Genomic DNA, 121,896 nt, shown 5'->3' on the forward strand with positions numbered 1-121,896 from the left:
GTTTTTATTTTTATTTATACAGGCAAGTATAAATAAAACAAATAGATGACAGCATCGTACCCTATGACATCTTATGAAGTACAGCCAACAAAGGAAGCATATGCAAAATGCTTTTCTTGTATCTTTTCAAATTTGTTGTTTAAAAGTGCAATTGCATCAGCCTCATGTATAAATGAGTTGGTGGCGATTTTAAATCAACTTTAAAATCCCAAGCCGGTGCTCTTCGAAAAGCAGGGTTGGTCAAAAAGAAGCAGGAGGTTTTCTCATGCGATCGACTGAGGCAGGAACCGTCCCCCGTCCCCCCCTCTCTCTCCCTCTCTCTCTCTCTCTCTCTCTCTCTCTCTCTCTCTCTCTCTCTCTCTCTCTCTCTCTCTCTCTCTCTCTCTCTCTCTCTCTCTCTCTCTTATATGTTCCGTTGATGTGGGTCCTACAACGATCCTATCATTTCAAGAATGTCAGTGTATCAGAGCATCTGAAACTCCCCCCCTCCCCTCCCCTGCTCTCATCTCTTCTCATCTCTCTATCGCGGGACCCTAGATTATCTCCCTAGCTTTTCATGGTTCTTCCGACCGCCAACCCAAACAATAAAAAAAAGTTATATTCAGTTTTTATCACACCTAAAATGTTACCTTAAAGTGCCTTCAAGAGGGCTCATTCTACAAAACTTAACCTCTACCTCTTGTGTTGGGCAAAGTGATCCAAGAATGTAAGCAGATACTGGTGAGATGAAACCAACATGGGGAACTGTGACTTATTTTCAAGGTCTACTCTGGATGCCTTATTCAGATAACATTATTGTGCGCTATAAATACGTATCTATATTATAGAAATATATATATTTGTTATAGTGTCAAAGTAAGTAAGTAGAGTAAGTACAAGTCTAACTGAACTGCAGCTGATGCTTTACTACATTATATTTCACAGACCATGTTTCCAGTAATCATGGTGGGGAAGGGGAAGCTGCTGTCTAAGCTTCAGTCTTGCAAGGAGTGCGAACACAAGTGTGAACACACACACACTTGCACTCCTTATGGGGGCTGTTGGGGACTGGCCCCTGCACCAATAGCCTTTTGATCCCTGCCTGTGCCATTGATGAATTACGTTGGAGAATTTCTCACTGGGGACAGTGTTTCCAACACACACGGCGGGGCGGGTCAGCGAGGTGCAAACACACAACCTCCTGCATCCGCAGCAAAGAGCTACACTAATTAACTACAGCCAGAAAATAATGTGATCCATATGGACAATTCTAGAACTTTGGGACCCTCACCTTATGTGTGTACCCTCAAATATTATTTTATTGGACTAATTAGTTTGGGGTACACAACATTTATTGACCATAGACTCTATTGAGGTTGGTCTTTCATTAATCACATGGTATGTTGTGTAATGTGTTTCTGAGAATTACCTGGGTTCCCGCTGTCATTGGTCCATCCTGTGTGCCCAAGCCTCGTTCATACAGCCTGAAAGGAGTCTTCATGTCTCTCCTACTTCCTGTGCCATGGGGGGAATGTATTTTAAAAACACTCATAAAAACACTTGCAGTTGACCATCGGGCAACCCCTCTGTCTGGCACCAGGACCGTAAGGTACTAGGCCAGAGCCTGGAACTAGGCCAGGGCCTGCACCAGGGTCCAGCGATCCCCTGGTCTCTGGAAGCCAGAAGAACCCTCCAAAGCACAAGAAAACTGAAGACTGAGACGGAAGACAGACTAAGAGAGCTATGGAGATAGATGGGACAGACAGACAGACAGACAGACAGACAGACAGGCAGGCAGGCAGGCAGGCAGGCAGGCAGGCAGGCAGGCAGGCAGGCAGGCAGGCAGGCAGGCAGACAGACAGACAGACAGACAGACAGACAGACAGACAGACAGACAGACAGACAGACAGACAGATAGATGTACAAACAGATAGGATGGAATAGATAGATGGATGTTAATCGGAGCTCGGCCATGGCTTGTCATGGGTATTGTGTTCCTGTTTCGGTTTATCCTCATAATCACACTGAACTTTGTGCTTGGCCCACTGGGTCTGGCAGGCTGGAGTCCTCCCGTTGGTGTGGGTTGATTGCTATATCATTAAAGTGCATGACCTCTACATCTCAAGCTCAATGTGCCCAGCTGATGGATCTGTACAGGCTTCATGCTACATTACCAGTGGATTGGTCACGGCTGCAAAAGCAGCTCTTATCCTGAGACTCCCTGGGTTCATACTCTCTACACCCTAGCCAATGGAGCTTAGGCCCAACCATGGCTGAGGCCCCAAGTCACCATCACCCCCACCCATCTGGGGCACTATGCCAGCTGGGGACACCACTGCTCTGGGTGGGTGTGCCCAAGTCCTGTGTGATGTGACATGTGTGTGCCGAATGGTGGCCTGCTGTGGTGCTTCTCTTGGACACTGCTCCCCACCCCGCACACCCCTATACAGATTGTTTACATGTCCCACCCACCCGCCCAAACCCTGCCCATCCCTAAATACATGTAAGCATCCAACTTGTGTGTTCCAGGCTGTAACCTGACCGATAATTTAAACAAAGCCAAAGCAGCTTCACTATTTGTATCGGCGTGATGGTAGTCTCGCTGATCACCATTATAACAGCTCTTACAGCGTCAGGCAACTGAGAAAAAATCAAAGAGGCGCTCATTAGCGTCACCCTAAGGAAACAAGGCTGAGAAAAAAGTTCTCTAGAAACAGAGGAGAGAAGGCTGGGATTTATTAAGCATAATTGTCGTATGTAACCGATATGTTTGATTGAGACGATAACTTCACAGTTACCGTATGGCTACACATGGCAGTGGCAGCTGAGAGGTTATTATTCCCTATAGCATAAGGAGAGGAGTGGTCACGCAGCTAACCTTCACAGAGAGCGGAAAGAGGCAGCGCTTAGAGGCAGCGCTTAGAGGCAGAGCTTAGAGGCGGCACTCAGAGGCGGGCGCTTGGACCACCACCACCACTATGTTGCTGTTTCCACCACCTGACCCACAGGCCTGCATTCTGAGCTCCACCAGTGTGTTGTTTAAAAGGCCTATGGAATGTGGAACAAATCCCCTGAGCTTTATTGGCCTGAGCCGGCTCCCTATTGGCCGGGCTTAAGAAACGGGGGTCCTGCGCGGGAGCTTACAGAATTTCACATTGAGGCCAGAAACAGAGTAACATCCTGTTCTTGAGACGTATGTCCCGCCAAGGCTTCCATATGCCATGGATGGTGCTGGCGCCCATGGGTGTCTGTGTGTGTGAGTGTGTGTGTATTTGTGTGTGTGTGTGTGTGTGTGTGTGTGTGTGTGTGTGTGTGTGTGTTTATGTGGGTGTCTATTAGCGTGATTTGGTTGTGCATGTTGGTGTGTGTGTGTGTGTGTAAATTTTTGTGTATTTGGTTGTGCATGTGGGTGTGTGTGAATGTGTGTGCTTCTGAGTATACTGAGTTGACTTCAAGTCAGCCAAGACTGTGTGGTTTTGCATTTGTCTGTGCTATATCATATCCCCTCACATTTGTAAAAGTTCATTTTTTGTGTAAACCGTCAAACAACTCTGAGCACCACAACATCATTTATTTATTCATTTATATTTATTTATATCTGTATTTTTGCACATCCATCTGCACTGTTTTTATGTGTGTTTTCGGCTGCTACTGGATACTTGAATTTCCCCCGGGATTAATAAAGTATATATCTATCTATCTATCTATCACACAGTTCCACCCAGTCTGTCCAAAGAGCATTACATGAAAGCATTGCATTACGTGCTTGTTTACACACAAGCACTAGTACTCATACGCACACACACACACACAGTCCTCAAAGGGGGTAAGCTGGTGCATACCTGTAATGTACATCAGATTGTGTACTTGATAATTGAAAGCATATCCTTGAATGGCTAGATGTTTTTTTTATTTTTTTATTTTTTTGTGGTCTGTTTTGACCACGTCATTTAAAATTGCAGTTTATTTTTTTTATTATATTTTTTTGCAGAGATTGCATTCATAACATGGTTATGAATAACAGGTTATTTCTTGTTATTGATTACAGAGAATAAAAACAGTACAAGTGTCTGTTCGTAACCAGCAAAACCGTGATAATAAAAATCGTAACTACACCATTCTTTACAAGTCAAGAGGGCTACGTGTTTGTTATTTGTTGTTGCCATTGGTTTTAGGCCACCTGAAATGCTATGGATAAATTATAAAAAAGTATCAATAAAATATATTTGATAGAGAGAGAGAGAGAGAGAGAGAGAGAGAGAGAGAGAGAGAGAGAGAGAGAGAGAGAGAGAGAGAGAGAGAGAGAGAGAGAGAGAGAGAGAGAGAGAGAGAGAGAGAGAGAGAGAGAGAGAGAGAGAGAGAGAGAGAGAGAGAGAGAGAGAGTTAATGGACAAGGCTGGAGTCTGTTCAGCGATGTTAAGTATGGAAAGATTATGTTCTGATGGAGCTGGACACAGTGCTATCTCAGCTGATGCTTCATGCTCAGCCCCATCTTTTATGATTGGGAGAGTTCAAGTGAATGGAAATGGCTTTGCATCATTCTTACACCTTTACGCTTATCCTGAATGCCACGATCTATGAATATATAAAAAGGAAACCCCTCTGTCCCTCTACAGAACGCCACACTCCAACTTTTACTTTTGAGGTAGACTGCCGACTAGTTTGTGACATCCCACTGTGCTATGCACATGTATCACCTGCTCTGTACTTAGGGCATTACAGAGAAGCTCTTTCCTCTGCTAGTCGGTTTTGGAAACTCCAGTCTGGTAAACCATTCTGGACAGTCCAAATCTTCCCTGAGTAGGTAAGCATAAAGTAGTATTTCAGCCCATATAATGACAACAGCATAACAAATTGGATACTTGTCTCAGTAATTCTAATGTCTCTTAGCAACGAGTATTGTACTTGGCTGTGATTATGTTTCTGAAGTCCTTGTGAATCCACTGTATTGTTTGTTTTATTGCCTCTCCTTGGTAATTATCTCATTCCCTGGCTGTGGAGAATGTGGCTTTCTGGTTCTGGGCGCCGTATTTGCCCTCCCCGAAAAGGACAGAGAGTTGTAGTCTGGTCAGCCCGTTTGAGATAGGCTGGCTGATCTACAGTTGTTTCTCTCCCTCTTGCATGAGAAGAAACAGGGGTTGTGAAATTAGTCCTTGTTTTCTGCTTCCCATTTCATTTGAGCCAATAGCCCCTGTTTTTCCACCCCTCCTTTCTCTCTCTCTCTCTCTCTCCCCTCTCCCTCTGTCTCCAAAAGCTCACAGTTCACATCTGTTTTTGAGTCAAGGCCAGGTTGTTTTTTTCTGGAATGGAGGGATTTTTATTTCTCAATGACTCCAGCGGCTCTCCGGTTTCATGGCGTTGGTAATGAGAACGAATTATGTTTGTTTTCAAAGTGCTGTTCACTTTTATCCACTACGCTATCCAACAAGCCTCACTTTCATCATGTCAAAGACAATAATCCCTCATCAGTGTCCAGATGTAGCTTTGGTAGGTTGTTGACCTGTCATCGAGCGCTTCCTTTGGTCACCTTCATTAGTGTCAGGTGAAATCATTGTTTCCAGAAACTTTCCTGCCAGAGAGGTCACCATCACCCACTATTATTCATGAGACAGTTTTCTTAGAACCTGATCTGAAAATGAATAATATTTGTGGTGAATCTTGTGGCGTATCTTGGAATGAGGATAAATAAACATGAGATTGTTTTGAAAAAGTGGAAAGGGATATTATGTAGTCGTGCTAATGCTATATTCAAGTTTAGTTTTTTAAGTTGAGCTAATTATTAGATTAGATTAGATTTCTTTATTGTCCTTGTTCAACAGAGTTAATCAACGAAATGAAGTTTAGAGCATCACCACTGGCATAGTATATAAATATAAATATATTAATAAATAAATAATAAATAAATAAATAAATAAGAATAATAACATGAATGAGAATGCAGCAAGTCCAGTCCATAGTTGTGATGTGTGAGAGTGAGAGGAGGGGGGGGGGGGGGGGGAGGAAATAGTGTACAGTGCAGCAATGCAGTCCAGTTCACAGTTATTGAGTGGGAGTTATATGACCGAGGGCTTGGGGGTGGGGTGGGGGCTTGGGGGTGGGGTGAAGGGGTGCGGGGGGCAGGTTGTTCGTTCAGCAGTCTGACAGCCTGTGGATAGAGGCTATTGGTCAGTCTGCTGGACCTGGAGCGGATGGAACGGTATCTCCGTCCAGAGGGCAGTCGCTGGAAGAGATGGTGCGCTGGGTGGACCTGGTCCTTTAGGATGTTGTTCACCCGGCGTAGGCAGCGGGAGGTGTAGACTTTGGAGATCTCTGGGAGGCTCTTCCCAATGATCCTCCCCGCAGCCTTGACCACTCTGTGGAGGGCCTCCTTTTCGGCCCTGGTGCAGCTGGAGAACCACACCATTAGTCCGTAGGTGAGTACGCTCTCTACTGCGCAGTGATAGAAGTTGACCATCAGTCCCTCCGCGTATTCCCCCCTTCTGCAGCCACGCACAGCGTCTCCTCCTCCACTTCTCAGCCTCAGGAGTGCTGGATGGTGATCTGGTGATCTCGGCTGGGATAGTGAAGTCCGCTGGGAGTTGGCGAAATGGAGCGTTGTTGAGCTTTAAAAGTTAATTTCGGCTGTACTTCATTGTCGGGGTTTGAAAGCAGTGTGAAAAGCTGTGTGGAATAATATTAAGTGCTACCAAAAATTACAAAAAAATGCGCCCGATTTTGGGAGCTCTGGGCCGTTGCAACTATGTGCGCCGCCGCCATGGCAACAAAGCCATGTCAGCTGTTCTGTCTGCTCGATAGGCAGTGCGGCCATCTAGCTCAATAGCCGAGTCCGGGGTCTTGTTCTCCAGCCAGGTTTCCGTAAAGATTAAGCTGCAGCAGTTCTCGATGTGTTTGTGTGAAGCTAGTTCCAGTCGGATCTGCAGCCGCGCACAGCGTCTCCTCCTCCGCTGCTTAGCCTCAGGAGTGCTGGATGGTGAAGTCCGCTGGGAGTTGGCGAAATGGAGCGTTGTTGAGCTTTAAAAGTTAATTTCGGCTGAACTTCATTGTTGGGTTTGAAAGCAGTGTGAAAAGCTGTGTGAAATAATATTAAGTGCTACCAAAAATTACAAAAAACATGCCCTTTTTGGGAGCTCCGGGCCGCTGCAACTATGTGCGCCGCCGCCATGGCAACCAAGTATAAGTAGTATAAGTATACTAATTAATATAGCTTATTGTAAAACTAAACCATCCACTGGTTCCGAAACCAACATCACTTTAAAATGATACCAGTCGGCATCAAAGATGTATTCAGGTTTCTTATTCTGTCCCGCAGTGTGCCTGGACTGGCAGACTAACCCCCTCAGATGATCGGGAGGCCAAGTCATTTAAAACCTGGTCTATAAACTGTAGAAAATGAGATTCTCAAGCTATTAAAGTAAACTCTATGTTTTAAAAAAGCAACGTCAAAATATTGTGAATACTTAAGGGATTGACTTAAAAGGGGGGGGAGGAAGCTAGTGGGGAGGTAGGGGGGTGGGAACAAATATGTGTAATGTTTCATAGTAGGAGGATGGGAAGTAGGCAGCCAGGCAAAGAGACTGCTGATGGATGTCTGATGTCACCTGCTTGAGGAGCTCTGGTGAAGCTCTGGTTACTCTATCCCACATTAAGTCCTGCCAGGAGGCCGTGGCTGCAGGGAGGCACAGACATATTAGGCAGGAACAAACACCCAGCTCCACTCTGTCTATCTATTATGTAAAGGTGTCTCGCAGAGAGATAAAGATTGAGCTGCGCGCTGTGTGGCCGCGCTGTGTGGCTGTCATCACAGATATCCGTTTTTTTCTGTTTTAGAAGACAGTGGGAATATAGTCCGTCTTTGTCTCCCGTCATTTATTTCTTCAGGTGTTGCTTTGCTGGTGAAATGTTTTGTTTTGTTTTCTCAACACCAACCTCTGTGATGAGGTTTTCTATATAATGGGCTGTAGTTGGGGTTGATGGGGTATGAGCTGAGAGAAATGTTTTAATATTGTCCTGTAATGGATATTACACAGGTGGATAAGTGCAATTGTAAGAGAAAGAGCTCATACTCTTGGTAAACCCTTCACAACTCTACACTATACCACAAAGGTAGTGGGGAGACGCTGATGGTAAATGAGAGAGCATGGCCCTGATCCAGTGGAGGTTGATTACACATGAGGAGTCAAGGCCAACACTGTGGGTGACTGGGCTGAGGGTGTTGATTCTGTGTTGAGTCGCAAACTACAGACTGTGGTCCAGTCCCAGCCAGCTCTCTCATTAGCTCCCCTATTGGATGTAATGAGCACAACCAGAAAGCTGCCTTTTCTGAAAGTTTAGATGAATCCCCTGTTTCAGCTCCCATTCCAATACCATGAGATTAAAAAAAAACTTTTGGCTGAGAGTTCTAGAAAGTATTGGTGTGTGTTATACCCATTGTAACGACCCATGGGGAGAGACCATCACCTGCGCTCGAAGCAGAGAGAACTGTTTGACAGAGACTGGCATCAGATTTGACGCCTGTTTTCTCTAAATGGTCATAGTTTATAGTCTTCATAGTCTAAACACATTTTACCAATAAATAAAAAAATAAAACGTTTTGGGGTTCACAGGCTCTTTCAAAAAGGGTTCAGAGAACAATCCCAAAGAAACACAGAGCATGTGCTTTTTTAAACCAGATGTGTAAAAGTCAGCCCTCGGTCGGGCTCACCTCATTAGAGCCTTTGATTGACTGCTGCCAGCCTGTGGTTTGATTTGCAAATGTCTGTTCTCATTGTGAGGCCTGTCTTTCATTTCCAGAGGTGCTTACCTAGCGCTGCATCCCCACGGGAGGAGGAATAGAAGAATCAATGGTCTCTGTGATGTTTCTCGGAGCCATACAACATTTTGTGTGTGTGTGTGTGTGTGTGTGTGTGTGTGTGTGTGTGTGTGTGTGTGTGTGTGTGTGTGTGTGTGTGTGTGTGTGTGTGTGTGTGTGTGTGTGTGTGTGTGTGTGTGTGAGAGAACTCCCTCTCCCTTACACACCGTCCTTCATTAGGGGATTGTGCTACAAAACCTGAGATAAAAGCACACCCAGCGCTGGAAGGAAACAACAACTATGGCAACAGAAACCTTAAAGAGATGGAAACTGTGTGTGTGTGTGTGTGTGTGTGTGTGTGTGTGTGTGTGTGTGTGTGTGTGTGTGTGTGTGTGTGTGTGTGTGTGTGTGTGTGTGTGTTCTGAGACCTGATTAAAGACAGCTGCCGGGTTGGGGCCCAGGAAGAGGTGCCTCCACCTCTCCGAGAAGCCTTTCATAGCCTTGTATAAAAACCTCCATCTCCACCTCTCCCACCGAGCACCCAGGAACTTGTAACGAAGCCCTTACCCCATCAGGAGGATCTCCTCCTCCTCAACTCCACCCTCTCTCCCCCATCTCCTGTCCTCCTTATCTTTCTCTTGACTCACTAACTAGCACTTCTGCCTTCTTCCCCCCCCCATCACCTCGTCCCTTCTCTCTCTCTCTCCTGCTCTCCCTTCATAGTCTCTTACTCCCTCTATAGTGTCTCTCTCTCTCTCTCCCCTGCTCTCCCTCCATAGTGTCTCTCTCCCTTCAATGTGCCTCTCTCCCTTCATAGTGTCTCTCTCTCTCTCCTGCTCTCCCTCTATAGTGTCTCTCCTGCTCCCCTCCGTAGTGTCTCTCTTTCTCCTGCTCTCCCTTCATAGTCTCTCTATCCCTTCATAGTCTCTCTCTCCCTCCATAGTGCTTCTCTCCCTTCATAGTGTCTCTCTTTCTCTCCCTCCATAGTGTCTCTCTTCCCTTTGTAGTGTTTCTCACCCTTCATAGTGTGTCTCTCTCTCCTGCTCTCCCTTCATAGTGTCTCTCTCGCTCCATAGTGTCTCTGTCTCTCCTGCTCTCCCTTCATAGTGTCTCTGTCCCTTCGTAGAGTCTCTCTCTCTTCATAGTGTCTCTCTCTCCTGCTCTCCCTTCATAGTGTCTCTCTCCCTTCGTAGTGTCTCTCTCCCTTCATAGTGTGTCTCTCTCTTTAAAGTGTCTCTCTCCCACCTGCTCTCCCTTCATATCGTCTCTCTTCCACCATAGTGTCTCTCTTCCTTCATAGTGCCTCTCCCTTCGCAGTGTCTCTCTCTCTTCATAGTGTCTCTCTCCTGGTCTCCCTCCATAGTTTCTCTCTCCCTTCATAGTGTCTCTCTCCCTTCATAGTGTCTCTCCCTCTCCCTTCATGGTGTATCTCTCCCCCCCGCTCTCCCTTCATATTGTCTCCCTCCATAGTGTCTCTCTCCCTTCAGTGTCTCTCTCTCCCTTCATAGTATCTCTCTCCCTTCAGTGTCTCTCTCTCCCTTCATAGTGTGTCTCTCCCAGTGTCTCTATCGCTTCATAGTGTCTCTCTCCCTTCATAGTGTCTCTCCCTTCAAAGTGTCTTTCTCTCTCCTTTCATAGTGTCTCTCTCTCAGTGTATCTCTACTTTCGGGTTCTCTCCCCAGCTAGTGTCTCTCTCCCTTTATAGTGTCTCTCTCCCTTACTAGTGTCTCTCTCCCTTAATAGTGTCTCTCCCTTCATTGTCTCTCTCTCCCTTCATAGTGTCTCTCTCCCTTCAGTGTCTCTCCCTTCCCAGTGTCTCTCCCTTCCTAGTGTCTCTCCCTACATAGTGTGTCTCTCCCTTGATAGTGTCTCTCTCCATGGCTCTATGGCAGGTCCGAGCCTTGACCCCGACAGACATACCCCCACAGCCCAGCTCTCCCCGGTTGGCCGGGTGAATGTCAGGTTTAGATTACAGGCCCATGCGTCACCCTGTGAAGCAAGCGATGATTATGAGCTCAGAGATTGTTAAATAGCACCATAAGCCCCGGCCGCTATCATTACCTCCTGGATGAGATGAGAAAAAGAGAGAGAGAGAGAGAGAGAGAGGGAGAGGGAGAGGGGGGGGGGGGGGGGAGAGACACAGAGAAATACAGAGAGAGAGGCAGACAGAGAGAGAGAGAGACAGAGGGAGAGAGAGACAGACACAGAGACACAGACAAAGATAGAGAGAGGTTTGTTGGGGGAGGTGGTATTTCACCTAAATGCACACAGATGTGCAGACCTTGCTTTTAGCCTCAGCCTCTGTTGAAGGTATTGAAGGTACATTATTTTGTTTTTCTGGTGCAGGTCAGATTTTTATTTGTCTCATTTCCATACACATGCTCTATTCAATCTGGTGGGATTTCATTTCAAAAAGCTTAGTCAAGTTTACTGTAGTTGAGATTACTTGAATGAGATGAATCTTTTTTATGTGTGTGTGTGTGCGTTCCTTTGGTCCTCCGAACAGGCACTTTTGAATGAAGATCTCCTAAATGAGTAGTGGTTCAGCTTTATGCAGTCTAAAGAATATCTATGTGTGCCAGCAAGACTATCCAAAGGGATATCCAGGATTTGGATATCCACTATCCAAACCCTGTGTAGTTCTCTCCCCCTCGCCTTTAGCTTTATAGCTCCATGGAATTGTGTATTTAATCAGTTCCATACAGTACCCCCACAGCAATCCCCCCTCTTCTAGAAGTTTCCATCTGGCCATTTTCGTACAACTTTTTTCTCTCTATTATGGATCAACTATTTAACTGTTCCAATGCAATGTTTCCAGTATACAATTCAACCTATCAAACTATTTACTCAACTCATCGTGGTGGTTTTCTACGAAATAACTCAGTTTACTCTGCGTTCCCTGGAATATGAAACAATATTTAATTGAAAAGGGCATTCTTCCGAAGAGGGTTCAAAGAGAGACCTATAAACTGTTAACTTCTTAGTCATTTAGCAGAAACTTTAATCAGAAGTGACCGACAATGAATTGAGCTACATCAGGAGCAGGTAGGCCTGAAGGCCTCTTCATATCTCAAGGCTGACCACAGCTAGGCTACGGACCATGGGGCAATCAGAAGAACCACCTTGAGAATATCCTATCAATGCATTGTCCTTCCCTGGGTTGACCCACCATGGTGGTCATCTCTGTGATGGACGTGATCCTGCTGTGTGTTGGATCGGTGGCTTGCTGCAGACAGCCTAGCACAACAATATGCGCTGGTCACCTCAGAGACTCACTGGAGCCTCCTGCCTGTCGCCCGTCTTTCTTCTCATCTGCGCAGGAAAGGCATTGAAGCTGAGATTGTTTGTTTTTCTACCGTGTCTGTGGTCAGCTCACCACATACCTACACCCCCCACTAACATCCAGCCCCCATCTCTTCTTTCTGTGTCTCAGGGGCTTGCACACGGTGACCTGAGGGAGGGCCCATTTGTAGAACATCCCTGTCCCCTAGAGGGTGAGTTGGAGAATAGGATTATTTCTAGTGCTCCTTGATGATTAGTTAGCCGTGGACAGCAGCTATTCAGTGTCATTCTGTCTCTGGTATTAATGTAGAGATAAGATCAACTAAATAGCATTAATAAATCACTTATGCTTGAATGCATTGTGATTTATCATTCAAAGTCAACATTGACTGTAAGATGATTGAAGATTTATACTAAAGATGTGTTGTGTTTTGTTGTTTGACAGTGGTGCTGCCTCCAGAGAAGGGGGAGGGCTGTGAGAGTTACCTGCAGTACCTCCGCTCAGCAGAGGGGGAGCGGGAGGTCCTTCTGCAGGACACCAGCAAAGCTCCAGGGAAGAAACGCATCAGTCTTAATGTGAGTAACCACCATAAACTTAATGGTGACAACACACTGCATCCCTTAAACATACACATACTAATACTTTAATACTTTCTAATAATGCTTTTCTTATTTTTTTCAAATCCATCTGGAACAACTCATAAATTAACTTTACACTTCTATTTTTATTTAATTTAAGTTGCTCATTTATATATTTCTGGACATTCTTGCCTGTAGAGTTGGAAACGCTGTTGTTGTTGCACTGTTTCTTTAGCCTGAAGACAAACTGTTCCGTGAGAACTCCTACAGACACTTAGAAGACTTTGTTGCTCAGAACTTGTTTTATAAATGGATAGGTGTTTTTAATTGAAAAGTATCAGCTAACCTCAAACAAAAACCAAAGGACAGGAGAAAGATAAGGTGAAATCAAATGATAATCCAAATCTTGAATACGCTAACAGGATTTGGAATGTAAAGTGTCCCTTGAAGACAGCAACCGACAAGAGTGGTTCCTCACCCTCTATGACTTTGACAACAGTGGCAAAGTTCATAAAGAGGTATTCACAAGAATCTCTAAATGTCCTTTTAGATATTTTTTTAAGTTGTTTTACAAAGCATCGCCTACAGTTTTCTCATTTTCTACAGCGTGGATGCACATAATTATTTCAAGCTATCAAACTCTATGGAATGGCTACTTTCCCTAATTTTTGTACTTCATGATCTACTTCACCTTGCAGGACATGTCCAGCTTGATGCACACCATCTACGATGTGGTGGACGCCTCGGTTAATCACTCGTGCCAGAACAAGAGCAAAACGCTGCGTGTCAAACTGACCGTTTCTCCGGAAAATAGATCCCATAGAAGGGACAATGGGACAGGTGAGAAACCAGTGAAAGGACTCGAGGCATCCTGATGCTGCACGGCCTATGAGGATTGAATGTGGATGGGGTGGATGACTACAATACTACAGGTCTGTTCATTCTAGTGTCTGCCCTCCTCAGAGCGTGAGCAAGGTCGCTGTCACCAGGAAGAGAGTCGCTACGCAGACAAACGACTCTCGGATAACATCAGGTCAGTACAGCACTAGTCCACACACACACACACACACACACACACACACACACACACACACACACACACACACACACACACACACACACACACACACACACACACACACACACACACACACACATTCTAAAAGGTTCCAACACAGTTGAGCAGGATCATTGGTGTGGTGGCAGTGGTGGTAATGTAGTGGTTCTGGGTTTAATCCAGGCATCTTGCGTAAGGGTTATGGTGGTCTGGTTGGTCTGCTAGATTACAAAAATACCTGAATAGGAATAGTTACAATTGTGTTTGTTCTGTCCAATAAGAACGCAGCAGAGTTTGGAGCCCCTGCCTCCTGATGGCCAGCACTACTGTGTTGATGAGAACACAGAGAGAAGGAACCACTACCTGGACCTGGCCGGGATAGAGAACTACACATCCCGCTTTGAAGGTCAGCCGAATCCCTTGGTTATGCAATAAAAATCTCTTTTTGGCATGACTACATAACATATCTGCAGTAGAAGCAGTTTTTTTTTTGCATCTGCCAGACTCTGAAAACAAAGACTGAAAAACAATTCCTCCCCTGTAATTTGACAATTACTGTTGGTTGAGCAAAAGGATATATGGCAAGAGTTGGGACTTCTGGACATGGGACATTCCCCCATTAAAACCACACAGGTTCCAATCAAAACAATATATTTGGATGGAGTGGTGGAACTTGCAGTTTCAGAAAGTAAAAGTTCATGCCGGTATTTTGAGTACAGGGTCTTGTTTAGCAAATTGACACAAGCCAAAGCTGCCTCTGAAAGACGTTCACACATATTACTTCCTAAAAGCCTGTCCCCATGTGCTTATAGATTCATATTGGTCAGCGAGAGTTGAGCACCAGGGGAAACCAGAAACAAAGACTTTTACTTTCTAAAAACCTGTCCCATGTGGTTGGATGTTCATATCCAGGATTAAACTATTGACCAAAGCCACGAAGGCCTATGCACTCTATGAAACCGAAAACTGGCATTCAAGGCATTGCTTTTCATATTTTTTATAAATTCAAGGTACCTGACCTTTGATATTCAAGTTTGTTGAGTGTAAGCACCCTAATGATCCAAAAATATATATAACAAATAATCCATAGAAATCTATGAATGTAATTATTAAGAGGCTGGAATGGAAAGGGATGCTGTGTCTTGAGCAAATCAACCTCACCATTGTAGATTAACATTTAGGAGATGTTATAACTCTAACTCGGTAAGCCCTGTACTTTTTCAGGAGTTTATTCATGTTTCGGAGCCCCAGTGATTCCTGTTGATTATAAGTTCAATTGCTGTTAATTCAATTGCTGGGGTTAACTTGAGGTGTTTGATTTGATTTGCAACGTTTTTCCACGCAAACTCCAAGCCTTGTGACCTAAAACCATTTCCTCTTCATCCTTGTGTCCAGGCACCACCACCCCTCCCCCTCCCCCCCAGAAGGCCCCGGTCCGCAGCCCCCAGTCCCAGAGCTGCTCGCGCTCCCAAGAGCCTGTGGCGCACGCCGCCCACCACCGCCGCTCGCAGGTTATCGGCGACAGCTACAACCCAGTGGAGCCTCGGGGCAAGGGCGCACACCTCCTCAGGTCCCCCAAGGGGGCTTACAAGGGTGGGACGGGGGCGAACGGGAGCAGCAGACCAAGCAAGTGTCACGGCACGCACCCATCCACGCTCCACGGGGGGCAGGATGTGTATCACCTCCCTCACCACAACAACATGGGCCACCCCCACCAGCCACAGCACCCCCTGCAGTACAGCCACAGCAAACGCCTGAGGGCCAGGACAAGAGAAGCACTCCCCAACAGCAGGACCCCTCTGTCCCCTCCATCCCAACCCCACCCCGAACAGACCCGGCACCAGCCCCAGCATCACCCCCCCATGCCCTCAGTGCTGCCTGCCCTTGCCAGCCCCCCTGTAAGCCCCAGAGTGGTGGTGCCCCTGGTCCAGAGGCACGAGCACCACCACCACCACGAACACCACCACCACCACCACTATCACCATTACCATCAGACATGAACTAAGCTAACACCAGCCCCAGGGATCAACCACCACACCCGACGTAAAGGAGTCCATCGCGCCACCAGAAATGTCTGCATTAATGGAAAACTGTCGTGTCGCGGCTGTAAACCTTGTTTGCAAGCTATCCAGTGAAATATGGAAATGAAACCTAGACCTATGAAGAGAATGGGGTGTAGCGTGGAGAATATTGGACTGTATGATATGTTTCTGTATGAAATTGTCTATTATGAAAGTTGTACGGTTCTGTATGAAATTGTAACATTTGCTTTTCCGACTGCTCTGTTTGTGTACGATCTCATAAAGGGACAGATATGCAGATAGCAGTATTGAGGTATTTGGAAATATTAAGTGTATCCTTCTTGATGCTGTTAATATAAAGTGCTTGTCCGAAGAAGTTGTGCGTCACGTAAGAGATGTGTTACGAGACCTTCAGAAACCGTGGATCTCAGGTGTTCAGGTGCTGCTGCTCTTAAGCTCTTCAAAGTTGCTTTTCTCATCTTCTGGGTCTTCCTACTGTGGACTTAAGGGACTCCCTCCGAAGAGAAGAATTAAATCACCACTGCCAATTTAAACACATTTTACTGTATAATTATTCAACTGTATATGCATACGGCATCGGTATAAATATGCATATAAGTATTTTGTCTTTTATATATTTTAATAAATATATATCATTAATCTTTGCCGTGGACATGGTGATTCCAGAATCGCTGAGTTGAGAAGCCCCTGGAGCAAGGTACGTTTTAGAGCAAGGTACGTTTTATTACTCTGTTTTCTGGGAATAATTGACACAAGCAGAAACCAAAAACCAGCCGTTTTTTCGTTTTGTCCAAAAAAACGAAAATCAAAATGTAAGTTTGTTTATTCGTTTTTTGGTTCTTCTTACCAAAACGAGTTTACCACTCAATATCTGGTTTCCGCCGGTGGGCGGGTCCTCTTGTTGGCTAGCGTTCTTCATTGCCCTGTGCTCTTCATAATAAAAGTTCTTCCGTTTGATAATGTCGACAAAAATATTACTGCATTATAGACACTAGCAGACACAGAGGACCACACCACCCACAGTCAAGACTGACACGGCTTCAAATAACAATAATAGTATTCATAATCATTTAAAAATGAGAACTTCTGAAGTTATGATGACCTCAATGCAGTTGATGTTTTACATGCAGAGTAGACCTGAGGGCTTTACTACGAGATCATTGTCCGGCTTTGAGCTTTGCGCTCTGTGCGCGTTCACATCAAAGGAGCTGCGATCGCGGGCTGCTGATTTCCTCACAGCCTGAGTGCTATGAGGAATACAAGTAATCACAAAACATTTCTGACAGCTCAAAATTGCGCATCTGTTGACCTTTATCCATTTACAGTAAACAAATTATTTTTTCTTGTTGAAAGATATTATATAGGCTATTGTTTTCATATTATTATTTACTGATGGTGATTACAGAATGCGAGTGTGTGCTATATCAAAAGCGATTCTGGGTGTGCGTATGAATATCGGCTACAGTAAGTGTTTTAAGGTGCTGTACAAGCAAATCATATCGTCTACTCTGTACAGTGACAAAGAGTGTACAGTAACCTACTTCATTCAATATCGAATAGGCTACTGTAGCCTACACTATGTACAAATGGTTTTGCTCTTTGCTCATGGCAGTTGTGACAGTCATTTTAACATGTCAACAGGCAAGCTTCACTCATTCCAGGATGTATTATGCGTTGTCCTATAGCCTACTTGGAACATGTTTTGAAATGGATCTATAGTAGCCTATAGAAATTTGCTCATAACAGGCCAGCTGGAATACAAAGCAAACTCTTTGTATTCCAGATGTTTTTTTTGTGATGTTTTATGATGTTTTAATGTAAAATATCAAAAGCAAAATATCTTTGCTTTTGTTTTTTTCTTTTCTTTAATGTGTTTGGAAATGACTTTTAATGATGTTAACTAGATCTCATAAAAGGCCTAAACACATCAAATTTGTATATACCCTAGGCTATACCGTTTGACTATAAGACCTCTATAAGAATCTCCTCTGTGCAACTCTTCATGTAGTCAGTCAATGATCAAACTAGTAGCATGAATATGAATTACAGTCCAAGCGGGTTAGGCAAGGCAAGGCAATTTTATTTTTATAGCCCGTACAAACAGTTTGTCTCAAAGGGCTTTAATTAGCATGAGCATCATAACAACATCCTCTTCCCTTAAACCCTCACATCCACTGAATAAAAACTCCCAGGAAAACCTTTTTAACAGGGGAAAAATTGCAGTTGGTTCAGAGGGATGGAGCTGTGGAGAATATGTGGTAACACAGAGAGCCTGCGAGACGCCAAGGCCAAACTACAAGGTGCGAAAGGTGAGGGGGGGGTCTACTTCCCAGTCTGTTTTTTTTTGATACTGGGAGTCACTAACAGACCTGCATTCTGGGAGCCAATACAAATATTTGATAAGTCATAATAATAATAATGACTCATTATTGTGCATTTAAAGATGTATATTATTACATTGCAGCATTATTTGGGGATGACAATACAATACTTCCATGATTGTGCATTTGAGGGAGAGTTTGCTTTGTATTCCAGCTGGCAAATTTCTATAGGCTACTCCATTTCAAAACACGTTCCAAGTAGGCTATAGGACAAAGCATAATACATCCTGGAATGAGTGAAGTTTGCCTGCTGACATGTTAAAATGACTGTCACAACTGCCATGAGCAAAGAGCAAAACCATTTGTACATAGTGTATGCTACAGTAGCGTTCAGTAACCAGTGTTCACGGCTATATTCAATCTGTCCCTGGCACAGTCCATCATCCCCATATGCTTTAAAAGGTCCACCATCATCCCCATGCCCAAAAAACCTAGACCAGCCTGTCATAATGACTATCGCCCAGTTGCTCTTACCTCTGTGGTGATGAAGTGTTTCGAGAAGCTGGTCAAGGCCCACATCTGCTCTTCACTGCCCAACACCCTGGACCCTCTCCAATTCGCGTACCGGCCCAACAGATCCACTGAGGATGCCATTACTCACATATTACACAGTGTCCTATCACACCTGGACAAGAGTAAGGGGAAAGTGCTGAACTATGTGAGACTATTATTTGTTGATTATAGTTCAGCCTTTAATACCATCCTCCCCTCCACCCTCATCAAAAAGCTCAGGAGGCTGGGGCTGAACGACGCCCTCTGCAGGTGGATCCTGGACTTTTTAACAGAGAGACCTCAGGTGGTGAAAGCTGGCCGGCACACCTCATCCCCCCTCACCCTCAACACAGGGGCCCCCCAGGGCTGTGTTCTGTCCCCTCTACTGTACTCCCTGTACACCCACGACTGTGCAGCCATCGCAGACTCAAACACCATCATAAAGTTTGCTGACGACACCGTAGTGGTAGGCCTAATCCAAAACAACGATGAGACGGCCTACCTGGAGGAGGTGAGGTGCCTGACAATGGTGTCTGAAAAACAATCTGCACCTCAACGCCAGCAAAACTAAGGAGATGCTGGTGGACTTCGGGAGGACACAGGAACGGGACTACACGCCTGTATCCATCAATGGGAACCCTGTGGAGAGGGTGGATACATTTAAGTACCGTGGGAAAGAAAGCCAGACAGAGACTGTACCATCTCAGGAGGCTGAAGAAATTCAGAGCCTCCAAACCAGTCCTGCAGAGCTTCTATGCATGCACCATAGAGAGCATGCTGACTGGGAACATCACCGCTTGGTATGGGAACACCACCATTCAGGACCGTAAGGCTCTGCAGAGAGTGGTGCGTTCAACTGAGTGTACCATAGGGGGGAAACTCCCTAATCTAGCAGACATTTACACCAAGCGGTGCAAGGGCAAGACCAGCAGCATCCTGAAAGACCCCAGCCATCCTGGCTACGGACTATTCTCCCTGCTCCGCTCTGGAAACAGATACCGCTCACTGGCGGCAAAAACTGAGAGACTAAGGAAGAGTTTCTACCCCCAAGCTGTGAGGTATCTAAATGGCACTGATTAAAGCACTTTGAGCAACTGCACTTATTGATATACAGTATATATTTATTTAAGTAACCCCCCCCCCCCCCCCCACCCCGCTCCTTAGACTTTGTGCAATAACCTCTGACATATTGAATGTATTTACCATTTGTTATGTTTGTTATGCATATATTTAGCATGAAGCCGACTGTGAACATTTCACTGCAATGTATTGTGTATGTGACAAATAAAATCTGAATCTGAGTAGCCTATTCGATATTGAATGAAGTAGGTTACTGTACACTCTGTCACTGTACAGAGTAGACAATATGATTTGCTTGTACAGCACCTTAAAAAGCTCACTGTAGCCTATATTCATAGGCATACCCAGCCTCGCTTTCAATAGGCCTATAACACACGCTCGCATTCTGTAATCACTGTCAGTAAATAATAATATGAAAACAATTTAAAATATCTTCAAGCAAGAAAAAATAATTTGTTTACTGTAAATGGATAAAGGTCAACAGATGCGCAATGCAAGGCTCTCCAGTTTCAGTAGAGTTCAGTGACATTTTGTCGGCGGGGGGATATATTAAAGCTATACTGTACGATGTGAGAGAGCTAGCATGATTTGAAATTAGCTTCTCTTCGGAGTTCCGTTTAACTCGTCCCCCACCCTTCAGAACTCCCTGCCCCCACCCCTCGTGCACGAGCGCTGCTGCTGCTTACGGCTTACTTCAACGGCAACCATTGCGTCACTTTTCAGGCCATTCAACTCCCTCAGCTGTCGCCATCGCTGAAAAGCTAATCCAATATTTATTCTCGTTTTTCCTCGAGCAGTCTCCAACTTCTTTTTTGTTGCTGCCTTTTCAGTTTCTGTCTTTCTTTTTCTTGCCTTTTTAAAAGGATGAACCGGGGCAAGTAACGGTGGCAGTGGTAACTTCAGTTGTTTCTCTTCCATTGTGTAAACGTTGTAGGCTCACTAGGTCTAGTCCACTGTCATGAACTACTATGACAACAACGCTTTCTTTGCCCTCCGTGAACGCGCTCAGGCCGGCTCAGGCTCGTACACAGAGGGGAGAGAACGTGCAGGCTTGTGATTGGTTCTTTAGATCCGGGCACAGTGTCTCCGATTGGTAAGAATTTTTAACAGGTTTATAGCAGATACAGAATTCGTTTTTTTTATTGCTGCCAGGATGTAAAAACCAATTTCAACAACATATTAAAAAGTGCATATTACTGGATCCCGTACAATATGCCTTTAATATGTGACTGCACACAAATTTGTCCACAGACATGGTGACCAATGTATGATAGTAGGCATTATTGGCCCTTAACAATAATATTCAGAAACAACACTGCCTCAAAAAGATATTGGCCTAAGCAACACCAGTAGAGGCATATAGTACTTTTCCCTATACGAAGTGCGGCGTGTGAGTGTGTGCATGGGTTGAATTGCGTGTGTCTCACGGAGAGCCCTGCGCAATGTTCAGCTGTCAGAAATGTGTTGTGATCACTTGTATTCCTCATAGCTCTCAGGCTGCGAGGAAATCAGCAGCTCGCTATCGTATGGAGTTAGAATCATGCCAAAACCCCGCACACACGCAAAACGTGTTTTGCTCACGCATAACGTGTTTTGCTCACGCATAACGTGTTTTGCTCACGCATAACGATTCACACGCACACAAAACGTGTTTTACTCTCGCACAATGATTCACACACACACGCTCAGTGTGGTTTGCAAATACAAAACCTCATTCACAAACTAATGCATTTTGCTTCAGAAACAAATACAGTATGTTTTACACAAAGTACAAAAAAAAATCCTTCAAGTACACAAAACAATTCTACAAGTACGGAACACTGAAATCTAGGCGTGGATCGGAAGGCATTTGCGCACGGATCAGCAAGGCGGAAAATTAGTGCCAAAAGTCACGAGACAAACAAATGTCCTGTGATTCACACTACACAACAGCTGTTGTGTAGTGTGATCACTGGGGGTGATCGCGGGCGAGTCCAGATTGAATGGGAGTCTATGGGGCTAGACGGCTAAATATGTCGCTTTTACCTGCTTGTCGTTGAAATATAGCAAATTTTATTGTAGATTCCGCAAGTTCAATATAGATTATAGTTCAAAAGTCGAATGAATGAGTACTTATGTCCTTTCGATTTCTTACAATTTGGGCCGTTGTTGGCCGTACACGCTAGCATTCTGCTAATGAATGCTGATTGGTCAGGAACGGACTTGCGACTGATTACGACCAGAGACCCCTCTTGACGGCATCTGAAGCTGAAGCACGATCAGAAACATTCTGTCGAAGTTAATTTTTTGCGTACTGTATTTATATTTTCCTGCAGGCCCTTTTATTTTTTATATAGTTATGTATGGTGAAAGTACATGGGCACATTGGAATTTCTTCCATTTCTTGTGTTCAATGTTCAATGTGTTATATACATGGTAGGTACGGGACCACCTTAAATAATACAGTCAATGTCCCGCTCAATATCATTTCATCTGTCATTGCCATCTGTTTAAAAAAGAAATGCCTCGTAAAAGTGCAATGATAAACTGATCTAACAGTGGAAACGGATTGTCCGTCTTTTCGTTTCCCAAGGACAGAAAAGGGTAACGTTCTTGCTTGCTCCTGCATGAGCAATGAGGCTACCTGAGGCTGCACCTGGTAGGGAAAGTTGCGCAGGAGCCCGGGTAAAATCGCAAGTGTTGAGACTCAAGCACTTAACTTACCTTAACCGATTGTTCCATACAAATTGTTTGTTAACGATTTAACAACTTCAACATCTGCTATTACTGTAGTTCTTTTTTAGTAGGACTTACTTGGGCTAATGACCTTGCACAGAGCAAAAACCATCTACACCACTTGTCATTGATTGCTAGGCATTCACTGATCTTTACAGATGGGTTTGTTTTAAGCCATTGAATATAATTGCTCTGCCCTGCAACACATTATAAGCTACGCATGTTTGTTAAATGAGAAATATGGTCTGGGTCACATTGAAACAGTAACAGTTGTATAACAGTAATTATACAAACATTATACCAACAATGCAATAGGCAAGTTTATTCAAACATCACAATAACAAGAACACAATAAGAAGAGTAACTAATAGTAAATAATAAAAAAAAAGAGAAATGAATTAACAACACTGAACATACAGAACAGAGGCAGGGAAAAAGGACAGAGGAAGAAGACTTGTCCGTTGTCACAGCATCAATGCCCAACTGTAGAGATCAAGAAAGGAAGAGGCATGAGGAGGAGTACAACAGAACACTGCTCTCTAGGAAATTGTTTACTGATGTAAACTAAGTTGATGCAGTCTTAAAATTATGATTCTAATCCAGGTTTCTATTTCAGGAGAAAGAAATGGCTCATAATCGTTACAAAAAAAGAAGCTTTATCATCGGCACTAGTGAGGATTAAAAAAAAACTCTCTGTAAGTTACATACATATGTAAAACATTCGCGCATTTAGCTCACTAAAACTCTGTAACTAGTAAGCAAGAAAAATACCTTACCTCCAACAGCTGGTGTTATCGTTGCGGGAAAAGGGAAATGCGGAAGTGAAGTGCCGAAGTGCTTCAGAAACTGCCGTAAAGCAGTACCTCTGACAGTATGACAATGTGTGACGTCATCGCATTTTTTTAACGCCTTTTTAGAACAGATAAGTGATCTTAAAAAATGCAATATTCAGCTGAGTTTATTATCTTAGCCCCTCCTTTTGAACGCAACTTTCAAATTACTTGACAAAAAATTATATCGTGAGAAAAGTGGATCCTGACGATAAAACCCCATAGGCTCCCATTCATTCTGGACTCGCCTGCGAGCGCCCCGCGTGGACAGAGATCATTACTGCAACCAGTCCAGAAAACCGGAACTAACCAACGAGTGCCCATTCTCCTCATATTAGACATTCTCTGTTTTTAACTCATCCCCTAACTTCCGCACCGCAAAGCATGATGGGAACACATCAACCAATAGCAGTCGTATAACAAAACAACAAACATAACGAAAGTTATGAATGTAACTACGGTTCTATGAATCCTGGATGACCGCCAGAGGCGGTGCTTAAAGCACTGGATCTCCACCTCGCGCATGCGCATTTCGAGTACCTTATACCAACATAGTCACCTGTGACCCCCACGTGACACCGGGAAGGCTATATCTTCCGGTTTCATCAGAGGATCTGTTCCTAGAATCTTCTCGCGAGAACACGAGGATTCTGAGTGACTGAACGCTCTGGCGGTCATCCAGGATTCATAGAACCGTAGTTACATTCGTAACTTTCGTTCTATTTCATCCTTACTGACCGCCAGAGGCGGTGCTTAAAGCACTGGATGACCCATACCAAAAAGGTCACGAAGAATCCAACGTCCACCTCACTCATTGGAGGCAGCAGAGCTTGGCAGTAGGACCACACCCATCGGATGGGGACTGGCGACGCTGACACGGTAAAACCTTGTGAAGGTGCCCGGCGACGTCCATGATGCCGCGGCACAGATCGACTCCAGGGGTACACCTCTTAGTGCAGCCCACGATGTCGACACGCCTCTGGTGGAGTGGCACCTCAACCCGGATGGCGGGGGGTGGCCACTGGCCACATAGGCATGTTTGATGGTGTCGACAACCCAGTGGGACAGCCTCTGTTTGGACAAGGCTCTGTTAGGGCCACTGTGACACATGAACAGTTGCTCGGACTGCCGTATACCGGCCGTAGCAGCAATGTAAGCCCTAAGCGCCCGTAACGGGCACAGCATCTCAGACTCCTTCCCCTCAGATGGGGAGATAAAACGTGCCAGCCGGATAGGCTGGTTAAAATAGGTGTGTGAAAGCACCTTGGGCAGGAACGCCACATTGGGCCATAAAACCACACCTGAGCCATCAGGGTTCCACCGCAGGCATGTATCTGCCACGGATAGGGCGTGCAACTCCCCGACCCGCTTCGCAGTGGTAATGGCGAGCAGAAAAGCCACCTTCATGGACAGCCACTTCAACCCTATCTGGGTCAGAGGCTCAAAAGGAGGTGATGACATGGCCTCCAGCACCAGGGGCAGGTCCCAAGCTGGAGTCCTCAGAGTCCTAGGGGGACGCAGCCTCAGGGCCCCCCTAAGGAAGAGGGACACCAACCTGTGGCACCCCACTGTGCCTCCGTCGACCATCTCATGCCAGGAAGAAATAGCAGCCACATAGAGCCTCAAGGTGGAATGAGAGCGACCACCATCCAGGAGGGACTGCAGAAACTCCAGAACGGTGGCTACGGAGCAACGTGCTGGGTTTACTGCCTTACCCCTACACCAGTCAGAGAATAACTTCCATCTGCTGGCATACTGTGCCCTGGTAGATGGTGCCCTGGCATTCAGAATAGTATTCCTGACGGTCGCAATGCAAAAATTCAGCAGTGAGTCAGGCCCTGCAGCGGCCAAGCCCAGAGCTGGAGGCGACGGGGATCTGGGTGCCAAATCTGACCCCCCAGCTGCGAAAGGAGGTCCTTCCTGCAGGGGAGGCGCCATGGAGAGCTGCAGCAGAACCTGCACAGCAGTGGAAACCAGAGTCTCCCTGGCCAGTAGGGGGCCACCAGAAGTAGCCTGTGGCCCCGCAAAAACACTCTCTGGAGTGTGGGAAGAATCAGGGGCAGTGGTGGGAAGGCATACAGAGGACTCTGTGGCCAGTCGTGAGCTAAGGCATCCTGTCCGAGGGGGCCGGTCACCTCCGTCCAGGAGAACCAGAGGGGGCAATGTGCAGATTCCTCTGAAGCAAAGAGGTCCACCTCCGCCCTGCCAAAGAGACCCCACATCGTCTCCACCACCTCCGGATGAAGCCGCCACTCCCCCGGTGGGGGCTTCTGCCGCGATAGAAAATCTGCGACCTGGTTCCGTTCCCCCGGTATGAAGACCGCCCGCCAGGCGACTCTTCACAAAGTTTATCGTGAGTCCAAGCCGGGCCACGTGCAAGAGTAGCCGAGCCGTGTCCCGGGCCGCCTGAGACTGGGACGGTGCACAGATCAGCCAGTCGTCCAAATACGGCAGGACCTTCGTGCCCTGCTTCTGCAGGGGTGCGAGAGCTGCCGCCATCACCCTGGTGAATACCCTCGGGGAGAGGGAGAGACCAAAGGGAAGTACCCTGAATTGAAAATGCCGGCCGCGAAAGGCGAACCGGAGGAAGTGCTGATGGCGCGGTGCAATTGGGACGTGGAAGTATGCGTCCCTTAGGTCCACCGTGGTGAACCATTCTCCCCTTGCGACCTCCCGCAGCGTGTCGGATGCGGTGAGCATGTGGAATGGTAGGACCTTCAGGAACCTGTTGAGTCCCCTCAGGTCGAGAATTGGGCGAAATCTGCCATCTTTCTTTTTTACGAGAAAGTACCTTGAGTAGAATCCTCTGGGGTGCAGCAGAGGATCCACTGGCTCGATTGCCCCCTTGGCCAGGAGGGTGGACAACTCCTGGTCCAGAGCTAAGGCCTTTGCCGGGTCGTTGACGACAGTCATTTTGACCCGGCTGAAGGCTAGGGGCCGGCGTCGGAACTGCAATTCGTACCCTTGGGTCAAGGTGGAAACCACCCAAGGGTCTGAAGTACAGGCAGCGCAGTAACTGAGCTGCTGATGGGAAAAACACCCGACGACCGGCCCCGAGGGCCTAGCGCCTGCCCCCCCGGCCTCCTGAGGCTCTGGGGGGGCGTCGGTTGGGTTGTGGGGCACGAGGCTGCCAGGAAGGTAGGCGTTCGGGGGCCCGAAAGCCATCCGTAGGCTGTTGCGCAGGCCGCTGAGACCTCCGTAGGCCACCGGAGTAATCAGGTGGCTGAAAGCGCCGCTGGGGGACTGCCGAGGGGCCCCCAGGCCTGCTAGGAGCGGACACACTCCTATTCAGACCGGACAGCTGCTGCCTGGTCTGCCTAGCTCGGGCAGCCCCCTCCAGTGCTTCCAGGGCAGCTGACCCAAAGAGCTCCCCTGGTTCCACCGGCACCGCACGGAGGACCCTCCTACACGTCTCTGTCAGGGGCGACTGCGCAAGCCACACCTGGCGGCGAGTCTGTACGAGGGTGGACATAGTGTGCCCTAACTCCCTCGACATTAGGACAAAAGCCTGCAATGAAGCGTCACTCAGACTCTGCAGCGACGGCTCGACCTGGGCCTGCTGCAGAGAGGTGGAAAGACCCAGCAACAGGTGGGAAAGGGAGTTCCCAATACGACGCATGCGCGCCGCTGCGTGCCGGGACAGGGTTGCTGCAGAGAGGTGGAAAGTCCCAGCAACAGGTGGGAAAGGGAGTTCCCAATACGACGCATGCGCGCCGCTGCGTGCCGGGACAGGGTTGCGCCTGAAGAAGGCGCTGGCCTGGGCTGACTCCGTCTGCGCCGCATCGAGCTGTAGGCGAGCCAGAGCGGTCCGCAGGACGGCCGCCATGGAGGTGTCTGTTGCCCCTTGCAGGGAGCCTTGTGCAGAAGAGCAGGAGGCCTCGTCCAGTGTGTGGGAGGCATCGCCCTCAGTCATAACCTCACTAAAGAGGTTTGCCGAAGCCGCCAGAGAGAGGGCATCGTCGAATTGGGACGAGGGAGGGCCAGGCTGTAGCCCCGCCAGCCCCTGACCAGTCCCAGGCTGAAGGACCAGGAGGAGGGACCGCATTTGCTCCATGTCGGCCGCCAATCCGTCCACCTTGGCAGCCAGCCCGCCCCTTGCCTTCTTTTTGGGGGGGGCACCCGTAGCCGCAGCTCCATCATGCCGCTGCCGCCCCGAACGACCGGGCTGATTGGGAGGGAGGCTCATTAAGGCAGAGCGGTCGTTGGCTGTTGCCCGATTCTCCAGCTCTGCCAGCCTAGCCACTCTGAGCACCCAAGGCAGGAGGCTGCAGTTCATGCAGGCGCTGTCCGTGAGGCTCTCCCTCAAATGCTCGAGACCGAGGCAAGGAGGGCAACTGTCGTGGCCGTCCTCAAGCTCAAGAGGAGCCGCACAGGCGACACATAGGTGGGCCATTATGGAGGCAGCCACCGGCAGCGTAACTGGGAGCGGGAGCGAGAGCACTTCCCTCGCCAGTCAATTGAAAAACAGAAACTAATTAGCCAGAGAGTGATCGTTGCTACTAATTGTCAACCAAACAAGGGCCAAATGCGGCGTTATCGGGAGTTGGAGCGAGAACACTGCCTTCTCCAGAAAATTAAATCAACCGATATTAATTAGCTTGAGCGTAAGAGCTGCTGCCAACAAAGGGGGAAGCCAAACTAAAACGTTACTGGGAGCAGGAGCGAGAGCACCGCCTTCACCGGTAAGTTGTAAGGAAAATAAATTGATGGTTAGAACAGAGAAAAGCTGACGTCTAACACAACATACAATAACAGAGCAAAGAGGCGAACGAGTGCTGGGAGCGGGAGCGAGCACACTGCCCTCACCAACACGCCGGCTACTCTTCTTATCTCCTTTTCTAGTTATTTCTTAAATATCTGTATAAGCTAGCCACAGCCTCTGGAGGACGGGTTACCCGCAGCTCCGACCTTGGTCAGGAGGCTGCACGTAGCCAGCTGTAACGAATTTCCTTCCTTTCTCAAACAAAGGTTCAATACGGTACCTGCGCAGCGAGAAGATGTAAAGGAACAGATCCTCTGATGACACCGGAAGATATAGCCTTCCCGGTGTCACGTGGGGGTCACAGGTGACTATGTTGGTATTAGGCACTCGAAATGCGCATGCGCGAGGTGGAGATCCAGTGCTTTAAGCACCGGTCAGAAAGGATGAAATAGAACCCCGGCAATACAATATTTATTTTTTAATATATATATTTATAATTCGAAATTCGTCCCAGGCTTTATACCACAGATACTCTAGGATCTATAGCATATAACCGCCTTGTCTGATTACAGTTTAATTAATTTTTCACAATTTACCAGCTCTCGTTTTGAAGAATAATCACAGCGCCATTCGTTTCAATGGGAATCGCGACGATCTATACTTTCACATAAAGTGTACATATTTATAATTAAAAATTCCTCCCAGCCTTTATACTGTAGATCCTATAGGAACTATAGCATATAAACGCGTTTCCTGATTACAGTTTAATGTAACAGTTAGCTGACAAATTGCTATTTAACACCGCAACTGCAAATTAACCACACGGAGATAACCATGTTAACCGGTCAAACAAATTTTCTCTTTACCATCTTTCTGCGCGCGCATCCGCCGTGTTGATAAACAAAAAATCCCCCTATACTGAGCAACCCGCTGAGTGGGGTTATACTGCCATCGTGTGGCCTTAGGTGGAAAAGACCAACCTCAACAACAAGTCGAGACGGTTTTAATTGAAAAAAAGAACTAATGTAACATGACTGAAAAATGCGGGAAATCTGTTTATTTTGATACTGGGAAGCTAGCTATATTCATGGCAATGAATTCAACGAACTAGCCTACTTGTCGACTAAACGAAACCTTTTGGTTATTATTAGGTATTAATAATGCATTAGTAGGTTGACAATAATATTGGCCTGCAGTGCGGGTGTTGTGCTCAATGTGAGCGGTGTGGCACATTGGGGACATTCCCTGGTCCGCAGTAAAGGATTTACGCAAGGGCTAAATCAGAGCTCCAACTGAGAGAGCAACAATGGCAGCTCTGAAAGGCGAGGGGAGGGGAGGCTTAATGCAAATACCCCTCTGGTAGCCTGCTCTGGTAGCCTGCTCCAACCTCCTCCAACCTGCTCCAGCGTCCTCAAACACTGATCATCTGCAAGTTACAACCTGCGTTTGTGTCTTGGAATTTTGCTGTATTAAATAGCATCACACGTTTTACCTTTATGCGTCTTGTTTCAGATAGTAAATTCTATGGATGGATGTCCTAAAGTTGGACCACTTTTTTCGGATCGTTCCTGTTGTGACAGTAAGTGTCCCCGGAGTCAGGAGCCTCATCCTCCCGAGCAGCGGCACCTGCTGCAGGACAAAGAGGTGAGGAGACCCGGGGTGCACGGGGAAAGTTGGTTGCACTTTATTTGCAAGCTGTGCAGTTTATCTGAACCACTCGCAGTCGCCTTTTTACAGTTCTTAATCATCATAACTTTCGACAAGTCGACTGGGTGTGTTTGTTTTGTGATTAAATACTTAATCTTCGATTCTCCAACCACCTTTTTGACATCCTGCCCTGATATAGATTTTGAGTCCCCTTTTCGTGCAGCTTTATTTAGTTTGGATGCTGGCCTCTGCTGTCCTCAAGGAAAATGATTATCCTCCGAGCCATTGACACGCTGGCTTGGCTGCAAAACATGCATGAGAATGTCTGCAACACAATGGGTCAGTGGGGCTTGTGTGGAGCATGGGAGAAACCCTCTTGAATGCTGATAATGTAATAGGGAGTTTTGGAGTGTTCATAAGATTGAATGGCAGGCAATTAGAAAATATATTGACCATATTTGGATTGCACTCAATTGGGCCCACGGACATTTCATATGCTAGCTTGAAAAGAAGAAGTAAAACCACACAGATAGACTGGTCAAATTTACTGCAGACTAATGCATCCAATTTAGTTATTATTCATTGGCATATTTTCTTACAAGCATGATCTCTAGGTTTTCAATGATAGCCTCCTTTCAAATATGTGGCATATAACTAACTCAGAGATACATCAAAGCACCCTGTAAGGCCTCTAGTTTGCCTCTAACAATTGGCCCAAAGCTTCCACCCTGACCACTGCCATCCCCTCACCCCTTTTTCTAATTTCCACCTGATTAAAGCTTTGGACCGGAATCTTTAGAGAAAATGGTTCACTAATTCTAAAGCACACAATAAACTATTCTGGCATAGTATAGTATAGTTACCCAACAAAGTCAAGGTTTTTTCTTCATGAAAATCAATTTTTTTTTAGAATAGAGAATGTCTTGAACCAAACAAAACTACATAATTTCTATTTTCTTATAATTTCCTTCCAAATTTAGTGTGTGAAATATTAAAGACCTATAGGGTAATATTAAGAAGCTGAGTCCATCTGAACAGCGTTAACAGCCTTTGGAAACATAGGTCAACAAGGAAGTACTGATACCTGGTAGGGGCCTATCTATCCCTATTGGTCAAGAACCTGACACAGTTGTTGTGGCCTTCATGTGAATATCCCAAATACGATACGATACTACTTTATTTGTCAGTAGGACGCTGAAATTCCTTTCAATGTGGTTTATGAGGTTAGCAACGCAGCACTAAGCCTACAGACTGCCATTTTGAAACATACAAAGCTTGTTTTCTGTAACAATCCCTGTAACGAAATATTTACCAATGGTTTACATTATGTTTACCCTTATACTTGAATGAGGGTCCTTCGGTCCTTCGGAGGAGACGTAAAACCAAGGTCCTGATTCACTGAGTTCATAAAAGATCCCAGGGCACTTATCGCAAAGAATAGGGGTTTCTCCGGTGTCCTGGCCCAACCAGGCTCATTCAATCTGGCCCCCTAATCATCCTCCTGTATAATTGGCTGACTCATTAATTCCCTCACTCTCCACCACAAGCTGGTGTGTGGTGAGCAAACTGGCGCAGATTGGCTGCCGTGCATCACCCAAGTGGTTGCTACACACTGGTGGTGGTTAGTGAGGCCCCCCCTTCACTGTAAAGCGTCTGACTTTTTAGAAAAGCGCTATATAAATTCAATCCATTATTATTGTAAGTAAGTGACACAAGTGTGGTTAAAAGAAGGATGCAGACCCAAGGAACAAAGCCACTGTAGGCCACTGTACACATTCTGGGGCTCATCATGTGGTTGCTAGGCGATGGGGTTGATGAGGACTATAGCTGGCTGATGCCTTCCCCCTCCAACCCCCCACCTCACATTGCTTCTTACTTTTCTGCATAATAAAAATACCTAAAGGCTGATTGTAAACAATTTGAACCAAGTGTTCAAACTGATTATTGATGTTTTATGGTTCAGGCTCTAGTGGCAAAAGGATGCAGGCTGTTTTGGACCGGGTACATGTGTTGTTATTTATCTTTTGAAGCTTTTTTTGGTGTGGTTGGGTTAGGGTTAGGTGTTGTTTTTCCAAGTTCACAATTGGTTCACAGTTCGTCAAACCGATCGCCTCCAGATCTCTAGTTCACCACCAGAGGGCGTACTCCTGACTACCCGTTCTGATGCTAGAAATAGGCCTATAAAAAGCGAGATTTGCTCATAGTCTTTCAAAGGCTTTTAGAAACGATATCTTAGCTCGAACAACAGGAAGTGAACATAACTTTGTCTCTAAAACCATTTTGTTAAAGTAACTTTATAGAGCTTCATAGATGTTTTGTTGCAAGCAGTGCTGACATTGAAATGAGTTGTGTCATGGATTAAGTGAACCTTAATATAAGATAATATCTATGTATCTATTCCTCTCAGGTGATCCGATAGGTATCTGGATGAATGGTCTATGATACGATACAAAACTATACAGATACATTGGTAATCCGATACACTGGTTGAAAGCTGACTCAATATGATTCGATCCTGGTAGGATTAGATTTCGATCATTCAGCTCTGAATATGATATGATATATAAATGCTCCAGCCTATGAATATTTGTAACTAATAGTTTGTACTGTAACGGGTCGACTTTGAATATTTATTGTTACTATTATACATTAAGAGCCCACTCTCTAAGTAGCTTTTATACAAGGCCATCTTTATAAATGGGAGGTGGTGGGCCACAGTTAATATTACATCTTTGAGCTATGGTGCAAATTTTGCCCACGGCTGTTTTGTTCTCATTTGCAGCTTTTTTGTTATCCAAAGTTGGTGGCTTGTGCATGGCACATTGTGTCAGATATTTAGTACAGGTGTGTTACCCTGGGAACTGGCTGGGCCTAAGGGCAGACAGGGGGGTCGGGTCATTGATGATATGATGATTTGGCAAGAGAGGGTTGTGTCACATTCACTCACACACACAAACTCACCCTTGAGCTACAGGAACAGAGACTACTTGAACAAAAACATTGATAATTGACAGTCTTGTTGATCTCACAAAATTTGGTTTGTAAGGTATGTTTTTCTAATCATTCAGCCATATCTCTGACTCTTGTATATATATATATATATATATATATATATATATATATATATATATATATATATATAAGTTCCATACGTATCATGTAGGGTTGTAACGGTACACAAAAGTCACAGTTCGGTACGTACCTCGGTTTTGAAGTCACGGTACGGTACAGGACGGTACGGTTCATAGTTAAGGAGAAATTTTAAAAAACTGCTTGATTGTCAACAACGGAGAATGGCCGCAGATCAGCATTAATGAAAACCCCAATAAACTTGGTTTTGGCATTTGCATTACTGAATTCCCAGACAAGGGTTGTTGAAATAGTGTCCTGAGCTGGGTTTGCACAGTTCGTTTTTATTTCACAGCAACGGTAATAGTAATACCTGGATGGTGCCTTTTCAAATGCGTATTGTGGCAAACCCGATCGTCGGCGGCTGGGATTTCCAAAGGAGACGCTCAAAACAGGGTTACGGATCAACGGTTTTATTTCGTTCACCTCACGTGTAAAAAGGTAAAACAAAAGACAACATAAGTTCTTCCTCTTATGGGGTAAAAAGGGCCGTCTCCGAGTCTGGTCCGGCTGCGAGGTCGGCGTCTCTATCGCTCCCGTCTTCTCCCACTCAGTCCTGGGGGGAAGCGTATTAGCGCTAGTATGGGTTTGTGCGATCTCCCCCTACCGCGTCTCCCCAATTTGGCTGTCCTCACTCGGCTCCCTCCCGGCACGAGCCACATGGCTGAGAGAGCCCCGAATGAGTGGAGAAGCATGCTATTTAAGCTGCTTCTCCACCGGTTCCTCAGGTGCTCTTCATCTCCTTAATTGGCAACGGCCGGGTTGCCACAGTATGCATGTTAAAGTGCTGTACGTAGACACGGAGAGCCCTCTCCGTAGCCGGAGAGCCTGTCGGAGACCCTCTCTGTAGCTTACGTGTGCATCCAATATTTTTTAAACATCCGTCGACGGCGGATGCGCGCGCAGAAAGATGCAAAAAGAAAATTTGTTTGACCGGTTGCCATGGTTATTTCCGTGTGGTTAATTTGCAGTAGCGTTGTTAATTACAATGTTGTCAGCTCACTGATACATTCCACTGTTATCAGAAAACGAAGTCATATGCTATAGACCAGGGGTTCTAAAAGTTTTGACAGCTGAGGGCCAATTTAGGAACCCAAAATTTGACTGAGAGCCACCAAAGGAAAAAGAAATTTGCGGGAAACGCCGTCAGCATCCCAGTGGGGAAAAAAACATTGGCACCGTGGACCTCTGGGAGTGAGGTCAAGTGAGGTCTAAATCACGAAACTGAGGTTCAAATGAATGTTTAAATGAATATTGATATAATAATTTAAAAAAGACAAAAACCTTTTATCATAACTTCCATCTGTATGTCATTGCGGGCCGCCAGGAATGTTTCTGCGGGCCGCCATTGGCCCGCGGGCCGCACTTTGAGAGCCAATGCTATAAACCCAGATAGTATCTGTGGTATAAAGGATGGGACGAATTTCAAATTATAAATATGTACACTAAGTTGTATAGACCGTCGCAATTTCCATTGAAACGAATGGCGCAATGATTATTCTTCCAAACGAGAGCTGGTAAATTGTGAAAAATGAATTAAACTGTAATGAGACAATGCATTGAAATGCTATAGACCCTAGAGTATCTGTGGTATAAAGGCTGTGACGAATTTCGAACATAAATATGTACATTCCATAATGTTAGCTGCTGGCTCAGCGGACTAGAATACCTCCCGTTGCCAAGTCGTAGCTAAGGTCCGTCCTATTTACTGGAGGAGTGAACAACGTTTCCGTTGCATAAGAACGTTTCCGTTCTACAAATCACCTCAACGCACCTCAACGCACCTTAACAGACAGACACTCCAGAAGGAGTGTCTGTCTGTTAAAGAGAGAGAGAGAGAGAGATTGTTTAGAGAGCCTTGTTGTAGCTATTCACTTCTTGTGTCGAAATGACTGGAGTCATTTTAACTGTCCAATCCTAATGTTTCCCTACTGGCAAATAAAGGCCCTCCCCTTCTCATGTCTTGATTAGGTAGGTACTTCCCCAGAGGCAGATATACCTAGTTGTTAATATGACTTTCTGTGAACGCGTGTGTGGAGTGTAACTTTTAATAGCCTCACACATGAGGCTATTATAAGTTAGTAGGCCTAACTGGAATCGAATATATGAATATGGTTTTGTGGTTAAGAAGGTGATCTTTGAAGGCCTCCAGAACACTTTGGCGATACGCTCGATCCTCAGGGAGAGGGGTTTAATCAGAGCCATGAAAACAGGAAGTACCTCGCCTTTCCTATCTGCCTTCCTAAATACTGACCTCCCCCCACTTTACCTCCAGCTCTCTCTCTGCCTCAACCTCGACCGTACGCTTTAGCCCTTTATCTCTCTCTCCCTCCCCCTCCCTTTGATCTATCTCCAGATGTGCAATCATTTGTAGTGTGCAATGCAACAGGGTCAAGTGCATGGGAGCATGTCCTTAATGGGCCCCAGGCTGCTCTGGGGGCCTCTCCTGGGTCATGTGGTTTACTGGAAATTAGAAAGGTCCCTAATTATGCCCTAATTAATCTATCTGCAATTGCCTGTTTATATGGTCACTAGCTGAGTGTGAATGGAATTATTGTGACTGAACAATTTCCATCTAGATGCCTACATATTTTGTTACCTGCAATAGCTTTGTATAACAGCCGTTGGTTGTAAGTTAGCCTTCACCTGCCTCTGAGTCACCGACCAGGAGGAACCTACAGGAAGGAGCTGGTATTTCTGCTCCTTCCTCCTGGGCAGATTAAAGAGCCAGGTGTGACCAGTTGTACAGCTCAGACCAAAGGTCTGGCTGTCAGCCTTAACCCCTTCATCTCAGATCCTGTAAATGACTTCCTTACCCATGGCTCTACATGTGAAGCCCGTTCAGAGTGGGTACCTTCTCTCTACAGAGGGTGCGGGACATCATACAGGTCAAAAAGCACTGGCGCCCTTCTGAGCCTCCTCTCTTTGTTAAGGAATGCAAGATTGGAAGGCAGGAGACCAAGACTAAAGTCAGCGTTTTATTGATTCAGAGGATGGGCTCACCTTGCCCCTTCCCCTTGTGGAATGTGCACCTGGAGGTGTTTGCCAAGTGGCTCAAGTAATCCACATAACAATGAGGCCAACATTTGAGCCTATCACCAGGACCCGGGGCGCTTTGCATTTTGATAGGCTCAGCATTGTCCCCCCTTCAGGTCTCACAGAGCTGTGCTTTATTTCCTCTGATGTTACTGAAGTCTTTATGCCGATGTTCGACTAACACTCCTGTTGGTATTTTAGCCCTGGCACTTCTGTGGTTACAATCCAACAGCAATACATTTGGAAATCTGAAAGAAATTTCCCTTACATTTTGAATGTCCGGAGTAGGGCCCGACCGATTCATCGGCCTGCCGATTTAATCGGCCGATTATAGCCTTTTTGAAAATAGTCAACATCTGCCAAAAAGACACAGATTACAACCTATTTATTTTATTTTTTATTTATTTTTTAATGTTATTGCGCTTAGTATCCTGCAGATTGCGCTCCTACTCGCCTTGCTAACTAACAACTTAAGCTGGAGGAAAAAAGAGGAGATTGAATTTTACCGTACAACATGAAAGCACGCTCGCTCAGGCAGCTGCGCGCTCACCTCACCAATGTACACAAGACACGTTGTTTGAGCATGTTGTGCCTGTTTTTCTTTAGGTCCCAGGCCATGTTAATTTGTTATACTGTAGACTCTAACGGTGAGACCATACTGCTCAGCACGCACGTGTTAGTCACTGCTCACGAGCGCAGCACATTGGGAGTTAGTTATTTATTTTACATTTTACATTACACTCATTTTTGACTGTAAATGTATTCTAAAACACTCAAAGGTTCTGCATTCAATTCACATATTCGTAAAAAGTGTTTAAAGTATATTTAAGGTATCAAAAACTACGTTTTATATGCTTTTTTTTTGTTTTGTTTTTAATCGGCCGATTAAATCGTAATCGTAATTTTTCTCTGAAAATAATCGGCATCGGCACTCAAAAATCAATGTCGGTCGGGCCCTAGTCCGGAGCAGGGAAAAGGTTATGTGTGCGTGTGCGTATATGTGTGGGTGTGTATGCGCATGTTTGTGTGTGTGCTTGTGTGTGCATGTGTGTGTACGTGTGTGTGTGTGTGTGTGTGCACGCACCCATGCTTGCCCAGCAGGGCCACAGCACAGCCTGACAGTGTACACAGCACAGAAGATGGGTGCTAGATAAGAGAGCTAGGCTACGCCCCGCCGAGGAATTGGGATGCCTGCAGGGGCCAGCAACCCTGTAGCCTGGCTGCTGCGGAACAACGTTGGTTTCTCCTCAGTCAACAGAGCCGTGAGTCTGATGAAACATGTCAGGCCTCTCTCTGGTCCTCTCTGGTTAGACAGATGCTGTCAGGGGGGCCGGAGAGCAAGCGGCTCCCCGCAGTGCGTTGTTTTAAGGCGGGAACACCAAGGCTTCTGAGCACAAGAGGGTAAGCGGTGATTGGTTTTGCTTTGTTTGAACAGTTTGAGCCTTATTTCGTTAACTTGGAGTATTGGAGTCGTTCTGATTGGCCGCTGCATATAATTCTTCATATCATATTTCTGAGGCATGTTGATTCAGTAGGAGAGAGGGGTTAGTAATGTTTAATTGAGTAAAGTTAGTAATGTTTAATGACAGAGTAAAACTGTGTGCATCGTCCAATTCCAGGATCTATATCATGTCGTGGAGAAATGTTTTTACCGCTTGTTGAGACGTATTCCGTCAGGCTGTAAAACCAGACAAGTCTGTACAGACCTGTCCAATGACACAGAGGTGGGTTTAATATAAAGCAGCATGCTGCCCTGCATCACAGCGGAGGTGTTATTGGACCAGATGCGTTGAGGTCAGGGTTAAATGTGGCTGCAGGAGTCATAATAGCGGGGCAGCAGTGTGTGCCAGCACCCCTCATTAAAACAACCACACCGCTGACACCACAGAGCTGGAACAGCGGTCCTGCATGCACCCTGCTGGTGTTGGATCATTTGTGTACATTATCATACATACCTATCAAGCCTTAGTGGGCGGGTGAGGGTCCTTTGCATGGCTATCCCGTGTTGTGTGTTTGTGTTAGGGGCTGCGTGTGTGTGGGGGTGTTGGACCAAGCTGTGGGAGCCGGGTGTGTAACCTGACCTTGCCTCCTCCAGCCACCTGTGCTTGCACGTTGTTTGGGAAGACAGTGGCTTTGTGTGGGACCAAGATGTCCACACAGCAGGGGGACCTAGGTACATGGCGGGGGGGTCTGACAGGTGGCACACTCTTCCCCCTTTTGCTGAGTGCGTGGCTGTGACATGGCTGTCCTTGCAGCAGCTGTCTCCTGCCCTCGGAGGGAAGCCATGTTGCCTGGTGTGGAGTGGAGCCTTCTGTTGCCTTTCATGACCACGGAGAAGGTGGAAGGAGATATGTGTTTTATAATTGTTGGCTCAAAATTGGCTTAATAAATTGTCAAACTTCCGAAACATTTCAAAAAATGTGTAGGGGTATGTTTGTATTTCTGTGTGTGTGTGTGTGTTTGTGCATGTGTGTCTGTGTGCGCACACGCATGTGTGTTGTGTGTGTGTGTGTGCTCATGTTGTGCGTTTGTGTACTTGCGTGGTGAGTTGGTGTGTGTGAGTGTATGTGTTGTGTTTATAGCTGGGTCCTCGTCATCAGTGTTCTCTAAGCGTACTCCAGGGCCCAGAGGGACGGGGCCGGCACTGTGATCAACTGGGTGGCTCTGGGGGGTGGCGGAGTGACCAGTGGAGTCCAAACAGCAGTGTGATCCACTGGGTGGAGTGGGGGGACGGCGGGGTGACCAGAGGAGCCCAGACGGCAGTGTGATCCACTGGGTGGAGTGGGGGTGGGGTTGGCGGGATGACCAGAGGAGCTCAGTCACTACAGGATTACTACAGGGCTGTTGTGCGTCAGTGCTGGGTGTGTGCGAGGTGTGTTCTCCTGACCAGTGGGAGCGCCGTGATTACTCACTCTCTCATTGTGTTGTTGTGTTGCAGTTTGGCTTCTCTATCATGTGGATTTAACACACAGCACCGGCCTCGTGAGTACAACTCATGTTATTAATTTTACCATAATTTCTATTATTTTTATTTATACCCAAACCTCTTGGTTGTTATGTTTTACTGTTCTACACAAGAAACATTCATTGTATACCTTCTGGTGTGCGTGAAACAGCCTCAAGCCTGAGAAGTTAGTCAGTTATTTTTGAGCCGATCTATTCAATGCACTGACCGACGGGGTTAATTTAACTACTACCAAAAAGTGAAATGGCAATGATATGGCACTATCAGAATATGAGGTCTCCCTAACAATTAACATATCGTTATCGTATTGATATAACCAGATAAGAGACATCTTAGCCCAGTTATTTTCTACATATTACTCAATATACTTATACTATATGTTATATTAATGGTACTGTCAACATTTCTGTAGTTTGAGAAGTTGTTCAAACTTGTAGCTTTGAGAAATCTTTCAGATTTGTACCACACAGTATGAATTTTAGGGTCATGTCTGAAGATGGTTGCTTGGTAGAATCAGCCGGCCGGTGGTCTGTAGCAGGTCTGAGGAGCAGGTCAGCTGGCCACAGGGCACTTGGAGGGTGGCACTGGCTGAGGTGAGACCAAGGTGTCACATTCCACAGTTTGGTGAGCAGCCTGTTGTCTGTGTATCTGTTGGTTCAGGACTGACCACCCTGCACTGTGGACTGTACTGCGGCCTATTTGGACAGGCTCATAATGCTGATAAGGCAACTTCTGCTCCATTGAAATGCACACTTTTTACACTTATCAGCACCACACTGTTTAATTTGGTTGTCCAAGATATAATAATAAGTGTGTGTGTGTGTGTGTGAATGGGTTCTGTATATGCAAGTCCATGATGGAGTGCCTGCAGATCTAGATCTGTGGGATGTTTCCATGTGGTCAGTAAGTGTAATTGATGGTTGTTATGATAAAATGATGAACTGCGGAGCTCATGCCATCGGGGTTGTTTATGCCCTGGGTAATGTTATCAGAGGGCAGGCTGCCCCTGGGACTGCCTATCTGCAGGGGCGTAGCCACATGGGGGCCTGGTCAGAGGTTGAAAACCCTGCTGGCCCCCCCCGGGTCTGAAAAAAATAAATGAAAAAATCCTGAGAAAAAAGAAAGTCTAAAGAAAGCTAAAATATATGCATTATTAGTTTGATCTAACTTTGACTTATTATTTTTATTCAAAGTGTTATATCGCCTCGCAACGACAGTGCAACTCGTATATTTTGACATCATGAATAACTATTGCACTTAAAATAGCCCCCCCCCCCCCCCCCCCCCCGTTGACAATCAAGTGCCACCCCAAGTATAAGACTGGCCCGAGCTGGCCACCACAGTAATATGTCCTGGCTACGCCCCTGCCTATCTGCCCTCTCACATCACATAAATATTGTTTACCAGAAGCCTACGTAAATAGGGGGCTATTTAAAACCATGGCCCACTCATGGAAAATCAACAGGAAACGTTTAATATGTGTACAAAATTACAGTGTGTAGACAGTTGCATTGCCATTTATTCATTCAAAACATGAACTGACACTTATGAACTGTTTAAATTGTGAAATTTTGTCATACAAATTTACATCCTTTGAGATTCTCTGCCATTGTTGAAGATACAAGGCTTTATTCCTGTGTTTTGGATCAGTGCTCAGAACTATGGCAGTCTGAGCTGATCTCTGGTCATAGAGGTAGAAAGACTCAAGCCATCAGCCTTAAGTCATTCCTCCTAAATGTATCGTTAAAGGCATGAGAATGCTGAGAGGAAATAATGCAGTTATTTTTACTTTGTTTGTACTTTATCCTTCACAAATAATGGCAAGGCTCTTGCCACAGGCTCAAAACAGGATGACAGGAGGAAGGTCGTCACAACTACATCCCACCCTACTCAATCGCCCAAAGGAATTGAAAGAGAGAAAAATAAACTAGAAAATGCATTTCCTGCAGAAAATGCGGTGAGTGCTGTAGTAGGCCTACAAAGTGAGGTTAAAAATATTTTTTAATAAAGCCACAAAGATTAAGACATGAAGAAACGTTAAATGGCTTAAATTAAGTGAAGGGATTAGAAAAAAAGTTCAAAAGTCTAAATGGAGTAAACAATGTAAACATGCACACCATTTAAAAAAATTGCAAATGCTTGGAGACAAATAAAGTGACAGCTGAATGAAAAGCGCAAAGCATTGCTAAAATGCAGAAATGTAAATTGAATTGAACTGAAGAATCTGAAAGGTCAAATGTATTGCAGTGTAATACATTTGTATTGTGGTGCGGTGTATTGTGTGTGTGTGTGTGTGTGTGTGTGTGTGTGTGTGTGTGTGTGTGTGTGTGTGTGTGTGTGTGTGTGTGTGTGTGTGTGTGTGTGTGTGTCTTTAAGAGAATAGCAAGCCGGTGTGTGATTAAAGGCGCGTTCACTCTCCTGGTGATAACAAAACTGGCTCGCCACCAGTGATGACACTCACCCTTACGCGTGTTCCCAACAGCGTCCGTTCATGTGCACTTGGGAAACAGCCGGTTGGGAATTTAAAAGTTCTTCACAGCAGGGTTTTTTTTATCCGATAAAAAGAACTAAACAGAACTAAGTAGGATCAGTTTCAAGTTTGCATGCCTTTATTTCCTTGATGCCTATCACCTACTATCCTTTTGCTTTTATTTATGAGAAGCACATACAGTATAGCCACTGTATGGAAGGCAACACTTCCCCTTATCTAGAGCTGGTTCACCAGTACACAACGTTTAAAACTGAGCAAAGTCATGCCAACAGACGTTACAACGTCAATCAATAGTAAAGTATGTAATATGATCTCTCTAGGTCGTCCTTAGACGAGCCCTCCATCGTTGCTTCCAGTCATTCCTATTCTCCATAGATCTGGCCAGTTCATTGGTACTAGGGCCCGACCGATTCATCGGCCTGCCGATTTAATCGGCCGATTATAGCCTTTTTGAAAATAATCAACATCTGCCAAAAAGACGCCGATTACAACAGATTTTTTTTTTTTTTTTTTAATGTTATTGCGCTTAGTATCCTGCAGATTGCGCTCCTACTCTCCTACTCGCCTTGCTAACTAACAACTTTAGCTGGAGTAAAAAAGAGGAGATTGAATTTTACCGTACGACATGAGAGTACGCTTGCTCAGGCAGCTGCGCGCTCACCTCACCAATGTACACAAGACGCGTTGTTTGAGCATGTTGTGCATGTTTTTCTTTAGGTCCCAGGCCATGTTAATTTGTTATACTGTAGACTCTAACGGTGAGACCATACTGCTCAGCACGCACGTGTTAGTCACTGCTCACGAGCGCAGCACATTGGGAGTTAGTTATTTATTTTACGTTTTACATTACACTCATTTTTTACTGTAAATGTATTCTAAAACACTCAAAGGTTCTGCATTCAACCCACATATTCGTCAAAAGTGTTAAAAGTATATTTAAGGTATCAAAAACGACGTTTTATATGTTTTTTTTGTTTTGTTTTTAATCGGCCGATTAAATCGTAATCGTAATTTTTCTCTGAAAATAATCTGCATCGGCACTCAAAAATCAATATCGGTCGGGCCCTAATTGGTACTTTGCGCTCCTGCATCCTTCTTGAGTACATCCACGTTGGTTCCCATAGTACCAATTTGCTGGCTGGCAGCTCTTGGTGTCACTGGCAGTGTCCCACCAGTCTCATTCTCCTGGCAGCTACTTTCTCACTCACCCTTGGTATTCCTTCATACAGGATCCTGTTGGTGAAATCTGTACTCTTACTGATGTTAAGTAATGCACGCAGCATTCTGGTGTAGCACCCGTCCAAAGACTTCTGCACTGTAAAAACTAAAACTTAAAATTGTTGGTCTCATTATGATTTCTGAGTAAAATGAATAGAAAACATTAAGTATTCATGTCAACTGTCTAATGCAATTTAGTCCAACCAACAATTTTGAGTTTTGGGTCAAGAGTTGGGCTCAGTGTAGTCTTTGTTAGCAAGACACACGGGTTTAAGTCAGACTCTGTCTGAGGCTGGGCCAACTACGGTGCACATGCACATTTCGACACTTTGGAAAATACTGGGTTTCCTAACGGAATTTTCAGATGGTAAATATTGTGGCGACTCCTACCCCCCGGGGAGTCTGGGTATTCGTGATGCCGTTTGGGAAAAAGGGGTTTATTGCCTTTTGTCAATTTGTTTCTGTTAGGTTGAGTGGGGTTAACGGGTTTGGGGTCTTTATTGTTTGTGTGTTGTTTATTGTGTGTAGTGTTGCCGCCACCGTTACCGAGACTTGCATGTCCGTTGGTTGGGTATGCGGTGCGCTGTGTGTTGTGGGTGTGTGTTAAATAAAGGCAGCTCTCGGGATCGTGCGGTGTATGAGGCACGAGAGTTGCGTCACCGTTTAACCTGGGCTCCCGTATCGTGCAGAACAAGTTTGACCATAATGTCGAACTTGTTCTGCACTTTGGTTTGCTGCATTTAGACAGCGATTCTCTGCTGCTGAACTAGCTATATGTTGCTTGTTCTATTGCTGTCTGGCATTCAGAAATGTAAAATGGAAGTTTCCAATTATTAATTTTAATAAAGTGAACTTAAAACTAGTTTTGGATTCTTTGAAATGTTTTTTTTTTTTAAATAATATTAACCTTAATTTGAAATATTAAGTTAACAACCCTGACTTACTTTTTTGAGTTTTTTAAAATATAAAATCTTAGTTGGTGTAACTCTAACTTTCAAGTTTGTCTAAAGAAGAAAAATGACATTTTGTTGGGCTCAAAACTCAAAAATGTATTGCAGTAAGTTGCCTTGCAATTTTGAGTTTTCTCAACTTTTTATTTTTTACAGTGTACAAGGTTGGCTTCAGGGACCAGCATTCGCTGCCGTAGAGGAGAACAGACTCTACCGTTGCATAGAAGAAGCTGAGTTTGATTTGACGGGGGAGGTTGGAATTCCATACACAGGTCATGCCGTTCAGGGCCCTCCATGCGAGTGTCTTCCTCACCTTTAGGTCCTGCTTGGTTGAGTTGACCCATGAGCCCAGATACTTGAAGTCCTCGACTTCCTTCAGCACAGTGCCACCAGTTGTTGTCAGTGGTTGATGCTCCGGTGAGATGTTGTAGGTGATGACCTCTGTTTTCTTGGCGTTTAGCCTAAGGCCAACCTTGGCGCACTCCAGCTCCACTCTGTTCAGGAGTTCCTGTGCTTGCTCCACATTGTTGGAGAGCAGGCTGATGTCATCCGCGTAGTCCAGGTCTGTCAGGACAACTGCAGGGTGTCGCTTTGACCTCCTTGGGGTTAGGGTGAAGCCGAGGCCCTGCTCCCGCCCACTAATGGCTTTTCTGAGCGCGTAATCCAGGACAATGATGAAGAGGAAGGGGGCTAGTGTGTCCCCTTGCATTACTCCAGCCAGGATATCAAACTTCTCAGTGTTGCCATCTGGGTTAACCACCTTGGACCTTGTTCCTGCGTACATGGTCTCAATAGCCCGGAGTATGTGTTCCAGCGATGTGTACGCACAATTAAAGTAGCCCAATAGAGTGGGAAAAACAGCCCAATCTGGCAACACTGCCTGAACCTCCTCCAAAAGTATCGAATTCTGGCAGGGAAAACTGCCCAATCTGGCAACATGGCTGAACGTCCTCAGCTCCAGCGTCAACGCAAATCAATGAGACCAACTGAAAACGAAGCCGGCATGAAACAAAAACTGTGATTCTGAATAAACTTTAAATGATATCGAAATTCTGTTTGGATATTATTGAAGATACAAATGTGTAGATTTGTTAAATGGTTTGAACGAAGGTTAACGGTTGAAAAAATATAGTATTTTGAAAGTCTTTTTAAAAAAAGACTTTTAAAAATATCTGAAAAGAAGCGCGCGATTCCAAGCTACTCTGAACATTTTCAAATTTGAATGGTGTCTCTAGGTGAAAAACTGAGGAAGGAGATAGGTCCCAAAGTTTGTAGATAATAATAAAGAGGAAAGAAAGAAAGAAGAAAACTTATGAAGAACAATTGTTGAGCGCTACATGCAGCACTCACCTCAGCCCAATTCAGACCAAAGATTCGCCTCGCAACGACTTGCAACTCGCAACTTGCGACTCCTTGCGACGAGACGGGCTTCGACGTTCTAAAAACTGGGCAGTTCACACTGCTGCACCGGGCGGCGAAGTCAGGTGGTTTCCCTAGCAACTGGGAACACTCTGGCACAGCTGAGAGCCGCAACAGCATCAGCATCCCGCTAAAAAGTAGCCTAACTTGGGTTTGCAATTAGGTTGCTTGAGCTAGCTAGGGCTTGAGTAGAGGTGTTGCTGCGCTGTCTCCACAGAGACAACGCAGCGATATCATCATGAGCAGTTCTAACTGGAGAGAAAGTGAAACCGCGAGCTGCTAATCATGTGAGAGAAGATGATGCAGTCGCATTAAACAAAGATGTTGAAAGATGGTGCGATCTATGAGAGAGACGCAGAGGAACTGTCCGGAGGCTTTTGTCGGGATAAAAAAGCAAGTGGTCAGCAAAATAAAGTATGTTTGCGTTTTTGCAAAAAGTTAATCGCGTATGTAGCCTACACCCAGACGTGAACTCATTCTTGCATAAGGCTTTCTTCATTCATAAAAATATTAAAACATTCGGGAGCATTCAAATTATTCTAAAGAGGTCTAGACTCTGTGCGCAACCCGCCTTCTCCAGTGAACCAAGATAGCCTGCGCGGTGACAAACGGGGGATTTTAGCCCCTCGGTTTTACACAGGAAACTTGAGGTAAGACGGTGAAATCGCCGGGCGTGCCAAGCCGCGACTGAAACGGCTTGGCAATGCTAAAAGGCCTAATGAAAAGAAGAAGACGGCGAGTTAGAAAGCCGAGAATATGGAGCCACAGTTGGGTATGCCTACTTCAGCGGCAGAAACAGGGTGCCTACGCCAATCTTTGTAGAGAGATTTCTATGGGCAAAAACTGTTTATTTTTATTGATCCCCTTCGAGAATTTGTGTAAAGGGGTGGGTGTGTAGTCTATATTCTCGCCTTTCTCCTTTGTAAAGCGCATTATATGCCTATTGCTTTTGGGCCGATATAGCCTACTGCACCCATTCCTTGATTCGTTCTGCCGCAACACTCCAAACAATAAATTTCGTTCCAATGTTCGTCCAATCCACTCCAATTGTGGTCCTGCTCTGAGTTTAAATCCAACTCTAATGAGTAAATGGTCAAGTTTTAAGTTTCATAGAATATTTATACATTCCCAGGGCATGTTAAATGAGTGCATGCCCCGCCACTCGTAACACACTCGTAAAATGCATTCGTCAATTGATGGAATGGGTTATTTCATACATCATCACATCCAAAGTTTGGAAATTAATCAAGCAAATTATAGATAATAATACTGAAATGGCTACTTTTTGGTTGAACACATTTGAAGGAAATATTTATGATCCCCAATGTTGACCTGAAGTTGGCGTCACTGATTGGTGGAATGGCGGTAGGCCTACTAAAAAATGGGGGCATGTTGGAATTGCCGCATGTAACCATAACAACGATTATAGCTAACGTGTAGGGTACTATGGACAGTACGGGACCGGGACGGAGTAAGGCTGTGACGTACAAGTTGTTCTGTGCTGTTTCCTGATTGGCTGAAGAGAAATAGCTACGTTGTTGTTTTCTAAAACTGGACCTAGCGATTTGAAATGTTCAATCTCTGGCGACTCCTTGCGACTCCTTGCAACGGCATCAGCCGAACTGCACTGACCAGTTCACAATGCTGCAACTTTTCCCCTGCGAAGTTCCAAAACAGTCTCGTTGCAAGTCGTTACGAGGCAAATCTTTGGTCTGACTGGGCAAGCTTTCATCAGTTAAACAAGGATTCTATGGACATGCTACAGTTCGATTCCGGGCAAGGATTAGAGCTCTTTAAGACCTAGCATGAGGGTATCACCCCGGAGGAGCCCTCCTACGTGTAGTGGCCACTAGTGTAACGTCGGTGGGCTCTCTGAGACCCCTGGCCTATGAGAAGAATCCAGTGCCTCTCTCTAAATATACCACACCTAATTACCTAGTCGCACTGCTTTCTTCGTCTACACCCCAAGCCTAAAATATGCCAGCTCTCACTTTTTTATTTGTGTGTGTGTGTGTGTGTGTGTGTGTGTGTGTGTGTGTGTGTGTGTGTGTGTGTGTGTGTGTGTGTGTTTGCGTGTGCGTGCGTGCGTATGTGTGTGGATGTGTGGATGATGCTGATAAAGAATGCACAATAAACCTCTGAAATCCATTGACGTGGTTGTCAAGGAATGTAGGCAATCCTGCTGAATTATGTTTAGATATTATTTACTGTGTATATTATATATATTGACAAACCCATAGGACCTGGTTGAACCACTGGATGAAGTCAACGATGTCTTACTTAAAAATACAGACAAGCAATCAATATATGGAACTTTTATCCCCACTTGTATCACCGTCTTCTGGAACAACAAGATGTCCTGCATATGTTAATGCCGTGTGAGGGTCTGCCCAGGGATTGGCTGTTCCCCTGACACTCTCACAGAACACACATTGTAGTTAAGTAACCTGAAGCACCAACCCTATGCTGATGTCTTCTTTTGCCTTTTCCAAAGCATCAGAATAAGCTAAAACCCTAGTCCATTTGTGTTGTGAGGACAAAGAGAGACCGCTGAGGGATGAGGAGCGGGCCAGCGGGGGTGGAGGCTGCAGTGGGGGAGGGGGATGCTGGGGTCACAGGGGTAGGGGTGGGTTGTTTGGGGTGTGGTGTTTGGTCAGCGCCCTTTAACCCTTGCTGGGTCCATTGGCGGGGGGGGGGGTGGTGGTTATTGTGGGTTGGCAGGTCAGGTAGTGTGTTTTTTCTGAATGGTGAGGGAAGTTGCATCAGTATGCGTTCTCCAGCTGGGAGAGGCGTCAGGAGCATCCGAGCGGGGGAAGGTTGCGTTGTTTGGTGGAAGAGTGTGAGAGTGTGTGTGTGTGTTTGAGTGTGTGTTTGAGTGTGTGTGGAGGGGAGGGGAGTGACCAGGAACCGAGTGCACTGCCTCTCACGCTTCCAGCAGACGTTTAGTCGGTTCAGGCAGGACAGAGAGTAGGAAAAAGAGAGAAAGAGAGGAATAGCTTGGGCCGGCAGCACAGTAATGACTCGCAGCACATACAGTGTGGACCTCATGTCTCGGGGGGATGCCGCCGTCCTCGTACTTATTCAAGTTTAGTAACTTTCTTTTGGAACTTGATGCTCTAGCTGGACAGAATGCACTCCAGAGCCAAGTCCAGGAGTGTCGACAACTACCTGAGCATTAAGGTAAGTTCATCAGTACAAAGCAACTCGGGAATGGATTTGTAAACCACCAAATGGTTCAGGCCGATTCAAAAAATAGCCTACTTATTCTGTGGAGTTTGTTTGTGTGTGTGTGTTTCTTGAGGCATCTAAGGAGCTGTCTTCTTTTTTGTTGTTGTTCCTACAGTGTGATGTCACAGTATTCGCAGTCTACAACTTTCCAGATACTCTCCCTGATATTATGTTGGCTCTGAAGCCTAAAGCAGATCTTCTGAAGCTAACATAAGAGTTTCATTGTAGCTAGGAGCATAAAGTGTATTCGCAATGCTGTGAATAATCAGATCAATGATTGATTGTCTTATTTGTTTGTTATTATAACTTGTGTGTAGATATTCTTTCTGGTTTAGTTCCCACCTGGTTTTGTCAGATCCTTGATATTTGCCGTGTTCTGTGTATTTCTGTGTTAGTTTTGAAGGCAATGGAGAATGGGTTACTTCATTGCAAATGAATACCTGCTCTTGCAATTGATCAAAGAGACAAAGATTTACAATAAGCTCGCGCCCAAAAAGCACACATATTCCTGTCTCATCTCCTCTGGTGTAATGATGCAGGCCGACCGTATATTTACCCTGCAGACTTTTCCATTGACACCCTCCTTCTTTACTGCTGCCATTGTTTTGTCCCTCCCACTGATCAGGTGAACTATACTCTGTACAATCTTTACACATTTGTACATACAATAGGATTGGGTCATTGTGTGTTCATGTAACACACACACTACATCACAGGGTTTGAAGTTCTCTCACTGGTCACTCAAAAACATTATCTTATCAGACAGTGTTTACATCCTGTATAATAAACTACATTTTCTAGAGATGGAAGGAGTTCAATGATTCTTATAGCTCACATGGGAAATTTACCTCTATGTAGTTCATATTTCTTGACACCATGGTCAATAAATATCTTATATTTTTGCTATTTAGTTCAATCGTTGGTGGTCTAATTATCTTGATAATTCCTGTCTGATGATAACCATTTGACAACATAAGACATTTATATTGAACGAAGTGTTAAGTGTCCCTCTACGTTTGGGATGGGTTTTCTTCACGTTCATCATGTTTATTATTGCTGACAATCTCGCTTCATTGAAATGTCTTAAATCTGTGTGCCTGTTGAGGTAACAGTGATTAAAGTGTATTTGAAAGACCCGCGTCATGCTGCTAGCCGTTCAGAGGTGAGATAGGGATTTGTTTTATTGGTATTGTAAATTACTAACTGCAACTGATTTATTTTGTACTCACTGACTGCAGCAAAGTTTTGCTTTTCAGTTTTTCAACTTTACCATTTAGGTGCCATCATTATAAAGACCAAACACATTTCTTTACCACAGCTGCCTCTCTCAGGCTGTTTCACTCCACTCACAGCTCTTTTCTTTCAACTCCTGTCCTGCTCCGCTGAGATCCAGTTGTACTGCTTTATATTCAGCCACCACCATCCCAGAACAGCGAGGCCTTCACAGCAGCCTCTGATTGGAGGTCTCGCTGGGCTCCACCTGGGGCGCCTGGCCACAGGACAACCTGCCCTTTCCTTTGTCAACCTGTGGCCATGTTGTGTTGGAGGGCGCTGGGCAGCGGGCTGGTTAGTGAGCTGCCTGTAAGGGGGCTCCAGCTCTCCTGTTACACTCCCCTGGTGGCTTCATGCTCCACTGGAAGCCAGGCAGCCAGCTCCTTTTGTGTCCCTGACCCACTAAATGTCTCTCTGACCATCTCTCTCTCTCTCTCTCTCTCTCTCTCTCTCTCTCTCTCTCTCTCTCTCTCTCTCTCTCTCTTTCTCCTTCTATCTATCTGTCTCTCTTTACCTCTTTGTCCCTCCATCTCTTACTTTGCTCCTCAGTGCCCCCCCCCCACCCGCTTTCTTTCTCCCACTTCTTTCTTCCCCACAATGCCCTCTGACACATATCTTAATGAGGCACAATTATTGGCAGAATTTCAAGCATAATTGTGCAACATTTTGCATAAATCTATTTGGATGTATCAATATTACCAACATAGCTGAATCACTGAAACAATTGGAAGGGAGCGATTCTAATGCATTTGTGTGCAGGATCAAGTGCAGGATAAAAATTCAGTATTTTCATTTTTTTTCAATTCAGGCTTTCCTCTTCTCTCAGCGTCCAAACAACAATGTCTCTTTGTAGCTGTGGGGAATGGCATGTCAGACATTAAGCCATACGTACTAAATAAGCCATCAAACAATCAGACCATGAGCAAAGCAATTCTTCACATAATTTTAAATAATTGTAATTTAAATCAAATGAAGTATGACACAAACGCACACAATTCTCCTGGCTTCTTGAAGCACGTTCCTAGACCCCAAAGCTCATAAGATGGTGCAACAGCTGTTTCCTCTGGGAGCAGAACAGACTTCCCCCCTGATCTCAAAGCCATTATTTAGAGCCTAGTCCTCAAACCTCACCTCACACAGCCTGCGGGTTTTACACAGTCCCACCTGCCATCAGGTGGGACGTTCTGTGTGCTGTTGTCCTGGAGCGCACATGTAGTCTTAAATGTCTGAGTCTGACCTGTGGCACATGAACATACAGCAGGGACTGTATATTATAATCTCTGCCTCCCTGGAATTAATCCTATAAAATAGAACCAATGGTTGTATAAAATGTATCAAATCATCGCAACCTGGATGCCCCCCTTTTCCCTAGCCTTCATAATAAACCACTGCAGACATTGCAAAATGTAAATCTAATTTAGGCTCCGCCCCCCTAAAGGTACGACTCTAAAGCTGCTGCTGACCTACAGGATCCAGCCAGTCCACCAGCATGTGTTAAATGAGGGCTAGTTTTCAAGTCTTCTTGTACTTATTGAGAGTTTCTCTTTCAAAGCGAGCTGTTGTGACGACCACTCTGACTCTGGAAACCTGAGAAATGACTCTCCGGGCCTTCCTAAAACCACAAACTGATGGCTTTCCTCCTATTGTTAGCTTTCCTCCAATAAAATCCCCTGTTATTCTTTGCCTCCCCGGTGCAACAGTGACTAACGCCCGGGGACATTCTTGCCTCGCTAAGAGGCTGACAGCTAATGGTGGGCGCTTTGTTTCAAGGCTCCAAAAGTGTACAGTACATAGCATTTAGAGAGGTGGGGGCACAAAGGCTGCCTTATAGTAGAGGCTGTAGTAGTCCAGGACACTCCAGTCCGTCTCTCTAATTGACGGTGCTGAATGTTGTTGAAAAAAAAAATGTCAGTGTCCCAAACATTCTTCACAATCGATTACAGAAGCAGCCCCCAGCTGGAGGAAATCCTTGTTGTCAGTCATTCCTTCTTTAGGTTCACATTGTACGGAGCACTCTGTACGGTTTTGTCTTGGGCCTTGTTTTAGATAAAACAGTCAAATATCAGTAGTTTGACTATTAACCTTCTCTGGTTAAACCCAGAATCAAACCAAAACGTAGTTCTCATCGGCTTCCCGATAACAGATTTACCAAGAAGGATCAACAGCTAGTTCTTTGTCCTGTTTTCCTTTCTCTTCTTTTGATAGGGAAAAGTATTTTAGAATTGCTAAATATTTGAAATGAAGGCAAAATATTGGAAGTCCGCAAAAGTGAAAGACAAAGGGTTGTCTGTCAGCAGCCTCCCTCCACAAGTTGGCACGATGTTGTCTCAGTGTGGGAATGTCCCTGGTAGGCCTATCCGTTAGTATGCTTATCACTGGGGCAGATGCCTCTATTCCAGTGTTGTTATGTTCCACAGACGCTTAGCAGTGTAAATACTAGGGAAGGGAATCTCTTCGCACCTCATGATTAGATTCCATCCCGATTCAGAGGTCAATGATTCGATTCTAAAATGATTATTGATGCATCTCGATTAATGTACAGTTCCATTCGGGATTTTCAAAATCAGAATTTGCTACTCAGAGTTTGCTAATTACTTCCTACTTTTGTGACGATCATTAAAGACATCAACAGATGAATTACCTTATCTAATATTTTATAAGAGAAAAAGCTTTATGACTTTCTATGAACAATGCAATAATTCTCTCTAATTTTTATTTTCCATGTCATTAAAGAAAAAGCTGGTCTTAGTCAATTCTAAGAAAAATAACTTGTTTGTGTTTGGCTGTGCATGCATGCTATGTGCAGGCTGAATCGCAATCACGTCAAGCCAAATCAGATCGGCCAATACATTGCATATAAATGAAATAAAAAATTAAAATAACTCAAATTATCCCTCTCTGGCGAACAGAATATTCTAGCAGGCGAACAAATTTTATTTAAAAAATCATTTCCTTTCATATCATTCACTTATCTGAATCGAGACGGAATCATTTTAGATAGAATCGCGATGCATCGAAGACTCGATTATTTTCCCCACCCATAGTAAATAGCTTAGCATATAGGAAAATTACAGCCTGCATTGTATATAGATGTCCAGCCGGTTGTTCCTAACACAGGGTCACTTTCCCCCCGTAGCATCCTGTTTGAGTCCCTCACACACACAGGGCAGCTCATCTTTCTGTCTGGGACAGTGCTGTGGTCTCCCGCGGTCATGATAGGGTCGGTGGTGAATACAGTGTGTTTTATAGAGGGTTGGGCGCCAACCTCCCATCAGTGGGCCCATTCTGGACTCTCCCCTTGGTGTGTCTGACCGACCAGGTGTTTCCCTCCGTTCCAATGGAAAGGCTTTCATGGCCAACATTTCCTGTCGCATTCAACACCGTCAGTTGGGGAGAACTTTGTTATTGTGCAGGCTAGTCTGCCTTCACTTGTCATTCTCATGCTGTATTCGTCATCCTTGTTGTCGGCGATGGTCCCACACCTTAGTGTGACACCACATCCCAACACCATGTGGTGGTGACGATGTTGACAGAATGGTTACCATTGTGCATCTGTAAACCTTAATGTATTGTATTTGCACCTTGAACCTGACAGTAGTATAATAAGTAGAGCTTATTTTAACCTTTACTAGTGTCTAGTGCGAATCATGCCCCCCATGTCCCCCCATCCTTATGTTGTGTTCTGTTTCTCCCTGTAGGACTCTGATTCGCTCGACAGCTGCATCCAGAGCACCCTGTCTGCGCTCTACCCCCCCTTCAGCGCCAGCGCGCCCACTGTGCTGTGGCAGCTCTTCAGCGTGGTGGAGCGGCAGTACCGCGGAGACGGCCTGCGCTGCCTCCTCGACTTCCTGCTCCCTGCCAAGAGGATCCTGCAAACCATCCAGCAGGACACATGTGTAAGTGTCTGAACGGCGGGCAGTGCAACGGGGGGCTATATCACAGCCTGTCTCAGGGCAACACCCTCGACGGGGGGCGATATTACAGCCTGTCTGGAAAAACTCCCTTGTGGCTTTTCAGAATGGTGTCTGACTGCTTCTGGCCTCACTGATTACCTTGGTTACTGCTGTCCTACTCAGTGTACAGTGGGTATTATGACATCCATATAACCCTCATGGCAGGGGCAGACTGGGACAAAAAATCGGCCCGAGGATTTTGGACCAGACCGGCCCAACACATTCGATAACGCACACCTTTTTGATCTTTTCGTCTCTTGAATGTGAACCACATACTTTAAGCCATGCAATATGTTAACGGGAATCAGTAAGAGTGGACACATTAAATACTAAAAACAGTATTCAATGTGTCAGTATTTAAACATCAGTGGCGAAGGGCCCTGGGGGAGAAATGGGTCAAGGCCCCCCCCCCGCCCATCATACACACACACACGCACACGCACACGCGCATACACACACACAAACTGCGCGTTTGCGGCCTATGCCAGTGAGAAGAGTGGAGTGCAACACTGTAGGCCTACATTAAATTCATTACTAGAGTTTACTTCCTGATGCCAATCCTCCAGGCTTCGGACCGGCACCTAGTTGAGCTGGCTTGCCCCTTTAAGTGGCTGGGTTAGGCTAAACCATAAACATATGTTACAAATATTCCAACTAAATAAAGCCAAATACACACTACGGAACCACATCTGAAATATAGGCCTAGAGTAGGCTAGTCTAACAAAAATATTTAACAAATTAGTTTTAAGAGATCTGAAGTTCTAAGAACGTATGGATATGGATGTGTTATAAACAAACATATTAGAGTGCCTGGCTGGGGCATAATATAATAACCCTTAAACTGTTTTATTTTATTTAAATTTTTTTCCTTTTATTATCTATTCTCTAGCCTATATATTTTGTGTTCAAAATGTTGGTAGTATGAGTTTGAGGAAGGGTCAAAATGTCATTTTGCAACCTAACATGTATACAGGCCTATCATTAACTATTCATCGTGATTTTATTGAAAAGGCATTCGATGCGCCTTGCGTTCAGCTGAGTCATTGACAATGTGTGGTGTGCTCGGTCACTCTCAATTGACAACATGGCAAACAATTGGCCATATCATCAATTGAGAGTGAACGAGCAGTCTGTTGGCTACGATTGACGTCAGATGACGTTCAAGGAGCAGATATGGTACCCATCATGCATTTGGGTACCATATCATTAATTTATTTGATTAAATACAAAAAGCAAGAACATAGATTAACAAAAAATGTCACAAATGTATTACTTTTCAAGATTTTTCTTGAAAAGTACAGATTTTCTTTTTCTAAATTTTGACTCCAACTATTATCAAATAGTATACATAAAAGACTAGACTAGAGTGTGTCAGGGCCGATGCCCAATGAGTAGGAAACCCTTGCGCTGATTGTGATTGGGCCAGCCCAGTGTCAATCGGGCCGCTGATCAACTGATTTTATGGGCCGGTCAGACAAATATATACAAAAAATGTCGGGACTGTCGGCCCAAATGGCACATCGGTATGCCTGGCTCAGTGGGTTATGTGGCACAGGTTAATCTCTTTACCAAGAATACTGTGGGGTGGGGGGGGACTGCTTGAATTCTCAGAACGGGAATGAATTGCCAAACAAATAAATAGGCAAATAAAAGAGGAAAAATAACAAAGTATTTATCTTGCAAATGGACGCTCTCATGGTCCGACGGAAAAGTAGGCAGCGCTTGTTGGGGCCATGACCTCACGGGTTCAGCCCTGGCTCCGATGGGAGCACACGGGATTGGATGCTATTAAATGCTGACAATATGGTCGCCATTGGAAATAAAATGAGTAAGAGGTGAAGTTGGATCTTTACCTACATAGATCCTTTTATGGAATAACATCATGATAGCTCATGACTGCTTGAATAAATACAGAAAACTATACCAAAGAACCTTAAGAATGAGGTCTAATATTGTTTCCTGTTTTGGAACAAGAACGACTTCTCTATTGTCCTGTTCATTGGAAAGCCCCCATAGCCTCTCAGAGAGGTTTAAATGAGCTTGCTCAGCCAACCTGAAACCCAGTACTCCCTCCAAAAAAACTCCAGAATAGAGGTAAGGATTCCCTGTTGGAAACAGTTAATCTGCTTTCATCTGTATTGTCTATACAATGAGGATGGCAGTACGGCAGCAGTTTCATCTAAGCCAAGCCCCTGTCCGTTGGAGTCTTTGTTTCACCAGAACTATGAGGCACCTCCTAGGAAAAAACGACCTGGCCTCACTTTCATTAGATATACTGTAGATCAGACAGATCTCCTGCAAAATAATACTTATATTATATTAGTACGGCAGTGAGTGATAAACCTGATGGGGTTGCGTGGAATAGTGTCTTTTCTTCTTCAAAGTTAAACATGTGTTTGAACGTGTAGTCGCGTAGTGAGATTACATAAGGCGCTCAACAAGCTTAAAGCTAACACCGGCTAGTGTCTTGACGTTGTTGTGTTTTCTGACTGCAGTCTCTGTTTGTGTTTTGCTTTGAAGCTCCGGTTTCGAGGCCTGCTGCTCTACCACGAGGGCTGGCCACTTTGTATCCATGAGAAGGTGGTCCTACAGCTTGCCCCGCTGCACAAGGTGCGCTTAAAGCAAGGAGACTTCTACCTACAGGTCGTCCCCTTAGGCCACAAGACCGCCAAGCTGGTGATAAAATGCCTGTCTGGCAGCGGACAGGCCATTGCAGAGATCCCCATCGCAGAGAGCATGTATGGCAATGTCTTTTCTGCTGAGTTCCTGCAGAATGTAACACAGGGCCGGAGCCTTCAGCCCCTACAGAACTGTCTGCTCACCACCGGCACCAGCGTCTACCGGACGGCCTGGAACAACGTAGTCAGCCCTCTGTTCGTCAGCAGCACGGCCGACGCCGTCTCACAGGCCCGCTGCGGCAGAGGGGGCCTCCGGGGTCAGCTCAGCACGTGCAGCACCAGCGGCTCCACGGGCACCCTGGACAGCCACCGCAGCTCCAGGGAGTCCCTGCACTCTCAGGGAGCCGACTCCATCTTCACATCCGAGCCCACCACCCCCAACAGGACACGTATGGAGCCCGGCAGAGACCACCCACCTCAGGTGGAGAGCCTTCGCCTCGGTGCGGCACAAACCTCCACGCACAGCAGCGAGACAGAGGGTCTGGTTCTGGAGAACGGCAGGGGACACCACAAGGAGGGCAGCAGAGAGAGAGGACCCGGGTCCAGGACTCTCTCCTTCAGCACGGACCTGAGCAACCCTGGCCCTCGCAGCCGTCTGCCAAGGGACTCGGTCACGTTTGAGAGCCGACGGCTGTTCAGGAAGTCTTACATGGAGGCCCTGCAGAACCCCATGAGTATCGGCTCAAGCTCGGAGTCCATCCTCGAGGAGGGCCTGGAGCATGGCGTGGGCCCCGGCAGCAGGGCCGGGACCCCGGGCAGCAGCCCCGACGCCCGCGCCACACTACGGGAGCACCTGACCCGGCGGCTGGGCTCCAGGAGCTGGCTGAGCGGGGAGGACTCCAGGCCCAGCACCCCCCTCCTCTACCTGCAGAGGGGGCTGCGGAGTGCAGAGAGACGCGCCGACCGGCGGTCCAAGTCGCTGGAGAGGACTAACAAAGCTGCCCAGGTTAAAGGTCACCGGGAGCGCTCTTCCTCTGGTGGCTCAGCCAGCATTTCCTCCAAAAAGCTGATGAATGGTTACGCCCTGCGCTTTGGGAAGCTGGACCTGGAGGCGGCTTTCCCTGGCTCCGAGAGAAGGAGCAGCAGAGACGAGACTGGTATGTATTTGTGCTTGCAATATGAAATATAGCCACAGAATGAATTCATTTCCTTACTCAGACGGTCACTGAGTGTTTTATTCTCCAATTCTGTCTGATTTATAACAGCCAGAGTCTTTTTATCTAAATCTAAACCTCCGGGCCCAGACTCCAGGTCTTGTCTGAACATTTCATTTGTATCATCCTTCAGTTGTAAGATATAGCCAGCAGCCAGGAAAGTATGGACTGAAGTATACTCAAAATGTAAGTTATTCTCTACCACTGATCACTCCAATCTGTCACTATTGACAGATTGCTTTTTGAAAGGTAGTGTGTTCTTGTTCTTGGCATGTTCTGGTTACAGGTATTGCCCAACCCTGAAAACCGTACCTAGAATCAAGGCCAGGCGTGGTTTACAGCTTTCTTTTCTGCAGCAGCAGCAGCAGCAGCAAAGTCTTAGCCAGGAAATCATAATTTTGTGAGGCACAACCTTTTCCTGCTATGGAAATGTGATGTTGAAAAGACTTGAGTTAACATCCCTCCCACATTTCCTCAGAGACTAGGCCAGCCAGCAGTATACAGAGAGTAACATACTAATCATACAATTACAAACAGTTATCAACATGTCAGAATGAGAATTCCCCTTAAGAATACAATAAAGAGAGTGCTTCTAGACGACCAGTTGAAAGCAGTACAGTATTGGGTCACACCGTGTTGATTTGCTCTGTGCAATTACCTCAGCAGGGATGGGGTTACAGTAGTGGCCCGGCAGGATTCCCACCCTGAAAAGAGAGTCATTTAGAGATAGTTCCCAAAAGAGCCTGTGACCGACTGAGGGGAGCGTCCCACGGAGAGATGGCCATTCACTGATTGGCTCGGGGGGTGATGGGGGGTCTGCAGGTCTCAAACGGACAGCCTACATTTACAAATGGTTCCTTTGTGAGCCTTGTCAGCCATTAGGGAGTCAGGGACAGAGTTATCTCTTTCAATGCAGGGTCCACCTCAGAGACAGGCCTAACCTGCACTGACTCACAGCCTGGGAAAAACAGCAGTCAGCTTTTAAGAAGGACTACATAACTGACGATAGAAGCCCATCCACAGCCTTCTATCAAAACACCTCCCCTGGGGAATAAGGATTACCTTGTTTACTTTTCATCAATAAATCCCACTCACATCAATCACAAACCTATTGGGCCAGCGGCCTGTCATTCAGAAAGGTGTCAAACCCGGGACACTAAAGAGGGCTTTTTTCTCAAAACACGATGCAGAAAAGGCTTTGCTCTCCATTCGTCACTTCCTCTGAAAACAAAGAATACAGAAGCATGTGGAGAACGCGAGCACGACCACGCAGTCACACAGGAAACGACTGTTGAAAAACAAAAGGGCTGAGCGGGGATATCATCGTCTGAGGAAAGTCCACAGCCAGCTACAGGGGGGCACTTCAAAACAACACTTCACTAAAGCCTGCCTTAGTCTGTCCTAAATGAACCTAAACACTCATAACACACACAACAAACACTTGTTTAATCCTCACCAACTGTATTTTTTAGGTGAGCACATTTTATCCGCCTGTTTATTGGCGGGCTCATATTATCTATGGATGAATGTGGCCTCTGCATTCAACACAGCCATAGACCTTCACTGTACGTCACTGTTTACTTTGTTTGCTGTACATGGCACCCTATCACGGCAAACAGTGGGAAGGTTTCGTTCAGTTTGTTGAGGTAATACCAACCCCATTTGCCACCATCAGGGACTTTTATTTAAATTGCCTTGGGTTGCAGTTATTTAAGGAGAGGGGAGCTGAGGGATATGACAGTGGTGGGGTTGCAGACACCTCCTTGAGTCGTGTCAGACGGACAACACCTGGTCTCTGTGGTGACTCACAGCAGCTCACTGCTGTAACACGCCTAGCTTACTGCTAATGAGCGCTGTTTGGGTCAGGCGTGTTTCTATGAGGTAAGAGACGGGCACACTAAGGTGAATGCTCATGTCCACGGTCTGCCGGGCGTAATGTATTTGAAGGCTGCTGCCGTGCGGGGCTCGACAGACACCTGCCCCGGTGGGTTTGAGACAACTTCACTCTCTGTAATTGCTACTTCCACAGGAACGCGTGATGATGGGGCCGGCAGCGACTGCATTGCGCTGCACAGCCAAGTGGAAGACAGAGCTGCGAGTCCTGGGTCATCTGCGGGGCGGGGCCCGGGGGGCACCCTGTCTGACGGCTCCACCCCCCTACCAAGCCTCCTGTCAGAGGTCAACCAGGAGCTCCTGGAGTCTGGGGCCCTCATTTTACCTGGTAAGTGTAGGGTGCTTCACACACACACCCTAACATACCTGTCATTAGCTGTTGTCCTGTACGGGCAGGTTTGAACACCCTGGCCTGATGGTTATGTACCCTTTGATCGGCCGTATTCCACTTGATAGACAACCCTTTGTTTTAATTTGAAACTTTTCAAATATTTTCTATTTGTAATTTCAATTCTAAATGAACATGGCTGACCAACCAAATCAAAACACATTTAGAAACAATTCCTATGAAACACGTCATTTAGTTGTTTTGCTTTATTGCTGTACACGTTTGTGGTTGAAGGTAGTTCTGAGTCACCAGAAGTGTGTTGACCTCCCTCTCTTGTTCATCTCTTGAACGAACAGGAAGTAGAGACCGCAGTGGGCGGATCGTGTTGCAGGTGTGCACCAGAGGCCGTGTGTGGGCAGGTGACAGCGCCACAGCTAAAGACCTCACCTGTCTGCTATGCTACTACTATTCCACACTGCGGTGAGTAACACCTTGTCAGCAGTGACACTCAAACTAGTGGAAACTTAGAGTATGTCATCTAGGTAAATAGGGGAGACCTGTTGAACTATACTTTATACTTTTAAAGGAGCATTTCACCGGTGGAGGCATGAATATGTATTAAAATTGGGTCCTATATGTAGTCGAATAATAAAATAAAATTCTAATTTGGTGCCGTCTTGACCGAGAAAAGGCAGAAAGTGACTTTTGAGCGCTTGTGGATTGAAGACTCCCACCATGCACCACCATGCACAGCTTTGCTGGCCACTCCCGCTGATCTAGATCTCCGCCTATCGGACACCTCGCTGTTCAATCTACCAAGCTGATACCGCAAGACTGCTTGAAAATCATTTCACACAACATTTCTAGTGAAAAGTATTAGTTGGTGAACTCAGTGAATTAGGCCTTGTTTGTATTTCTTTCGAAATGGTGAACTTTTGCATGGTGCCATCTTCTATGTCAGATCCAGTACCTTCCGCCATTGTACTTCAGTTTTATCAACAGCCTCTGTTAGCTTAGCTTCAGACGCTGTGGATGTTAGTTTCTGCTGGTGAAGTCCCACCCACTGGCACTGCTCTAACCGGTCTGTAGCGTCAGTGGGTCCCATCCCCTATAGAGGGGTGGGACTAGTGCTTGTAGTCTTACGAGAATCCTCCCCTCTTACACTTCCTATTTACTTCTACGCAAAAATCGTCATATTGCGTCATCTTAAACAGGAAGCGTTGGAGATCGATGCGGATCTCTCCAGTCTCTCCAGAAAATAAGGGAATGATGCACGACCATTCAAAAATATGAGTGGGTTTCTAACGATACAAAGCTTAATGGAAATGGGTGAAGTTTCCCTTTAAAGACATAACCTACCATCCACCTATTGCTATTAAAATGTTCTTACATCAGTTTAAGTCTTTGTCCATTCCCTATGTTGTGGTGGCTATGTGGTGGTTGGTATATTTAAAATCTCTTGTTATTGTTCTGCTAGAGCGCTGTCTGTCATGGTCACACATGGTTAACTGTGAGCCTTTCTGGTTTTAGGAGGGAGCGACGTGAGCAGGGCCTGACGGTGCTGGTAGACAGCAGGAGGCAGCCGCCCTCCCCTGCTCTGCTGTCCTCGCTGTCTGAGCTCCAGGTAAGGACCCAGGGGTTGGGGACAGAATACCGGCCTCAGGGACCGGTATGAGGGACCAGTGCTCACGGGTCTGTAACCACACCATCTGATTGGCTGCAGCTATCTTACGAGAGACGAGTGTCATCATGCTAGGATGATGAGATACTAGATACGAGTGATCTAAGAATTAGACTGGTGTGAAGCACAACCACATTTTACCCAACTGAAATCCCACATTATAAACAGTTGACCTTGTTCATGCTTGCAGTCCCTTTGGGTAAGACTCTTTTCTCTTTGACAGGCGTTGTTACCAAATGCACTTGACTCTGTTCTGTTCCTGGTGGACAAGGAGGCAGCGGCTCGGTCTGAGAGGGACCTTCACATACAGGTAACGATCCCAGCCCAATGTCTGCAGCCTGCCTTTAGACATCCTTGAGCGAGTGTGTATCCATAGCTGTGTCTTTGTTTTCTTCAACGTAACTTAGCGCCTAAGGATTGCCAACAGTTTTTTCTCCAACAGTGCACACAAACTAACAAAAAGGTCTCAATTCGGTGTACACGCCACTGCATGCTCCCGGACTAAGAGACTGTCAGTTAGAATTCTGAGCAAAGAAAGGGGCTGTAGGCTGCCGACGGATCGCCGTATGAGAAATTCAGCAACTCCCTCAGTTCTGAATGTCTGACCCGGTCCCAACACTGACCAGTTTTGGTGGACCCATTCCATCAGACTTGTACAAATTATGAACCTCAGTACTCTGCCGAGGAAATTGAAATCAGACGATTAGAGAGGGAAGGATTGAGAATGCAACGTGAGAGAAACAACCAACATTTCTTCAAAGAGTCAGCCAAGAAATTCAATGGATATATGTCATGTTGAAATGTTGCTCTGCACATTCTGAATTGTAACATTGCATAAAACGGAAACTTGACAAATCCTTAAAAAGCATCTGCTACCTTTACTATTTGAAAAACTTTAAATGCTTTCTTTTGAGGGCTCAGGTATCCAACATGCCATAAATCTGCCAATGCTTTTATAGCCAGCGTGCTGTGGTAGAACCTTGCATTCAATCATCTGCTTTCAGAACAACGTTTTTCAGGCCAGGTACAATCTGAGTAAATTAAATGATGAAAATGTAAGGCAGAATATTTTAACAAACCATTGATATATCCTACTAGTTGTAAGAGAATAATTACTTTCAACTCTTAATAAGACAAAAGTAATCTGATTTATTTTCACCTTGTACAAGCCAATATTTGAATACGCTCCCGTACTGTCAAATTTGATGTTAAGAGGCGCCAAGCTCTCAAGAGACAGCTTGTGTGCTCGTATCTGCGTGACAAAAACATTGTGACTTCACACCACACACCTTAGCAGGAAGTGACCCGTACATCATGTCATTGTATGGTTTTAAGGTGTGCTTGTGTTTGTTTGGCCACAGAACGAGCTGGTGACGTCTCTCAAGTCCCTGCTGAAGCACATAGACAACACCCAGCTCACAGCAGACCTGGAAGGCAGCTTCCACTACGACCACAAGCACTGGCTCACCTTCAGACAGGTGGGCGACCTCAGGGTCTGAGTGCTGATGAAAGAACATCAGTAAAGAACGTGATATATACTTTTACATCATATACATGTAGAGGTTACAGTCAGGCATCTTGGTCTACCTTAAGTGTCTCTTCTCTCTATCTCACTTTGTCTTTATTCTGTCTCCCTCTCTCTTTTCCTGTCTCACTCCTTATTCCCCCTCTCTCTCTTTCTCTCTCTCTCTTTACTCTCTCTCTTCCTGTCACACTCTCTTTATTTCCTCTCTCCCTTTTTATCTCATAATATCAATTCAGTGGGCGTCTAGACACCATGCACTGTATATGGAACATAAACACTTCATGCTGGGAAAACAAATGTTGAACATTACGGTACATTAATGATTTATCAATATTCAAAATATGAATTCTCTCAGAAAATCGAGCCCTTCGCCCGGAGCTGCAGCGCGGCCATCCGGTCTCTGCAGGAGTCCATCGACAGGCTGAAGACCTGGATCAGCCCCGAGACCTCCCAGGTCAGCCCCCCCGCCTGACCCCCTGATCGGTGCATGCTCCCTGGCTGGTTCCTCCGCCTGACCCTCTAGTCGGTGCATGCTCCCTGGCTGGTTCCTCCGCCTGACCCTCTGGTCGGTGCATGCTCCCTGGCTGGTTCCTCCGCCTGACCCTCTAGTCGGTGCATGCTCCCTGGCTGGTTTCCCCGCCTGACCCTCCAATCGGTGCATGCTCCCTGGCTGGTCAGTGCAAGGGCCAAGGCTGGGTCCTCTGGCTGCAGGGACCAGGGGTCTGGCGGAGATGTGTTCCTAAACTTCCTAAACACACACTTACAACTTACAAAATAGCTGATATGAGTGATGCGTAGTTTTATTGATTTCTCTTTCTCTCTGTTTACTTTGAAGAGGCACAATAGTCTAGTGGTTAGAGTTTATGACTCCAAGCCAAACGGTTCAAACCCCACTTTGCACTCTTATCTGTGGACACCAACTCCTACTGATGACTAGTTCCTAAATGAACTGTTACATTAGATGAAGGAATACGTGTTAATGTGTGTGTGCTGCCCCAGGGTGTGTCTGAACGGATGGAGCAGCAGAGACACCTGATGAAGAGCGTCCTGGCCGACGCGCGGCTCAACAGCCTGCGCCTTGAAGGGGGTACGGTCCTGGCCCGCATCAGGAAGGAGGAGGCCTGCCAGAACAACAACTACAGGTTCTGTCACTATTATGAGTTCCAATTGATACCAATAATGATGAACAGAACCAACGTGATGGTGGTAAACCAGGTTCAGATTCCAAAGGACAAAACAATGACTAAAAATATGGATTTATTTTATCTTAATGCTGGCTCCAAATTTTTGCTCATATTTTCTGCATCTTCTTCCATCGGTTTCTATTTTCCAATCTTCCTTCCTCTGTGTTTCCAGGGATGCTATAGACATGGTGAATGCGCTGTACAACCAGGTAGACGAGGAGGTGCATGAGCTGGTGATCCTCTCCAACGACTCCCAGAAACATTTGGAAAACCTTCTGGAGGTCTGCAAGTTTGAGGAGCAGACACAACAGGTGGGCTTCACATGTTTAGAATACCCGTGTGACACATAGCTGTAGTGTTAGATAGCTCCCATCACTCGGGCCTTCCACATGAGTTGTACATGATTCAAATTGATTCCCATATTGGAACTAGAATCCCATTCTCCGCTTTCTGCTCGGCAGGTCAAACTGTGGTTCAGCGTGGAAGGAGAGAAGCAGCTCGCACCGCTGGACTCACAGATGCTCTCTCTCACCTCCGTCAAGGAGATGAGGCAGAGTTTGGACAACTTTCTCGCAGAGTCTCTGGTAAAAGTGGATTATATGCTAGGGTTATATATATTTAAATATAAATATTTATATATATACATATATATTATAAGCAGTGATACTTTATAGTAGCAAGACTGTATTATACTACTACACACAGCCAGCCAGCCGTAGTGAATAAGGAAGACAATGGGGGAGAGAATTGGGGGGAGAGTGATCAGTTCCAAAGCGTAACTCAAGTCTGGGAACAATAGGATTCCTTGTGGACGAATGCAAAGCCAATAAAGCTGCTTCAACGTATTCATTATGCCAGCGGGAGATCGTCATGTCACGACGTTTAAGGCGACGACACCCAGATGTAGCATTTCTCACTCTTTAGCTCAAACTAAGCAACAATTAACAACCTACTCTTCTTACAGCCTTCAGCCAAAACCTTTCAACCAAAGGCGCCCAATACAGGAGATGACTAAAGGCTTGGCGTGTTTTTAAAGGTCACAGCCAGACCCTGCAGTTGAAGATTCAGGATTACAATCCATAGTTCAACTAAAGTAAAGGAATAGGAATAAAGTTTCACAGGAATAAAGTTTCAAAGTAAAGAGATACAAATGTAGCCTATGAATATAGTACCAAGGACACTGTTATAAACTAGTATGAGCTCGACACAGATTGAAGGTAAAACAAAACCGATTTATCGTTTTCTCCAAATTGAAGCTGTAGCGTCTGAATGGGACAACTCACACATATGTTAGGGCAGACATTCATGTTGGAGTACGGACAAGGCACATGTGTGGCCTTGTTGAGCCCAGCCTTGGTTTATAAAGCTAGGCTGGGCTCATGTCCCCAGTCTGTCTCATGTCTCTGTGTCTCCTGTGTTGCTCTGTGTCTCCTGTGTGGCTCTGACACCAGTCTGTCCTCATGTCTCTGTGTCTCCTGTGTGGCTCTGACACCAGTGGGTCCTCATGTCCCTGTGGTGCTCTGTGTCTCCTGTGTTGCTCAGCACCAGCAGAGGCTGGGGCTGGCGGTGGTGAGGGCGTCTCCCGGGCGTCTCCCCGGGGCGGCTCTCCTCCTCTTTAAGGAGCACCTGGGCTCGGTCCTGACCCGGGTGGAGGGGAGGAAGACCCAGCTGGACACGCTCACCACCCTGTACGAGTTCTACGACTCGGTAAGCCTACCATACCAGCACGCAGGAGACATATCCCCGTGGTCAGGGGTGTTCCCAGTCGAGCGGATCTGAATGTCCCCAGTCCAGTGTAAATCGTTTGCACAAAATGCTAAATGAAAATAAAGACATCTTTTGACCATAAGGACCAGTAGAAGTCCAACAAACGGCAGGATACAATACAGAACGCTCTGACATCTATCTTTATTCAACACGCAGTTCCAATGCTGTCCAGTAGAGCAGTACAGTTCAACTCTCTGTCTGCCTCTCCCTACAGGCTAACAGGTGGATGGAGCACTGCCAGGATTACTCACACCAGCTCAGCATGGAGAGCCATGGGGTGAGCCTGCCGCCCGCCGTGCTCCAGATCCTCCGCGACTACCACGCAGAGGCCAGCAAGTTCTCTCCACAAAACTTTGGCCCCCTCAACCAGATGGTGCTCTCCCTGGACAGCCCGGGGCAGCTGCAGCGCTGGAACGCATTGTGGCACCAGTGCCAGCAGACCAAGCAGCAGCTGGAGGAGACGCTGGCCAACGCCGTGAGCGCCGACGCCGCCGCCACGGCCTCCACCACGACCTCCACCCCCTCTCCACCTCTCCAGTCCCCCCCGGCAGCCGTCCATGTCTCGGGTTTGGAAGCCACAGGAAACACACAGCAGGAACCTACCGCAGGTCTGCACGGGCGGAAGGGAAGCCTGCCTCTCCCCAAAGGACCCCCCTTCTCCAACTCTAGCTCTGACCCCGGGGCCAGGCCGGCTCTGGGGGGCGACCGGGACGCCAAGCAGCCCCATTCGCCGGAACCCCAATCGGCGGGGCCCCTCCCCAAGAGCCCAAGCAGCTCTCTGTCCTCCTCCTCCCACTTCCCCTTCTTCCCCGGCGAGGGGGAGGGCCCGCTGCGCCACAGCCCGTCGCCGTTCGACGACACGGACAGTGACTGCACCATGGACTCCTCGTCCGTCTCTTGCTGCTCGGAGCCGGCTTACCCGGCGGCGGCAGCGGCGGCCAAACACCGCAAGCAGCAGCCGCTGAAGAAGATCATGAAGAAGACCCTGAGCTATGAGCTGACCCCCTCCAGGGAGGGCGGCCACTGCCACGGCGACACCAGCCACCTGCACGGCTACACAGGCGTGTACATCCGCGGCCTGGAGGTCACCAACAGCGTGTCTGCCGAGAAGAAGCTGCAGCGGCCGGACTTGACCAGCCCGGTGCCGGGCCGAGGCCTCTCATCCGCCTCGTCTGCCTCACGGCCAAACAGCAGACACGAGACACTAGGGGACGGGAAGAAGCAGAGCAGGTGAGGAAAAATCCCCTCCGCTCTTCATAAGAGCATTGACATTCAATGTTTCTCTGTGTGTGATCATCATTCTATCTATTCTACACACAGTATTGATATACTATCCATCTGTTTTTTATTAAAGCTGACGTATTATTATGTTTTCCCAACAAGTAAACATAGTATATGAGTTCCAGAAAACATGATTTTGAAGCTGTTTGCTGATGATAGCTTTTAGGAAAAAAAATCTCGCCTACCGCTATTCCCCACTGTTTCAGTCCCTTCAGAATGCGCTGTTTCTGGTGTCTGTAGCTTTAAATGCAAATGAGCTGCCACCCATTGCATACAAATGAGCTGTCAGAGTGAACCGCAGCATAGATATTATATTATCTAATATAAAATAATATCTAATAATAATAATATTATATATAATATTATATAATATATAGGTATTGATATAATATAATATCTAATTTCACAGCCAAAAGCTATGTGCGCCTCCGGATGATATTCTGAATCATAGGCGTCTCTGGTACTTCCACAACTAGTAAAGAGTCGTAGTTGGGGCTAGATCGGCCATGGTTGAGAAGAATTGGAGGAAAGGAACTTAGACTTTTACTCTCTGAAGTCCAGATTGAACGGCAACATGGAGGAGAAAGGGATTGTACTCCCGGAGCTCCGGCTGGGGGACTCCCTGCTCTGATGCCGTAGCAGGGAGCAGGGAGCAGGGAGTCCGCCAGACAGACACATGGCAAACGGACAAATTAAAGAAATTGTTGGTTGTATCGTGAACCTACGGACTTCAGTGGGGGTTTCATTCCGTCTGCGCACGGCACCTTCTCAACAATAATCAATAATCTTCCTCCCACTCAGGGTGAAAATGGTAGGTCTTAGCTCGTTTCCCCTCAGCCATGCCAACGTTTAGGAGTGCGTAACTACTGTTGACGGCTTTCAACTGCTGTTGACAGCGCATGCGCTACCGCGCGTATATGTCCCGCGCAAATGTTATTTTATTTAAAAAAAAGAAAAAGGTTTTTTTTTTTTTTTTTCTTCACCCCTCGCGGTTGACTTGGGATCTGTCGCGGTCTACTGGTAGACCGCGATCGACTGGTTGGGCACCCCTGACTTAACTGGTTGTTACTATCTACATTTCAGGATGATGACGATAAGTGACCAGAAGGAATAAGACTGTATCCCTGCCCAGCCTTGTTATCCTTGGGATAAAAAGTATAGTCATGAGTAACAAAGCATCCCTTAACGGCCATTAAAGCATCTGATCTTCTCCTCCCTCCCTCCACATGGCCTCTGCAGCAAGGCCCAGCATATCATGGACGAGATGATGGCCACCGAGCAGGACTACGTGCGCTCACTCCACTACGTAATCGAGCACTACTTCCCGGAGATGGAGCGGCCCGACCTGCCCCAGGACCTGCGGGGAAAGCGCGGCACGGTGTTCGGCAACGTGGAGAAGCTGAGCGACTTCCACAGCCGGTACTTCCTGAAGGAGCTGGAGTCCTGCAGCCATGCGCCCCTTTCCGTCAGCAGCTGCTTCCTCCGACACGTGAGTCCTCCTGACCTCCTGCAGGCACACACTTGTAGCCGGAGCAGTCTGCATCCATGGGCAACACGCTGACAGCCTAAACATCGACCCCCTCCTCTTCTAAAGCCAGAGGACTGACATACTGCTCTACAGACGCCTGAGTGATTCACAAGGGGTGAATCTACGGCCGTTTACTTTCTCTCCGAAAATGCTAAACGAAAGTTGTGATCTCTGAGCATGGCTTCACTAGTCCTCAGATCATCTCAGTGTAAGGCATTGCCTCATTAGTCCTCAGATCATCTCAGTTTTAAACATGGCTTCACTAGTCCTCAGATCATCTCAGTTTAAAGCATGACTTCACCAGTCCTCCAGATCATCTCAGTGTAAAGCATGGCTTCACTAGTCCTCAGATCATCTCAGTGTAAAGCATGGCTTTACTAGTCCTCAGATCATCTCAGTGTAAAGCATGGCTTCACTAGTCCTCAGATCATCTCAGTGTAAAGCATGGCTTCACTAGTCCTAAGATCATCGTGGCTTCAATAGTCCTCAGGGCTCGGTTTCCCGATAACGTTCTCTCTTAGCGCGCTACGAAGAATCCTACGTCTAGACTTATCAAAGTTGTTTACCTCTACAGGCGTGGTTCCCGAATGGCCTCTTAGGAGTCTTCTTAGGGAACACTCCTTACATTGTTCGTAAACGGCGCTGTCCAGAAAGAACATGCTGAAATCGATTGCTCAGAGATCGAGTTTCCATTTTATGAGCAAAATATTGCAGTCTTTGCGAATAAAACATTGCTCGAAATCCTTCTAATAGGCCTAAAAATATATTTGACCATGGGCGAACATAGCATAGCCTACACTGATTAAAAGAATAGATAGAAAAATTGACATTTTGAAATGAAAACTAATTTTTTTATAGCTTATTTAGCTTATTATATAATACTGTTTATGCTGAGACTGCTTTGCTTTTTGTTACCTGTAGGGGTCTGTGTGCAGGCTTTGCGCACCGCCTGGCCAGCGTGTGTTTGTCAGGTGAAAACTAAATGCCAAGGGAAATAGGTGGTGGTTGAAAAAAGTCTTTCGACCACTTATTACGTTCACTCGTTTCTTATAATGGTTTATTTGTTTCCTAGAATAATTTCCTTAATTTAGAACACAGTATTGTTCATTTTTGATTTGTAAAATAAATACAATATTTTCTCTTGAAGTTGCAAGTTTTTAAAATGATTGGAAACGAGTCGAGCTGACCTCGCCTTGCTGAACCCACGGTCCAAACAAAGAACATCCTTAATTCAAACATGCCTTTTCATTTGGCCTCAATTGGTTATGGATGTGAACTGTTTCCCAAAACCTTCTTATAGCCTTCTTAACTACGTCATTCGTAACCTCTTCTTTAAGTTCTTTGTGTGTTTCCCAAAACGTTCTTTGCTACGAATCTCTTTCGTACGTCGTTCGTTGGTAAGGTTGGTCTGAAGTGCTCGTAGAACCTTCTTAGCTCTACCATAGTGATGGTTCAGCTCCTGACGCTAGTCGACGCCACTGTACCTTTTAGAAATCCCTGTTGCGCATGGAACTGCCACATTGACAGTAGCTGCGTTTACATGGGCACTTCTGATCTGATTAGATTTCGGAATAGATCTATTCCTATCGTGCAATCCGAATGTGCTGTATATATGGCATTTACAAAAGTGGTAAGCGTACGTCTCTATGTCTCTCACGCACAACCGTTGTGTTGGTATGGACTTATATGATATATTTAAGGGATAATGTTGTAGGACGCCGGTCATTATCGGGAAAATAAGCCCCGACAGGGCGAACCGGACCCGGATGCGAAGCAGAGGTGTCTTGCTTCGCGCTGAAGGGTATTATTTTCGCTAATGACCGGCGACGTTCTATACATTATCCCGCTTATTACTTATTACATTAAAACGAAGCAATATCTTCATACGGTGTGTCTTTTTACAATTAGTTTCGAAGCCGGTCTCTTAAAAAAAATATTGTATTTATTATACAAATCAAAAATGAACAAAACTGTCTTCTAAATTAAGGAAATTATACTGGGAAACTAATCAACCATAACCAAAAAACAAGTGAATGTAATTAGTGATCGAAAGACTTTTTTCAACCACCTCCCTTTCCTTCTTATTGATATTTAGTTTTCACCTGACAAACACACAGTGGCCGGGTGGTGTGCAAAGCCCGCACACAGACCCCTACAGGTAACAAAAATTAAAGCAGTCTCAGCATAAACAGTATTATATAATAAGCTAAATAAACTTAAAAAAATGTAGCTTTCATTTCAAAATGTCTATTTTCCTAAATAATCAACAAGTCAGACACCTTTGTAAACAGAAAATCAATAGCCTAATTTGAACGGCCTCAATCTCCACCGCTGTTTTCAACCTGGTCTCACAGGAACCCGTGTAATGACTACGGACGCTTAACTCGAAATCCGTAGCCACATCACGGAAACACGCCGATTTCCGTGATGTGGCCACGGAATTCGCTCCAATGCAAGTTAATGACACTGATGTTCCGTGGCACACACACACAGATTCCCGTTTCAATCTGTGTGTGTGCCAAAGTTGACCACGGCGGGGGCTTGACTCAAAATCCGTGCTGGTCTGACGGAATCACTTAAATTGTCCGTGATGTGGCTACGGAATTGGCTCCAATGCAAGTAAATGTCACTGTTATTCCGTGGCTCACACACGGATCCCTGTTTCAACAAGTGAGTCGACCACCGGCGCTTAACTCACAGTCCGTGGTGGTCTCACGGAATCACTTAAATTGTCTGTGATGTGGCTACGGAATTGGCTCCAATGCAAGTAAATGACACTGTTATTCCGTGGCTCACACACGGATCCCCGTTTCAACGAGCGAGTCGACCACGGGTGCTTAACTCACAGTCCGTGTTGGTCTCACGGAATCACTTAAATTGTCCGTGATGTGGCTACGGAATTGACTCCAATGCAAGTAAATGACCAACCCGGTATCACGCAATTGCGTGCTCCTGCGCACGAACGTTAATCTATTGAAGCGTGTTCCCGAGCACGATAGTCCGACTTTTTGCGTGTTACACAAAACGAAATGTAAACCAATGCATTCTGAATGGGAGTGTTCTAAGACAATTAACGTGCTCCACAAAACGGTACGAGAGAGAGAGAAAGAGAGAGCGGGAGGGACAGAGAGAGAGAGAGAGAGAGAGAGAGAGAGAGGCTTCAGAAAGGGTGTGCGCAGATAGTACAGTGCACCCTAGTTATGTTTATGCCAAAACCTATATATATAATTAGGCTGTGGAAATTGCAATAAGTTAACACAACTTCGCACGTTGAGCACACAGCCGTGTGACTCGTTTATTTTGTAAAAAAGAAAACCGGAAAACAAAGCGTGCTGAAGGTAAACAAATCCAGCATGGTCTGTGACGTCATGAGACGCACGTACTCCTTAGGGACCGCGATCCCTGAACCACCAAGAACGTAAATGACATGCAGTAAACAACAACACAATTGAAAGAACAACACATAACGAAATACTGTAGGTGAATTATGTTACGGTCACTACAAGGCTATAATTATATTATTTAGCGTGTAATGAGACAATCTATAGCCAAATTGTCGAAGATGCCCGAGAATCTTCGGGGATATCAGCATGGGAAATCGGCGAATCAGACCCATGAAGGGGGGGGGGGGGGGGGGACACGTTAGTTGAGGGGGGGGGACACGTTTGTTGAGGGGGGGGGAGACACGTTTGTAGGGGGGTCAACTGAGAACCCCAATTCCCAGAATCCCCCGCGGCTCCGGAACACGGCGTAGCTTATATTAATCTTTATTATCTGAATGGGAAATGCAATATTTTAGGACAGATACACCATTAAACGCGTTTCTAATGACTTTTCTAGCGAGAAATGTACATTTTCCTTACATAATCTTCAGTCAGTGAATGTGTATGATCTTTATCAATCTTTATTATCTGAATGGGAAATGCAATATTTTAGGACAGATACACCATTAAACGCGTTTCTAATGACTTTTCTAGCGAGAAATGTACATTTACCTTACATAATCTTCAGTCAGTGAATGTGTATGATCTTTATTAATCTTTATTATCTGAATGGGAAATGCAATATTTTAGGACCGATTCACCGTTAAACGTGTTTCTAATAACATTTCTAGCGAGAAACATACTTTTTACTTGCATAATCTTCAGTCAGTGATTGTGTCTGATCTTTAGTTTTATAGTTATTAGGATTTGATCGGCTCGCTCGCATGTTTCAACGACGTCAGGTTGCTTTCGCTAAACTAGCAGCTCACGTGCTTCCTGCGTTTGTGTGATTAAACTGTTACTTTATGTAACTTTTAATGATATCATCTTGTTAGAAACACGTATATCTGAGAGCCAACCCAGTCGCCAAAAGCATACGTTGACAGTGTACTTTTCGTGAACACTGGATTACGTCGCATTTCAACATAAAATAGCGTGTTATACAGACACACACACACACGCACAGACACACACACACACAAGCACACACAAGCACACACACGCACGCACAGACACACAGACAGACACACACACACACACACACACACACACGCACACACGCACACGGTGCATTTCGCTGCTAAAACAACAACAAAAAAATATTCCCTCAAATATTATTACTTTCAAAACGTTGGCCAAAATGGCCAATAATATCATTTTTTATTTGGGATGCTTCTAGGACATTTTGGGTGGATTTTGAACGGTATGTGGGGGGCACGTTTTTTGCAGGACCTGGCAACCCTGCGCTGTTGCCCGAGATCTGGATCCTCCCCGGCGTGGTGCCGTCTCCTTTTGACCTTTTGACCCCAGACTTCTGGGGGGATAGCTGAATCAATTCATTAGTCAATCAGAAGCATGTAAATATCTTCCCGGTGGCGTAAGAGGACGAACAAGGTGTCCTTCAACATCTACGCTTCCAGGAGATTGCAACAGTGCCACACATGAGCATATTCGAACATGTTTAATGGTAGTAATTAGCTGTCGAAATTGGAGGCCTTAATCAATACTGAGCAGCTATTGATTTGCTTCCCGATAAAGATTTGTCACAAATGACATGTTATTTAGCATCTACACGTTGAGCTGAGTCCAATGACACCAAGAACGACACTCTAGCTAATGGTAACATGTGTTTTACATGGTACACCTAGGTCTAGGACATGATATCGGTGTAGCAAGAGGCCGAGCTTGATCTCATTGGACTCAGCTTAACGTGTAGATGCTAATTAACATGTAATTTGTCAAAAATCTCCATCGGGAAGCAAATCTATAGCTGGTCATTATTGATAAAGGCCTCCAAAATCGACAGCTAATTACTACCCCGAAACATATTCAAATTTGATCATGTGTGGCACTGTTGCAATCGTCTCGAAACGTAGATGTCAAAGGACACCTTGTTTGCTCTGTTGCACCACCGGGAAGATATTTTCATACTTCTAATGGATTGATTCATATTTTAAGGTTCTCGGAGTGAGACTTTAAGTGGCTGCAGCAGAAGTGTTGAGACGAAAGATGATATCAAGAGATTTATAGAATATTCCCATTCACATTATGATTCTTCGTCGTAACATCCGACCAAACATCCTTTACATTCACAGAGCGAAGATTATGAAAGTCCAGGCTCAGCAAGTGCTCCATCTCGTTGCACCTGCACCCAGCGGCTCGCTTGCAAGATTTTGGCCTGAAGTTCTTCCCAGACCAACACCCTAGCCATCCAACATGCATATCTGAGAATCAGGCCTCTCTTTAATAATGACAAAAAGTTATGAGAGAAACACACATTAACTTTTTGTTATCTCATAAGCGGCGTGGTGCCGGCTCCTTTTGACCTTTTGACCCCCGACTTCAAAAACGTGGCCACAGGCCAGCTGTGTCTACACACCTTTAGCCACAAATGTACACCTCCATCCCACAAAAAATGGGGACTAGAAACTAACCTCTGTCTTATGTACATTTACTGTACTGTTGGAGGTCACGCCCCTTTGCCGACCTTTTCGAGATAGCTAGGGATGCTAAAATGTTTACACACATTTCCCGGGGCCCCGTGTACGACATATCCGAGATTTGGAGTTCTAGCCCTTAGAGAAAAAAAGTTTTCTCAAATGGAGTGTCATTTGGACAAAGCCCCTCAGAAGTGAAGCCTGCAAGACCTAATGGTTCAGAATGTGGTGGAAAAACAGTTTTTGAGATAGGAAGGTCCTACCGCCCTGAAATTTTAATACCTTATTCTAGGGCCTAACTGGGACCTCCGCACCGAAACTTGGCCCGGTCGGACCCCGAGGGCAGGAAGGGGGGGCCCTTCCTGCCCGAGACTTGGCCCGGTCAGACCCCGAGGGCAGGCCCCCCCTTCCTGCCCTCGGGGTCCGACCGGGAGGTGTACATTTGTGGCTAAAGGTGTGTAGACACAGCTGGCCTGTGGCCACGTTTTTGAAGTCGGGGGTCAAAAGGTCAAAAGGAGCCAGCACCACGCCGCTTATGAGATAGCAAAAAGTTAATGTGTGTTTCTCTCATAACTTTTTGTCATTATTAAAGAGAGGCCTGATTCTCAGATATGCATGTTGGATGGCTAGGGTGTTGGTCTGGGAAGAACTTCAGGCCAAAATCTTGCAAGCGAGCCGCTGGGTGCAGGTGCAACGAGATGGAGCACTTGCTGAGCCTGGACTTTCATAATCTTCGCTCTGTGAATGTAAAGGATGTTTGGTCGGATGTTACGACGAAGAATCATAATGTGAATGGGAATATTCTATAAATCTCTTGATATCATCTTTCGTCTCAACACTTCTGCTGCGGCCACTTAAAGTCTCACTCCGAGAACCTTAAAATATGAATCAATCCATTAGAAGTATGAAAATATCTTCCCGGTGGTGCAACAGAGCAAACAAGGTGTCCTTTGACATCTACGTTTCGAGACGATTGCAACAGTGCCACACATGATCATATTTGAATATGTTTCGGGGTAGTAATTAGCTGTCGATTTTGGAGGCCTTTATCAATAATGACCAGCTATAGATTTGCTTCCCGATGGAGATTTTTGACAAATTACATGTTAATTAGCATCTACACGTTAAGCTGAGTCCAATGAGATCAAACTCGGCCTCTTGCTACACCGAGATCATGTCCTAGACCTTGGTGTACCATGTAAAACACATGTTACCATTAGCTAGAGTGTCGTTCTTGGTGTCATTGGACTCAGCTCAACGTGTAGATGCTAAATAACATGTCATTTGTGACAAATCTTTATCGGGAAGCAAATCAATAGCTGCTCAGTATTGATTAAGGCCTCCAATTTCGACAGCTAATTACTACCATTAAACATGTTCGAATATGCTCATGTGTGGCACCGTTGCAATCTCCTGGAAGCGTAGATGATGAAGGACACCTTGTTCGTCCTCTTACGCCACCGGGAAGATATTTACATGCTTCTGATTGACTAATGAATTGATTCAGCTATTCCCCCAGAAGTCTGGGGTCAAAAGGTCAAAAGGAGACGGCCCCACGCCGGGGTGGATCCAGATCTCGGGCAACAGCGCAGGGTTGCCACGTCCTGCAAAAAACGTGCCCCCCACATACCGTTCAAAATCCACCCAAAATGTCCTAGAAGCATCCCAAATAAAAAATGATATTATTGGCCATTTTGGCCAACGTTTTGAAAGTAATAATATTTGAGGGAATATTTTTTTGTTGTTGTTTTAGCAGCGAAATGCACCGTGTGCGTGTGTGCGTGTGTGTGTGTGTGTGTGTGTGTCTGTCTGTGTGTCTGTGCGTGCGTGTGTGTGCTTGTGTGTGCTTGTGTGTGTGTGTGTCTGTGCGTGTGCGTGCGTGTGTGTGTCTGTATAACACGCTATTTTATGTTGAAATGCGACCTAATCCAGTGTTCTCGAAAAGTACACTGTCAACGTATGCTTTTGGCGACTGGGTTGGCTCTCAGATATACGTGTTTCTAACAAGATGATATCATTAAAAGTTACATAAAGTAACAGTTTAATAACACAAACGCAGGATGCACGTGAGCTGCTAGTTTAGCGAAAGCAACCTGACGTCGTTGAAACATGCGAGCAAGCCGATCAAATCCTAATAACTATAAAACTAAAGATCAGACACAATCACTGACTGAAGATTATGCAAGTAAAAAGTATATTTCTCGCTAGAAATGTTATTAGAAACACGTTTAACGGTGAATCGGTCCTAAAATATTGCATTTCCCATTCAGATAATAAAGATTAATAAAGATCATACACATTCACTGACTGAAGATTATGTAAGGAAAATGTACATTTCTCGCTAGAAAAGTCATTAGAAACGCGTTTAATGGTGTATCTGTCCTAAAATATTGCATTTCCCATTCAGATAATAAAGATTGATAAAGATCATACACATTCACTGACTGAAGATTATGTAAGGAAAATGTACATTTCTCGCTAGAAAAGTCATTAGAAACGCGTTTAATGGTGTATCTGTCCTAAAATATTGCATTTCCCATTCAGATAATAAAGATTAATATAAGCTACGCCGTGTTCCGGAGCCGCGGGGGATTCTGGGAATTGGGGTTCTCAGTTGACCCCCCAACAAATGTGTCTCCCCCCCCCTCAACAAACGTGTCCCCCCCCCTCAACTAACGTGTGTCCCCCCCCCCCCCCCACCCCCCCCCCCCCCCCGTCATGGGTCTGATTCGCCGATTTCCCATGCTGATATCCCCGAAGATTCTCGGGCATCTTCGACAATTTGGCTATCGATTGTCTCATTACACACTAAATAATATAATTATAGCCTTGTAGTGACCGTAACATAATTCACCTACAGTATTTCGTTATGTGTTGTTCTTTCAATTGTGTTGTTGTTTACTGCATGTCATTTACGTTCTTGGTGGTTCAGGGATCGCGGTCCCTAAGGAGTACTTGCGTCTCATGACGTCACAGACCATGCTGGATTTGTTTACCTTCAGCACGCTTTGTTTTCCGGTTTTCTTTTTTACAAAATAAACGAGTCACACGGCTGTGTGCTCAACGTGCGAAGTTGTGTTCTTAACTTATTGCAATTTCCACAGCCTAATTATATATATAGGTTTTGGCATAAACATAACTAGGGTGCACTGTACTATCTGCGCACACCCTTTCTGAAGCCTCTCTCTCTCTCTCTCTCTCTCTCTCTCTCTCTCTCTCTGTCCCTCCCGCTCTCTCTTTCTCTCTCTCTCGTACCGTTTTGTGGAGCACGTTAATTGTCTTAGAACACTCCTATTCAGAATGCATTGGTTTACATTTCGTTTTGTGTAACACGCAAAAAGTCGGACTATCGTGCTCGGGAACACGCCTCAATAGATTAACGTTCGTGCGCAGGAGCACGCAATTGCGTGATACCGGGTTGGTCATTTACTTGCATTGGGGCAAATTCCGTGGCCACATCACGGACGATTTAAGTGATTCCGTGAGACCAACACGGACTGTGAGTCAAGCGCCCGTGGTCAACTCGCTCGTTGAAACGGGGATCCGTGTGTGAGCCACGGAATAACATTGTCATTTACTTGCATTGGAGTCAATTCCGTAGCCACATCACGGACCATTTAAGTGATTCCGTGAGACCACCACGGACTGTGAGTTAAGCGCCCGTGGTCGACTCGCTCGTTGAAACGGGGATCCGTGTGTGAGCCACGGAATAACAGTGTCATTTACATGCATTGGAGCAAATTCCGTGGCCACATCACGGACGATTTAAGTGATTCCGTGAGACCAACACGGACTGTGAGTTAAGCACCCGTGGTCGACTCGCTCGTTGAAACGGGGATCCGTGTGTGAGCCACGGAATAACAGTGACATTTACTTGCATTGGAGCCAATTCCGTAGCCACATCACGGACAATTTAAGTGATTCCGTGAGACCACCACGGACTGTGAGTTAAGCGCCCGTGGTCGACTCGCTCGTTGAAACGGGGATCCGTGTGTGAGCCACGGAATAACAGTGACATTTACTTGCATTGGAGCCAATTCCGTAGCCACATCACGGACAATTTAAGTGATTCCGTCAGACCAGCACGGATTTTGAGTCAAGCCCCCGCCGTGGTCAACTTTGGCACACACACAGATTGAAACGGGAATCTGTGTGTGTGTGCCACGGAATATCAGTGTCATTTACTTGCATTGGAGCAACTTCCGTGGACACATCAAGGACAATTTAAGTGTTTCAGTGAGACCACCACGGGTTTTGAATTAATCCCTGTGGTCGACTCGCTCGTTGAAACGGGGATCCGTGTGTGAGCCACGGAACATCAGTGTCATTAACTTGCATTGGAGCGAATTCCGTGGCCACATCACGGAAATCGGCGTGTTTCCGTGATGTGGCTACGGATTTCGAGTTAAGCGTCCGTAGTCATAACACGGATTCCTGTGAGACCAGGTTGGCTGTTTTCTATATTTTCTATGTATTTTTTTTAATCAGTGTAGGCTATGCTATGTTCGCCCATGGTTAAATAAATGTTTAGGCCTACTAGGAGGTAATCGGTCACTGTTTAATTCGCAAAGACTGCAATACTTTTTAGAACGATGTCATGCGCATGAAATGGAAACTCGATCTCTGAGCAATCGATTTCAGCACGTTCTTTCTGGACAGCGCCATTTACGAACGACGTAAGGAGTGTTTCCTAAGAAGACTCCTAAGAGACCGTTCGAGAACCACGCCTATAGAGGTAAATAACTGATAAGTCTAAACGTAGGCAACCTGATCTCACAGGAAACAGGAATTTCCATGATGTGGCCACGGATTTTGCGCCAATGCAAGTTAATGACACTGCTGATCCGTGAATATATATTTATTTATTTATTTATTATATACGGAGACCACCAGACCTCCTCGAAGATACGAAATAAATAAATAAATATACATATATAAATATGATCTGCTGCAAAACTTGGAGTATCCATAATACAAAGCATTGACCCTTTTTTGCACTTGTGGTTTTGACATATACATAAATAGGGTGCACTGTAGCATACTATCTGCACACACCCCTGCTGAAGTTCTCTCTCTCTCTCTCTCTCTCTCTCTCTCTCTCTCTCGCTCTCTCTCTCTCTCGCTCTCTCGTTTCGTTCTGTAGAGCAGAAAAAAGTTTGAGAAACGCTCCCATTCCCATATTGTGTGTATAGCCTATATTATTCACAGATTCCTAGACCAGGTTGGACGTTATCGGGAAACCGGGCGGGTCTATCCTGCTGTTACACCTTTCTTGCTGCTGACGTCACTCACACACGCACTACCATTCTCGCAAACACACATATACGCTACTCTCGTAACACTGCTATCCTGCATGTCTATGTTTTTATTTTTTGCTTGTGTGTTTCCAGTAATTATTTTCTTCATGAATGACTTAAAACCATTGTTGAAACACAACACTGCCAATGTGGCAGTTCGATGCGCAACGGGGATTTCTTAAGGTACAGTGGCGGCGACTAGCGTCAGAAGCTGAACCATCACTATGGTAGAGCTAAGAAGGTTCTACGAGCGCTTCAGACCAATCTTACCAACGAACGACGTACGTAAGAGATTCGTAGCAAAGAACGTTTCGGGAAACACGCAAGATGTTAAGATTGAACTTAAAGTAGAGGTTACGAATGACGTAGCGTTAAGAAGGCTTTTAGAAGGTTTCGGGAAACCGGGCCCATATAATCTCAGTGTAAAGCATGGCTTCACTAGTCCTCAGATCCTCATGGCTTCACTAGTCCTGCTCCATCCAGACCATCTCAGTGTAAAGCATGGCTTCACTAGTCCTCAGATCATCTCAGTGTAAAGCATGGCTTCACTAGTCCTCAGATCATCTCAGTGTAAAGCATGGCTTCACTAGTCCTCAGATCATCTCAGTGTAAAGCTTGGCTTCTCTACCCCTCAGATCATCTCAAGCATGGCTTCACTAGTTCTAAGATCTTCATCGCTTCACTAGTCCTGCTCCAGATCATTTCAGTGTAAAGCATGGCTTCACTAGCCCTCGCTCCAGTTCCAGCCGTGTTAATTACCACTGAACTTACATGCCATGCCACATTGTAAATTGTCCAAATGTCTCAAATTGATGACAGCATGTCACCAGCATAGAACAGGTGACTTTAACGCATTTATCTCAGTGTAAATGGTACAGCATTCTCAAATGTGTGTGTGTTTGTGTGTTTATGTGTACCTATTTCTGAACCCACTCTTACTTCTTCTGTGCAGGAGGATCAGTTTGGAATGTATGCCCTATACAGCAAGAATAAGCCCCAGTCAGACACCCTACTGTTCAGCCATGGAAACTACTTCTTTAAAGTGAGTACTGGACCAGGGGAATATCCAAAAGTCAATGTTGGACCTCTGAGACCTCTTTCATCACAATAATGTCATACATTTTGCATTTAATATCTTGTGCTCATCATAACATTTTTGCAATTCATTTCCAATTACAATGGCCTCCTTTGATTGTATGGTAAAGTTGGTAAACCTGTCAATACCCTGATCCCCTCCTTCAACGATAACATCCTACTGACCTCTCCCAGAACAAGCAGCTGGAACTTGGGGACAAGATGGACCTGGCCTCCTACCTGCTGAAGCCCATCCAGAGGATGAGCAAGTACGCCCTGCTGCTCAAGGACCTGATCAAGGAGTGCAGCCCGTCTGAGGAGCAGGAGCTCAGCGATCTGCGCACCGCCGAGGAGATGGTCAAGTTCCAGCTCCGCCATGGCAACGACCTCTTGGCTATGGACGCCATCCAGGGCTGCGACGTAGGCCTCAATGCATTTCCTTTTTATTAATATATCAAAAAAAGCAAAAGATAATTTACACAAAAAATACAGATTCTAATATGATAAATGAACATAAAACATGCTTATCTGATATGATCTTATTTAATGTAACATTATGTTGAACATTTACATTTGTTTGGCGTTAATGCCTGTAAACGTGTTTTCGGTTGGGTACTTAATAATGCAGAGTTGTAGACTTTTCTCCTGTCAATCAAACCCTTCAGTACAGGTCAGGATCCCAGCAGCATACAGCCATTGTTTAGTATGACGCATGTGGGTGACCCGGCTTCCTGTGCAGGTGAACCTGAAGGAGCAGGGCCAGCTCCGGTGCCAGGATGAGTTCATTGTCTGGTGCGGACGCAGGAAATACCTCCGCCATGTCTTCTTGTTTGAGGACCTTATCCTTTTCAGCAAGACCAGGAAGATCGAGGGCGGATACGACCTCTACATCTACAAACAGTCCTTCAAGGTCACATTCTGCCTGATTTCAAAGCGTATTAAACAGGAACAAAGGTTCTATGTTTTTCTGGATCTACCTCCGACCTGTTCAAGTGTGTTAAGGTCCGTTTGATGTTTGTTTGGTGGTGCTCAGACAGCGGAGATCGGCCTGACGGAGAGTGTGGGCGACCGCGGCCTGCGCTTCGAGATCTGGTTCCGCAGGAGGAAGTCCCAGGACACGTACGTCCTCCAGGCCAGCTCGCTGGAGGTCAAGGCCGTGTGGACCGCCATCATCGGCAAGATCCTATGGAGGCAGGCGCTCAGAAACCGGGGTTAGAACTAAAGTCCAATCAATGTCCTTCACCACTGCTTTTCTAACTCCATAACGCAGATGATTAACAATGTATCGCCAGCTATCATAGTAATATAAATCGGTGTAATGACTAATATGACATCCTTTGTCGAGCCATGTGCATCTAAAGAAGGATTGATTCAAATTGCAGAGCTACGCATGAAGGAGATGGTGTCTATGGGCATTGGCAGCAAGCCTTTCATGGACATCAAGCCCAGCGATGCGGCCATCAGCGACAGAGCGATTGACTATATCATGAAGGGATCAGGTACACTTGGTTTTGTACTGTATATTAATCTACTTTTTTCCTCTGTTTCACTCTCTCAGTCACATTTCTTTGTATTATGTGTTCTATGAAACTAGTACATTATTAATATAGTAGTGAATAAATAGTGAAAATACAAAAGAAAACAACTACTCTCTCTCTCTCTCTCTCTCTCTCTCTCTCTCTCTCTCTCTCTCTCTCTCTCTCTCTCTCTCTCTCTCTCTCTCTCTCTCTCTCTCTCTCTCTCTCTCTCTCTCTCTCTTCAACCACAGAATGTAGAACGCGGGCGTCCATCGCGGTGTCATCCTTCGACCACTCCTTCTCCTTCAAGAGGCCCCACTCCACCATCTCCAACAGCAGCACCTCCTCCTCCAGCAGCCAGTCCTCCTCCTCCCTGCTGGGCTCCCTAAACCTCCACCTGTACTCCTCGCCTGCCCACCCCCCCCAGCCCTACCCCTACCCCCAGGGCAGCGTGCCCTTGTTCGGCTGGTGGCCCTACGACTGCATCGAGGAGGACGAGCAGGAGCAGGACGCAGGCCTGCATTCCTCTATGAGTGAGTGACCCGCTTCGGGATCCACATGTAACGCCCCTCGGAGGACAGGGGGGCTACACAGGGTTTAGGTTAAAAATGACATCTACAAATTGATTGTAGCAAAGCTGATTTTCGTAACTCGTTAGCTTCCACACTCATCTAGTTGGCTTTACTGGGCTCCTCCAGACACAGGCGGCATGGTGGTGGTGTTGAAGCCGGTTTATTGTTAGGTTTGCTGATAATGATAAATGGCCTGGTGCTCCATGTTGCCATGCAGGAGTCCTCTTCCTGAGTGTGTGTGGTGGTGGCTGGTTAAGCCTGTGCTCATGGATCAGTCCATTCCCAACAGATGTGCAGCCTCACCAGCCCTGCTCGGGTTGCTTACACCAGCCATCATCCACATACACTCCCACAGTCACACTGTGCTGATAACGGAGCCTCTTCGGCTTGATTATTATTAGAGCTGTCAAGCGATTAAAATATTTAATCGTGATTAATCGCATTAATGTCATAGTTAACTCTAATTAATCGCAATTAATCGCAAATTATTTTTCTATGCTAAATATCCCTTGATTTTTTTGTCCCATAATTCTTCTCATTTTAATTCTCTTATCAACATGGTGAAGTGCATCGGCTTGCCTTGTGCAAATGATTTTTTATTGATAACAACATTGGCATATACACTGATCAAAACAGGACGAGTGCAATTAAACGACTGCTTTGAACAAATGTCATTTGGACATAGCAGTCAGGCTACTGCTTCTTTGTTTTGAGCCAAAGAAAAAAAAAAAAAAATTTTTTTTTTTTTTTTTTTAATAAAATAATTGCGTTAATCGCGCGATAAAAAATTTAACGCCGTTAAATTTGGTTTGCGTTAACGTCGTTAATAACGCGTTTAACTGACAGCTCTAATTATTATTTGATCCTTCAGCTACTATATTCAGGTTCTCTATTTCGTTCTTTGGACGTGAGATAACACGATGGACAGCCAATAGGTGCAAACATCTGCAATGTTCAATGAAAGACCTGATGGAAAGGCTTTTCCATCAGGTCCCAGGACACAGCACTGCGACTATTCATGGTGACAACGGCCTCCTGATGGCTGCCCACACTGGTTCCTCCAGATCCTCCTGGGTTTAAGAGCTGCCTTCAGCACGGTCGACCTCACTCTCCTCCATCGCCTTCAGGGCTCCGTTGGCCCCACAAGCACCGCTCTTACATGGCTCCAGTCCTACCTAACTGTGCGAGTTGTCGTTGTCACTATAGGTGACTGTGGGTCTTGAGCCCACCAGCTCACGGGTGCTCTCCCTGAAATCTCAGTCCTTGGTCCCATTCTCTTCCTCCAGTCGGTGGGCCATATCATCGCCCCACACCTACTCGGGGTGATACCCAGAAGCCACCCCCAACCTACCCGCTGCCTCCACCCACCTCAATGCCTCAGGAGACCAAAGCTTGGATGACAGACAACTCTCTCCTATTGGACAGCAGCAAAAGAGAAATCCTCCTGGTCGGCACTCCTAAACAACCCATGATAACACCAAAGCCTTCACTCACAACCACTGCCATCCCTATCTCCATCATCATGTTACCATAGTAACACCACACCCTTCACTCACAACCACTGCCATCCCTATCTCCATCATCATGTTACCATGGTAACACCACGCTCTTCGCTCACAACCACTGCCATCCTATCACCATCATCATGTACCTTGGTACACCACGCCCTTCACCCACAACCACTGCTGTCCCTATCAACATCATCATGTTACCATGGTAACACCAAAACCACTGCCTTCCCTATCGCCATTTTCATGTTATCAAACCTGGGTATACAGTTTGATACCTCTCTGACCATCGAGAACCACATCAAGAACCCCCGTCTGCCATCTCCGGAATGTCCCCAGCCTCGGCCTTCACCACCGGGCTGAGGCTGCACCGTGCTCATTAGAGCATCCACCTCCTCAAGGTTGGAACGCTGCATTGCTGTCCTGGCCTTCTGAACCAATCACTCCAGAAACTGCAATACAGATCCTGAAGAGGGTCTGGAAGAAACCGGGCGACCCACATCACGTTGCCTACAAATTGCACTGCTCAACCTCACTTCTGTTTTCCAAGATACGAAACCCTAGCTCCAGACATGGTCAAGCTCCACTATTCCCTATTCCGAGAGAGACAAATAATCCTGACGGGGATTTTGGCCAGTTGTTACTGTGCCAGAACAGTATATCATATTAAACTTTGGTAAAACGGGCGCCAACCGTCTTTCCTGTGCCAAAACGTTGAGAGGAGGAGCGGGCGAATCTGCTGTTTATAAGTGTACCCTCTGTGTGTGCGTATGCGTGTGTGAACGAGAATGTCAGGGAGAAAGAGTGCTATGAGGAGATGAATGAACGGAACGATATTTATATTTAAAAATCGCAAAAAAGAAAGAAAAAAAGAAGCAGAATCAATTTGTGGCGCTCGCTATTGAATCTGTGGCGCTGCGCCACACATAGGGCTATGTATGGGAAACACTGGGTTGTCATCCCAGGCTCAAAGCTGAACACCAATCAACCCATTGTCCTGCTATATAAATAGGGACCACCTTTTGGGATGGATGATATCATCTTTGATCGCTGCCACTGCGGCACTTTCTGGTCATGAGAAATGACTGCCAAGGTTACCTGCTTCTGTGGAAGGCGCTTTGAGTCTTGAGCTGGCTTCTGCATCTGTTTGTGCTGCACACACCTGCCATTCCACAGCATGTCTCTGTGGCAGGTGCTGGAATAAATTGTTTGTGTTCCCCATTAATGTAGCAATGTGTCTCATATGATTGTCAACACAGTCATGGCCCGGATCCCCGCTGCCCGCTGACAAGGCACCACCGCCTCGGAAACGGCAGCGTGCCTCGTGGCGGTGGTGCGTTGTGGTCGCGTCGCCTCGTGGCGGTGGTGCCTCGCAGCGGTGGTGCCTCGCGGCGTTGGTGCCTTACGGCGCCGGGCAGCGGGTTTCCGGCAGGAGACAATCGCGGGCAACAATCCCCTTCTCCTCCATGTCGCGGTTCATGTCCTTCAGGGAGTCAAAGCCAAAGTTCCTTTCCCCCCAATTCCTTCTCAACCATGCCTGATATCAGTGACCTGGCCATACCAAACGGGATATATTTTTTAAGTGATATCAGAATAACGGCGTGTGTAGCTCCACGTTTTTGTCACCCTTTCAGACGGCTTGGTAGCCCAACAGAGTTACCAAGCAGAGTGTCGAAAAATAGGTATGCTCAGCAGGTTTATTTCGGGACCTTTTGGCGGTGGAAACGCCAATATATGTGAACCGAACCGCACCGCTCGGTGGAAATGCCAATATAAGCGAACAGAGCCGCAATGTACCGCAACGAACAGTAGCGCACCGCTCAGTGGAAATGAGGCATACGACTGAGCGGGTTCATTGGTTCTCGTAGCCTAGAATCAAGGGGATAACCCCTCCCTCCGGGCTGCTCCACAGCCAGGGCTCCTGTTTATTGGTTCATAGCGCAGCACAGCCAGGGCTCCAGCCTATTCGTGAATAGACATTGGCGCGATTCAGATCCCTTAGCTAGTCACACCCACTCAGAGGAGGAATTTCCTCCTCTCTCCCATTGAACTCCATGTTATTCAACGGCCGCCAACACTGCCGGGGAAATGAATGGGAGTCAATGGAGGCTGAGGGAGGAACGTCCTCCAGCAGTAATTGTCAATAGGCGGTAGGGGGTGCTAATGTCCCTTTACCCAGGGAAACGAACATTACATATACAAAGGCATTAAAGTAGTCATATATAAGGGCATTTAGGATCTTCCTCCATCTCCTCACTGGAGAAGCCTCCACTTAAGCAATAGATCACGCCAGGCTGTGGTATGTGCTCATTATACCACTGTTAAGGGGCGTTGTCCGGCCCCGACGCGCAGCGGAGGGCCGGCGACCCCCTTCACAGTGGTATAATGAGCACATGCCACTGACTGAAGTGATCTATTGCTTTTATACAACGGTTACTGTTATGGCGAAACGAAAGTCATAGACACACTACATTTAAAAAGAAACCAAAAAAGTCATAGTAGCCGTTTTATTAAAGACTACCAAAAAGTAGTCCCTCCTGGCTGCCTTCAAAATGCACGACGGTCGCTATGCAACACACTTCAGCGTCCCTCCGAGAGAACGGTTGTACCGGTTTCCACTTGTGTGGCGCGGAGTGATGCACAAAATGATCGGGCGTCATAGCAGTTATGTATACGCTCATTATACAACAGTTAGGAAGCAAGGATTTAGGCCCCCCGTTGTATAATGATACATATATACTTATGTGTATGCATATGTTTATCGTTTTCATTTGTATTACTTTCAGCCTCCTAGTCTTCCACTGAATAGCGTCTTTGCTGTTGAAAGTTCTCCATATGTCTGATGTTCCCCTCATGGTGCTGATGTGTCTCTCTCTGTCTTAGTGACTGAGGGCCCTGAGGCATGCCTCCAGGGGCCTCCCGGGGACCACGGCATCACGCGCCCCCCCGGAGACCGCGGTGACATGGGGCCCCCCGGGGACCACGGCGTCATCGGCCGCCCCGGGGACAACGGTGTCATGGGGCCCCCCGGGGACCACGGCATCATGGGGCCCCCCGGGGTCCACGGCGTCATTGGCCCCCCCGGGGACCACGGTGTCATGGGGCCCCCCGGGGACCACGGCGTCATTGGCCCCCCCGGGGACCACGGTGTCATGGGGCCCCCCGGGGACCACGGCGTCATTCGCCCCACCGGGGACCACGGTGTCATGGGGCCCCCCGGGGAACACGGCGTCATTGGCCCCCCCGGGGACCACGGCGTCATTTGCCCCCCCGGGGACCACGGCGTCATGGGCCCCCCCAGGGACCACGGCGTCATGGGGTCCCCCGCCCCTGCCCTCCCATCCTACAACAACCACAACAAAGACGAGGCCGAGGCTATCTCCTCCTCCGGGTTTCTGTGCTCTCCCACACACTCCCTCACCCCCCCTACTCCCCTGTTCCAGAGGGACGCTGACCTCCAACCCCCTGTGACCAAGTACATCACCGCAGTGAGTCCGGGTCTCGCTTCTTTCCTTCTTATTCAATCCTGAGAATCTTGTATCTATTATGTCTTGTAACAATTATATAACTATAATAACTATCTTAGGTTCCACATTCATTTTGTATGTAAAGGCATTACAAGTTCAAATTTTATTTCACTAGTGAATCTAACGTGGTGGTTTAGTTCAGTAAGTGGTCTACCCAGTCGCAGACTCTCTGTCTCTTCTCGCTCTGTTTACACGTTTAACAGCGCTTGGAAACTACGGATTTCCTGATTTAGCTGCGTGAAAATAAAAAAAAGGTGTGTGTACCGTGCGAGCACGGCCGCAGCTGGGGTTAGCCTGGCTGTTAGGGCTCTGTTCTCTGATAGGTGGCCGGTGTTTGTTCTGTTTGTGAAGCCTCTGGGTGCGGTGCTCTATGATTCCTTCTTCCTTTAATGTTCTTGGTATCTTTAAAGTCTACATAATGCACCTTCTCTATTGTCCATTATTGTTATTTTAAATGGTGTACTTACTTTAATTACAATTATACAGCTTCAAGTAGTTTCATGCGCAAATTCGGCTTTCAGCACTATATACTCTTAAAAGATAGAAAATAATGTACATTTTTATCTAGGTCAGTCCATAGTTACATTTAAGTATGAAAAGTGTCTAATATCACACTTTAACAGTTAGAAATACCTGCAGTAAACTATATATTTAGTTAGATATTTAACGTAGATTGTAGATGAAGTATTGACTGTAAAAATTGTTGAGATCTTTAGTATCGTGGTTGTACCATTATCACCAGATAGTAGGCCAACTAGAGCCAAATTAACCATAAAACTACAGGAATCGTAAATATAATCCTAAATAATCTGACACTGAATTATATCACGTCCTCTCCTAGTCCATTAGTCATTGTTTTAATTGTTTTTATAAACTAACATTTAGCTTTCAAATCACTTGAAAAAAATCTAACTTTATTTTTTATCATTTTAATATCACTTTAAGAAATGAACCATCCTTTTTCTCCTCCATTTCAGCTCTAGGATGGAGACACTCGTTCAAAGCGCCACAGTGAAAACGTTCAAAAGCAAAGCAAGATGGGAAGCAAGTGAGGACAGGCGGGAAAGACAATGTCTGCTGAGCACTGAGACTCATAGCTGATCTCACATACCTTAAGACTTGATAATGGCATTTATTGTTCTTGCCGTAAGGTGTAAATTAATACTTAAGAGTATTAAAGTTGATGGAAATGGTACGTCATGTTTTGCATATTTGTTTGAATTTACTGCTGTAATTATGTGGCAATGTTTATATTGTAGATGAGCCTTTATTTAGTATTTTGCAAAACGGAGGAAGCACAGTAAGTTCTGCATTCAAACTTTAAGATTCTGTTTATAAAAAGCATTTTCGTGTGTCATTCTCAGTTCATTTTGTAAGTCTGTACAGTATTCAAAATGTTTTAAGATTAAATAAATATTTCATGTCAACACCGTTTTGAATGTTTATTAAATATTGCTGAGACAACAAAGATGAGCCTGAATAATACCTAATACAATATTATATATATTTGTATATACATACAAAGAGCACAATTTATTGTCTGCATGAAAGCACGTTCAATGTTAAGCAGCGCTACTGCGTGGAAATAGTTTATCCTTCTCATTGTTGGAAGAAAGCGTAACCTTAATTTACCACACGGCCCGGGTATATGATAACCACAGCCAAGCTACGAGCGCGTTGAATTCTAAAACTGGTGACAGTTGAGGCGCAACTGAAAACCACAGACAAGACTAGAGTTGTAGAGCTGTCCTCAATTGAGCATCTATCTTTATAATACATTTTACAGCAGCGCACGATGATGAAGACTTATTTTTTATTGCCTGATATGATGTATCTCCAGTACACCTGTGATTCCTTTTTGGACCGATTGAAAAGTTGAAATTTACGCAATGAAGTATATTATATGTTGCTTAAGAATTGTTTGTGTCTGTTTCTCTCACTCCGAATGCAGACACAGAGAACCAGAGAGAGAAACAAATTGAGCCCCATCACACACATCTCCATGAGCTCCAGCTGAAGGAGAAAGGAATAAAGACACATAAAAACATTTTTAAATTAGTCCAATAAAAAGCACATTTCAGAAGGGGTCTTGCCATCTGTGCATGTTTGCATTAAACAACTCTCATAAGGATTCTTACCTTCAAGTGTTGGTTAAGTTCGCTCCCCCTGGTAAAGTCAACACTTATAATAACCACTTCGAGTGTTGCCATGACTACACCGGCCAGGTTAAGGAAATAGCATACCTGAAATAATTGTAAATATGATAATACAGACGCACACGTTTCATGTGCGTCATTAACAGAATGATATTCTAATCTATTGTGTTGTACTTACAGGTAGTAGTCTTGGATTTTTGCACAAAAGGTTTGTTAGTAGTCCGGCACCAAAAAACTGAAAAGAATCATATATAATATCATAAAATATAATAATACATTTATTTTGCATACAGCTTTTCAAAATAGTTACTTAACAGCAAGAATAAAATCACATAATTAAAACATTTTTAAATAGCAACATGGATATCAATCTATTAGCAATTTATATTATGAGCCTGATTCATGAGTCCGAACCAATACCGTATGTACTATAACTCCATTCGGGATGAATGTAGCAATATTTATGAACCTTGTTGATAGAGAGAAAATAATGTGCTTAGAAATAGACAGAAGAACATACACTAATTACATTTCCTGTCGTAAAGTATGTTTTATCTATTACTTTCAATTTATGTAAATGCTATAACTCACAAATGGTCCTGTCAGGAATGAGATTCGGAGGAGTACATAAAGAGATTTAGTCATCTCTAAAGTTATAGCCAAAACAATTTCCACGGCAACACTGAAGAGGCCATCCACCATCAGTATAGACTGGAACAGATAAAAAATAACAAATACAATGTTTGATGATTTCATTTAAATTTCCTTATACCATTTAATGTGTATTGAAAAATAATGTTTTACAGTGGAAATTGGAGCAATTTCTTTTAATAATTCAGATTTCTGAAGATAATATTTAAGAGATGCTGTATCAGTCTGTATTCTGTCTCTGAACACCGTAATGCAACTTTTTAATGTCACCATTTCATAAATTATAATTCATTCATTCTTAAAATTAAAACTAGTATCTATAACAATGTTTGTAAACTATTCAAATCCCCAATCTGATTGCATTTGTATTAATGTCATGATAATGAATGAACAACACCAAAGATAAAAGCCAGCAGTGCACTGTCCAGTTGGTTTTTAACTTTGTTATGCAGCACTTTTTCTACTTCTCCAACCTAGATTGTATTCTTTGATGGTTCTCAGCCTTACTTTATAGAACCTGCTTAATGATGTTTGAGGTAAATACTGCAGATTTATAATATATTGTTATCAAAACACAAACATGTGAGTATTTGTGTAATACTTTAAAGCAATTAAATAATGTTAGAATCAGTCTTTAACTGGCAGGATGTTGTTGAATTGGCAGCTTTGTCTGAATAATTGAATAGGCTCTTTTGACTTCACGTTACCCCCAGCACAGCAGGAGCTGTCCCCAGCAGAGCATGTAGGGGTCTTCTCTCAGCCCGCAGAGGCTTGAGGGGTTGGTAGTATTTGATGAGAGGGCCAGCCTGGTCCTCAGTGTCCGCCTCCTCCTGGACTCTCCAGATCCCTATGGGACTATCTGCACAGGCCATGGAGTCCCTGTGACATCCAGAAATCAAGTTGGTTAATTTGTTGTTTGATAAACAAAACTTATTCGGTCTAACTAAGGAAAGTATTTTCGCTGAGCCATTCAATAATGGCATTTGTATAATTTTTTTATCATTGTTGCAGTCTTTGAATTTCATATATTATTGTTTCATTGTAACAGAGTGCTATAATAGTAATTGACTGAAAACAGCTGTTTGCAATATATATAATATATATAGTCTGAATTTACTCATACATATGGACATTATTGAAAAGTGCTGTTGAGAAAATGGTGTATGTAAATCAATGTATACAGATTCTCAAGCAAAACATGACGAACAGCAAAACTAGTAATACTACACATTTAATTTAACAGAAAGCCACACTAATCCTTACCGTGCCTTCTTAGTTCAATATTAATTCTGTGCTGTTTGCATCTGACTCAAACTATCTTAGCTCTCTCTGACCACTAAGAGTCTTCTTCCTGCTGAAGGGGGGGGGGGGGGGGGGGGGTATGATGGGCTGATAGCTGCCCCCCCCTCCCTGAACCCATAGAAGCCAATAAAACAACAACAGAGTTGAATGTATTGATTTGAATGACACGTATTGAGCATATTTATTATATTTTTTAATACATTTGTTTTGCATCCCCATTTTGTGTGCACGTGAATGTGAGTGAATGTGAGATGTGAATGTATGCAATGATACTGGGTAGATAAGAAAATAAGTGCTCTACTGAGAAACGTATACCTCAAAGGGAAGTAAGAAAAGGGGGGAAGTAGGCTACCCGTAAATAGAGTGTCTGTCTGTGGGCAAGACCGAGAGAGAGAAAGAGATAGAGAGAAAGAGAGCCCAATCTGATCTAATAGAGGAACTTTGAAGATCGAGAGCATATAGAACGCAGCGTGGTCATTAAACAACTAACAGACAGGAGCCTTTAAACTTAATCAAAATAAACGAGGTGAGTATCAATTAAAACACACCGACACACACCAAGCCATATCTTTTGGTAAAGTACATTTTGAAAGATACGATTTTTTCCCACAGGTAAAGATGAAGCATACATTTAAATGTGATGAGGGCATGCTCATAACGATCCCATTGGGGGCTCTGAAGGACGGCCAGGAGGGGGAGCTGATGCCAGACCAGTTCCACTGTGTGTTTAGAGATGTCTACAAGGCGTTCATTACTAAGGGAAAACCAAAGAGAGTCGGGGTGTGTATTTATGGTTTTTACTCAAATAAATATAAGGTTTATGTGAGGTTTATAAAAGTTAGATGAATGTGCTGGTTTGAGATTCATATTTTTGTAAATAATTGTAATTCATTTTCTTCTAAGGTAGCCCAAGCTATTGTTGGTTTATTTGTGCTGAGCCTTGCTCTAGTCTGTAGAGTTTCCCTTTTCGTGCCTGATATCTTGCCGTACTTTAATATTCTGGTAAGGAAAAAAAATTATAACAAATAAAAACCTTTTTTAATGAAAAGACCGAGACATTAAGATGCACATTGATTTGGATAATTCTCTTCACATCTATAGTTCATGGTCTCTGGAATGCTGACCTTTGCTGCAGGCTGTTCTCCAAACATGCATGTGGTAAGGGCCCTTGAGTTTAAAAGTATAATTCTAATACTATTGATAAGCACTACAATTCAGCTCTTGTTTTCTTTCTACAGGCAAAACTATCATTTATTTGTAACATCATCAGCTTCCTCTGGTCTCTTGCGGCAATCATGCTCCATATAATAGTGTTACAAGGGAGCTACCAGGTATAAATCCCTTAAATTTACCCATGGCTTACTCGCATATATTAACACACAATCATAATTCTTTTTGGAGCCTAAATATGTACTGAATGCTGATTTTGTATAGCCTTTCAGTTCATTTGTGTTTTGTTTTCTTATCATCATCTTTTATATTTTCTTTATCTTGGTCAGGGCTAAATTGTATCAGGAATAATTAATTAATATATAATCTGAATCTAAATGTGTCAAAGGGTTGTTATTTTTTATTGTAAAGGTTTATATTCAGCCAATATTAACAAGCTAATTCAATACTTGTTCCATAGCTTTTTAATCAAATCTGTGATTATAAAATCTACAATTTCAAATTATTAGTAATGCTCATCACATTTAATTTCCCTCCTTTAGGTGACGCATGGACTTACAGTTGCCTTCCTGGGGGTTGAAATGGGGATAACCTTATTCTTAATCTACTGGTTCAGTCAATGCGTATGTAGACAACATTTTAACACTCTGGTATGTTTCTACATTTCTACTGGTACATTACTTTTCATTCATATCTGATGTTGTTATTATTTCTAACAATCTTTTTTCCACAGCCTGTTGTGCGGCTTCAGGTTTAGCTTTGTGGAAGACTGGGCAAAACCTGTCAATCTACAGCGCTTTCTATTTGGGAATGATCTAAAACCAGCTGTACCTTGAAGTTTGTTTTTGTTGTTTGAGTTGTGCAACTTGCAATGAACGGTGTGTATTTTTGTAAAATGTATGTAGGCCTATGTACATTGATGGTAAAACGTAAGGTGTACTCGCCATGTAGCTCTATCTGTGAAATATCCCAACAAATCTCAAATCAAATATCATATCTCAAGCTTATATCTGGTTATTTGGGCAAATGTTTCTTGTGCTTTGACTTTGAACAATAGCTCTTTTTTTTATTATTATTCCCATAGAGATAGTGTACCTAACTGTTAATGTAAATGTAATAAATGCAAAAAATACTGCAGAATAAAATAACAATTTGTCAGATATGACCTGGACATTTTTTATTGTTGATATTGTGTAATGATATGGGTTAACTAGGGCTTTAGGAACCTTTGCTTCCACAGAGGGGTTGGACGGTTAGAGACTGCACTACTCATTCAGACCATGTAGACACTGGGACAGGGAATTGTCTAGGCATATTTAATTTCTTCATCAAATAAATCCGGTTTTAAACTATTAAGAAAAAAAAAGTTGCACGACGATGTTTAAGTAATAGGGGTTGGATAATTGGCATAAGCTATCTGCAATACGTAGTTAAAAAACAAATAAAAATGTACTGAACCACATGATGTCGTATCAACTGATATAAAGCCCTCTGTATATAGTCTGAGGCATTAAGAATACAATTTCAAATGGCAAGAATATAGAAATGCCAAAAATATAGCCTGTATAACCAGGGAAAACAAACAATTCGGTTTAATTACAGAAAACCAACAATATGCGTCTTCCATCGTTTGAAAGGCACCGGTAAAATACAGAATGGAGATACATGTGCTCACTACATCCGTAGCTCCCATCTGTCTGACACACGCACGCACGCACGCACGCACGCCAGACACACACACACACACACACATACACACACACACACACACACACACACACACACACACACACACAACCCTATGGCGAGTGGATAGTGCCAAACCTAAGGATTCCCTGGAAGAGGCGAAGGAGCAGTCTACCCTACGTCGCCGTGGGAACGTGTTCAGTGTGATTTTATGACTTAGTTTAGGATTTACTAGTGTTTTATACAACCAACACATTTATATCACTTGGAACAGCAATGTTAATGGTGTAGGACGGATAAAGTGTTGTTTAAATGTAGGCTATTTTGATGGTGCCTGTTTTGATACTGTTATTCACTCTCAAAGTAGACCTATTATTGTTTTAGTTGAGATAATAAATTGCTAATTTGTTTGGGTAAAGCGCTTCAGTGTGATTTTATGACTTAGTTTAGGATTTACTAGTGTTTTATACAACCAGCACATTTATATCACTTGGAACAGCAATGTATAATGGTGTAGGACGGATAAAGTGTTGTTTAAATGTAGGCTATTTTGATGGTGCCTGTTTTGATACTGTTATTCACTCTCAAAGTAGACCTATTATTGTTTTAGTTTAGATAATGAATTGCTAATTTGTTTGGGTAATTTACTGTAATTAAAATAGGTAGGTCTACAGACTTGGCATTAAACACCACTGAAAGTGTTATCTTTTACTACAGTATATCTGCAAAGAGTCACATTTATACTTACAATTTATATTGATGTAATTAGATAAATGAATTTGATTTGAAGGTTTATTTTGGTTATTGGTTATTGGGTTTATTTAATCAGAGTCATACAGAAGAAATTGTGTAGATTATCTATTGATTGAGTAGTTTATTTTGATAACAATGCTAAGAATATCTGATGTGGTGTAAAATAAGAGATGACAATGGCAGCCAACATAACCAGCGTTAAATCTCCTCTCTTGCCTGTTTTCATATTTCCCTGTACACACAGGAGACTGTAGATCTACCTACACAACAATATATTATCCAGATACCAAGAATCAACAGATTTTCACGAGTATATGATTACAATCATGAATATAATTTGAATTAAGCTCACATTCACAAACAAATATATTCTAAATGAATACTAATAATGAGCAAGCATGACAATACTGCAAGCCATTACATCATGTCTTCAGGCCAAAATCTTGTTCTTCCCAGACCTACACCCTAGCCATCCAACACGCATATCTGAGAATCAGGCTTCTCTTTAGCAATGACAAAAAGTTACGAGAGAAATACACATTAACTTTTTGTTATCTCATAAGCGGCGTGGTGCCGGCTCCTTTTGACCTTTTGACCCCAGATTTCAAAAACGTGGCCACAGGGCAGCTGTGTCTACACACCTTAAGCCACAAATGTACACCTCCATCCCACAAAAAATGGGGACTAGAAACTAACCTCTGTCTTATGTACATTTACTGTACTGTTGGAGGTCACGCCCCTTTTCCGGCCTTTTCGAGATAGCTAGGGATGCTAAAATGTGTACACACATTTCCCGGGGCCCCGAGAATGACATATTCGAGATTTGGAGTTCTAGCCCTTAGAGAAAAAAAGTTTTCCCAAATGGTCATTTGGACAAAGCCCCTCAGAAGTGTTGCCTGCAAGACCTAATGGTTCAGAATGTGGTGGAAAAACAGTTTTTGAGATAGGATGGTCCTACCGCCCTGAAATTTGAATACCTTATTCTAGGGCCTAACTGGGACCCCCGCACCGAAACTTGGCCCGGTCGGACCCCGAGTGCAGGAAGGGGGGGCCTGGACTTTCATAATCTTCGCTCGGTGAATGTAAAGGATGTTTGGTCGGATGTTATGACGAAGAATCATAATGTGAATGGGAATATTCTATAAATGTCTTGATATCATCTTTCGTCTCAACACTTCTGCTGCAGCCGCTTAAAGTCTCACTCCGAGAACCTTAAAATATGAATCAATCCATTAGAAGTATAAAAATATCTTCCCGGTGGGGTAACGGGGAAAAAAAGATGTCCTTTGACATCTACGTTTCGAGGCGATTGCAACAGTGCCACACATGATCATATTTGAATATGTTTCGGGGTAGAAATTAGCTGTCGATTTTGGAGGCCTTTATCAATAATGACCAGCTATAGATTTGCTTCCCGATGGAGATTTTTGACAAATAACATGTTATTTAGCATCTACACGTTAAGCTGAGTCCAATGAGATCAAGCTCGCCCTCTTGCTACACCAAGATCATGTCCTAGACCTAGGTGTACCATGTAAAATACATGTTACCATTTGCTAGAGTGTCGTGCTTGCTTTCATTGGACTCAGCTCAACGTGTAGATGCTAAATAACATGTCATTTGTCACAAATTTCTATCGGGAAGCAAATCAATAGCTGCTCATTATTGATTAAGGCCTCCAATTTCGACAGCTAATTACTACCATTAAACATGTTCGAATATGCTCATGTGTGGCACCGTTGCAATCGCCTGGAAGCGTAGATGTTGAAGGACACCTTGTTCGCCCTCTTACGCCACCGGGAAGATATTTACATGCTTCTGATTGACTACTGAATTGATTCAGCTATTCCCCCAGAAGTCTGGGGTCAAAAGGTCAAAAGGAGCCGGCACCACTTTTGAGACAAAAGTTAATGTGTATTTCTCTCATAACTTTTTGTCATTATTAAAGAGAGGCCTGATTCTCAGATATGCAGGTTGGATGGCTACGGTGTAGGTCTGGGAAGAACTTCAGGCCAAATCTTGCAAACGAGCCGCTGGGTGCAGGTGCAACGAGATGGAGCACTTGCTGAGTCATTTCCTGTAGGGCTGGAGCCACAGGTTGAAGCGTATGCGTCCTTTGAGACCCCCTTTGATGTATAAGAGACCTTTAGGTACAGCTTACTTAAATGTGGTCGACCCAGTCACCTATTGCATCACTTCCTTTAGGGCTTCGGCCTTAATTGATCATTGTAGTATAATTGAATGCCCTCTTTCATATATATGATACACAGGGCCGTAGCACCAAATCCTGGGCCCCTATACTATAGGTACTAATGGGCCCCCCTGCGCTAAGTTGTTGACGGGGGGGGGGACGTGGCCGATGCGTAATTATTATGATTATAATTTTTTTTTTTTTTTTTTCATGGGCCCCCCCTCTGCCTTGGGCCCCCCCACAACTGTCCCCTTTGTCCCCGCAGTCCGTCGGCCCTCATGATACCTCCACCACTGGGACGTGGCAACAATTCTCCAAATCCATATGGGGAGGGGGGGGGGGGGGGGGGGGGGGGGGGGGGGGTGATGCTTGTGGACAGTAGGGTTGTACACTTGATGACTACATGCTCTGTAAGGTGACCTTGGGTGTCTTGAAAGGCGCCTCTAAATTAAATGTATTATTATTTATTATTACACTAGACATAAATAGGAAGCAAACTCAGGAGAAGGAATGACCTCTCACAAATATTTATTGAATAAATTGTTTCAAATAACCCTGCCTCGTTAAATCAATGAGCTTGGTGTTTTGCTTTCAAAAATAGGTTATAGAAGAAGTCTAAACTGCAAAAAATACAAACATCCAAGCTGCCTTTTAAGGATACCTTGGTATATCTGTCTATTTTTTAACCATCGGACCTTAGTTTACGAGTATTTATTTATTTATTAGCAGCGAAATGCATTGTGTGTGTGTGTGTGTGTGTGTGTGTGTGTGTGTGTGTGTGTGTGTGTGTGTGTGTGTGTGTGTGTGTGTGTGTGTGTGTGTGTGTGTGTGTGACACGCTATTTTATGTTGAAATGCGACGTAATCCAGCGTTCACGAAAACGTACACTGTCAACGTATGCTTTTGGCGACTGGGTTGGCGCTCAGATATAAGTGTTTCTAACAAGATGATATCATTAAAGGTTACATAAAGTAACGGTTTAATAACACAAACGCAGGAAACACGTGAGCTGCTAGTTTAGCGAAAGCAGCGTCCCTAACAACCTGACGTCGTTGAAACATGCGAGCGAGCCGATCAAATCCTAATAACTATAAAACTAAAGATCAGACACAATCACTGACTGAAGATTATGCAAGTAAAAAGTATATTTCTCGCTAGAAATGTTATGTTTCGGTATGGTAACTGGCTATGGAACGAAAGTCTAGGAATCGTGTAGAACACGTGTGAGAGATAATAACTCTGGCTACTTCCAGCCACGGGCTGAGGCCCGTGACTGTCCGCGGGTGTCGCTGAAAATCTCTGGCCCCTTCACCTAGTGTGCACAGGTAAGGGACCGTCAAGTGGGCGTGGCCTAGTGGGCGTGGTGGCTTCGGCTTCTTCAGGTGATGTCTTCTGTGGTGGAGCCGCCTTCAATAAGGTCTTGCTCCCCTAGTGGCTATGTATAGTATTTACGGCTTATATGTTTGGTCCTGCTTCATTGGGTCTATGTGTGGGTAGCTTAGATTCTTAAAATACGTAACAGAACGAAATGTAAACCCATGCAAATAAAGACTTCATGGTCATAATCATTTAAATATCATTAATCTCCTGAGGGTGGTATTCTATTTTTTTCAAGAGGGCTGGAGCCACAGGTGGAAGCGTATGCGTCCTTTGCGAGCCCCTTTGATGGATAAGAGACCCCAAGGTACATCTTACTTAAATGTTAATAATAAATAATAATAAATTAAATTGATATAGCGCTTAATATGGTACTCTAAGACGCTTTACATATTGCCCTATCAAAACTATGTTAGACAGACTAGGAATAAAAGAAAAACAGAGGTTAAACATGAAGAATAAGGTGGTAGTTAGGTGGGGAAGGCTAGTGTGAAAAGGTGTGTTTTGAGGGCAGATTTGAAAGAAGAGAGGGTTGGAGAGACTTTGATGTGGGAGGGGAGTGAATTCCAAAGGGTGGGGGCAGCAACTGAGAAGGCCCGATCACCCCAAGTCCGTCGCTCAGTCCGTGGAACTTGTAGCAGGTTGGCAGAATTGGACCTGAGGAATCGGGAGGGGGCGTGGTGATGGAGGAGGTTGGCAAGGTAGGGGGGGGCTAGGCTGTTGAGGGCCTTGTAGGTGATGAGTAAGATTTTGTAGTTGATTCTGTGTTTAATTGGAAGCCAATGGAGTTCACGGAGGACAGGTGTGATGTGTTCTCTGGAGCGGGTACCAGTGAGGAGGCGTGCAGCTGAGTTCTGGACATATTGAAGTTTTTTGAGGACTTTGTTGGTGGTGCCGTAGAGAAGACCATTACAGTAGTCAAGCCTGGATGAAATGAAAGCGTGGATGAGTGTCACAGAAGCGGTAGTTGACAGGTTGGGGCGGAGGCGGGCGATGTTTCGGAGGTGGAAAAAGGCAGTTTTGGTAATATGGTTAACATGGGGGAGGAAGGAGAGAGTGGGGTCCAGGATAACTCCAAGGTTACGGATTTTGGTGGAGGGGGTGATGGTGGAGCCGTCAATGTTAAGGGTGAAGTTCAGAGTGGATTGAGTGAGGGTGTCATGCTGCTGGCCTTGCCCCTCCTCATGCTGCTGGTCTTGCCAACTAGAACATAAAAAAATAAATCTCTACCTAAAGAGAACCAGTTTTCAAAGTGAATATCAGCTTGGAAACATAACATAGGAGGCCTATACCAAAACCTCTATCAATCAGTACCCCTATCTATGGGAATGAGTCACACCAAGTTTAAAGCTTGTAGGGAGAGAGTGCAATGTGGCAGAAGTTAAAGTAATGTGCTTTAATTTAGAACTCTAGATGGTGGTCTATGGTGCTATTTCACTTCATTAATGTACCGAGTTTTAACACAAATCATATTTAATTGACATATCACTATAGTTAATAATTAAATCTTAATATAAATGCTTTCTAACTTCTTAGGGGTTAGGGGCTAACGAGTCAGTTGTAACAGCAATGTAGTAGTCGTATGGCAAAGGTAGGTTTTTCCCTATCCAAGCAGTGGCACGCCAACCAGCAAACATTTCCTCGACCTGCGTCGAGGTGTATAAGTCAAGTAGATGTCGAGTCACAACCTGACTTTATTTCGAGCATTTGACGACATGAAAACATAATTTTGGAATTGGAGTGTTGAAACTGAATAGACACTGCCAGCAAGCATTTCTGCATTTAACAAGTCTAATATACGCCGGGTCACAACGTTACTTTATTTCAACCATTTGTCGGCATGAAAACATATAGGCCTAGGGAAATGGTGATTTAGAGGACAGCTTGTTTGACACTTTTGTAACTGTGGCTCCCTCTCACTCCTTTCCACTGTGTATTTATATCGATTGAACGAGAGGATGTAACGATAACTCCACGAAAATAAAGGCTTGATGGCTATAATAATTTAAATATAATTAACTTATAAAGCGTGTTACAAGACACCAAGATGATCTGGCTGGCTGACTAAAAAGGCACTGTCTTTGGAACTTATAACACAGGAGGTCTGGATGCCGACGAAAAAGCATTGCGATCATAAAAGCGTGACCATCTGACAAAAGCAGAGCTATGGTAAATGGATTCGATCCGACAACCTCCTGCCTACAGGTCAAGCGTCTCTATCAAATGAGCCACGGGAACTGAACTGATTTGGTCTGCTTGTCTTGGTAAGCGATTGGGCGCAAACACTTCAAATGCATTGGCTGAGAGAAAAGAAGGGCGGAGATTATTAGCATACTAGAGGAACGCCGTATTTTACGCGCGTTTTGATGTTCAAAATGTATGGCAAGCCGAGTGTGCCACAATTCGACTTCAATTAAACGCGTTCTGAAACGCCAGCACGCGTGCCCAGAACGCGTTTTGGTTTTCCAGAACGCGTTCCGGCGTTTCAGCGCGCGCGCCCAGCGTTTCAGCGCGCGCGCCCAGCGTTTCAGCGCGCGCGCCCAGAACGCGTTCTGGCATTTCAGCGCGCGCGCCAAGAACGCGTTCCGGCATTTCTGCGCGCGCGCTCAGAACGCATATTAGCATATTAACAGCACGCGTGCTGTTAATATGCTAATGCGCTCCTCCCCTCAATTTTCTCAGCCAATAGATTTGAGCCGTTTTCACCCAATCATATGCTAGGGCAAACACACAGACAACATCAGTCGAGACCAGAGCTCTTCTTTCGCGAATCAGTTTCTCTCACTCCTAATCAGGAGATTGTCGGCAGGTGCTGGTTGGACCGGGACCGCAGTGTATAGAGCCTGCCCAGACAGGCTTCTCCCTCCTCCCGGCATTTGATTTCTGCTGTTTGTTTGTAACACATGGACTGATGTTCACTTAATAACAATATAGTAATAACATACTAACTAACTAATATAAATATATGATTAATATATTCCTCACCATGACCTGACGTGTAGACACTGTGAAAAAGAAATAGGAAAAAGGTGACCAAAACGTTTCACTAAATTAAAGGCTATGAGTGAGTTTGTAGGTGAGTTACAAATGTATCAAGAGTAGAGGCCAGTTTAATGTGAAAAGGGATGGTTAAATGGTAAATGTTGTGAATATTTTGGGGGCAATTTTGGCTGCAATATTTTCTGCATTTATATAGGCTATACACCAACTATTTATGTAATGTGACAGGAGCAGGATGGAAGTCTTCCTAAAGGGCTTGGTCTGTTGGGTACCAATACCTATGGTTACCAATAGTATCAGTTGTAGTAGTATCCATCTCCTCACCTCCCTATATTATATATATATATATATATATATATATATATATATATATATATATATATATATATATATATATATATATATAGTTTTTTCTATCTGTCTCATTCCAACTGATGAAGTGAATTATACCTCGTCTTATAGGCTACTACCACGTACAGGCTGAAACCTGCAACTGCATGTTAATACTTCAGACGGACTTACTTCTAATGGAATTTTAACTCTAACTTCTGAACTCTTTTATTGTTTTTATTGTACTCAGAAGACGAATAAGCTGACTCATGTAATGCTGTAATAAATAAATGTAATAAACGATACGCTATAAATAAAAGTATTTTTTAATTATGTTATCATAGTTGCCACGGCACTTACCATACACAATGTTCGGTCAAGTAGCTTAGATAGTGTATAGTCAAAGTGTATGTACTTGTAGTGTTCACCACCTCCACATTAACCACCTAATTTGAAACATCTTAACATCTTTCGACTTTAAGAACGACACAACAGAAAAGATTCGCGAAAGAAGAGCTCTGGTCTCGACTGATGTTGTCTGTGTGTTTGCCCTAGCATATGATTAGGTGAAAACGGCTCAAATCTATTGGCTGAGAAAATTGAGGGGAGGAGCACATTAGCATATTAACAGCACGCGTGCTGTTAATATGCTAATATGCGTTCTGAGCGCGCGCGCAGAAATGCCGGAACGCGTTCTTGGCGCGCGCGCTGAAATGCCAGAACGCGTTCTGGGCGCGCGCGCTGAAACGCTGGGCGCGCGCGCTGAAACGCCGGAACGCGTTCTGGAAAACCAAAACGCGTTCTGGGCACGCGTGCTGGCGTTTCAGAACGCGTTTAATTGAAGTCGAATTGTGGCACACTTGGCTTGCCATACGCGTGCTGGCGTTTCAGAACGCGTTTAATTGAAGTCGAATTGTGGCACACTTGGCTTGCCATACTTTCTGGCGGGGATGGCTTGCCATACTCTCATGTCTCATGCATTCGGCGTGAGACACACGCAATTCAACCCATGCACACGCTCGAACCTGGTCTCACTAAAATACGTGACACTCTCACGTTATTTAATCTATTGAACGTGATCAGGGACACGTAGGCCTATTTTATAAATGTTGTATTTCAATTGGAAGTAGGCTATTTGTCGTGTCACTAAGCATGACTTCCAAACTAAGGTTCTGTCTAATGTCCCTTATGGAGCTCCATACAGATCATTCATTGTTGAAAATTGTCCGTGATAACTAACAAATGACAGCTTTTGCCACCCGTTTCTACTTAAAATTGTCTGTGATAACTAACAATACGACAGCTTTTGGCCACCCGTTTCTACTTTCACCTTTGATACTGAGAAATTGTGACAATACACGGATATATTAAAATGCAGGTGCGCTGCTCTGTAGGCAAACCGCGAAGGAAAAAAGGGTAGCTGCTTCATCTGTTCTTTTTAGAATTGTATGTCTTGATGTTTATTTTATCTAGCCATTCTCTTGTTTTTGGCTATGTGAATGAACGTCCGCGTCGATGCCTTGATCTCAAGTCCAGTGTCGCGAGCGGACGTTGCCATGACATCTAGAAATCATACCGTATTTAATGGGTTGTAGTGAGTGTAACATAATTCACCTACAGTATTTTGTTATGTGTTGTTCTTTCAATTGTGTTAGGCATGTCGTTTACTGTCTTGGTGGTTCAGGGATCGCTGTCCCTTTAAGGATTACGAGCGTCTCATGACGTCAGAGCCCATGCGGGATTTGTTTACTTTCAGCACGTTTTGATTTCCTGTTTCTCTCTTACTAAATAAACGAGTCACACAACTGTGTGCTCAACGTGCGAAATTGTATCTCTCACTTATTGCAATTTCCACAGGGTTATCATTAATATTGATGTGTAGGGGTTGATTATAACTCGGTCTTGGGGAATACTCGTATTCTGATAGGCTGCAGTGCGTGCATTAACTCCTGATATAGCACTACAGACTGTGCCCTATACCACGAAGCTCGCTGAACATACCCAGGCTTTCTTGGGAAAACCTGGCTCGACAGAGCCGCAACTCGCAATCAGAGTTAAATGGTACCACGAAGCTCACCTTAGATTAAATTAGTTGAACCAGGTTTTCCGCTTTAGGTTTAGTGCGCGTTCACGTGAAAGGGGCGTTTTTTGCGTCATTTTTCTCACCTTTAGGATAGATCAAGCAGTCTATATGCGTATAAGTGAAAATATTCTGCATATTGTCTGTAAAATAACTATGCCAAATGCAGAATTGTTCGCCATTAATCCAAATAAAATGATGATTTAAAAATGCATAAGCAACGTCCATCCTGCCTTATTCTATCATTTAGGGAATTCACTTTAAATACACCCTATTTAAGAAATGTATGGCATGTTTTCGACCGCTGAGAGGTAGCGGCTCTAGCGTATTGGAATGGTATAAGACCCGAACGCCAGCGACCGGGGTTCAATTTCGCCGGTCTATCATATGCATTTTACCCCCATAGATGTGGTGCCAGCACGGCCTTGAAAATATGGGTTCAAGTTCGAAATAAGCACAAAAATATAATTCCATAAGCTTTAGTGAATAAGTATTCCATATGCATGAGAATTAGGACTTTTTAAGCTTCACATAAATCTGCATCACTTCGGAGTCGAACCCCCCGCGCAGATATTCAAGACTGACGCGCTACCTCCACTCTAGCACACTGTCACGGAAACGCAATGCGCAACAGTAATCATTGTGTACGTAAGGTCCAAAAGGACGATCAAATAACGAACACCCTCTGATGAGAATCTGTATCTCTCATGAAGAACCCCAATTTCGTTGTTTGCACAATGACAATAAAGTCTGAAATCTGAATATCGTCAGACAATGCCAAGGGATCGGTTCTGTCCCGTAAAACCCTCTGTCTCCGGAAAGACGCCTGTACGAGAAGTGCGCCGGGGTCCACGGGAACACCCACAAATGGTGACGCCATTGTCAGAGGAGGGGCTAGGAAGCTGCGCACGCCGATTTAAGTAGCCGATCTCCGGCTAGACAAAGCCGAAAAACTGCTCCCGACCAGGTTTGGTTGCGAGCATAAGTCACCATGGTGATACAGCGACGCTAAAAGAGATCGACTTTCGTGGTACAACTAACCCAGGCTTGGAGCTCAACATACCTCGCTAACCCTCTAAGCGAGCTTCGTGGTACTGCTAAGTAGTTCCAGTCAGTGTTTAGATTCTCTGCCCGAGCCTGAGCCCGACGCGGGCCGGGTATACTCGGGCCGGGCCTTTGATCGAGCGTTTTTATTTTGCCATTGGTTTATTGGCCTAATCTGAGGAGAAATCTATGCCATAAACAGAACTATTATAGGCCTTTATTACACGGGTCTTCTCAATGCCGTACTTGCATGGGTAGTAGTCCGGTGACTTCCCAAGCGTCTTCCGTTGCTAAGCGACGTCACCGTCTTTGCGGACAAATTATTTCTCTGCTGATCAACACTACGAATGGCCAAAAGACTTGTATCCCCCCCCTTAAATAAATACTATGGCAGAATTATTATTATTATTATTATTATTATTATTATTCTCTTTCAACTTGAACCTGTGTTTTTACAGTAGAGTGGTGGAGGGATGACGTATGTTGGCCAACCCGGAAGTGAGCGAATATACATAATTAGACAATATATATATATATATATACATACAGTATATTGTGGCAGACGCCAGGGAGGAGTGAGGGGAGTGGTAGGTCTGGCAACCTGCTGGCTCCACCCCCAAGCCATATATGGACTTCCTCCCTTTAACGAGGCGAGCCTGGGGATCATTAAGCAGGGGTGCTTGGGCTTAAAAGGAGGTAGCAAACGACAGACAGGGGAGGTTGGAGTTGGAAGAGGAGCTAGGGCCAGGTAAGGACAGGCAGGATCTGTGTGATCGCCTGGAAGCACAGAACGCCCAGAGAGAGAGAGAGACAGGTGGAAGGTGTTTGACGGACGATAGCATAAAGAAGGTGGATGTCCCTTTCCCACCCTGGTTTTCATTTATTCGGTAAATAAACCATTCTGCACTGGAACTGCTGTGTGTTGTGTCATTTATCTACTCAACTTGGTAGCGTGGAAACCCCACACCCACTGGCCCGCTACACATGGTGGAGGATCCGGGCAAGTAATCCCAAGTTGAGTAGATAGACCAACACACAGAGCAAACATGGAAGCAAATGTGGAGGCATTGTTGAGGAGGCTATTAGAGGCGAACATGGCACAGCTAACCAGTAGCCAGGAGTGCTGACAGCCGGTCAGGTCGGCAGGGCTGCAGGTGCGGCAGTGCCCTGTCCTGGGCCCCAGCAGGTTTGTCTCGCCATGACAAAGACAAATTTAACACTTATCTTGACATCAACAAAGTTTACCAGACAAACAATGCCAGACTGTAAAGGGGGTACGAAATGAAACGAGGTACTGAGCATCAGCCTTTTGAAGACGAGCAAGGGCTGCTGGTAGCATATGTGATGCTGCATTAAAAAAATAAAAGCAAGCGCCCAGAGGAGAATTGCATCTGCCAAATCCTGACCACCAGTAAACACTTGCGAAGGACCAATGTAGACTTCACTCGTTGCAACAACATAAGCAAATTGCCCGCAAATAAAATCCCCTACAGTTTAGGATAATCACACAGGTTATGCGAGAACATATTTATGTCCGGTTAGGCCTATCAGCGTTCAACCGTCAAACTCAGTGCAGTGCAGTCCGGGGTGAACTGCAGCATGGAGGAGAAAGTGATTGTTGCCGTTTGCGACTCTCGGAGCTCTATATATAATAGTATATAATATAATATAATATCACGGCCAAAAGCTCTGTGCGCCTCCGGATGGCCGTAGCGCGGGGAGCTATAGGGATTGGGCTTCTCGGGAGTCGGGGTTTGTTTACCGGCGTTGCTATGGGTTCCCTGCTTGTGTGTTCCAACGGTTTATTAGGTAGGTCTATCTAATAAATGATGTCTTTGTGCGCGCCTATCGCATGATTTTAGACTCGACGATTTCGGTTGAGTATGTGGGGATTTTTTCCGTCGCAATTGGTTTGCACATTTTTAAAAGTGGTGGGGACAGAATTCGTATTTCAAATAGTGGGGGGGGCATGTCCCCCCCGTCCCCCCCGTAATCGACGCCCATGGTAATGCACCATATTGGTTTGCCAACCGCCAAATAAACACGAAAGAAGAAGAAGAAAAAATGGCGCCCATTCATTCCTATTTAAACTGCTCAATGGCGCAGGGCAACATCAAGGAGATATGCTCAGAGAATGTCTAATATGAGGAGAATGGGCACTCGCTGGTTAGTTCCGGTTTTCTGGAATGGCTGCAGTAATAATCTCTGTCCACGCGGGGCGCTCGTAGGCGAGTCCAGAATGAATGGGAGCCTATGGGGTTTTATCCTCAGAATCCACTTTTCTCACAATGTAATCTTTTGCCAAGTAATTTGAAAGTTGCGTTGAAAAGGTGGGGCTAAAATAATAAACTCAGCTGAATATTGCATTTTTTAAGGTCACGTATCTGTTCTAAAAAGGTCTTAAAAAAATACGATAACGTCACACATTGTCATACTGTCAGAGGTACTGCTTTACGGCAGTTTCTGAAGCACTTCCGCATTTCCCGCAACGATAATACCTGCTGTTGGAGGTAAGGCTTTTTCTTGCTTACTAGTTACAGAGTTTTAGTGAGCTAATATAAAAAAAAGAAATGCGCGAATGTTTTACATATGTATATAACTTACAGAGTGTTTTTTTTTAATCCTCACTAGTGCCGATGATAAAGCTTTTTTTTTAGTAACGATAATGAGCCATTTCTTTCTCCTGAAATAGAAACCTGGATTAGAATCATAATTTTAAGACTGCATCAACTAAGTTTACATCAGTAAACAATTTCCTAGAGAGCAGTGTTCTGTTGTACTCCTCCTCATGCCTATTCCTTTCTTGATCTCTACAGTTGGACATTGATGCTGTGCAACGGACAAGTCTTCTTCCTCTGTCCTTTTTCCCTGCCTCTGTTCTGTATGTTCAGTGTTGTTAAATTATTTATCTTTTTATTTTTTATTTACTATTAGTTACTGTTCTTATTGTGTTCTTGTTGTGATGTTTGAATAAACTTGCCTTTTGCAATGTTGGTATAATGTTTGTATAATTACTGTTATACAACTGTTACTGTTTCAATGTGACCCAGACCATATTTCTCATTTAACAAACATGCGTAGCTTATAATGTGTTGCAGGGCAGAGCAATTATATTCAATGGCTTAAAACAAACCCATCTGTAAAGATCAGTGAATGCATAGCAATCAATGACCAGTGGTGTAGATGGTTTTCGCTCTGTGCAAGGTCATTAGCCCAAGTAAGTCCTACAAACAAAGAACTACAGTAATAGCAGATGTTGAAGTTGTTAAATCGTTAACAAACAATTTGTATGGAACAATCGGCTAAGGTAAGTTAAGTGCTTGAGTCTCGACACTCGCGATTTTACCCGGGCTCCAGCGCAACTTTCCCTACCAGGTGCAGCCCAGGCCCCCAGGATAGGCATATACTTCCGCAATCCACCCGTGCTCAGAGGCCAAGCCTGGTATTGCAGCTGTTTTAGCTGGGAGTGGACGGGGGTCCGTCATTTCATGTGGCCCAGAAGTAGATATCGCCGTCCACTCCAATACAAGTGGGGAACAGGATTGTGTCTCCGCAAAAAATGTCTGGATATCAATCAAAGGCTCATAATTATCTTTCTACCCTGTTCTAAAAAAATGTAAGTTTTTTCTTTTCAAAACGCCTCCTCAAGCGTTTTATTAGCAGTTGATGTTGGGTGGGCAGCTGAAAGGAGCCGTACTGAAACAAACGGCTCCTTGCTATGGACCTATTTTGAAGTGCACGGCTCCATTAACTTCCGAATTAAATTAAATTCCGAATTAACTCCATTAACTTCCAAAGTCTGAGATTTGTCCTTTTACTTAACATGAATGGCGTTGAACACGGATATATAACACACATCATTGAAATAGCTGTAACAGGCACGGACGTATTGATTACCTGAATGATTATGGGAGACCTACGTAATTTTCATAATATTGTTAATTGTCTAATATTAACATTTCAGTTGCGTTGGTAGGTATTTCATTTTCATTTGCTTGTTTAGCTATGTATGACAGGGTTATGGTTAGCTATGTATGACAATTGACAATGTTGGTGTATTACAATTCAATATTTGGGTAGGCTACTCCAACTTCGTTGCTGGTCGATATGTAAACATTTACTTTTATATAAATTATTGATTGCATTCTTCGTAAAATAGTTAGTTGGAAGGAATCTGTTTCTTAAGCAATAACATTGAACTGAATTTTTTAGGCCTATACGTTTACTATGTTACTATGGTATTATATGGAGCAATCTTACATATTTATGAAGTTTCCAGATCAATAAAGTTCTATCTCTTTTTATTTGAACTGCCTGTATGTCCTCTTGATTATAGTATTACAGTGTGTACCTTGGTTATCAGCTATCATAGAATGGTGTCAATGTGGTATTGGCATATATATTCCAGAATTTGAAAAAGGATATGGATATAGAGTGGGTGACTTTATCAGTATACTCAATCGAGATGGCCACAATAATAACCGCTCTTAGATGGGTTGTAGATACTAAGTTGGTGACAATGTGGTATTGGCATATATATGCCAGAATTTGAAAAAGGATATGGATATAGAGTGGGTGACTTTATCAGTATACTCAATCGAGATGGCCACAATAATAACCGCTCTTAGATGGGTTGTAGATACTAAGTTTTATAACAGATAATTCAATACGTGAAGATTTGGTGATAGAGGTAAAGCATCTTCTTTTAAATATTATAAGCCTTGGTTTAGTTATTCAGTTCTGTTGGATTCCAGCCCACCATGGAATATATGGCAATGAAATTGCTGATAAATTAGCTAAAAGATACTAACCTAATTAGAAGAATTTAACCTTAAGTATATATATTTTTTTATTTTATTTTTTATTTATTCATTTCTTTTGTTAGTTTGTTTTATTTTGTTTCGTTAGTTTGGTTTTTTCTTTGAATTTATTTTTACGATTTAAAGTATCATTTGCCAACGTCCTTGTCACAAACTCCTGTGTAGTAGTCAAGTAGGTGGCGGTATATGGGGAAAAACTATGATCCTGTATGTTGCCATCATGGACATAATAAAGGATGGACCACGGACTGGAAAATGGCCGCCCATTCATTCCTATGCAAACCTGCTCAGTGGCGCATGGCAACATACAGGAGCGATTTGCTTCCGCGTTATGTGGCCAAGACACGTGACCTATTCCGTGACGTACCGGATGCAGAGATCTTCTTCTTCTTCTAGTTTAGTGGCGGATCATAGTTTTTCCCCATATACCGCGACCTACTGGACTACTACACAGGAGTTTGTGACAAGGACGTTGACAAGGACAAGGACGTTGGCAAATCATACTTTAAATCATACAAATAAATTCAAAGAAAAAACCAAACTAACGAAACAAAATAAACAAAATAAAACAAACTAACAAAAGAAATGAATAAATAAAAATAAAAAATATATATACTTAAGGTTAAATTCTTCTAATTAGGTTAGTATCTTTTAGCTAATTTATCAGCAATTTCATTGCCATATATTCCATGGTGGGCTGGAATCCAACAGAACTGAATAACTAAACCAAGGCTTATAATATTTAAAAGAAGATGCTTTACCTCTATCACCAAATCTTCACGTATTGAATTATTTGTTATAAAACTTAGTATCTACAACCCATCTAAGAGCGGTTATTATTGTGGCCATCTCGATTGAGTATACTGATAAAGTCACCCACTCTATATCCATATCCTTTTTCAAATTCTGGAATATATATGCCAATACCACATTGTCACATTGAGTTAATGGAAGTTAATTCGGAATTTAATTTAATTCGGAAGTTAATGGAGCCGTGCACTTCAAAATAGGTCCATAGCAAGGAGCCGTTTGTTTCAGTACGGCTCCTTTCAGCTGCCCACCCAACATCAACTGCTAATAAAACGCTTGAGGAGGCGTTTTGAAAAGAAAAAACTTACATTTTTTTAGAACAGGGTAGAAAGATAATTATGAGCCTTTGATTGATATCCAGACATTTTTTGCGGAGACACAATCCTGTTCCCCACTTGTATTGGAGTGGACGGCGATATCTACTTCTGGGCCACATGAAATGACGGACCCCCGTCCACTCCCAGCTAAAACAGCTGCAATACCAGGTTTGGCCTCTGAGCACGGGTGGATTGCGGAAGTATATGCCTATCCTGGGGGCCTGGTTGCCATGCGCCACTGAGCAGGTTTGCATAGGAATGAATGGGCGGCCATTTTCCAGTCCGTGGTCCATCCTTTATTATGTCCATGGTGCAGCCTCAGGTAGCCTAGGACCATTCATACAGGAGCAAGCAAGAACGTTACCCTTTTCTGTCCTTGGGAAACGAAAAGACGGACAATCCGTTTCCACTGTTAGAGCAGTTTATCATTGCATTTACGAGGCATTTCTTTTTTAAACTATCTTTATTTTCGAAAAATAGACAATGACAGATGAAATGATATTGAGCGGGACATTGACTGTATTATTTAAGGTGGTCATACCGTACCTACCATGTATATAACACATTGAACATTGAACACAAGAAATTGAAGAAATTCCATTATGCCCATGTACTCTGGCCATACATAACTATATAAAAAATAAAAGGGCCTGCAGGAAAATATAAATACAGTACCCAAAAAATTAACTTCGACGGAATGTTTCTGATCGTGCTTCAGCTTCAGATGCCGTCAAGAGGGGTCTCTGGTCGTAATCCGTCGCAAGTCCGTCCCTGACCAATCAGCATTCATTAGCAGAATGCTAGCGTACGGCCAACAACGGCCCAAACTGTAAGAAATCGAAAGGACATAAGTACTCATTCATTCGACTTTTGAACGATAATCTATATTGAACTTGCGGAACCTACAATAAAATTTGCGATATTTCAACGACAAGCAGGGGAAAGAGACATATTTAGCCGTCTAGCCCCATAGACTCCCATTCATTCTGGACTCGCCCGCGATCACACCCAGTGGATGTCTGATGGAACTACAACCAAGATCGGTACAATGGGGCGTATAGGAAGTGCCCAGGCTCTTCGTAGACGGGCTCTGATATGCTTCAGAATCATGGGTCCATAGCCAGGCCCTACTTCATGACGTACTGGATGCAGAAATATTCTTGTTTTTTTAGCATTGTTATCATTGTAGCATCTTTAAGCGAGAGGTCTGAGCGATCGCAGTCGCATTGTTTACCGACCATGGAAGTACAGGTTACTAATCTCCCGATGATTCTCTATATGTTTAACAATTATTATTTGAGATTAGTTTGCCCCTTTTTGACTTTATAAGAAAAGCACCTTGTATATACCTTTTTGAATGTTAAAACAGAACCTAATTACCACTCGTTTTTTTTTAATATATTTCTGTTTCTGAAAACGAGAATCAAATGCACAATATATAGGACTACACAGATCCATCAGCTGGTGTACCCAGGGAACTCACAAGGTGTTAGGAAGCAAAGGAGTCTGAAATGATCCCACATGGTATCATGGACCTATTATGTGTGGGAGCAATAAATAAGACAGATATGATGGTGGCGGTGCCAGCCCCACGTCAGGTTTCAAAAACAAGTAATCTCAAACTTGATCCTGAATTGTGTTTAACATGAAATATTGTACAGGGAGGGGGCTGTGGCCACAATCGATGGAGGAGGCAGTCAGGTGTGCAGGAAGACAACAACAGGAGTATGATGGGCAGGGATCTGACATGGACAGGGAATTTTTTATTTAAACATTCAGAGGAAATCAGGCCTACTGTAGGCCTATGTAAATAAGATTAAAGATGTCTAGGATAGTATAAATGATAACTGTAAATGGCAGGTGTACTTTGCTTTTGATGGAGCCATAATATTATATTAATAAAAAGCATTTTATTGATGGGCACCTTTCAGGTCACTTAAGCACACCTTACATGCATAATTAATAAAATATTAAAAACACTTGGGTGGAGCGTGTTTGTCACTTATGAGAAAGAACTGGAGTAACGGAATAAGATGCAGCTGGGCAGGGCGCTGAGAGGTGATGCATGAGGCATGATGGTGACACGGCAGACAAGTAGAGGAGCATGATGGACTGGGATCGGATGAGGAAACAAAGATTTTCTAACTTAAGATAAAATATACTCTGAAGTTTCCAGTTTCTGCAAACAGAAGAGAAGTGGTTAAGTTAAGTCTTTATATCATTAATAAGGTAGACTGTGACAAACAATCAAAAAATAAAACTAAGTCTTAGTTTAAAGCCCACTCACCACGTCAAGGTGCAGGCCAAGAGTGTGAACATAGAACCAAGACTCACATCAAAAACTCAGACAGTCACAACATGAAAAAAACACAAATACATGAAACATGTACATAACTACGAGACCATAGACCCACATCACAAACTCAGACAGTCACAACATGTAAAAAACATATAAATACATGAAACATTTAAATAAATACGAGACCATAAGGTATGTTTGGGTTTCTCTTTTTTTATTGTAAAAACAAATTACACATAACATTAAGAAAAGAGGGGAAGAAAATAAAAGTAATAATAGATAAAGCTAAACTCAGTTAGTGATGGGCATACATTTAAAAATTACAGAGGTCACTGATCGGATGTGCTGTTCAAAAATAAATGCACTATTAAACTATGCCTTGTGCTCCGTTATGCAAGCTCCAAGTCTACAATTGAACAATGTCTCTTTGCAGTTTTGAGTGCTTTGTGCCAACTTGTGCTCCGTCATGCAAGCTCCAAGTGTCACACTGCAACCCTTAGATGCATAAGTGGGTCAAAAATGACCTGGTGAGCTTGTTTTCTTGAAATATCTTCGTAATGAAAAATTTTTATCATTTCATATTCCAGGTATTCCTCAAAAAACTGTTTTTGATATAATGCCATTTACATTTTTAACTTACCCTTTTAAGAAATTTTTGTTTTTTGTTTACTACCCCAAGCTTCCATAAGTGGGTCAAAAATGACCCACATGCATTTTCTATGGAATCCAATGGGAACCTTTGATTCTTATCAACTGTGGCTGTCAGGAATAAATTAACTGTGGGCCACACAGACTATATCAGAACATGTATCAGAAGTGTCACCAACATAGATATATACAGTATATATTAACTAGATGCATCGTCCGCGGTGCTGACCCTGGAGTCGAACGTCACCACTGGCAGGTTTTCAAACGGGTTGGTTTGTTATAAACGTCATAGATGTAGGTAGTACATACTTGTGAATAATTGTTAGGTTCTAAGAAAAGTAGAATGTTCTAAAATAGGTACAATATTTCCCTTTACAAATATACATCAAGAAAGGCTGCATGTTGAAATCCCCACCCTGTGCAGAGATGTATTTATGTAATTATAACCATGTGTTTTCATATGAAGTGAACATTAAACAGAACAGATAGGTGCAATAAATACACACGCACAAGGTATTCATGTTATTTATGTTAAATTAATATATGGGCTGCTAAAACTCAGCAATCTATTGTGTTGGTAACTTCACTCAAATCTATCTACAGTCAAGTATGCATTTAGACAAATACGATAAAATATGAATATAATATGTGCAACCTTTGTGGCTGTTCAAGACACACTGAAGGCATGATGCCACCATAGGTTTGAAACCTTAAAAAAGTGAGAAATGCACCCAGATATATTAATTATTGTCAACATTTTCAATCAGTATTTAAGATTAACCACACTAAAAACAACATATTCTAAAAAGCCTTGTGTCAACAACAATCTAGCAATACTATTGTCATACTAGCCCCGCTGTTCCTGTGTAACAGGACCTGTATTGTATATAATTCCACTAAATAACTACCAATTATCCTAAAAATAAAAGTCATAATATTGTAATATCCTACAGGTGAAAGGTGATCCCACGGGTTCTCGTTTCGAGAGTTCGCAGATTAACGCATCCGTAATCTGCGAGTCAGCAATTTGCTGTAGAATTCATTATGTAAGACAAACAAACCCGATTGGAAATCATGTGCAACTTCAGTTTAATCATGATCAAATTAAATTATATTGAAAATAGCAATTCTGCCTCTCCCATCGATGTAAAATTACTGGGTAGCTAGTAGCCTACCCGGCGTGATGCACAACTAAGCTGCACGATTAAGTTTTTTTTTCGAAGAGAAAAGCTGCAATTTAAACATGTTCAAGCATCCAGAATTATAACCACGTTAATAACGTTTGTTAGAAACCAAACCGTTTGTAAATCCGTCCAGATTTCAGCGAGATAAGAGTATTAGCGTTTGTGCAGTCTTACGTCCGCTACAACAGATTCCACCAGAAAGCTTTACTGTGGTAATGCCCCGTTTACACCATCCCGCTAATGGCCGCTAATGGCCGATGGACCACCGATGTGGAAGTCGGGGTGATTCGGGTGACATCGGGCTAAAAATGTATTGATCGGGTCAATTTATCGGGGTAGCATTTACACATACTCGATGTTAGAACGATAACGTAACGATTTATGCCAGGGAAGACACCCGAAGTGCGTTTGGCGTCATTTGACGTCATTTCGAATGACGCCAAACACGTCAAACGACGCGTTTGGCGTCATTTGGCGTCATTTCTGGAGAAGGCAAAGGGGAGACTGGTTTAGACTGATATTTATTTATATATTTATTTATATTACAATAGCGATTTTATAATAATAGAACGCCGGTTCTAAATGGGCGATGTACCCTGTAATTATAAAAGTAGGACATCCATCCATCACCCCCTATTTATACCCAAGTGGCAGATTGAGGGTCTTCCTTAACACAATCTGTTCACTCACAATCGTTATTTGTCTAGGGTTCTCGAGGGTCTTTCGTGTGTTGAAGTTGCCGATATAAAGACGATAAAACACGATAAAGCGCGGAAGATTAACGAATATAGCCGATGTGCCCAGGAAAATTCCCGAACGATTTGCGATGTCTTACGTTATACTCCCGTTCTATTCCCGATTATAGCCGATTAGCCCATAGCAACACCTGGTAACCGATTCTACCCCGATAGACCCAAAATTAACAAACATGTTCGTTCTTTGCCGATGTTGCCCGATGTTGCCCGATCATTGAGCATTTCTTCCCGTTTCTTCCCGTTGTCTAACGATGTTCCCGGGAAGAGTAACGGTGTTTCCCGATGCAACCACGCTATTTGCCGATGTTATAACGATAGCTGCTGATTTAGCCATCGGGCACCATCGGGGCCCACTATCGGGTAGGTGTAAACAGGGCATAAGATGGCGGCCTTTGGTGACGTTCTAGACGCCGCCGTAGGGCATCTAGTTAATATATATATCTATGGTCACCTGAGTGTCACCCCTCAGGAAGATTATTTTACACAGCAAGAGCTGATACGTGTAAGTATTATCTTCATATAATATGTGTGTGTGTCTTTCCAACCCAGTCGCCAAGAATAACAGTCTTTGGTCTTGTTTTAAAAGTGCTCAGAGTTGGGGCAAGTCTTAAAGTTTATTCCAGCTAAATTTGTAGCATGATATAGTGCTGCCCAACTGGACAGAGTAGCTTTTGGAATCATAGCAGAAATAGCAGATTCAAAGTAGAATGAGTAGAGTCGTTTTCTTATGAGTGGTAGACCGAGTGCATCATAGTTACATCAGAGATTAGTCAGAGTGTGTTTAAATCATGAAGAGTTTATTTAAATTCATGATTTGTAAACCTTCTGCAAGGTTTGAAAACTGTGCTTGTCGATATGAAAGTGTGTCCTCTAGAGTGTTTCCCTTATGTATTTGAATGGTGTCTGTGTGTCTTTCCCCTCAGGCATCACCGTTCTCCTCTCCCTGACTGTCTTCATGCTGATGGTGGCTGAGATAATGCCTGCTACCTCAGATTATTATTATTTCATTCATGCGTACTGGCATCTTTGAGCAAAATACCCCCAAAATTTTTTTTTTTTTTTTTGCCAACAACACCACCGACTGCTTACCACCTTGACTGAGACATTTACTGGGGGAAACACTGGCCTTCCTGGACGATAGAGGAGTTTGAAGGAGAATGTGGATAGTGCTGCTAGCCACCTATAGCTCGTCGCGTCAAGTTTGGCCGTTGTCAGGATGTAAGTTAGCGGATTACCCGTTACAGCGGTGAACTGGTTGCCGTACAGATAGTCGCCGAACTTTTCGGTGACCGACCACTTGAGCGCCAGGAACTCTAGCTTGTGCGCTGGATAGCGGCTCTCGCTTCTTGACAGCCCTCTACTGGCGTAGCCTATGACTCTGAGTTGGCTCTCTTGCTCCTGATATAGCACAGCACCGAGCCCGGTGGTACTGGCATCGGTGTGCAGTATATAGGGTTTCTGGGGGTCAGCGAAGGCTAGTACAGGGGCTGTAGTGAGGCTCTGGATGACTGCCTCAAAGGCTTGCTGGCAAGCTGGCGTCCAGCGCCCCCCGAAGGGCTCTTTTGGGTCATGGTATTGGTTTGTTTTCTGTCTTATGTCTGTTAGTTTCGCTTTTGATTTCTTGTGGAGAGGTGGGTAGCCAGAGGTTAAGCTGTGGAGGGGCTTTACGATGCTGGAGTAACCCTTAACGAACCTCCTGTAGTACCCAGCGAAACCGAGGAAGGATTTCAGCTCCCGTAGGGTCTGGGGGACAGGCCATGTCTTCAGGGCTGAAATCTTCTCAGGATCTGTCTGAACGCCACTTCTGGAGACTATGTGACCCAGATAACGGACGGATGTCTGGAAGAAGACACATTTTTCTGGGGATAACTTCAACCCAAACTCTTTGAGACGAGTTAGCACTCTCATGAGTCTTTCTTCGTGCTCCTCAAGGGTTCTGGAGAAAACTATGACGTCATCAAGGAAGACCACCGCATCTTTCAAATGCATATCCCCCATGCACCGTTCCATTAATCTTTGGAACGTGCTGGGGGCATTCGTCACTCCTTGAGGCATTCTGTTGAATTCCCAGAATCTGAGCGGACACACAAAGGCCGTCTTCGGTTTGTCTACCTCTTCAACCTCGATCTGGTAGTACCCCGACTTAAGGTCGAGAACTGAGAACCATTGAGAACCATTGAGGGCCGAGAATGTGTCCTCCAGCTTTGGAAGGTTGTACGCGTCCTTTATAGTCTGGAGGTTTAGACGCCTATAATCGATGCACAACCGGACTTGGCCGTTCTTTTTCCGGACTACCACTATGGGCGATGCAAATGGTGACTCTGACTCCCTTATAACTCCCGCATCAAGAAGCTCTTTAATGTGCCTCCGGACAGCTTCAATGTCCTGTGGGTGGATTGGTCGGGCACGTAGTTTGAAGGGACTTTCATCTGAGAGTTTTATGTGGTGTCGCACCTGGTCCGTCCGGCCAAAATCCTGGTCATGATGTGCAAACACATCAGCCATGTTGTTGAGCTGCTGAGTGATGCGTCGCTTCCATTCGAGTGGGACTGGGGAATCAGATTATGATTGCTTGGCTATGCTGTGCTCCTTTAATATGATGGTCTGATAAGCACTAACCTCTGCAATAGTGCACTTAGCTGGAATGACGATGTCATGGTCAGACTCGTTGCTTATGACGACTGGTAGCTTATGGGGCCGTAGCTGGGGGAAATCAACGAGACCAGATTTTACCAGCAGGCTACCTGGCAAGGGGGATGATGATGGATACTCAATGACGACGGATTTCTCATCCTGAAGACCAGTGACAAGGGCAACTCCTTCCACCACTACAATTTCACCGGCTGGAATGACTTGAGGCGTCTTGCCTTGCATCTTTACTACCCCCTGGTGGTTGTTGCTTGCCTGCTTCCGTCTTAACTCAATGACCTTGAAAACTACTTTGTAGCCGTGTGGGAGGGGCTGGCGATTGGTTAAGTCAGTCTCTGAGTAAATGTCAAACAGTACATCTAGAGTGTTAGTACCTATGAGCATGAGGGACTGTGAAGTGTCAGGAACAACTAAGGCAAGTGTATTTACATCTATTGGGACTCCTACAAAGTCTTTTGGAAAGGTTATGGTAATTTCTATATAGCCAAAGTAAGGCACTAGCTGGCCATTTGCACCTTCCACTTCTAAGAGGTCATGAATCGGCTTAATCTTCTGCTCTGAAAGGTGCTGCTTGTAAAATGACTCAGGTACAGTGGTAACTTGTGAGCCTGAATCAAGAAGGCAGTTGACCTCTTCACCTCTCACAGTCACTTGGGCTGTGCTCTTGATGCCAACCAGCCGTTTGGGGAGTCTAAACGGTTGGTCCTGCGTTGGATGATGTAAGCTGGAACATGTTTGAGCTTTAATGTTCTCTGTATGTGTAATGTCTTTGTTGATCTCAGTAGGGGTTTTGTCTTCCTTGTTTACGTCTGAGGGACGTTGTTGACTCTCCTCAGCCCGTTTGTCCCACAACAGGAACTGTTAGTCGTTTAAAAGTAAGTTTGAATCATTTTGAGCTTCCCACTGGCACTGTTTTTTTTCCAACTGCCTCTTCTTTTCTGCCACTAGGTCGGGGTTTGCGGGGTCGGTGCAGCAGGGGGCAATGTGCCCATCTTCGCCGCAGTTAAGACAGTACCAGGGCTTGGGTTTGTATGTCTGTTTCTTTTTGATTTGTCTTTGCATGTCTGTATCATTTGGCTTTGACATCCTGCTCTGTTGCTTCCCTGCAGATCCCTTGTTGCTAGCTCCTTTGGTGTTTTTCTGTGACATGTATGTAGTTAGTTGGCTTTGCAGACTTGCCACTTGCTTTCTCAGATCCTCAATAGCACTGATACTGCTCTCATCCTTCTCCTGGCTGGTTCGCCACTTCTGTAACCAATTTTAGGAGTGTAAAAGTGAATTACAGTATAATATAAGTTGGACTAACAAGACCAGGACCAGAATCAGAAGAGACCAAATTCGAGAGGAGCCACTGTACTGAGCAACAACAATGAGGCAGACACAAGAGTAACAATTGAGTAGCCACTCTTATATTTTACAGTGAACAAAGTAATTTGTCTGGTTCGTACAAACTGCAAAATATTATACCAAACAGTAAGAAAAATAAAAAAAAGTAGTGTGCACACTTAAAACAAAAATGTCTGTTGGGGCACTTAAAATAAAAGGAGTTGTTGCAAGTTCACCTGATTCCAAGGTTCCTTGTAGTGTAATGTGAGTGTATTATTTGTGTGAATGAGTGTGTACGTGAATATCTCCTCGGTGCTAATCTTCAATCAGGGTAGTTCTTTTACAGCAGGAAGTTGTCCTGAACCTCAGACTCTTCAGTCCTCTAAAAAACCTGACCTGTAGACACACAATACATTCAACACTATCCATTCTCAGATGCATCATTAGGGATATCAGATATCAAAAGATGCACACAATTACATCTTATTCTGACAAATCTTCATCTCTATTCAATTCTCAAATCTCTGTCTTTGTTGTACAACGTTCAATCTTTAGTGTATCATTCATGAGAACTAAATATTTAAGTGCTCACACATTTACCTGTTCATGTGAACAGTTTAAATAATACTTATGGCAACCATTAACATACAAAACCATTAATTATTAACATCTGAACCATGTGCAAATAACATAACAGTACACATTTTGAGTTAGACTCAGAGGTATTAAAGAATTGTGCTTAGTTCACTCTTACACTATAGGCCTATTCATGTCCGAGATCTGCACCAAAAATTACCCTCCAATTGCTTTAAACTCAGTTGGAATAACATACATGTCTTCAATAAATTGCACAATACAAAATAAACTATTGTTTTACATTCATCACATTCACAACATATCAAATTACTTTTTTCCCTAATATCACCACTGCTTTCTTTCAGCACACGGAAAACAACAGGAAAATAGCATCAGAGCAGCTAAAGAGCAAATTTCTCACCGTTGCTCTGTGTATCAAGGTGGAGCATGCCGATGCCGAACCTCGTAGCAGCTCTCCGGAGGACAGGCAAGCAGTTAGCCTGCTAAGCACAGAGCTAGCATTAGCATGGACGACGACGGTAAGCGTCAAGCTATCTTTTCATCGGATAATTAACTCGTCTTACCGACGTAACTCTCCTTCGTTCAGCCACTTGGCTCCTGACCTCCACTGGGTAAGTGCTCCGACTCTTTTTCCTTTTTCACAGGTTTCACTCTGGGTTTTTTTCTCTGGTTTTCATCTTCTCCTTAACACACAGCTGCCCTCGCTTCTCTGGCTGAGATCCGAAAAGACTGGAAGAGCAACGCGACTGCACTTCCTCTCCGAGCCGACAGGCTGAGCGTGGCCTGCGTAGCTTCTGATTGACTGCTGAGAACTAGGTACCCTACGTGGGACCATGCGAGTTGAGCGGTGCATTCAAAATAAATAAGATAATTAAAGTAAACAGTCTCTCTTCTTTTATGGTACTAAATTAACAGTGTTTCTTACACCTGGTTACATATAGGTCTGGGAAGAACTTCAGGCCATAATCTTGCAAGCGAGCCGCTGGGTGCAGGTGCAACGAGATGGAGCACTTGCTGAGTCATTTCCTGTAGGGCTGGAGCCACAGGTTGAAGCGTATATGCGTCCTTTGAAACCCCCTTTG

The 121,896-nt window shown here is 44.6% G+C and overlaps 2 protein-coding genes and 1 long non-coding RNA gene across 6 annotated transcripts in view; 2 read left to right on the top strand and 1 right to left on the bottom strand.

Annotated features, from left to right (window-relative positions):
* nkd2b (NKD inhibitor of WNT signaling pathway 2b) overlaps positions 1-16,371 on the top strand; it is a gene marked incomplete in the record, with an annotated part of 29,804 nt that extends 13,433 nt beyond the window's left edge. Inside the window, 7 exon segments of one of the 2 annotated variants that reach the window (XM_030371201.1) lie at positions 12,201-12,261; positions 12,495-12,625; positions 13,051-13,146; positions 13,327-13,468; positions 13,592-13,661; positions 13,967-14,091; positions 15,081-16,371. In XM_030371201.1, the coding sequence (XP_030227061.1) occupies positions 12,201-12,261; positions 12,495-12,625; positions 13,051-13,146; positions 13,327-13,468; positions 13,592-13,661; positions 13,967-14,091; positions 15,081-15,685 (1,230 nt within the window). 2 annotated transcript variants of the gene reach the window in all.
* Positions 16,372-29,138: 12,767 nt separating this feature from the next.
* plekhg4b (pleckstrin homology domain containing, family G (with RhoGef domain) member 4B) lies at positions 29,139-89,096 on the top strand. 2 transcript variants are annotated; one of them, XM_030371181.1, is made up of 23 exons: positions 29,139-29,571; positions 52,981-53,178; positions 55,756-57,010; positions 59,097-59,288; positions 59,645-59,768; positions 60,819-60,912; positions 61,193-61,279; positions 62,331-62,447; positions 62,850-62,948; positions 63,494-63,636; positions 63,851-63,989; positions 64,140-64,262; positions 65,221-65,385; positions 65,660-66,675; positions 67,966-68,215; positions 80,424-80,513; positions 80,741-80,965; positions 81,285-81,455; positions 81,579-81,756; positions 81,928-82,044; positions 82,314-82,595; positions 87,026-87,630; positions 88,647-89,096. In XM_030371181.1, exons 1-23 carry the CDS (start codon positions 29,452-29,454, stop codon positions 88,650-88,652), a joined length of 5,796 nt encoding a protein of 1,931 aa, XP_030227041.1. In that variant the 5' UTR covers positions 29,139-29,451; the 3' UTR covers positions 88,653-89,096. The 2 variants fall into 2 exon arrangements, with proteins under 2 accessions (XP_030227041.1, XP_030227042.1); XM_030371182.1 differs by lacking the exon at positions 29,139-29,571 and adding an exon at positions 47,578-47,962.
* Positions 89,097-120,278: 31,182 nt separating this feature from the next.
* On the bottom strand, positions 120,279-121,615 carry LOC115554464 (uncharacterized). 2 transcript variants are annotated; one of them, XR_003978604.1, is made up of 3 exons: positions 121,378-121,615; positions 121,215-121,296; positions 120,279-120,613 (listed from the first exon to the last, which is right to left on the bottom strand). It is a non-coding gene; the product is annotated as an uncharacterized LOC115554464 (long non-coding RNA). The 2 variants fall into 2 exon arrangements; XR_003978603.1 differs by having other exon boundaries at positions 121,215-121,611.
* Between the last annotated feature and the right edge of the window lie 281 nt (positions 121,616-121,896).

Source organism: Gadus morhua, chromosome 11, assembly GCF_902167405.1.
Source record: "Gadus morhua chromosome 11, gadMor3.0, whole genome shotgun sequence".
Lineage (NCBI taxonomy): Eukaryota > Metazoa > Chordata > Actinopteri > Gadiformes > Gadidae > Gadus > Gadus morhua.

Excerpts from the sequence above, each read along its gene's own strand:
- plekhg4b (XM_030371181.1), top strand. The coding sequence starts at position 29,452 with ATGGATGGATGTCCTAAAGTTGGACCACTTTTTTCGGATCGTTCCTGT. Across the intron at positions 29,572-52,980 it reads ACCTGCTGCAGGACAAAGAG|GACTCTGATTCGCTCGACAG; the intron begins GTGAGGAGACCC and ends TTCTCCCTGTAG. Across the intron at positions 61,280-62,330 it reads AGAGGGACCTTCACATACAG|AACGAGCTGGTGACGTCTCT; the intron begins GTAACGATCCCA and ends GTTTGGCCACAG.